We start from the raw sequence: 111,058 nt of genomic DNA on the forward strand, positions 1-111,058 counted from the left end.
GGTTCCCACCATGAAGCATGGAGAAGGAGGTGTGATGGTGTGGGGGTGCTTTGCTGGTGACACTGTCTGTGATTTATTTAGAATTCAAGGCACACTTAACCAGCATGGCTACCACAGCATTCTGCAGTGATATACCATCCCATCTGGTTTGTGCTTAGTGAAACTATCATTTGTTTTTCCACAGGACAATGACCCAACACCTCCATGCTGTATAAGGGCTATTTGACCAAGAAGGAGAGTGATGGAGTGCTGCATCAAATGACCTGTCCTCCACATCATCCAACCGAAACCCAATTGAGATGGTGCTCAGCATATGTAGGACCTCCTTTATGACATTTGGGAAAGCATTCCAGGTGAAGCTGGTTGAGAGAATGCCAAGAGTGTGTAAGGCAAAGGGTGGCTACTTTGAAGAATCTCAAATATAAAATATATTTGGATTTGTTTACCAATGTTTTGGTTACTACATGATTCCATATGTGTTATTTCATTGTTTTGATGTTGTCGCTATTGTTCTAAAATGTAGAAAAAAGTACAAATAAAGAAAACCCCTTGAATGAGTAGGTATGTCCAAACTTTTGCCTCTTACTGTACATAGGGAGTAAAAAAAGAAAAAGAAAGTATGCAGGGAGTAGAAAATAACATTTCCATTGCTATATTTAGGAAGTAGAACACACATACATACCTTTATTTGACGTTTTTTGTCGCTTAGCAGACGATTTACAGTTAGTGCATTCATTTTAGGGGGGGGGGGGTGCTTTGAGATGATTTAAGATAATCTTTGAAGAGGTAGGGTTTCAGACATTTTTGGAAGATGGGCAGGGATTCTGCTGTCCTAGTTTCAGGGGTAAGCTGGTTCCACCATTGGGGTGCCATGACAGAGAAGACTGGGCTGTGTGAGAGCTTCCCTCCCGTAGGGGTGGGAGGGCCAAGAGACCAGAGGTGGCAGAATGGAGTTCTCGGGTTGGGGTGTAGGGTTTGAGCAGAGCCTGAAGAGGAAGTTCCTCTTGCTACTCCATAGGCAAGGACCAAGGTCTTGTAATGGATGCGACCTTCGACCTGAAGACAGTGGAGTGTGCAGAGCAACGTGGTGACATGAGATTTGGGAAGTTTAAACACCAGGCAGGCTGCAGCGTTCTGGGTAAGTTGCAGGGGTTTGATGGCAAAAGCGGGGAGCCCAGCCAACAGCGAGTTGCAGTAGTCTTGACGGCACTTCCTGTGTCATATGTTGCAAGCCAGCAGCACACCGCACTGCATCTCACTGCTGGCTTGCCTCTGAAGCTAAGCAGTGTCTTAGTCAGTCCCAGAATGGGAGACCAAATTCTGCTGGAAGTAGTGTTGGAGGGCCAGTAGAAGGCAATCTTTCCTCTGGACTAAAACAAAATATACCAATGCCCAAGGCAGTGATTGGGGACATTGTCCTGTGTAGTGTGCTGTCTTTGGATGGGGTGTTAAAATGGGTGTCCTGACTCTCTGTGGTCACTAAAGATCCCATGGCACTTATCATAAAAGTAGGGGTGTTAACCCTGGTGTCCTGGATAAATTGACAATCTGGCCGTCATACCATCATGGCCAGCTAATCATCCCCAGCTTCCAACTGGCTCATTCATCCTTTCCCCTGTAACCATTCCCCAGGTTGTTGTTGTAAATGAGAATGTGTTCTCAGTCAATTGACCTGGTAAAATAAGGATGAGATAAAAGAATGAATCTGCAGGAGTGAGTCACTGCTTTGATGTTTGCAGAAAACGGCAAGGTTCTTTGCATTCTGGGAGGGGGACAATATGGAGAGGTCTTGAAGTTGGTAGAGCTGCTCTTCCTTGTTAAGGCCTGTCTTGTTAAGCTTGAGGTGGTGGGCCGACACCAGGCTAAGATTCGTGTCCTTACCTGGGTGTCAGAAGGGGGGAAGGAGAAAAGTAGTTGAGTGTCATCCACATAGCAATGATAGGAGAGACCATGTAGGATGTGATGAAGCCGAGTGACATAATGTACAGAGAGAAGAGGGGAGCCCTGGTAGGATCCATCTGCCAGGTAGGATGAAATTCAAGAGTGTGCAGAGACTGCGACATCCAGCCCTGAGAGGGTGGAGAGGAGGATTTGATGGTTCACGGTGTAGAAGGCAGCGGATAGATTAATGAGGATGTGAACAGAGGAAAGAGTAGCTTTGGCAGGGTGGAAAGCCTCGACACAGAGAAGAGCAGTTAGGTTGAGTGACCCATCTTGAAGCCTGACTGGCTAAGGTCAAGAAGATCGTTCTGAGAGAGATAACGAGAGAGTTGGTAAGAGACAGCACGCTCAAGGGTTTTGGAAATAATTCTAGGATTTGTTTTATTTCACCTTTATTTAACCAGGTAGGCAAGTTTGGAACAAGTTCTCATTTATAACTGCGACCTGACCAAGATAAAGTACAGCAGTTCGACAACACAGAGTTACACATGGAATGAACAAGCATACAGTCAATAATACAGTAGAAAAAATAAAAATCTATACAGTGAGTGCAAATGAGGTAAGATAAGGGAGGTAAGGCAATAAATAGGCCATGGTTGCGAAGTAATTACAATATAGCAAATAGACACTGGAATGGTAGATGTGCAGAAGATTCATGTGCAATTACAGATACTGGGGTGGAAAGGAGCTAGATAAATAAATACAGTATAGGGATGAGGTAGTTGGATGGGCTGTTTACAGATGGGCTATGTACAGGTGCAGTGATCTACGAGCTGCTCTGACAGCTGGTTCTTAAAGCTAATGAGGGAGATATGGGTTTCCAGCTTCAGTGATTTTTGCAGTTTGTTCCAGTCATTGGCAGCAGAGAACTGGAAGGAAAGGCGGACAAAGGAGGAATTGGCTTTGGAGGTGACCAGTGAGATATACCTGCTGGAGCGCGTGCTATGGGGTGGGTGCTGCTATGATGACCAGTGAGCTGAGATAAGGCATGGCTTTACCTAGCAGAGACTTGTAGATGACCTGGAGCCAGTGGGTTTGGTGACGAGGGCCAGCTAACGAGAGCATAAAGGTCGCAGTGGTGGGTAATATATGGGGCTTTGGTGACAAAACGGATGGCACTGTGAAAGACTGCATCCAATTTGTTGAGTAGAGTGTTGGATGACATCGCTGAAGTCGTCGCTGACATCGCTGAAGTCGAGGATCGGTAGGATGGTCAGTTTAAAGAGGGCATGTTTGGCAGCATGAGTGAAGGATACTTTGTTGTGAAATAGGAAGCCGATTATAGATTTCATTTTGGATTGGAGATGCTTAATGTGAGTCTGGAAGGAGAGTTTACAGTCTAGCCAGACACCTAGGAATTTGTAGTTGTCCACATATTGTAAGTCAGAACCGTCCAGGGTAGTGATGCTGGATGGGCGGGCAGGTGCGGGCAGTGATCGGTTGAAGAGCAGGCATTTAGTTTTACTTGCATTTAAGAGCAGTTGGAGGCCACGGAAGGATAGTTACATGGCATTGAAGCTAGTCTGGAGGTTTTTTATTTATTTTTTTATTTCACCTTTATTTAACCAGGTAGGCTAGTTGAGAACAAGTTCTCATTTGTAACTGCGACCTGGCCAAGATAAAGCATAGCAGTGTGAACAGACAACACAGAGTTACACATGGAGTAAACAATTAACAAGTCAATAACACAGTAGAAAAAAAGGGTGAGTCTATATACAATGTGTGCAAAAGGCATGAGGTAGGCGAATAATTACAATTGTGCAGATTAACACTGGAGTGATAAATGATCAGATGGTCATGTACAGGTAGAGATATTGGTGTGCAAAAGAGCAGAAAAGTAAATAAATAAAACAGTATGGGGATGAGGTAGGTGAAAATGGGTGGGCTATTTACCAATAGACTATGTACAGCTGCAGCGATCGGTTAGCTGCTCAGATAGCTGATGTTTGAAGTTGGTGAGGGAGATAAAAGTCTCCAACTTCAGCGATTTTTGCAGTTCGTTCCAGTCACAGGCAGCAGAGTACTGGAACGAAAGGCGGCCAAATGAGGTGTTGGCTTTAGGGATGATCAATGAGATACACTTGCTGGAACGCGTGCTACTGATGGGTGTTGCCATCGTGACCAGTGAACTGAGATAAGGCGGAGCTTTACCTAGTAGGGTCTTGTAGATGACATGGAGCCAGTGGGTCTGGCGACGAATATGTAGCGAGGGCCAGCCGACTAGAGCATACAAGTCGCAGTGGTGGGTGGTATAAGGTGCTTTAGTGACAAAACGGATGGCACTGTGATAGACTGCATCCAGTTTGCTGAGTAGAGTGTTGGAAGCCATTTTGTAGATGACATCGCCGAAGTCGAGGATCGGTAGGATAGTCAGTTTTACTAGGGTAAGCTTGGCGGCTAGAGTGAAGGAGGCTTTGTTGCGGAATAGAAAGCCGACTCTTGATTTGATTTTCGATTGGAGATGTTTGATATGAGTCTAGCCAGACACCTAAGTACTTATAGATGTCCACATATTCAAGGTCGGAACCATCCAGGGTGGTGATGCTAGTCGGGCATGCGGGTGCAGGCAGCGATCGGTTGAAAAGCATGCATTTGGTTTTACTAGCGTTTAAGAGCAGTTGGAGGCCACGGAAGGAGTGTTGTATGGCGTTGAAGCTCGTTTGGAGGTTAGATAGCACAGTGTCCAATGACGGGCCGAAAGTATATAGAATCCACTGTTAGTTAACACAGTGTCCAAAGAAGGGCCAGAAAAATACAGAATGGTGCCGTCTGCATAGAGGAGGATCAGAGAATCACCAGCAGCGAGAGCGACATCATTGATGTATACAGAGAAGAGAGTAGGCCTGAGAATTGAACCCTGTGGCACCTCCATAGAGACTGAGGTCTGGACAACATGCCAGAGGTCCGTACAACATGCCCTCCGATTTGACACACTGAACACTATCAGAGAAGTAGTTGGTAAACCAGGCGAGGCGATCATTTGAGAAACCAAGGCTGTTGAGTCTGCCAATAAGAATGTGGGGATTGACAGAGTCGAAAGCCTTGGCCAGGTCGATGAATATGGCTGTACAGTAATGTCTCTTATCGATGGCGATTATGATATCGTATGATATTGGATACCGGTCTGCAGTTTTTGACATCAGAGGGGTCGAGTGTTGGTTTCTTAAGAAGGGGAGTGACTCAGGCCATTTTAGGGGATGCAGCCAGTGGTCAGGGATGAGTTGATGAGTGAAGTGAGGTATGGGAGAAGGTCTCCAGAGATGGTCTTGAGAATGTTGTCGTGCAGCCAGACCTCACTAGTCGCAGGATTTCATCTGGAGAGACAGGGGGGAACAGGTCAAGGCGCAGGGTAATTCTGCGTGAGTGGAACCAGTGGATTCAATAGGCTGTAAATGAAGAGTAGAAGTCATCAGCCTCCTTTTCAAAGTGGTTGACAAAGTCATCTGCAGAGAGGGAGGGGGAGGGGTGGAAGATTAAGGAGGAGGAGGAAAAGAGTTTCCTGGGGTTACAGGCAGAAGCTTAGAGTGACAGAGTGGTTTTAGCAGCGGATACAGAGGAAGAGAAGGTAGAGAGGAGAGAGTGAAAGGATGATAAGTACTCTGGAAATGTAGTTTTCCTACATTGTTCCTCAGCCGCCCTTAACCCTGTTCTGTAAGCTTGCAATGAGTCCCAGCGCAGGAAGGGACAGCCGAGCCAGCCGGGAGGAAAGGGGACAGCGCGAGTTATAGGATGCGGAAAGGAGGATAGTAGGGTCGAAGAGGCAGAATCAGGAAACAGGAGGGAGAAGGATTTAGCAGAAGGAAGAGATGAGTGGATAGAAGAGGAGAGATTAGTGAGAGAGAGAGAGAGAGAGAGAGAGAGAGAGAGAGAGAGAGAGAGAGAGAGAGAGAGAGAGAGAGAGAGAGAGAGAGAGAGAGAGAGAGAGAGAGAGAGAGAGAGAGAGAGAGAGAGAGAGAGAGAGAGAGAGAGAGAGAGAGAGAGAGAGAGAGAGAGAGAGAGAGAGAGAGAGAGAGAAGATTGTGACGACGCATGACCATCTGGTTAGGGGCTGAGTGGCTAGGGTTAGAGGAAAGGGAGACAGAAAGGAAAGTAGGGATCAGAGACCTGGAGGAGGGTTGCAGTGAGATTAGTAGGCAAACAGCCTCTAGTAAAGATGAGGTCTAATGTATTGCTAGCCTTTTGAGTGGGAGGGGACTGGGAAAGGCTGAGGTCAAAAAAGGCGTATACATCACGGACAAACTGAAATGGTCCATCCACACAGACAGCGTCGTGAAGAAGGTGCAACAGAGCCTCTTCAACCTCAGGAGGCTGAAGAAATGTGGCTTGTCACCAAAAACACTCACACACTTTTTGGCCTTCCTGTGACATCGGGTGCTGTAGCTGTCCTGGAGGGCAGGTAGTTTGCCCCTGGTGATGCGTTGTGCAGACCGCACGTTTGAGGGTGGTGCAATTGCAGTACCAGGCGGTGATACAGCCCGACAGGATTCTCTCGACTGTGCATCTGTGTGAGTGTTTTAGATGACAAGTCAAATTTCTTCAGCCTCCTGATGTTGAAGAGGCTCTGTTGCACCTTCTTCACGACGCTGTCTGTGTGGATGGACCATTTCAGTTTGTCCGTGATGTGTACAACTAGGTAAGATAATCAAGTGAGAGAGTGGTGTGGAGCCTTCCTCTCTTCCCTTCCTCCAATATATCGGCAGAACAGTCTTTGTTTCGGCCACGGTCTTAGTTGACGACGAGACCACAGTTGACAGCGATTACCAAAACCACAACAGTCACAAATTGTCCTGCCCCTTAATCCTGGTTGATGTGTCAACAATCATCTGCATGTTATGAGCAGTCAGCAGTTCGCACACCAAGTAGGCTACTAGGAAGATGGGCAGGATGTAAAGTAGATGGTCCTAGTTAGCAAAAAGATAGTACTAGACAACAGATTAAGAATTAAAATATAGTGAACAAAAATATAAATGCAATGTAAAGTGTTGGTCCCATATTTCATGAGCTGAAATAAAACATCCTAGAAATTGTCCATACGTACAAAAAGCTTATTTCACTCAAATGTTGTGCACTAATTTGTTTACATCCCTGTTAGTGAGAATTTCTCATTTGCCAAGATAATCCATCCACCTGACCGGTGTGGCATATCAAGAAGCTGATTAAACAGCATGATCAGGACAGGGGTGCACCTTGTGCTGGTGACAATAAAAGACCACTCTAAAATGTGCAGTTTTGTCACACAACCCAATGCCACAGATGTCTCAAGTTTTAAGGAAGCTACAATTGGCATGTTGACTGCAGGAATATCCACCAGAGTTGTTGCCAGAGAATTTAATGTTTATTGCTCTACCAGCCGCCTCCAACATCTTTTTAGAGAATTTGGCAGTACATCCCAACCGGGCTAACAACCGCAGACCATGTGTAACCATGCCAGCTCAGGACCTCCACATCCGGCTTCTTCACCTGCAGGATCGTCTGATTACAGTCACACAGACAGCTGATGAAACTGTGGGTTTGCACAACCAAAGAACTTCTGCACAAACTGTCAGAAACCGTCTCGGGGAATCCTGGTTTTAACTGTACAGGGCAGGTGACAGTCGTGTGGGTGAGCGGTTTTATGATGTCAACGTTGTGAACAGAGTGCCCCTTGGTGGTGGTAGGGCCATAGTATGTGAAGGCATAAGCTATGGACAACAAACACAACTGCATTTTATTGACGGCAATTTGAATGCACAGAGATAATGTGGCGAGATCCTGATGCCTATTGTCATGCCATTCATCCGCCGCCATCACCTCGTGTTTCAGCATGATAATGCACGGTCCCATGTCACAAAGATCTGTACACAATTCTTGGAAACTAAAAATGTCCCATTTCTTCCATGGCCTGCATACTCACCAGACATGGTACCCATTGAGCATGTTTGTGATGCTTTGGATTGACGTGTACGCCAGAGTATTCCAGTTCCCGACAATATCCAGCAACTTCACACAGCAATTGAAGAAGAGTGGGACAACATTCCACAGGCCACAATCAACAGCCTGATCAACTCTATGTGAAGCAGTTGTTGCGCTGCATGAGGGAAATGGAGGTCACACCAGATACTGTCTGGTTTTCTGATCCACTCTTGTAACAATTTAAGGCATCTGTGACAAACAGATGCATATCTGTATTCCCAGTCATGTGAAATCCATAGATAAGGGCCTAATTTATTTCTTTAAATTGACTGATTTCCTTATATGAACTGTAACTCAGTAAAATCTTTGAAATTGTTGCATGTTGCGTTTATATTTTTGTTAAGTGTATATTTATCAATTCTGGAGATAACATGAGTCCTCTAGCTATATAATGAATATTACATACAAAAACAGATTTTAAAGGATTTAGGCTGTTAGGTTCTAAATACAGTGCCTTGCGAAAGTATTCGGCCCCCTTGAACTTTGCGACCTTTTGTCACATTTCAGGCTTCAAACATAAAGATATAAAACTGTATTTTTTTGTGAAGAATCAACAACAAGTGGGACACAATCATGAAGTGGAACGACATTTATTGGATATTTCAAACTTTTTTAACAAATCAAAAACTGAAAAATTGGGCGTGCAAAATTATTCAGCCCCCTTAAGTTAATTTTTCAGTTTTCCACCAGTGGCACACCTGTCATTATCGGTGCATGTGACAAATACAATTTGATTTGATTTAAAATAGTAATGGAAAAGTTAAAACCAAAACACGACCTCTAACCTTGTTGATGATGTGACCTGGGGGGCCTGAGGTCACAGGGTCGTGGCGAGAGCAGTACAGTACTGTGTCATAAAGACCTGTAAAGGTAAACTGCAGCATTACAGCATGCATAACACTACAAATCATTCATCCTACTGCAGAATAGACAGCACAGCAACCATGTTTACAGAAGCAAGAGTAAAAGGTGCCTTGACTACTAAACTAGACAGTGTAAGAGTGCACACAGCAGCAGGAGACAGATACAAAGAGCTGGTGGTAATGTCACATAGTTAGTTCATTCTGTTAATTACACAGTGAACCTGGATGGCGTGAAAGAGAGGAGGCGTGGCCTTATCACAGAGGCCAGCTGCGAGAGAAAATCAAAGGGTGACAAAATCAGAACCCAAACAACAACAACAACAAGCACTGGTGACATGCTCACGTTTAATTAGCCAATCAGGTTGCTCCCTTCCTGCCCTCCTCAAGACAAAATGTAATAATTCCCTGCGTGTGAACAGGTGCTGGGACGGTAATTACATTTTCTCATTTCAACTTGGCTTGCCCAGGGGCAGGAAACATTCGGCTCAGTGGTGCCACACTAAAGCTAGCCATCTCTGTTAGAGCATGATGAGGTTTTAGTCTCCAACATGAGGGATGTTTCAAAGCCATTCAGGACTTATCAGGGGAATATATTCGGTGCTCAAAGGCTGCATTTAGACAGGCAGCCCAATTCGGATCTTTCTTTCAATCTTTTGACCAATCAGATCAGTGCTGAAAAAGTGATGTTGTGATAAGATCTGATGGGATTGCTCAGCAGACCAATTAGTTGAAAAAAAGATCAGAATTGGGTGGTATGTGTGAACTCAGCTTTAGAAAGGTCTAAGGCGGATTGTGATTTTCAATAACGCACTTCTGCCTCTACCCCTCCTAAATATTCAGGAGCACAGTAACTTTTCTCTTTATGTCCTTAGCATTTTGTAGTTAAACTGAGAGAAAGCATATAGAATGTTCCGTACATAAGCGTGTGCTTGAAACTAAAGACGCATTTATCAACGTGCATTTGCATGAAATAATGCATGGTCACACAGTACTGTGTGTATAATAGGATATGCACTAAGCTAGAGGTCTGCATTTGTTGCGGGCGAGTCAGGATAAAATATGTTTTATTGTGTCTGAATTTTTTTGATATGTACACTATATGTGTATTGAAAGGCGAGGCTACTGTGTGTTTTTGTGCATTCATGGACAGGTGTGTTGTGGTCTGTATCGGGTGGTTATGTTATGTTCAAATCAAATGAAATTGTATTTGTAGTGGCATATTTTCTCTATTCCATCCAATAAATATGACCACTGCCCTGGCGAGAGAGGGGCTGTTTCGGACACACACTCGTCACAGGTTTTACTGCACGTCGGTAGAGATGATGGCAGTGTGGCACTTCGGATTGCAGTGGGGCACTTCGGATGGCAGTGGGGCACTTCGGATGGCAGTGGGGCACTTCGGATGGCAGTGGGGCACTTCGGATGGCAGTGGGGCACTTCGGATGGCAGTGGGGCACTTCGGATGGTAGTGGGGCACTTCGGATGGCAGTGTGGCACTTCGGATGGCAGTGTGGCACTTCGGATGGCAGTGGGGCACTTCGGATTGCAGTGTGGCACTTCGGATTGCAGTGTGGCACTTCGTATGGCAGTGGGGCACTTCGGATGGCAGTGTGGCACTTCGGATGGCAGTGGGGCACTTCGGATGGCAGTGTGGCACTTCGGATTGCAGTGTGGCACTTCGGATGGCAATGGGGCACTTCGGATGGCAGTGTGGCACTTCGGATGGCAGTGGGGCACTTCGGATTGCAGTGTGGCACTTCGGATTGCAAGTTACAAAAAAAAGGATGCTTCTTCGTTCAAGCATTTAAACTTATATAAAGCATTTAAGCATTTAAACTTATATAAAATATGGGAAAACGAAAATGTTCCTTATAATTCCTCTAATTCTAATAACTTATAAGTGCAATAAATTAAGGCTATTCACAATATAATGTGAGTAAGTGCGAGCAAGTGCGGTCAAAAAATGAGTCCACAATCATAGAGGTTGTTGTCCTTGCACCACACTGTCAGGTCTCTGACCTACTCCCTATAGGCTGTGTCATCGTTGATGGTGATCAGGCCTACCATTGTTGTGTCATCGGCAAACTTAATGATGGTGTTGGAGTCGTGCTTGGCCGTGCAGTCATGAGTGAACAGGGAGTACAGGAGGGGACTGAGCACACACACTTGAGGGGATCCTTGAGGATCAACGTGGCAGATGTGCTACCTACCCTTACCACCTGGGGGCGGCCCATCTGGAAGTCCAGGATCCAGTTACAGAGGGAGGTGTTTAGTCCCAGGGTCCTTAGCTTAGTGATGAGCGTTGAGGGTACTATGGTGTTGAATGCTGAGCTGTAGTCAATGAACAGCATTCTCACATAGCTGTTCCTTTTGTCCAGGTGGGAAAGGGCAGTGTTGAGTGCAATAGAGAATGCATCATCTGTGGATCTTTTGGGGCGGTGTGCAAATTGGAGTGAGTCTGGGGTTTCTGGAATAATGGTGATGTGAGCCATGACCAGCCTTTCAAAGCACTTCATGGCTACAGACGTGAGTGCTACGGGTCTGTAGTCATTTAGGCAGGTTCTTGGGCATAGGAACTATGGTGGTCTGCTAGAAACATATTGGTATTACAGACTCAGACAGGGACAGGTTGAAAATGTCAGTGAAGACACTTGCAAGTTGGTCAGCGCATGCTCAGAGCACACATCCTGGTAATCCGTCTGGCCCTGCGGCCTTGTGAATGTTGACCTGTTTAAAGGTCTAACTCACATCGGCTGCGAAGATCATGATCACACAGTCATCCGGAACAGCTGATGCTCTCATGCATGTTTCAGTGTTACTTGCCTCGGAATGAGCATAGAAGTTATTTAGCTTGTCTGGTAGACTTGTGTCACTGAGCAGCTCGCGGCTATGCTTCCCTTTGTATTCTGTAATAGTTTGCAAGCCCTGCCACATCCGACGAGCGTCAGAGCCAGTGTAGTATGAATCGATCTTAGTCCTGTATTGACGCTTTGCCTGTTTGATGGTTCGTCGGAGGGCATAGCGGGATTTCTTATAAGCTTCCAGGTTAGAGTCCCGCTCCTTGAAAGCGGTAGCTCTACCCTTTAGCTCAGTGTGAATGTTGCCTGTAATCCATGGCTTCTGATATGTACGTACAGTCACTGTGGGGACTGATGTGGTGTACTCCTCAATGCCATCGGAAGAATCCCGGAACATATTCCAGTCTGTGCTAGCACAACAGTCTGCTTCATCTGACAACTTTTTTTTATAGACTGAGTCACTGGTGCTTCCTGCTTAAATTTTCGGCTTGTAAGCAGGAATCAGGAGGATAGAATTATGGTCAGATTTGCCAAATGGAGGGCGATGGAAAGCTCTGTATGCTTCTCTGTGTGTGGAGTAAAGGTGGTCTAGAGTTTTTCCCCTCTGGTTGCACATGAACATGCTGATAGAAATGAGGTAAAACGGATTTAAGTTTCCCTGTGTTAAAGTTCTCTGCCACTAGGAGCGCCACCTCTGGATGAGAATTTTCCTGTTTGCTTATGGTGGAATACAGATAATGGAGTGCGGTTTTAGTGCCAGCGTCGGTCTGAGGTGGTATGTAGACAACTACGAAAACTACAGAAGAAAACTCTAGGTAGATAGCGTGGTCTACAGCTTATCATGAGATACTTTAAATCGGGCGAGCAAAACCTAGAGACTTCCTTAGATATTGTGTTGTTTCTGTTTGTTTGTGTTAATATATTTTTATAAAATGAAAAAAGAAATTGTCCCACAGATTATTTGGAAACGGTCATCATTTTGCTTTGTATGCGTAAGCCTACCTATTGTTCTAAAAGCACCTCTTTGTTGCATTATTCCCACACTCTCAGCATTCACTGCTTCAAGTTCAGTAACCTACCTCTCCTCGTTGGGCGTGTGAGATCAAGTGCACCTATGTGTGTGGTCTTAATTAAATAGAGTAGGTTGCCTATGCATGGGCAGAGAATCACATGGCAGTTATCTTTCCAAGGAAATGAACTAAATATGATTAGACTATAGTTTACTGCAGTGTCTGTAAATAAAATACTCTATTGTAGTAATGGCTCCTCTATAACTACTGCTGTACACACCTTTTCTATTCATATACTGTCCATACTGTCTATACACACCATATACAGTGCTATTCAAACCCCTTGACTTTTCCCACATTTTGTTACGTTACAGCCTTGTTCTAAAATCTATTCAATTTTTTCCCCCTCATCAATCAAACAGATCTGGAGAAAAAGGTTCCCAAGAACACAGTGGCCTCCATCATTTTTAAATGGAAGAAGATTGGAACCACCAAGACTCTTCGTATGAACTGGCCACCCGGACAAACTGAGTAATCGGGGGAGAAGGGCTTTAGTCAAGGAGATGACCAAGAACCCAATGGTTACTCTGACAGAGATCCAGAGTTCCTCTGTGACGATGGGAGAGCCTTCCAGAAGGACAACAATCTCTGCAGTACTCCACCAATCAGGCCGTTATGGTAGAGTGGCCAGACGGAAGCCACTCCTCAGTAAAAGGCATATGACAGCCTGCTTGGAGTTTGCCAAAAGGCACCTACAGGACTCTCAGACCATGAGAAACAAGTTTATCTGGTCTAATAAAACCAAGATTGAACTCTTTAGCCTGAATGCCACGTCTGGAGGAATCCTGGCATCTTCCCTAAGGTGAAGCATGGTGTGGATGTTTTTCAGCGGCAGGGACTGGGAGATAAGTCAGGATTGTGTGAAAGATGAACGGAGCAAAGTACCTTGACACGAATGAGGTCTGGCAGCCGATGACCTTCCTTTTTTTGCAGCAAAAAACAAGAAACTGTGGTTGCAGTGGGCTAAGGAACGAAGACACTGGACACTGGAGAATTGGAAACAAATTGCCTGGTCTGATGAATCCTGGTTCCTAATTTTTCACGCTGATAAGAGGAAAACCAAATGAGTACTTGCATCCATCATGCCGCTTGTCAACATTGCAGGCTGGTGGTGTGGGGTGTGTTTTCATGGCAAATACTGGGTCCCTTGATAAAGGTGGAGCGGCATTTGAATGCCACAGGATATCTTAACATCATTGCTAGTCAGGTGCATCCCTCTCATGGCAGCAGCAGCAAATTGATTTTTTTTCAGCAGGAGAATGCCCCATGCCACAAGGCTAGGATTGTCCAGAAATGGTTCCATGAGAATGACAGTGAATTCAGCTTCGTGCAGTAACCTGCCCAGTCACCAGATCTCAAACTAATTGAGCATCTGTGGGATGAGATGGAATGAGCTATTCTATTTATTTAACCTTTATTGAACAAGGCAAGTCAGTTAATTAAGAACAAATTCGTATTTACAATGACGACCTACCCCGGCCAAACTCTAACCCGGACAACGCTGGGCCAATTGTGCGACGCCCTATGGGACTTCCAATCATGGATGGTTTTGAGACAGCCTGGAATTGAACCAGGGTCTGTAGTGACGTCTCTAGCACTAAGATGCAATGCCTCAGACTGACTCGGGAGCCCTAAAGTAGAGATCCACTTTTTGACAACTGGGGGAAGCATTGGAGTCATTGGAGAACTATTTCACCACCTTGTATATACACCAAGTGTACAAACCATTAAGAACACCTTCCTAATATTGAGTTGCACCCCCTTTGGGAGAAATTTTCTCTGGTCTGATGAAACAAAAATATAACTGTTTGGTCATAATGACCATTGTTATGCTTGGAGGAAAAAGGGGGAGGCTTGCAAGCACTTCACAAAATAGATGGCATCATGAGGTAGGAAAATTATGTGGATATATTGAAGCAATATCTCAAGATATCAGTCAGGAAGTTAAAGCTTGGTCGCAAATGGGTCTTCCAAATGGACAAAAACCTCAAGCATACTTCCAAAGTTGTGGAAAAATGGCTTATGGACAACAAAGTCAAGGTATTGGAGTGGTCATCACAAAGCCCGGACCTCAAACCTATAGAAAATGTGTGGGCAGAACTGAAAAATTGTGTGCGAGCAAGGAGGCCTACAAACCTGACTCAGTTACACCAGCTCTGTCAGGAGGAATGGGCCAAAATTCACCCAACTTATTGTGGGAAGCTTGTGGAAGGCTACCTGAAACGTTTGACCCAAGTTAAACCATTTCAAGGCAGTGCTACCAAATACTAATTGGATGTATGTAAACTTCTTACCCACTGGGAATGTGATGAAGGAAATAAAAGCTGAAATAAATCATTCTCTCTGCTGTTATTCTGACATTTCACATTCATAAAATAAAGTGGTGATCCTAACTGACCTAAAATAGGGAATTTGTACTCGGATTAAATGTCAGTAATTGTGAAAAACTGAGTGTAAATGTATTTGGCAAAGGTGTATGTAAACTTCCTTCTTCAAATGTATATAGGGCAGGTAATCAAGGTGGTGATGGAGTCCAGGTGAGTGCCTTAATGTGACATAACGAGCAGCCTGGTGACCTAGAGGCCAGAGAGGGAGCACACGTGACAATTAGCCATACCGCTCCTCTCCTAGTTGGCTGTGCGAGATCAGATGTGTGTGTTGTCTCAATTAAATAGAATAGGCTATAGCCTATGTATTGTCAGAGAAGCAAGGGACAGTTACGGACAGATCTAAATGTATTGGGGGAGAGGAGCTGGTCTAACTCAAGGTGTCATAAAAAAATGCACTCCTCCTCCCAAAAGTTAAAAATAATTTCACATGACCCTCCCCTTGTACTGTAAAATAAATGTAACACCCTCCCTCCTCATAGAATTAACTGGAAATAAATATTTACGAGCACAAATAACAATAACTGTAGCAACCCTGTGTTTATAAACGTAGATATCGACTTTGCCACAAACTTCTTAGGGATAGCCCCCTTTTTCCCCTGATAATTCCATAAAGCCCAGCTCATTGGCTATCTAGCTAGCTTTGTTTGACCCCGATTGGTGCTTATTTGATCAAGTTACAGTCAATCAAGTGAAGAACGCCCGCGTAATTGGCGTGCCATGAAGGCGTCGCTCTCTGACCAAATTTGGTATCCTATGGGATATACTACACCCTAATGATATAGTGAGGTCTGGTTACGTTCTAGGATCCCTGAGGAATAAATATGAATGTGAGTTGACAGGATGAAACAACATTTAGGGTTAGATTTTCACAGATTCATTTTTTTGCAAATTGAACAAGTGGAAATACAAAATCGATCATGCATGCTATATGGACCTTTTTGGGATATGAAAAATGGTTTTATCTAACCAAACGACACTTCATGGTATCTCTGGGACCCGTTGGATGATAAATCAGAGCAAGATTTCAGAATGTAAAAGACATTTCACCTTCAGAGATGAATTTATCAAAGCTATTGTGAAATAGTGAAAAAAGTGTTTTGTTGTTAGGAGCTCTCAAACAATAGCATGGCATTTTTTCACAGTAATAGCTACTGTAAATTGGACAGTGCAGTTATATTAACAAGAATTTAAGCTTTCAGCCGATATAAGACATTTATATGTACCGACATTTGTTGTTTCTCTAAAATATGTGATCGTGACACACGGCGCTGCATAACTTACAACTGTCCCATTGATGGTGCACCTATCCCTAAGTTAGGCATGCCTTTGTGGCACAGTCAATGCCACGCAGGGCTACAGGCCAAAAGTTAATGGTTCGCCGATCACCACAGATGAGCTCACTCTCCCTGCTTGTTTCATTACGTTACAATCAGAGCCAGCTGCAGAAATGATCAACTAGGGGGAAATCAGATGTTTCATATTTTGATGCCATATTTTAGAATTATATAAAATATATGCAACAAATTGATCACCAACAGGTTTCTGTGCCAATGCACCACACAACCAATAAACAAAGCATAAATAGACGATGTGAATCTTGACAGACATAAAATACTTCCCTCCCTAACTTGTAGGCTAACCCAGTATCGAAGGCTTGGCTTGACAATCTCTGAATATTATTCAACTTTTGGGGGGTTTGTAACAGATGTTTCTTTCCATTCATCAATTGGTCGCTGCACAGTTTGGATTGATTGATTGTTTTTATTTCTCAGTAAAAAAATATATATACATATGCACAAATATTTTTTTTAAGTGCACAATAAAGTTGGGGACTTTTACTGTTCATTAACATTATTGGACTGGTTTGTGTTACTGTTCATTAACATTATTGGACTGGTATGTGTTACTTAACATTATTGGACTGGTATGTGTTACTGTTCATTAACATTATTGGACTGGTTTGTGTTACTTAACATTATTGGACTGGTATGTGTTACTTAACATTATTGGACTGGTATGTGTTACTGTTCATTAACATTATTGGACTGGTTTGTGTTACTGTTCATTAACATTATTGGACTGGTATGTGTTACTTAACATTATTGGACTGGTATGTGTTACTTAACATTATTGGACTGGTATGTGTTATTTAACATTATTGGACTGGTATGTGTTACTTAACATTATTGGACTGGTATGTGTTACTTAACATTATTGGACTGGTATGTGTTACTTAACATTATTGGACTGGTATGTGTTACTGTTCATTAACATTATTGGACTGGTTTGTGTTACTTAACATTATTGGACTGGTATGTGTTACTTAACATTATTGGACTGGTATGTGTTACTGTTCATTAACATTATTGGACTGGTTTGTGTTACTGTTCATTAACATTATTGGACTGGTATGTGTTACTTAACATTATTGGACTGGTATGTGTTACTGTTCATTAACATTATTGGACTGGTTTGTGTTACTTAACATTATTGGACTGGTATGTGTTACTTAACATTATTGGACTGGTATGTGTTACTGTTCATTAACATTATTGGACTGGTTTGTGTTACTGTTCATTAACATTATTGGACTGGTATGTGTTACTTAACATTATTGGACTGGTATGTGTTACTTAACATTATTGGACTGGTATGTGTTATTTAACATTATTGGACTGGTATGTGTTACTTAACATTATTGGACTGGTATGTGTTACTTAACATTATTGGACTGGTATGTGTTACTTAACATTATTGGACTGGTATGTGTTACTTAACATTATTGGACTGGTATGTGTTACTTAACATTATTGGACTGGTATGTGTTACTTAACATTATTGGACTGGTATGTGTTATTGTTCATTAACATTATTGGACTGGTATGTGTTAATTAACATTATTGGACTGGTATGTGTTACTTAACATTATTGGACTGGTATGTGTTACTTAACATTATTGGACTGGTATGTGTTACTTAACATTATTGGACTGGTATGTGTTACTGTTCATTAACATTATTGGACTGGTATGTGTTACTGTTCATTAACATTATTGGACTGGTTTGTGTTACTGTTCATTAACATTATTGGACTGGTATGTGTTACTGTTCATTAACATTATTGGACTGGTATGTGTTACTGTTCATTAACATTATTGGACTGGTATGTGTTACTGTTCATTAACATTATTGGACTGGTATGTGTTACTGTTCATTAACATTATTGGACTGGTATGTGTTACTTAACATTATTGGACTGGTATGTGTTACTTAACATTATTGGACTGGTATGTGTTACTGTTCATTAACATTATTGGACTGGTATGTGTTACTGTTCATTAACATTATTGGACTGGTATGTGTTACTGTTCATTAACATTATTGGACTGGTATGTGTTACTGTTCATTAACATTATTGGACTGGTATGTGTTACTGTTCATTAACATTATTGGACTGGTATGTGTTACTTAACATTATTGGACTGGTATGTGTTACTGTTCATTAACATTATTGGACTGGTATGTGTTATTGTTCATTAACATTATTGGACTGGTATGTGTTACTGTTCATTAACATTATTGGACTGGTATGTGTTACTGTTCATTAACATTATTGGACTGGTATGTGTTACTGTTCATTAACATTATTGGACTGGTATGTGTTACTGTTCATTAACATTATTGGACTGGTATGTGTTACTGTTCATTAACGTTATTGGACTGGTATGTGTTACTGTTCATTAACATTATTGGACTGGTATGTGTTACTGTTCATTAACGTTATTGGACTGGTATGTGTTACTGTTCATTAACATTATTGGACTGGTATGTGTTACTTAACATTATTGGACTGGTATGTGTTACTGTTCATTAACATTATTGGACTGGTATGTGTTACTGTTCATTAACGTTATTGGACTGGTATGTGTTACTTAACATTATTGGACTGATATGTGTTACTGTTCATTAACGTTATTGGACTGGTATGTGTTACTTAACATTATTGGACTGGTATGTGTTACTTAACATTATTGGACTGGTATGTGTTACTTAACATTATTGGACTGGTATGTGTTACTGTTCATTAACATTATTGGACTGTTCATTAACATTATTGGACTGGTTTGTGTTACTGTTCATTAACATTATTGGACTGGTATGTGTTACTTAACATTATTGGACTGGTATGTGTTACTTAACATTATTGGACTGGTATGTGTTACTTAACATTATTGGACTGGTATGTGTTATTGTTCATTAACATTATTGGACTGGTATGTGTTACTGTTCATTAACATTATTGGACTGGTATGTGTTACTGTTCATTAACATTATTGGACTGGTTTGTGTTACTGTTCATTAACATTATTGGACTGGTATGTGTTACTTAACATTATTGGACTGGTATGTGTTACTTAACATTATTGGACTGGTATGTGTTACTTAACATTATTGGACTGGTATGTGTTACTTAACATTATTGGACTGGTATGTGTTGGGGTTGTACTCATCCTTCTTCTTCCTCCAAACACGGCGAGTGGAGTTTAGACCAAAAAGCTCTATTTTTGTCTCATCAGACCACATGACCTTCTCCCATTCTTCTTCTGGATCATCCAGATGGCAAACTTCAGACGGGCCTGGACATGCGCTGGCTTGAGCAGGGGGACCTTGCGTGCGCTGCAGGATTTTAATCCATGACGGCGTAGTGTGTTACTAATGGTTTTCTTTGAGACTGTGGTCCCAGCTCTCTTCAGGTCGTTGACCAGGTCCTGTCGTGTAGTTCTGGGCTGATCCCTCACCTTCCTCATGATCATTAATGCCCCACGAGGTGAGATCTTGCATGGAGCCCCAGACCGAGGGTGATTGACCGTCATCTTGAACTTCTTACATTTTCTAATAATTACGCCAACAGTTGTTGTCTTCTCACCAAGCTGCTTGCCTATTGTTCTGTAGCCCATCCCAGCTTTGTGCAGGTCTACAATTTTATCCCGATGTCCTTACACAGCTCTCTGGTCTTGGCCATTGTGGAGAGGTTGGAGTCTGTTTGATTGAGTGTGTGGACAGGTGTCTTTTATACAGGTAATGAGTTCAAACAGGTGCAGTTAATATAGGTCATGAGTGGAGAACAGGAGGGTTTCTTAAAGAAAAACGAACAGGTCTGTGAGAGCCGGAATTCTTACTGGTTGGTAGGTGATCAAATACCCATGTCATGCAATAAAATGCAAATTAATTACTTAAAAATTATACAGTCTGATTTTCTGGATTTTTGTTTTAGATTCCGTCTCTCACAGTTGAAGTGTACCTATGATAAAACATTACAGACCTCTACATGCTTTGTAAGTAGGAAAACCTGCAAAATCGGCAGTATATCAAATACTTGTTCTCCCCACTGTAGCTAGGTTTCCATCCAATTGGCAACAGATTTTCATTTGAATATTCAAAAATATGAATTAAAACAATATGTCACGTTCTGACCTTAGTTCTTTTGTTATGTCTTTGTTTTAGTATGGTCAGGGCGTGAGTTGGGTTGGTTGTCTATGTTCTTTTTTCTATGATTTGGGATTTCTGTGTTTGGCCTGGTATGGTTCTCAATTAGATGCAGCTGTCAATCGTTGTCCCTGATTGAGAACCATACTTAGGTAGCCTGGTTTCCCTTTTGAGTTGTGGGTGGTTATTTCCTGTTTTGTGTTTTTGTCTTTCACCTTACGGGACTGTTAATTTGTTATTTATTGTTTTGTTCAGTGTTCTAGTACATCATTAAAATCTATGAACAATTACCACGCAGCGCATTGGTCCTCCTCTCTTTCTCCCAACAAAGAACATTACACAATATGCCATTTCAGAGTTTACTTTAGGAAAATGTGGCACCGGACAACATGACAGGGACTATTTTAATTAACCAGACATTTCAGAAACTTAATGGACACCAATATGCATTCAGATCCAACCTGGCACAGCCAGCATCATCAATAAACAAGGGATGTTGACCAAATGAGCCACATTCAGTCGGTACAGTTCGTGGACATATTATGACAACATTTTGTGACGTTTTTGTTTGTTTTGGAATTCGGTTAGCGTTTTGGCGGCTGTTTGGGCAGACACATTTTTTTCTAAAGGATCAGTCAAAGTTCGTAAGCAGAAGTCTACGCCCCTTTGTACGTGATTGGTCAACTGTAGGGGTGACTCGAGTGTCTGCTTCATGTCAATTCAGCCCAAAACTTGGCAATCTTCGAACATCGATTGACTGAGTAGGTACAAAAGTACTTTCAACAATACGATTCTAGCCATGCATCATATAAAGACCAGCACATAAATGCCAATTCATGGAGGGAGATTGCTGAGACGCTGGGGTCCATACCCAACATCTTTTTGGGGGCTGGGGTTCGCGACAACTTCGTCAAGGAAAATAAAATAAACAAGGCCTGTCTTGTTTTGCACGCTTTGTACAAATTAATCAAATGCAGTACTGCAGGATATTTCTTAACATAGCTCTTTATTATCTAGCTACACCTGGCATGTTCACATATCTTGTACCTTGTCAGCTCAGGGGTTTGAACTTGCAACCTTCCGGTTACTAGTCCAACGCTCCAAACACTAGGCTACCCTGCCGCCCCATGATCAACTGACTATGACCTAACCATCTGGGTGGTCTTAACCAATCATAGCACAGTATGATACGGCGGTAAAATGCATCCGATTTCAATTAAGTATGTTTACACATATGAATATTACAAGTCAAGACCGCAGTGGAGATGCCAGTGGAAAGGCTACTCCAGAAATGTTGCTGCTGGCTTGTTCGGCACAAGAAGCATGGGAAGACTGAAAGCAACATGCTGTCTTCACCAAAGGATGGGGTATGTTGTGTTTACTATTGTAGTCGACGAAAAGAGGAGCCATGTTTTTCTTACAATAGCTAGCGCTATTTACTTGGCTAGTTAGTGGCTAGTCTAGCAGCATACTCGTGTAGGGTAAGCAAGCCAACTAACTAAACTAAAGATCTCTACAACTTCTGATCAAACAAAATGTTGTCATAGAAAAAAAGTCAGAATCTTCCCACGTTGATAACACCAAAGTCAAAAGTTTGGTAGGTCTGGCTAGTCAAAATGTTGCAAATGTTTGAGCAGAGTTGAGTGGCGAGGTACACAACAACTCTGCTCAAAGTTTGGAACATTATATAGTCTACTGTTTTCTTGATAAATGACATTTTATGTTCATTACTGTTTGGGATATGTGTACTAAATAGCACTCTACTTTTTATTTTCAAGGCATAAACACCAGTGAATGGAGACAGCACCTGCTCCTCAGCGAGGCCACAGAGCAGCAGCAGTAGTAGCAGGGGTGTGAGAAGAAGAGAGAAAAGAGCTGCAGACTCAGTCCTTGACACATCTCTCACAAAGGCCTTGCAAATGATCTCAAGATCTGGAAAATGTCATGCACAGAGTCACCAGCTTGTCCCAGAGGTAAATAAATACAAATCATTTCAGACTTTACTCTAATCCCCTTTCCTCTCTTCTGGTGTCCTTTTTCCTCCACACCTCACCATGCACACTGCTCCTCAGACACTCCTAATTTCCTCTCCACAGTGTCCTGGCACTAATAGCTGATTTCATGGACGAACTCTTGCCAAAACTCCGGGAAGAATTTGATCACCAGCTGCATGAGATTGTGCCCTCAGCCCACAGTGAAATGTTCTGTTGTTGTTCAGACATCTCAGTAGTCAGATACTAGACACTTTCATTTTATTCCATAGACACTTATTTTATTATTATTTGTTATTTACATGTCTGTTTATAAGACAGTTTTGCTATTGTTGCGAAACATTTATATTGCTCAAGAATATTTGTCTACACTCAACACTTTATATTTTACCCTTTTGTTGTTTACATGTCTGTTCATAGCAGACACTGTTGTACAGTCGTGGCCAGAAGTTTTGAGAATGACACAAATATTAATTTACACAAAGTTTGCTGCTTCAGTGTCTTTAGATATTTTTGTAAGATCTTACTATGGAATACTGAAGTATAAGTGCCAAAGGCTTTTATTGACAATTGCATGAAGTTGATGCAAAAAGTCAATATGTGCAGTTTTGACCCTTCTTTTTCAAGACCTCTGCAATCCACCTTGGCATGCTGTCAAAAGCACTTCTGGGCCACACCCTGACTGATGGCAGCCCATTCTTGCATAATCAATGTTTGGAGTTTGTCAGAATTTGTGGTGTTTTGTTTGTCCACCTGCCTCTTGAGGATTGACCACAAGTTCTCAATGGGATTAAGGTCTGGGGAGTTTCCTGGCCATGGACCCAAAATATTTATGTTTTGTTCCCCGAGCCACTTAGTTATAACTTTTGCCTTATGTCAAGGTGCTCCATCATGCTGGAAAAGGTATTGTTCGTCACCAAACTGTTCCTGGATGGTTGGGAGAAGTTGCTCTCGGAGAATGTGTTGGTGCCATTCTTTATTCATGACTGTGTTCTTAGGCAAAATTGTGAGTGAACCCAGTCCCTTGGCTGAGAAGCAACCCCACACATGAATGGTCTCAGGATGCTTTACTGTTGGCATGACACAGGACTGATGGTAGCACTCACCTTGTCTTCTCCGGACAAGCTTTTTTCCAGATGCCCCAAACAATCGGAAAGAGGATTCATCAGAGAAAATGACTTTACCCCAGTCCTCAGCAGTCCAATCCTGTACAGCAGTCCAATCCCTGTACCTTTTGCAGAATATCAGTCTGTCCCTGATGTTTTTCCTGGAGAGAAGTGGCTTCTTTGCTGCCGTTCTTGACAACAGGCCATCCTCCAAGTCTTCGCCTCACTGTGCGTGCAGATGCACGCACACCCGCCTGCTGAGCAAGCTCTGTACTGGTGGTGCCCCGATCCTGCTGCTGAATCAACTTTAGGAGACGGTCCTGGCGCTTGCTGGACTTTCTTGGGTGCCCTGAAGCATTCTTCACAACAATTGAACCGCTCTTCTTGAAGTTCTTGATGATCCGATAAATGGTTGATTTAGGTGCAATCTTACTGGCAGCAACATCCTTGCCTGTAAAGCCCTTTTTGTGCAAAGCAATGATGACGGCACATGTTTCCTTGCAGGTAACCATGTTTGACAGAGGAAGAACAATGATTCCAAGCACCATCCTCCTTTTGAAGCGTCCAGTCTGTTATTCGAACTCAATCAGCATTACAGAGTGATCTCCAGCCTTGTCCTCATCAACACTCACACCTGTGTTAACGAGAGAATCACTGACATGATGTCAGCTGGTCCTTTTGTGGCAGGGCTGAAATGCAGTGGAAATGTTTTTGGGGGATTCAGTTCATTTGCATGGCAAAGAGGGACTTTGCAATTAATTGCAATTCATCTGATCACTCTTCATAACATTCTGGAGTATATGCAAATTGCCATCATACAAACTAGGCAGCAGACTTTGAAAATTAATATTTGTGTCATTCTCAAAAGTTTTAGCCACGACTGTACTATTGTTCAGAAATATTTATATTCAGAAAGATGTGTAACTACTCTGACAGTTACATTTTATTCCATAGACAATTGTTTACATGTTTGTTCTCAGCAGACACTTTTGAAGGTTTATTTGTGTGCTGAAAAAGCTTTGTTGGCATTTCTTCATCTCAACACTAGGTGTTTCAATGCGTTCTATTTGAACATCATGTGTTGACAACGTAAAGAAGAGCAGTGTGCTGCAGTCTTCACAGGCTTTCTTCTACTTGTGGTGTAGTTCAATCTAATCTAAATTACTGCACACTGAGATGTCCCAGAATCAGGTTCCATTTTATGAACAAGATTAAAACTCTACTGGTTCACAGTGCACACAAATAACTGAGTCTGTGTGTCTATCAAGAATCCTCATCCTTGCAGCCATGATGCCAAATGCATTCTCTGACTCTCAGACAATGAGTGTGATATGGTACGCCCAGGTTTATTGAGATGGACACCTGTGAATGAAAGGTAACTAGAGAATGTCAGATATACAGTACCAGTCAAAAGTTTGGACACACCTACTCATTCAAAGTTTTTTCTTTATTTGTACTATTTTCTACATTACAGAATAATAGTAAAGACATCAAAACCAAGAAATAACATATGGAATCATGTAGTAACCAAAAAAAGTGTGTGGAGTGCTCCATCCCTCTACAATGTAGAAAATAGTACAAATAAAGAAAACCCCTTGAACGACTAGGCGTGTCCAAACTGCAGTAGCTAAATCTTAATAATAGCCACACCATACCAAACGTTTCAACTTTATTAGGGTCAATGGCAATTTTAGCATGTAAATGTTTCTGGGGCCAGTTTCTTTTAACGGTTAACCTCCACTTTTTAGGGGATTTTAAATGTGGTTTGGCTGAGGCCTCTCTTCATAAACAGTAAAACCATCCTAAAGAGGTTACGAAATATACCTCCTATCCCCGAACCGTACATGGTCGGGGATCCGTGATAACCGGGTAATCCATTACCCACTTGATCAACATAGTATGAGACATATCGGTTAGGGTCGAGATGGTGGTTGTGTACCATAACCGGTCTCTTTTTTGCTTTCTTGAGTAAGGCCGCTCCAAAATGCACTGTGATAGTCTCAGAGGTCCGTTAAAAGCGCAGAGAGCATCATGAAGAACAACAAACACACCAGGCAGATCCGAGATACTGTTGTGAAGAAGTTTAAAGCCGGATTTGGATACAAAAAGATTTCCCAAGCTTTAAACATCCCAAGGAGCACTGTGCAAGCGATAATATTGAAATGGAAGGAGTATCAGACCACTGCAAATCTACCAAGACCTGGCCGTCCCTCTAAACTTTCAGCTCATACAAGGAGAAGACTGATCAGAGATGCAGCCAAGAGGCCCATGATCACTCTGGATGAATTGCAGAGATCTACAGCTGAGGTGGGAGACTCTGTCCATAGGACAACAATCAGTTGTATATTGCACAAATCTGGCCTTTATGGAAGAGTGGCAAGAAGAAAGCCATTTCTTAAAGATATCCATAAAAAGTGCCGTTTAAAGTTTGCCATAAGCCACCTGGGAGACACACCAAACATGTGGAAGAAGGTGCTCTGGTCAGATGAAACCAAAATTGAACTTTTTGGCAACAATGCAAAATGCTATGTTTGGCATAAAAGCAACATAGCTCATCACCCGGAACACACCATCCCCACTGTCAAACATGGTGGTGGCAGCATCATGGTTTGGGCCTGCTTTTCTTCATCAGGGACAGGGAAGATGGTTAAAATTGATGGGAAGATGGATGGAGCCAAATACAGGACCATTCTGGAAGAAAACCTGATGGAGTCTGCAAAAGACCTGAGACTGGGACAGAGATTTGTCCAAAACATAAAGCAAAATCTACAATGGAATGGTTCAAAAATAAACATATCCAGGTGTTAGAATGGCCAAGTCAAAGTCCAGACCTGAATCCAATCGAGAATCTGTGGAAAGAACTGAAAACTGCTGTTCACAAATGCTCTCCATTCAACCTCACTGAGCTCGAGCTGTTTTGCAAGGAGGAATGGGAAAAAAATTCGGTCTCTCGATGTGCAAAACTGATAGAGACATACCCCAAGCGACTTACAGCTGTAATCGCAGCAAAAGGTGGCGCTACAAAGTATTAACTTAAGGGGGCTGAATAATTTTGCACGCCCAATTTTTCAGTTTTTGATTTGTTAAAAAAGTTTGAAATATCCAATAAATGTCGTTCCACTTCATGATTGTGTCCCACTTGTTGTTGATTCTTCACAAAAAAATACAGTTTTATATCTTTATATTTGAAGCCTGAAATGTGGCAAAAGGTGGCAAAGTTCAAGGGGGCCGAATACTTTCGCAAGGCACTGTATTTCCTCCTCAAGGCAATCAAACAAGCTAAGTGTCAGCATAGAGACAAAGTAGTGTCGCAATTCAACGGCGCAGACACAAGAGGTATGTGGTATATTCTAAAAGAACAAACAACATGGCTCATTTACACCGCATGTCCTCTGAAGCTATAAAGACAGAGCTCAATCTTTTCACGGCCCTCTTAACCATATTTTCAATAGATAGGTCCTGTTATGTGGAGATAGCCCCAGTCTCTGCCATTCCAGACAACGGCCCTATCGAATCTTTCATACTAGGCCACGGTGACAACTATCTGGACCTCAACAATTTATGTCTCTAAATGACCAAAAGAGATGGTACTAATATTGCAAACGATGCCAAAGTGAGTCTCATTAATTACCCCTTGGCCACCATCTTCTGCCAAGTGGATGTGACTTTGGGTGAATGCCTAATCAGTCAAAGCAGTGCCACATACCCTTATAGTGCCATCATGGAATGTTTACTCAACTACCCTGAAGACACTCTCAAGACACAATTCAGTGCTGGGCTGTTTAGCAAGGATACTGCAGGAGTCTCTATGGAATCGAAAGACTCTTCCACGGGTGCAAACAAAGGCCTGGAGGCACGTGCTTGCTACTGTGCCGAATCTCGAGAGTTTCATCTGCTAGGGCCTATACACTCTGACATTTTCTTTCAAGAACATTTACTCTTAAATTCGGTTAATTTAAGACTACAATTAACCAGGGCCAAGGATGAGTTTTGTCCATAGAGTGCCATTTCTTGAAGCAGTAGGTTTCCAGCCCAGTAACACTTCTCGGGTCGGGTGATTTTGCGCAGTGCACTTGTGCCTGAGTTGTGTGTTGCGTCTCTGGGTCTCAAATATGGCGCGATTGGCTTGAGGTTCCCGGGGGAGTTGATGAGACGGTTATAGCATCAGTTCTTGGTGTGTTTGAAAAACAGGGGCCTCACACAAAATGTCCTCAATGCTTTTATCATTGAGTTCTTGACCAGAGGCGCATAGTACCCCCAGAATTGGCCTAGGAGACATCATTTTCTGTTTAATGTGCTGGGTTTATTGTTAAAATCTTATTGTGTTCTGGGGCCGCATGTGTTGTTCTGGGTCTTATTTATAATGTGTCTGCCCCCACACAATACCCCTGGACATTCCTGCTTCATAGACAACAGCCCTAAGGGCAATAAAATAGGGGGTGTGGGGTCATCCTCTTTGAAATGTTCAAACACATACCCCCCAGTTCAACAAGGTCCCTACACATCAATCATCATGACAACTTCAAAGGAAATTAACACACACTCTAACACGTGACAACAGGAACAGGATGCCCTTATATGGCCCTTATATGGGCATAACCACGTGATAACTTCCCGCCAGAATGTTTGCCAAAATAAATATTATATTATTGATTGATTGACTATGACTTTTCAAATCACCCAGTATTGCTATCTGCAGCGTTAGTTCTAGGTAAATGTTGCAATTCTTCAGCCATCCCTGGACCTGTGACCAAAAACGAGCTACATACAGACAGTGCTAAAATTTGTGACTCTGCCTCCTCGCAGCAAAATCTGCAGAGCTGGGAAAATTGTAGGTCTGGTTTCCCCGATATTTTATTGTTTCCAGTACTTGTCTTCTATTATCTCCAATGTATTGTCCATGTAAAAAAAAACTGTCTGATTAGGAGAAATAATATCTGACAATACCTTAGTAAATCTATGTGTAAGCATTTAGCTAGAATTTTTGCATCACAACACTGAAGTGTGAGAAGCCTCCAATTTTTTAAATAATATATATTTTTAGCTAAAGCCCCACCTGCCCTGAATGACGGGTCGCCACTGATTAGGGTAATATCAACATTTATAGGGAAAATATGAGCAAAATACCAAATATAAACCAGGTAAAAACACACTACCCTTGCCTGTGCCCAATATATATATTTTTTAAACACAACACCAAAGCAAAAGAAATACTAACAACCCTCCTTTATTTTGGACCACTCCCCCCAGTCAATTTCAATCTGTCCCTTATCTTTCCAACTTCCAAAATATGATTAGGCTATAGTTTACTACATTGCCTAGAAATAAATATTGGTCAGATATGTGTCTCTGTCTAAAAGTCATCCCTCTCCTAAAAGGTAGGCTATATGCAAAACGTAACTCAAGAAAAAGTTAATGTGTCCTATCTCTCTCCAACTCTGCTCTCTCCAAACTATGTTTAGCCTATTGGCTAATGTAGCCTAATACTACTGATTGCCTAATATAATAGGCCACGTAAGGATATCTGGTAATATAACCTCTTTCTTATGCTATTTTAGCATATTTTGATATTGCCTACAGGGTGCAAAATAGCTGCGACCAAGGCTGGCAAGCAAGCTTGAGACCTTTACACCAGTGATGGAACTAGAGTTTTATACATGGGGTGGCCATGGCTACTTCAGGGGGTCCACAGACTGTGACAGAAAATTACTGTGTAACCCTAACCTGGCATCTAAGGAGCATGAATGAATCCTATGATTGTTGATAAGTGGTAGAAGTGATAATTCCCTGAACCCAGAGTTCTTCAATGTGGCAGATAGTGTGGTTCAAAGGGTTACTTCACTAGAATTCTTGAACATAATATGAATAGACTCACTCACTCACACAGTACTCACATACTGTAGAGACTTGGGCCACTGTTTTCATGAATATAAACTCAGCAAAAAAAGAAACGTCCCTTTTCAGGACCCTGTTATTCAAAGATAATTCGTAAAAATCCAAATAACTTCACAGATCTTCATTGTAAAGGGTTTAAACACTGTTTCCCATGCTTGTTCAATGAACCATAAACAATTAATGAACATGCACCTGTGGAACGGTCGTTAAGACACGAACAGCTTACAGACGGTAATCAATTAAGGTCACAGTTATGAAAACTTAGGACACTAAAGAGGCCTTTCGGAGAGCATCATCGGACTGAATTTGTTGTCATTGCAGGCAATCTCAAGGCTGTGCGTTACAGGGAAGACATCCTCTTCCCTCATATGGTATCCTTCCTGCAGGCTCATCCTGACATGACCCTCCAGCATGACAATGCCACCAGCCATACTGCTTGTTCTGTGCGTGATTTCCTGCAAGACTGGAATGTCAGTGTTCTGCCATGGCCAGCGAAGAGCCCTGATCTCAATCCCATTTAGCACATCTGGGACCTGCTGGACCTGCTGGTGAGTGTTAGGGCCATTTCCCCCAGAGATGTCCGGGAACTTGCAGGTGCCTTGGTGGAAGAGTGGGGTAACATCTCACAGCAAGATCTGGCAAATCTGGTGTAGTCCATGAGGAGGAGATGCATTGCAGTACTTAATGCAGCTGGTGACCAGATACTGACTGTTACTCCGTTTTTCAGGGACACATTATTCAATTTCTGTTAGTCACGTGTCTATGGAACTTGTTCAGTTTATGTATCAGTTGTTGAATATTGTTATGTTCACACAAATATTAACACATGTTACGTTTGCTGAAAATAAAAGCAGTTGACAGTGAGAGGACTTTTTTGCTGAGGTTATTATCTGGGTTTATAAGTGTTGAACATTCTAAATATTTTCAGAACATAAAGCTCAAGTACCAAGGAGATAAGATACACAAATTCAGTTACATAAATTGCATAGTTTATTTACAAAAAAAATGTCCTAAAAGCATGACACAAAAAGCAAGTCTGTTAAATACTATCTTGCTAAAGGCTTGAGGAAGAGAGAGAGTGTGGTGTGTGATAATATAACAGGTTCTCACAGTGTGTCCAAGGTGAGCTGTGTGACGGAGGGCAGGTTGTTCAGTTTTTTGCAGTGTCATGGGTGAGCTGTGGCATGGTGCAGCAGTGGGTGTACATACAGCAAACACCTCCAGGGAGTTCTGTCCTGCCATGTCCCGTCAGCACACCCACCCAACAGCCCTGCACCACTAGGGACAGCTCCAACTTCATCTTGCTGCCTGACAGGCAAGGGAAACAGGGGGATGATGAAAGAAGATGAAAGAGAATGGGCTTGTTCAACATTGCAGCTGACATTGTAGGCGACTGGTGGCTGACTGATCTACAAATCACATGCATCTTAAACAACTAACTAGTACATCAGTCAGAACCGAAATTCATCACGGATTTGATGCTGTCAAACACGGTCAGTGTAAAGAATTTTATGATAGAATATTTGTGGTGCAAGCAAAAATGTTACAGAAGACCATGTAATAGCATATACTAGAAACGGATATATACCAGTTAACAAATAGGTGTTCCGTTCATGTTTATCCGTACGTTATATGGGCAAACAACTAGTTCAATTCATTGGCAGTCTTATAGAATCCGGCAGACTAACAAAGGTTTCTATTTGTCTGATTTAAGCATTCCTCGACAAAGCGCAACAGAAAATAATTTAAAATAACTTTTAGATATTTTTAAAACATAAATTAAGGACGTTCAGCATATTTTTGCTTACCAGGAACCAGTGGTGGAAAAAGTACTCGATTGTCATACTGGAGTAAGAGTAAATATACCCTAATAGAAAATGACTCAAGTGAAAGTCACCCAGTAAAATACTACTTGAGTAAAAGTCTAAAAGTATTTGGTTTGAAATATAATTAAGTATCAAAAGTACATGGAATTGCTCAAATGTACTTAATTATCAAAAGTAAAAGTATAAATCATTTCAACTTCCTTATATTAAACAAACCAGACAGCACAATTTATTTGTTTATTTTTATTGACAGATAGCCAGGGGCACACTCCAACACTCAGACATAATTTACAAATGAAGCATTTGTGTTTAGTGAGTCCGCCAGAGGCAGTAGGGATGACCAGGGATGTTCTCTTGACAAGTGTGTGAATTGGACCATTTTCCTGTCAAAATGTAATGAGTACTTTTGGGTGCCAGGGAAATGTACATTATCTTCTTTAGGAATGAGGTGAAGTAGAAGTAAAAGTTGCCAGAAATATAAATAGTAAAGTAAAGTACAGATACCCCAAAAACTACTAAAGTATGTTTTACTTAAGTACTTTACACCACTGCCAGAAACCAAATCACGTCGCGGATTATTGAGCAGCACGCGCCTCGGTCACTTCTATATAAAGTGTAATTTTGTGCGTTTGCAAAGATCTCATTAGAATATCAATTTTGCTGTTGAATAAACATTACCGAGAGTGTGTGCATACTTTATAAAGATCTGCAAACTTTTTCTGTGGGACTATAATATTGTTATGTGGACTTTGCACATTCAATGTTGACTTTGGCGTCTTTTTACAACACTCAAATGTTTAACATTTGGGGAAGGGTCCAAAGTTACTGACAACTTTACGGGTTTCACTTTTTAATTACCGTTCATTATTTATTTTCCTCGACTTTTCACTCCGGACGATTCCTTTATCTGGACAGGATTCGTGAGGACCTCCAACAGCTTTGGGCGAAGCTAGTAGTAACATTAACATGTTACCAGACGCTTCGGTTGACAAAAAGTTTAAAGGGAACTTGTAGTTTACTAATGCCACTGTCAAGCAGCCAGTGCGTTTGATGAACGTGGCTAATTGACTACATCACCCACGCACCTCGTTCTATTTTCAGCGTTTTGAGCAGTCGCAGTACCAGCAACTGTATAACTAGCAATACATTACTTTTGTATTAGCTTAAAAAAGTGACTTCTACGTTGTTTTCTGTAAGTCTAGTGGTATAAGTTGTGGTTAATATAACTTTGATGAAGGTATATACATGAGGTTTTCTATATTAGCCAGGTAAATAGTACAAGCTATTTATTGGTTTAAAAAATTGCATACTCGCATAATCCTAAAAACCCCACTGCAGATAAGGTGTTAATGATTGTGTGTACTTTTGACAGGTGTGAGGTAAAGTAAAATGTTGATGACTGTCACCTAGAAAGTGGTGCACAAATCATTCATTGATTACAGGGTTAGAGCGTTGGGCTAGTATTAAAAAAAAGGTTGCTGGATCGAGTCCCCTGAACAAGGCAGTGTTCCCCGGTAGGCCTCATTGTAAATACGGATTTGTTCTTAACTGACTTGACTAGTTAAATAAAAGGTTATTAAAAAATATATATTCCCCCACCGGTCTATGACTGCAAATAACTTTTCTATACATTTTCTGTCTCCATCACTCAGACACTTCCTTACTGTGAAAAAAACGATGTAGGATGTACATACAACGATGTAGGATGTACATAATAAAAGTGACCTCAAAGCTATCTTTAGAATATAATAATATATAATAATAATATATGCCATTTAGCAGACGCTTTTATCCAAAGCGACTTACAGTCATGTGTGCATACATTTTACGTATGGGTGGTCCCGGGGATCGAACCCACTACCCTGGCGTTACAAGCGCCATGCTCTACCAACTTTAGAAATAAAGTGGTGCTTCAGAATGTATGGATTTATATGTCTCAGTGACCGGAGAAGGCTGAAGAACCCTTAAAGTTTAAATGGCCTTTCTGAGACCCGCTAGTAGTGATCAGGGTGACACAGGGATACTTGAAGCACTCTTAGCCAGATAAGTGCTTTTTTTCAACTGCTATAGAAAATTCATCTGAAATAATCTGCTGACATTAGGCACTGTCTGAGCTCTACTTAAAAATAATCCTCAGACATTAGGCATTGGCTGGACTCTTGGTTTTGCAGACACCTGTTTACCACGCTCGCAGTCTGTGAACCTGCCTGGGCATAGTAATGACTAAAGCTGAAGTGACAAAGCCCCACACTTTCTTTTTGATAGGCCCTCTTTGCTCCTCCTCTGAACTCTCTGCCTGATAAATATAATCTTAATCATCACACATTTTCTACAATAACAAGTGAGGCACAGTAATGGGGATATTGACCAATGGCTGAAGGTGAGAGCTCTTTCTTTCACTTTGTCTCACTGTACCTCCTGAAACAGGAGATGGACTGTATATATATGTGTGTGGTGTGTGTGTGTGTGCGTGTGTGCAGTGGAAATTATTGTGCTATGTCTGTCTATAAGGCCATATGTATTCATGACGTGTACTTTTGTATCCCCAGACAATGGAAATGCCCTCATACTTTGCATTGACTGAGGTGTTTTCCCTGAAGAAGGCCCATTCTGGGATAAGCAGCCAGACAATGGCACTAAAAAATACAGAGCAGCTGTATTGACGAAGCATACGGGGAAGGTAGGCTATTCCCCCCCACACACACACACACACACACACACACACACAAGTATCGAGGGCCTTTACAAATGGTGTTATGGACATTTTTCCTGTAGCTCAAGCTCTTCTTAGTGATTGGATGAACAGCAAGTTCCGTCTGGAACTGGAGATAGAGGAGGATGTGATTGTCTCCCCTGAGAAGAACAGTCCAGCAGCCATGGCACCTGCCCAGCCTGTCTCCCTGGACTACAGTAACTTTGATGGTACAGAGACACTAACCTACACAACAACACTTAACTCCTACCTGCCATCTGACATTCTCTAGCAAACAGTGGAACTCACACCTGCTATACCTTGTTTTCTAAAGTTCAGTTAATACATCATACTACAGTCAGTGGGTCCATTGGGACCATACGTCATACACCCTCCGTCTCTCTCTCTCAGACCTGTATTCCCACCTGGCAGAGGAGGAGGAGAGCTCAGTGGTCAACAACTTCCTTCAAGACCTCATGGAGTGGGAAGTGGTGGATTCTGTGATAGTGCAGGATCTGGCACTAGACTCAGAAGAGCGAGACAGGATGAAGAGAAGTGGGATGGGGCTCACCTTGGAGGCGTGTCAACGACAGGTACAAAACCAGATTGACATAAAGCAGAATTGGGCAGTCTCAAAATTCCCGACAAAGTTTAAGCTACACTGACTGTAGTATCTGCATTGGGAGCCAAATGGCCCAGTGAATGGAAATTAATGAAACTGTTTGCTACGACAGCTGGCTTCCATTCATACTTCCTGCTCTCTTTTATGACATAATTCCTTATTTTTTCTCATTCCAGGTACGTGAGAACCGTGCAATGAGGGATGCGGAGCGGGAGAGGCTGCACAGGGAAAGGGAGGCGCGGAGGCAGGCCAGGGAGGAGGCGCAGAGGAGGGAGCAGGAGGGGGAGAGGCGGAGGAGGCAGGAGGCGCGCAGACAGGAGGAAATGGTGCAGCAGGAGATGGTGCGACTGCGCCGCGCGATGGAGGAGAGGAGGAACCTGGAGCAGCTAACCAGGTAAATTAGTAACCATGGAAACTAAGAAATAACTTCACACAATGGTACAATCACTTGTATTACGCCCCTGCAATAAACTCTTATTCGGGTCAGTAGATAGGCTAGTGGTTAAGAGCATTGGGCCAGTAACCGAAAAGGTCGCTGGTTTGAATCCCTGAGTCACCTAGGTGAAATAACTGTTGATGTGCCCTTGAAAAAGGCACTTAACCCTAATTGCTCCAGGTTCGTTGTCAGTAATGGCTGATCCCTGGCCGTGAGCCCACTCTCCGAGGGTGTCTCAAGGGGAGTGGGATATGCAAAAAAACACATTTCCATTTTTGAAATGGGACAAATATAAGCACCCACCTCATTCAGAATGTTGTGTCTTTTAAAATAAGCCAGTCTATTCAGTGCTAGGTCAGGGTCCTGTGGGTCTGACTTTCTGGATGTCTCTCCCACAGGGAGAGGGTTGCCAGAAAGACGGCAGCTAATAAGAGCTCTCTGGCGCTCCAGCCAGGCCCCTCACTCTCTACTACACAGAAACAACAGGACAGAGAGAGACCAGAGTCACACAGACTACAGCAGGCAGAGGCCAGGACGCCGATGCTCAACCTGCAGGTTAGTAAACTGTGTGTGGAGGGGAAGGGCGGGGTTCTGTTGGTTGGTGTGTGTGTTGCATTCACAGCATCGTGTGTGTGTGTGTGTTTTGGTTTTTACTATCCTTGTGGGGACCAGAAATCCTCACAAGGATAGTAAAACATAAAAAATACAGACCACTGTGGGTCCCCACAAGGAAAGAGTCTATTTTAGTCTTATGTGTTAGGTTTAGGGTTATGTTTAGAGTTAGGGTTAGGGGTTATGGAAAATAGGATTTTGAATGGGAATCAATTGTTTGGTCCCCACAAGGATAGTAAAACAAACGTGTGTGTATATTTTCAGTGTCTACAGAGGCACTTCTCTGGCTGGTACTGTGTGCTGTTGGAGAGGAGGGTGCGGATGGGCAAGGAAGCGGCGCTCTGTGATTGGAAGAGGGAGCTGAGGGCGTGGCGAGCCTGGCGGGCGCTGGTATGGGCAGGGAGAGAGCAGAGGGAGGTGGAGAGAACAGAGGAGGAGCTACAAATCCAGAACAGGTAAGCACAGAATGGACTCTGTCCCAATAATTACAGTCATCACACTTGATTTAGCTCGCCTGGTGTGCTTGGAGGGCACTTTAGTTCAAAAAAGTTCAAACGCAGTACCTGCCTGGTGCGTATGAGTTTTTACTCACCAAAGTAACAACAACGTGTGATCAAAGACTTCGTTATAAGTAACCATCTAGTTACCTATAACTACAAACATAGTTGTGTTTTTGCATCTTTATTAACTTACAGTGCATTCGGAAACTATTCAGACCCCTACATTTTTTACTCATCAATCTACACACAATACCCCATAATGACAAAGTGAAAACAGGTTTTAGAAATGTTTACATATTTATAAAAATTAAAAACATAAATATCATATTTACATAAGTATTCAGACCCTTTACCATGAGACTTGAAATTGAGCTCATATGCATCTTGTTTCCATTGATCATCCTTGAGATGTTTCTACAACTTGATTGGAGTCTACCTGTGGTAAATTAAATTGATTGTAGATCATTTGGAAAGGCACACACCTGTCTATATAAGGTCCCATAGTTGACCGTGAATGTCAGAGCAAAAACCAAGCCATGAGGCCAAAGGAATTGTCCGTAGAGTTCTGAGACAGGATTGTGTTGAGGTACAGATCTGGGGAAGAGTGCTAAAAAAATGTCTGCAGCATTGATGGTCCCCAAGAAAACAGTGGCCTCCATCATTCTTAAATGGAAGAAGTTTGGAACCACCTGGTCGCCCCGGCCAAACTGAGCAATTGGGGGAGAAGTGTCTTGGTCAGGAAGGTGACCAAGAACGAAATGGTGACTCTGACAGACTCACGACAAAACCTATTCCCCGTCAGGAGACTGAAAAGATTTGGCATGGGTCCTCAGATCCTCAAAAGGTTCTACAGCTGCACCATCGAAAGCATCCTGACGGGTTGCATCACTGCCTGGTATGGCAACTGCTCAGCCTCCGGTCGCAAGGCACTACAGAGGGTGGTGCGAACGGCCCAGTACATCACTGGGGCCATGCTTCCTGCCATCAAGGACCTCTATACCAGGCGGTGTCAGAGGAAGGCCCTAAAAAATTGTCAAAGACTCCAGCCACCCTTGTCATAGACTGTTCTCCCTGTTACCACACGGCAAGCGGTACCGGAGCGCCAAGTCTAGTTCCAAGAGGCTTCTAAACAGCTTCTGAGGTGTGGTGGAAAATAAGTATTTGGTCAATAACAGAAGTTTATCTCAATACTTTGTTATATACCCTTTGTGGGGAAAATAAGCAATGGAAGGCAGGATTCAGAATGAGACTGACTGAAACCAGGTGCTGTGCTGAGTGTGGATGTGAAGCCTGCAACCTCTATTTCCTACTGGAGTGACTGTCAACAGTGATGAAGATAAACTGGCGAAAATTCAATGTGGATTTACCTTACGATATCACTTTTGGATTAGCCTCTCCTTGGCTCTTCTTTGACTTTGGTAGCTAACTCAGCCATCAAATGGTAAGTCTCTGCACTCTCTACTTTATATCTGCTGTCTTTTTGTTGTTGTGTCCTGTTGGTTCCTGCCTGTGGTAGACTTGTTGTTCTAGCTTCTTAGCTACTTAGCTATGTTGACTGTGTTGGTTAGCTAGCTAGGCTAGCTAGCAGCCTAAAATAATTAACTTTAGCTGGCTGGCTTGCTGTCTGTTATAACTGCATATACCGGTAACGTTATTTGACAACTGTTAAGATGGCGTTATGTATTTCCAAAACTTTGGTTTAGTTTAATGTAGCTATAAACTAGGTGTTGATAACATTGTGTGAGTCAGCCAGTTGCTAACGCAACGTTACCAGGCTAGTAGGGCTAACGTTAGCGGGTTAGTTGTAGCAACCTTGCAAGTTGATTTGTAACAATAAATGTTTGCTTGTAAGGAGGTAGCTTGGCGGTTAGGAGCGTTGGGCCAGTAAATCGAAAGGTTGCTGGATGGAATGCCTGAGCCGACAAGGTATAACCTGCTTTTCTCTATGATATCTCCGTATTCCTTCCGCAAGCTCTGAACCTTTACTCCGGATCATCGCAGTTCGCTAGCTGCTATCTGAGTGGCTGCTCCTGGCTAACGTCTCTGTCCCGAGAGTTAGCCTGGAGCTAATCAAGCAATTCCTGGGCTTCAATTACCTCTTTTGCCAGTTGGACCCTTTGCTGGTGACACGGAGCCCCGCTGATCCATCATGACTGGTCTACCGACGTAACTGTCTGAGGGGGTTTCTGTCCCGAAGTAATCACCAATGAGCCTCGAGCTAGGCCCATCTCTCGGCTAGCAAAAGAAATCCATCAGATAATCCCTGGGCTTCAATTATCTCTTTTGCCAATTTGCCTTGACCCTTTGTTGCCAACACGAAGCCCCGCCGTTCCATCATGACTGGTCCAAGGGTGTTTCAACAGGCTCCCCCGTTGCGACGTCCCCCTGAAGCCCATCTGCTAGCCTGCTGCCAGCCCCGACCTGCTAGCTGTCTGAATCTCCATGCCTCCAGCTCGCCTAGCTACTCACTGGACCCTATGATTACTCGGCTACACATGCCTCTTCCTAATGTCAATATGCCCTGTTAATTGCTGTTTTGGTTACAATTTCCTTTGTCTTATTTCACTGTAGAGCCTCCAGCCCTGCTCAATATGCCTTAGCTAGCCCTGTTGTTCCACCCCCCCACACATGCGGTGACCGCACCTGGCTTAAATGGTGACTCTAGAGACAAAACCTCTCTCCTCGTCACTCAATGCCTTGCCTCCACTGTACTCACATCCTACCATACCCTTGTCTGTACATTATGCCTTGAATCTATCCTTCCGTGCCCAGAAACCTGCCCCCTTTACTCTGTTCCGAACGCACTAGACGACCAGTTCCTTTGGCCGTACTCTTATCCTACTCCTCCTCTGGTGATGTGGAGGTTAACCCGAACCCTAGCATCACTCCCATTCCCCAGGCGCTCTCATTTGTTGACTTCTGTAACCATAAAAGCATTGGTTTCATGCATGTTAACATTAGAAGCCTCCTCCCAAAGTTTGTTTTATTCACTGCTTTAGCACACTCCGCCAACCCGGATGTTCTAGCCATGTCTGAATCCTGGCTTAGGAAGCCCACCGAGAATCCTGAAATTTCCATCCCTAACTATAACATTTTCCAAAAAGATATAACTGCCAAAGGGGGCAGAGTTAGCCAAATAAATAGGTGCCTGCAAACACCTGGTGAAGACAATTAGCAAATCTGGCCCCTCAAGCTCATCACAGTCACAGCAGGTGTTTGTCTCTAATTAGTACGCTTATCGTTGTAATCCCTCATAGACGCTGCCAGGTGGCGATGGAGAGTGACCGGAGGCGTATGCTAAGGCGATGCCTGAGTGATTGGCGGTTGTGGTGTCGGGCGGAGAGAGGACGCCGGGAGCTGTTTGCACAGCAGGAAGAAACACGGTACAAGATTGCCTCACTGATCAATGCTGTGGCAACTGGGAAACTTAAGGCTCCTGAGACACCTGCTCCTGAGCAAATTACAGCCCTTCCTGAGACTTCTGACCAATCATAGACCACAGAACCGGTGAGTGACAATTGTGGACCCCTGCCACTGAAGAAAGTGAACACAAACAAAGCACAGGCATAGATGCATAGGAGGACACACAAAACATGACAGATAAATACTTGCACACACAGTGTTGTCTGCCCATTGGATATACATTTTCTGGAGCGTGTCACATTAGAGACTGAAGTCCCGAAGGTGGTAACGATGTGTAATTATGAAATAAACATTAGCTAATTCTCCAAAGGGTCGAATGAATCTGCGAGGCAATAAATGTGCTTTTTGTATTCATTTGGTTAAGTCATATATTAGTCTATCACTATTTCCTGAATAAACAAGTTCCGTTTCAGAGTTCCTCTCCTCGTATGAGTTGGCCAGCACTTTTCTCACTGTGATTTTATCGTCCGGGGAGAGAAACGTTCCCTGCATGATGAGATATTCACAACACTGCAAGGTTCGCTTTCTCCTCAGAAAGAGAGAGAGGAAGGGACTAACAGAAAGAAAGAGAGTTGAATAGAGCTTAAGGGAGAGAGGAAAAGAGAATTAGGATGATCAGCTTCATCCTATTTTCATGTGACCCTCAACTGTCTCTGCAGAAAGGTCAGGTGGGGTCATGACCTGCTGGCTCCGCCCCCTCTCCTTCCTGTCAAGGTAACGGACAGCTGGGGGCTGTGGTCCAGCTCACCCTTCCCTGGCAGGTGACACGGCGTCACGCAGCTCCAAGTGGAGGTGAGCAATCAAAGGAAAAGTTGAAATACTGTATATGACCCTGTATCCGTGATTAGGGGAAATTTCAACAACAAAAAATGGATTAGTTCCAGTGTTCTAGGAAACTCCTACCTAGATGTTGAAATATATCAGTGATTAGGGAAAACCCTTTACTTCTACCAATTATTTTTTAAATGATGTGCAACATTTCACAATGGATGATAAAGTTCTGTTCAATATATGAGCTGAGGCGAGCACGGCAGAGGGGTGAGGTGGGTGAGGAAGGTGGGGACGGCGGTGTAGGTGCTGTCCACTGTTCTCGTAGTGCAGAGTTGCGTGGAGGACGGTTTGAGCGTCGCCACGCCAGCCAGCAACAGACCATCACAGTGCAGAGGAGGCTCCTCCGGGAACAGCAGGAGCAGATCGCACGCCTGCAGGAGATGGGATTGAAGCTGGAGGCACAGATTGCTCAGTTTGCTGTCCCAGCAGCCCAAGGGCCCAGAGGGATGACCTCTGACCACAAAGAACCCAGGTAGGCCCCTCTTCACATTACCATGGGAACTTAGGAGAGGCCCACAGGCTGCCTGTGTGGGGGTGTGGTGTGTCTGTTTGTTCACGCACGGTCCTCTGGAGTATTCTCAAGACCCAAGCCAATCGATACCATGTGGGACTGCATAGAAATGATGGTTCCGCTTGGACGGAATGACGTGATTGTGGATGAAAGTGGCTGTCTTCAGTCACAGAAGTCTGCATAGGACCCAAGGGGATCAGCACACTTTCATTGGTAGTGCAACACTTAGTATGCAGTGAACAGTTGGTACGAAAGCTCATGACTTGTGGACACTCATCCATGACTTGAAGCAGGCAGCTAAGCATTTTCTAATTTTAGAGTCTGTAAGAGGCTTTTAAATAGTGCTCAGGTCTGAAGACAAGTCATTATCCTGGTGAAGGTTTGGTTTTGGGTTCATAAAGCAGGAGTGTTTAAAAAAAACTCAAATAGTCCCCTTAAAATTGAGGTGGGGGAGTCATCAGTGGAGGATATATATAGAGGAGGGGGTTTAATTAAAGCAACACACTACTTCTGCATGAGAATATCAATCAAATGTATTTATTAAGCCCTTTTTACATCAGCTGATGTCACAAAGTGCTATGCAGAAATCCAGCCTAAAACCCCAAACAGCAAGCAATGCAGATGTAGAAGCATGGTGGCATAACTCCCTAGAAAGACAGGAACGTAGGAAGAAACCTAGAGAGGAACCAGGTTCTGAGGGGTGGCCAGTCCTCTCCTGGCTGTGCCAGGTGGAGATTATAACAGAACATGGCCAAAATGTTCAAACGTTCATAGATGACCAGCAGGATCAAGTAATAATAATCACAGTGGTTGTAGAGGGTGCAACAGGTCAGCACCCCAGGAGTAAATGTCAGTTCAGATCATTCAGAGTTAGAAACAGCAGGTGCGGTAGAGAGAGAGTCGAAAACAGCAGGTCCAGGACAAGGTAGCACGTCCGGAACCCTATGAACAGGTCAGGGTTCCATAGCCGCAGGCAAAACAGTTGAAACTGGAGCAGCAGCACGACCAGGTGGATTGGGGACAGCAAGGAGTCATCAGGCCAGGTAGTCCTGAGGCATGGTCCTAGGGCTCAGGTCCTCAGAGAAAAAGGTACAATCAGGAGGCCTGCGTCTTGTGACTGTAGTGTATGTGTAGGTTTGTATGGCACGACCAAATTGGAAAGATAGGTCCGAGCAAGCCATGTGATGCTTTATAGGTTAGCAGTAAAACCTTGATATCAGCCCTACCATTGACAGGAAGCCAGTGTAGTCAAGATTCTAGCAGCCATGTTTAGCACTAACTAAAGTTTATTTTGTGCTTTATCTGGGTAGCCTGAAAGTAGAGCATTGTAGTAGTCTAATCTAGAAGTGACAAAAGCAAGAAAGTTTCTGATTTTTGCAACGTTACATAGATGGAAAAAAAAATGTCCTTGAAACAGTCTTGATATGTTTGTCCAAAGAGAGATCAGGGTCCAGAGTAACTAGCATCTCTGTTTTGTCCGAGTTGAAAAGTAAAACATTTGATGCCATCCACTTCCTTATGTTTGAAACACAGGCTTCCAGGAAGGGTCATTTTAGGGCTTCACCATGTTTCATTGAAATGTACAGCTGTGTATCGTCCAAATAGCAGTGAAAGTTAACATTATGTTTCCGAATGACATCACTAAGATGTTAAATATATAGTGAAAACAATAGTCGTCCTATAATGGAACCCTGAGGAACACCGAAATGTACAGTTGATTTGTCAGAGGACAAACCATCCACAGAGACAATCTGATATCTTTCCAACAGATAAGATCTAAACCAGGCCAGAACTTGTCCGTGTAGACCAATTTGGGTTTCCAGTCTCTCCAAAAGAATGTGGTGATCGGTGTCAAAAGCAACACTAGAAGGTCTAGAAGCACGAGGACAGATGCAGAGCCTTGGTCTGACACCTTTAAAATATAATTTACCACCTTCACGACTGCAGTCTCAGTACTATAATGGGGTGTAAAACCAGACTGAAGCATTTCGTATACATTGTTTGTCTTCGGGAAGGCAGTGTGTTGCTGTGCAACAGCTGTTTCAAAGTGTTTTGAGAGGAATGGGAGATTTGATATAGGCCAATAGTTTTTTATATTTTCTGGGTCAAGGTTTGGATTTTTCAAGAGAGGCTTTATTACTGCCACTTTTAGTGAGTTTGGTACACATCCGGTGTATGGGGAGCCATTTATTATTTTCAACATAGGAGGGCCAAGCACAGGAAGCAGCTCTTTCAGTAGTTTATTTGGAATAGGGTCCAGTATGCAGCTTGAAGGTTTTGCGGCCATGACTATTTTCATCAATGTGTCAAGAGATATAGTATTAAAAAACTTGAGTGTCTCCTTGATTCTAGGTCCTGGCAGTGTTGTGCAGACTCAGGACAACTGAGCTTTGGAGAAATACGCAGATTTAAAGAGAAGTCCGTAATTTGCTTTCTAATGATCCATGATCTTTTTGTCAATGAAGTTCTTGAATGTATCACTGCTGAAGTGAAAGCCATCCTCACTTGGGGAATGCAGCTTTTTAGTTAGCTTTGCGACAGTATCAAATACATTTGGGATTGTTCTTATTCTCCTCAATTAAGTTGTAAAAATAGGATGATCGAGCAGCAGTGAGGGCTCTTCGATACTGCACAGTACTGTCTTTCCAAGCTAGTCGGAAGACTTCCAGTTTGGTGTGGCGCCATTTCCGTTCCAATTTTCTGGAAGCTTGCTTGAGGGCTCAGGTATTTTCTGTATACCAGGGAGCTAGTTTCTAATGACAAATGTGTTTTGTTTTTAGGGTTGTGACTGCATTTTAGTTCCTCAGTTAGGTATTTAACTGATTTTTGTACTCTGACGTCCTTGGGTAGGTGGAGTGAGTCTGGAAGGGCATCTAGGAATCTTTGGGTTGTTCAAGAACCTATAGCATGGCTTTTGATGATACTTGGTTGGGGTCTGAGCAGATTATTTGTTGCTATTGCAAACATAATAATGGTGGTCCGATAGTCCAGGATTATGAGGAAAAACATTAAGATCCACAATATTTATTCCACGGGACAAAACTAGGTCCAGAGTATGATTGTGGCAGTGAGTAGGTCCAGAGACAGGTTGGACAACCCACTGAGTTGATGATGGCTCCGAAAACCTTTTTGGAGTGGGTCTGTGTACTTTTCCATGAGAATATTAAAGTCACCAAAAATTAGAATATTATCTGTTATCAATACAAGGTCTGATTGGAATTCAGGGAACTCCGTGAGGAACGCTGTATATGGCCAAGGAGACATGTAAACAGTAGCTATAAAAAGTGATTGAGTAGGCTGCATAGAGTTCATGACTAGAAGCTCAAAAGACGAAAACACAGTTTTTTGGGGGGGGGTTTTGTAAAGTGAAATTTGCTATCGGAAATGTTAGCAACACCTCCACCTTTGCGGGATGCACGGGGATATGGTCATTAGTGTAACCAGGAGGAGAGGCCTCATTTAACACAGTAAATTCATCAGGCTTAAGTCATGTTTCAGTCAGGCCAATTACATCAAGATTATGATCAATGATTAGTTCATTGACTATAACTGCTATAACTATAAGTGAGGGATCTAACATTTAAGTAGCCCTATTTTGAGATGTGAGATATCACAATCTCTTTCAATAATGACAGGAATGGAGGTCTTTATTCCAGTGAGATTGCTTAGGTGAACACCGCCATGTTTAGTTTTGCCCAACCTAGATCGAGGCACAGACACAGTCTCCATGAGGATAGCTGAGCTGACTACACTGACTGTGCTAGTGGCAGACTCCACTAAGCTGGCAGACTGGCTATCTCATTGTGGAGCTAGAGAAGTTAGACAGGGCTCTAGGGTGGAGTCCGTCACTCCTCAGCAGGCCAGGCTTGGTCCTGTTTGCGGATGAGTCCCAGAAAGAGGGCCAAGAGAAAGAGGGTTTCATTCTAACATCGTTTGTGCCGGTGTGGATAACAATATTCCTATATATTCTACACTCGCCAGTTTTAGCTTTAGCCAGCACCATCTTCAGATTAGCCTTAACGTAGGTAGACCTGCCCCCTGGTAAACAGTGTTTGATCGCTGGATAACCATTTTTAAGTCTAATACTGCGGGTAATGAAGATGTCAATGACTAGGGTTTTCAATTTGTCAGCGCTAAAGGTGGGAGGCTTCTGCATCTCAGACCCCGTAACGGGTGGAGGAGAGACCAGAGAAGGCTCGGCCTCTGACTCTGACTCGATGCTTAATGGGGAGAATTGGTTGAAAGTTTGTCGGCTGAATGAGCGACACCGGTTGAACATTCCTACAGCATTTCCTTCCAGAAGCCATGAGAAAATTGTCCGGCTGCGTGGACTGTGTGAGGGGATTTATACTACTATCTGCACAGACTCTGTTTCATCCTTTCCTACACTGAAATTACCCTTGCCTAACGATTGCGTCTGAAGCTGGGCTTGCAGCACGGCTATCCTCAAAATAAGACGGTTGTTCTCCTGTATATTATGAGTACAGTGACTGCAATTAGAAGGCAATGTTAAGGTTACTACTTAGCTTCGGCTCGTAGAACCATGTCCAGATAAAGGGTCCGGGGTGAAAAAGTTGAATGAAGAAAGTTGAGCAAGGGGAATTAAAAAATATATATATATAAAACAGTAATTAAAAAGTAAAAACCGTAAAGTTGGCAGGTAGCAAAGTAACGTTAGCAACAAACCGCTCAGCAGCACGTAAATAAGTCCACAAGTTGTGACCGGGAAATGACATATCACACCTCCCTCGGAATAAAACCCAGGCTAATTTAAATGTACTATGATAATAAAAGTGTTATTCTCCCTGCATACTGTATTTCCCTGCATATTATTCCAGGTGTGACAATGTGTCTGCTGAAGGATTCACTCATTAAAAAGTTGATCACTATTGAGATATCCTCTTCTTGTACTCTCCCTTTAAACAAAAACAAGTCCTTAGAATGTCCCCTGTGTGCAGGGCTAGTTGGGTCAGTCTGGGAAGTTGGGAATTGAGTAGATCTATATTAGAGAGTGAATATCTAATGATGTGTGTGCATCGCAGTACTAGCCAGTCCCTCCAGGATTTCGTGACATTTTGGTGTGATTTCTGCAGCCAAAAATGCTTGATTTTTACGGCAGATTTTCTGAAATTCTGTGACACTTTTTGCAATGTTTTTTTTCACGTTAATTTCATATAAAGCAATAAGTCATATATGCTCAGGTTTAGGATGATTTTAAGCAGAATACATAATACAAAAACAATTAAACATCTAAAGTGCTCAATTTAGTTTATTTTCCTGAACAAACAGCTCTGTCTCCTCTCCATCAGGCTTGGGGCTTGCTATCAACAAGAGATGCACTTCCCATTCTCTCTCTCTCTCTTAAAAAACCCAAATAGATTCAAAGCTGATCAATCACTTTCAATTTGAGGATTGATATTTATTTCTAATAAGTTGTGTTCAATTCTTGATTGTGATTTTTTTCTGAAAGGTCGTAAGGGAGATAAAGAACAGAAAACATAAAATAGAGTTGTGGTTGATTATTATTCAATTTCTCCAGAAAGATTGCGCTTTCGTGATCCGTATGACGTTTTACAGAGTTTAAAACGGCAATGCTGACAAATTGCACTCAGTGCTTTGAGCAGTGCTCTCTATAGACAAACTGGGGAAAACAGAGTGCCGACCACTCTACTAAAGCCAAGGTTAGACTGGGGAGAGCAGAGTGCCAACCACCCTACTAAAGCCAAGGTTAGACTGGGGAGAGCAGAGTGCCGACCACCCTACTAAAGCCAAGGTTAGACTGGGAGAGCAGAGTGCCGACCACCCTACTAAAGCCAAGGTTAGACTGGGGAGAGCAGAGTGCCGACCACCCTACTAAAGCCAAGGTTAGACTGGGGAGAGCAGAGAGCCGACCACCCTACTAAAGCCAAGGTTAGACTGGGGAGAGCAGAGTGCCGACCACCCTACTAAAGCCAAGGTTAGACTGGGGAGAGCAGAGTGCCGACCACCCTACTAAAGCCAAGGTTAGACTGGGGAGAACAGAGTGCCGACCACCCTACTAAAGCCAAGGTTAGACTGGAGAGAGCAGAGTGCCGACCACCCTACTAAAGCCAAGGTTAGACTGGGGAGAGCAGAGTGCCCACCACCCTACTAAAGCCAAGGTTAGACTGGGGAGAGCAGAGTGCCCACCACCCTACTAAAGCCAAGGTTAGACTGGAGAGAGCAGAGTGCCGACCACCCTACTAAAGCCAAGGTTAGACTGGGGAGAGCAGAGTGCCCACCACCCTACTAAAGCCAAGGTTAGACTGGGGAGAGCAGAGTGCCGACCACCCTACTAAAGCCAAGGTTAGACTGGGGAGAGCAGAGTGCCCACCACCCTACTAAAGCCAAGGTTAGACTGGGGAGAGCAGAGTGCCGACCACCCTACTAAAGCCAAGGTTAGACTGGGGAGAACAGAGTGCCGACCACCCTACTAAAGCCAAGGTTAGACTGGAGAGAGCAGAGTGCCGACCACCCTACTAAAGCCAAGGTTAGACTGGAGAGAGCAGAGTGCCGACTACCCTACTAAAGCCAAGGTTAGACTGGAGAGAGCAGAGTGCCGACCACCCTACTAAAGCCAAGGTTAGACTGGGGAGAGCAGAGTGCCGACCACCCTACTAAAGCCAAGGTTAGACTGGGGAGAACAGAGTGCCGACCACCCTACTAAAGCCAAGGTTAGACTGGAGAGAGCAGAGTGCCGACCACCCTACTAAAGCCAAGGTTAGACTGGAGAGCGCAGAGTGCCGACCACCCTACTAAAGCCAAGGTTAGACTGGGGAGAGCAGAGTGCCGACCACCCTACTAAAGCCAAGGTTAGACTGGGGAGAGCAGAGTGCCGACCACCCTACTAAAGCCAAGGTTAGACTGGAGAGAGCAGAGTGCCGACCACCCTACTAAAGCCAAGGTTAGACTGGGGAGAGCAGAGTGCCGACCACCCTACTAAAGCCAAGGTTAGACTGGGGAGAACAGAGTGCCGACCACCCTACTAAAGCCAAGGTTAGACTGGAGAGCGCAGAGTGCCGACCACCCTACTAAAGCCAAGGTTAGACTGGGGAGAGCAGAGTGCCGACCACCCTACTAAAGCCAAGGTTAGACTGGGGAGAGCAGAGTGCCGACCACCCTACTAAAGCGAAGGTTAGCGGAGTAAAACTCACTCACCTTGATACTTTCAGTGCTTCCCACAGTCTTCCCTGCTACCACTTCAGTCATGGTGATCTGCCGCTGCTTTGCTGATTTGATTGTTGACTTTCTCTTGTTTCCAAAAACATTTGGAAATAGTTTCGCACGGTCATTAGCTGTTTTTTGTTGGCAAATGAGATTGATTTCTGTTCATTGTACTGCCTGTCAGCCATCAACAATCAGCCATCATCTTCGCACGTGAATACGCTGACAGGCCAGGGGGGGAAAATGTTGTTGACGTGTGGTTGGATTGGGCCATTTTCCACGGTAACAGTGCAGGATTTGGTCAAAATTACGATCCTGCTTTTGATTGGACCTTTTTATGCCCTAAAAATGTGGGAATTGGTCAAAATTGCAAGCTCTTGCATAATATGCGCTGATTGCTTGAATTATGCGATCGCACAATCGCGGAGTCCTGGAGGGACTGGCTAGTTTTGCCACTAGAGATTCTGGGTTCGAGTCCAGGCTCTTTCGCAGCCGGCTGTAACCGGGATTGGCCCATTGTCTTTCGGGTTAGGGAGGGATGTGCTTGTCCCATCGCGCATTAGCGACTCATGTGGTGGGCCGGGCACAGTGCACGCTGACACGGTTGCCAGGTGTACAGTGTTTCCTCTGACACATTGGTGCGGCTGTCTTCCGGGTTAAGTAGGCATTGTGTCAAGAAGCAGTGGGGCTTGGTTGGGTTGTGTTTTGGGGGACTCTCGACCTTCGCCTCTCCCGAGTTTGTACGGGAGTTGCAGCGATGAGACAAGACTGTAACTACCAATTGGATACCATGAAAAAGAGGTAAAAATAGATGTGTGTTTCTGGATGATGTTCTTTGTTCCAGGGCTGGGAATGTCAGGGGAACGTTGGCCGCTCCTCAGCCTCCAGGAAACTAGCCGTCCGTCTGTAATGTTGTCATCCCACTGTCATGGGTCAGTCAGCACATTAACCTCCATGTTTAGCTCTGACGGGCTAAACCACACACACAAAGACATCCATTCCAGATGGTTGACCTTACAATGGTCTTGTTATGAAGTATAATAGAAAAGAGTAGAAAATGAATTTTATTGCTGTGAGTCGATTGTAGGGGAGAGTGGGGTAAGTTGAGCCACCCTTGTTTCTAGAAAATCATACCCACAATTAAAACATTTACCAAATATATCATATAGTCTGGAAGAAACCACACGGAAGAAGTGCTAAGCAAGTTAAGTACAAAGAACTGATTTTCACGAAGTCAAATGAATGTATTGTGTTAGAGGTTTCATGATGCTTGTATCTAAACCAAAGTAGGTCATTTTAAGATTGTTCTATACATCAGTTGTGTCTCTATGAGCTTCAGTATTGGGTCCTAAACCTAGCATGAAAATGCATCCTTGTAGCTGTGTGGGATTATTTTGTCAAAATGTTTGCCACGGGGTAAATTGAGCCAATGGCAAGATGAGAAAATTATATGAGGTAACATCAGGGCCTGGCCTATGTTAACAATGGGGTTTTTTAAGCACAAAGTGTTTGTTAGGTGTTAAGCCTGTGTTAAAAAAAAGGTCATTGTCACTGTTGAATTGTGTTTGGGAAATAAAGATAGACATGGTTTTAAAAAGGTAGTGGTAATTTTTCATCCAGTACGGGGTAAGTTGACATGAATTCTGATTATTTCCAGGGATACACAACGTCCTGAAATATGTAGATACTATATTTCCCTTGACAGAGTGATGCTGAATGTAAAAAAGGTCTCGACTTGCCCCACTCTCCCCTATAGAGCCGTAGCTGTATAGAGCCATAGCTACGGTATTTTACATGGAGGAATACAGTTTCACTCAATTAAACCTATGTTTGGCTAATATTTCCTCTACGTGGGAGGAATAGGAAGGGGAGATTTGAGAAAGGTGGAGAGGGACTGCAGATACACACAGATACATACTGACAAACGCACACACACAGTACTTTAGAACATTCTATTTTGACACAGAACATCACCAGAATGTAAGTGCCCAGCCTTTACCCCTTTTTTTCTATTATCTCCCTTCCTCGTTCTCTCTCCCTCTCTCTCCCTTCAACAGCCATGGAGGAATGTGCTCGTCAGCGAGCGGAGCGCAGGAGGGAAGTGGAGAAGCTGAAGACAAAGAAGGAAGAGGAGAGAATAGTGAGGAATGGAGTGTTTAGGCCAGTGGGGGATGTGGAATAGTTTGGTGTCCAAAAAGATGTATAGATCTTCAGACGGGGGGAATTAGAAAGGCTATTCAACTTTATATGATATATTATATGAGTTTTTGGGTACAATTAAAATGTGTTTGGGGAAGTGTAATAGTGTGCAGGCATTAAATCAATCAACTTTTTTATTTTCTCAGGCCCAGCTGAAAGCAGCAGAGGAGGAGAGGCAGAAGGAGGAGGAGAGGCAGAAGGAGGAGGAGGAGCAGAAACGTAGAGCAGCTGAAAGGAGAAGGGAGGAGAAGAGACAAGAGAGAGAGGTGATGCAATGTTTACAGGAAAACTGTCCTGGGGACAACTTTCATTTCATATTTGAAAGAAAATCTGTCAGTTCACTGAGTGTATATTTAGGACTTCAGGGGCCATATGTATTACGCATTTTAGAGTAGGAGTGCTGACTTGGGATCAATTAATATGATTACATGGACAGGGGGAAGCTGCTCTTAGATCACCCCTCCTACTCTGACACTTGATACCCACGGACCCAGATTTCCATCACAGGGACCATACAGAAAAATAGATGTCATCAACACCTATACAAAACAGAATTATATATGTACTATACATACCGTATACACATTGTCCATTCTTTCCAGTCCAGGTTTATTGCAGTTGGAATTTCACAAAAGAGACTCTCACATCTGTACAAGTGATGATTTGATGGCAGCTGTTCAAAGCAATGATGCAATGGTTGTTCAATGCCGTGGGTGATAATGTTCGCCTTACATCACACTGTCAAGGCATGGTGTTCAGATCTAATTTAGATGGGCGAAGCTTTTGAAATGTGGCTCCTAGCTCTGATCTTAGAACAGCTGAAGTTCAAACATAAAACAAAAGCTATAGATTAAAACAATAAATACAAGTTCTGTGTGTGTGTGTGTCTATAACTATGTGTATGTATTCAGAGGGAGCAGGAGAACCAGAGGAGGTTTGAGTGAGAGCAGCAGCTCCAGACCCAGGCCCAGCAACACTACCATAGAACTCTGTTACTACGGCGAGGCACAGCGCCATGGAAGTGCAGAGTCGCCATGAGCCAAGCCAACACTCAGGTAATCACCAGTGCTATCAGCCTTGGCCAATCAGAGTCTGCACAGAGAGACTGTCAACACACTCACACTCTCTCCTGTAGAGTCACACAGCTCAGGACAGCCAATCATACACAGCAGAACTAATGTATTCACAGCTACACTCAAATACACAGACAGAAGAAAAATACTCTTTCCCTCAACACACACATACACTCTGTATCTAAAGCGTAAACCGAGCACACAAACACCTAGACACACACCCTAATCCCAGACATCACGGTCAGAGCTGTAATGATGTTTACAGGATGCTGTTGGTATGAGCACCTGCTTGACCACCTGTCAGAACCCGCAGGACAAATTGTACTGGCAGAGAGATGGAACAATGCTAGAGAGAGAGGCTAGAGGAAGTGAGGGACAAGCGGAAGTGAGAGGCAAGTGGAAGTGAGAGGCAAGCGGAAGTGAGATGCAAGCGGAAGTGAGATGCAAGCGGAAGTGAGAGGCAAGCGGAAGTGAGAGGCTAGAGAGGAAGTGAGAGGCTAGAGAGGAAGTGAGAGGCTAGAGGAAGTGAGAGGCTAGAGAGGAAGTGAGGGACAAGAGGAAGTGAGGGACAAGAGGAAGTGAGGGACAAGAGGAAGTGAGAGGCTAGAGAGGAAGTGAGAGGCTAGAGAGGAAGTGAGAGGCTAGAGAGGAGGTGAGAGGCTAGAGAGGAAGTGAAAGGCTAGAGAGGAAGTGAGAGACTAGAGAGGAAGTGAGAGGCTAGAGAGGAAGTGAGAGGCTAGAGAGGAGGTGAGAGGCTAGAGAGGAGGTGAGAGGCTAGAGAGTAGGTGAGAGGCTAGAGAGGAAGTGAGAGGCTAGAGAGAAGCGAGAGGAAGTAAGAGGGTAGAGGAGGAGAGAGGCTAGAGTGAGAGGCTAGGGGAAGAGAGAGAGGATGTGCGAGGCTAGAGGAGGAGAGAGGCTAGAGTGAGAGTCTAGAGGAGGCGAGAGAGGAAGTGAGAGGTTAAAGTAGAGAGCTACAGGAAGAGAGGGAGTGAGATGAGGTTATAGGAGGAATGATTGGACAGATTGATGGACAGGGAAGTGAAGTAGAAGTGAAAATAGATGGTGTGACATCACAGCAGCATGTGCCAATCTACTGTATGGAACCTTGAGCAGCTGAACAGCTTGTTCAATGTCTCATGTTCTATTCTGCTACTGGTTTACCTTGACTCCCAACAGCATACCTTGACAACTATCTTTATTTACTAGTGGTCAAAGTCCTAACTTCTTTAAAGACCATGAGTTTAAAAAGAATGCAGTATAGCATCTAGGGTCAAATTTATATTATAAACTGGGTGGTTCAAGCCCTGAATGCTGATTGGCTGACAGCCGTGGTATATCAGACCGTATACCACGGGTATGACAAAACATTTAGTTTTACTGCTCTAATTACGTTGGTAACTAGTTTATAATAGCACTAAGGCACCTCGGGGGTTTGTGATATATGGCCAATATACCACGGCTAAGGGCTGTATCGTAGAACACCTTAGCCGTGGTATATTGGCCATATATCACAAACCATCTGTCCTTATTGCTTAAATATATTTTCACCACTTGGCAAGGAGATGCCTTAATCCTTTATACCATGCCATTGTGTGTTACCTGACACGTGAATATGTGTGGATGAGTACACAGTATTATTTTAATTCCCCTCCAGCTGGCCAGGGCTCATCACAGCCAGTCTCTCCTGAAACGGTGCATCCTGTCCTGGCAGCAAGTAACAGGTGAGTCCCTGGCTCAGAAATGGGCCTCTGCCAAACAACTGCATCAACATATCCTGCTACGGAGGAGCCTGGGCAACTGGAAAAGGGTTAGGGCATGAACACGTACAAACACAAACTCTCACATGCACAAGTAGAAACACATATAAATGGCCACTGTCTTTTTTCCAACACACAAAACATTTGAATACTAATTACTGTTTAATAGTGATGCGGTGGATAGTCTTTTGTATATTTGTCTCAATGAGATGGACAGTCTGTCCATGATGTGTACTGTATCCCAAACCTGACTCGTTCTGTCTCAGCTGAAGGACCACCGCATGGTTGTAGAGGGGCGGGCCGACCGGTTCTGGCGCATGCACACTCTGAGGAGGGCTCTGATGGCGTTACTAGATCACGTGACCCAGGAGAGGATGGTGGAGTGGGACCGGGAGCAGCAGGCTCAGGGACACAGTGATAGGTGGGTGTGTATACCTGGGCCTTACTTCCTTTACCAATAACACCTGTCCTAGAAGCATTCTACCTGTCCTAGAAGCCTTTACCCCGTCCTAGAAGCCTTTACCCCTGTCTCAGACCTTACCCCTGCTGTATAAGATGCAGACATGCTCCATATGTACTAGCTCACTTTGTTACTGTATAAGTTCTGGTTGTTGTAAGGGCTTTTTCTGTCTGCTTCCCTCTGTTCCCTCACTGTCGTGTGTGTGTTCCTCTCTTCTCCGCCCCAGGCGGGCGGTGCGGAGTTGTTTCCAGGCCTGGAGACAGTATCCAGGGTCACTGCGTGAGGAGAGAGAGAGAGGGAAACCAGGAGGGAGAAGCTGAGAAGCAGAGTGGCAGAGGTCCTACCTGACTTTCACTCCTCTCCTCTGAACGGTCAATGGGTACAAGCCCTGCTGTGACTCACAGAACACACAGGCAGACAGACGGAATACTTCAATACACGATAATCCAGCAGATGGGAGCCAATAAATGTGTCTTGTTGCTGGTGTAACAAGCACACACACACAGGCTGTTTGTCATCCTTAATGACCAGAGAAAGCTGGATAGTACTTTAATGAAGACCGTTTGGAAAAACTTTTGTAACACCAATGACTCGTTTAAAACTGAAGCGTATGTTCAGGTTATTGAATTTGTTTATTTGGGTATCATTGAAGTCACAGTTTGATGTAATTTGACAGAAGCTTGAACGCATCAATAAGGATTTGCACTGTGGTTTGTGTGTCGGTTGTTTTTGTTGCTTTATTCAGTTAATGCAACAACACTAATGATCCTGACCAGCCTCCGTCTACAGAGATGTATCAACATGATGTTGTTTAATAAAAACCCATGGGCTATTTCTGAAGCTCACAGGAACCGGTACACACAAGAACATCTATTGGCAACAGCTGTTCCTTTCTACAGGAGTGTTAATCAGTGTTGAAAGGAACATCATGGCCGGGGCCTAGGTTTTTTGTGGTCAAGTGGTTTGTTTGCGTTCACTCTCCCAGCAAAGAAAGGCACTTACAACCAGGGTAGCACAACTACATTTAGGAGCACCAGAAAAGCAGATGCTTTAATGGATTGAGATAAAGCCTCTGAATTCTAGCCAGTTTTGAAGCACAATGCTGTGCCCTAGAAACTAATGACCCTTTAAAGACATTATTAGAAAAAGCAAAAATGTTGATACATTACCTGTCATTTGTGGAATATTATGTTTTTACATTGGGCACTATTGAAAAATATGGGTTGTTTATGAATTTGAAGGAGCAATAAAAAGGGCTAAACTTAGAGGTGCTGGGTTTTAGGCCGGTGGCGACGGGGTGTCCTTCAGAACACGAGGAAGCAGTAGTTCCAGTTCAAGGGTTAATTAAGCTCCACACACACACAACACCACTCTCTCTGATCCTAATTATGGTTCTGGAAAGAAAGGAGAACTTAGGCTATCGCACAGTATGAAGTAAATATATATATATTTCCACATCAACAACTAAACGCATGCTAGATGCACAAAGGACAATAAAGCAATGTTTGAAATATCTACACATTATAAGACTGCATGATGACGATGATGATAATGTATGACGATGCTTGCGGGAGTACACGAGCTAGCAGGCAAGTTTAACACAAATGGTACATGCAGTTGAAGTGGGAAGTTTACATACACCTTACCCAAATACATTTAAACTCAGTTTTTCACAATTCCTGACATTTAAAAATTCCCTGTCTTAGGTCAGTTAGGATCACCACTTTATTTTAGTCGCCTCCAAATGTGTTGTACATATTTGCTTCAACTGACAAGCCAACGAAGGGTCAGTTGCTTCTTGAGGAATGGCGGGCAGCTGGATGAGCCGAGCAACAGGCCTGACGTATGTTCTGTCCTTGACTTGGATCTCTGCTGTCCTCACTTTCCTGTCTGCTCCAGGGATAACTGACTTGACAGCTCCAACTTGCCAAAAGGAGACTGATCATCCACAATCATCACAACGGTCCCATCTACAAGGTCTCCCTGATTCCTGTGCCACTTATGGTGGCCTTGAAGTGCAGGTGCTAGTTCTATGTGAAGCACTTCCAGAAATGGTTGGCTAGAACCTGGCTGTGTCTCCATCTTTTGCGACTTTAGGAGTGATTGGACCCGGATCTGCAATGTCCGACGACACATATCCCAAGGGCTTGGAGTTCAAGATCCCTTCGATTTCGATTAGGACAGTCCCCAGCACCTAATCGGAGATGGTCTGTGCACCAAGGGTGGTTTGCAGGGCAGACTTGATGGATCTGATCTCCCTCTCCCAGCATCCTCCAAAGTGTGGTGCACTTCGTGGATTGAAGGCGATGCGAATCTTCTGACTGGCTAACTGGAGCTGTGAGTGGAGAGTCATGAAGGCCTCCTGTAGCTCTCGCTAACTTCTGTTGAAATTTGTTCTCCGGTCGGACAGGATCTTAAAGGGCTTTCTTACTTGAGCGATGAAGCGTCAACGCCATTAGGAACTCATCGGAATCCATGTTCGTCAGTAGATCCACATGTACAGCTCGGGTGGTCATGCACTCAAAGATGATGCACCATCTCTTTTCATTTCTCCTGCCAATCTTGATGATATACGGTCCAAAGCAGTCCACGCCTATAGAATAGAATGTGGGTTTGTGGAGACACAGTCGGGTTGGAGGCAGATCAACCATCCTAGGCACATCTGGCTGGCCGCACCACTTCCTGCATTCAGTGCAGCCAAACTGAAAATGGCGATAGGCTGCCCTCCCCCTCAGAATCAAGAACATTTGACATAACTCAGCAAACACTCTACATCAAGGAGAGACCACTACCTACAAATAGGTTGTACCTGTCTGACTGGAGCCAGGTTAAGAAGGTTGTAGAATCCGTCCAGTGCATGACCTCATGGATTTCCAGGGTGATTTATTTTCTCATGACCACAGCCAGCTGGGCACCGGTGAGTGCAGCGCAGTGCTCGAGTCTTGGCATCGACTGTTGTCGTTTCCGGGCCACTCTTGTTCTTGCCGTCTTCAGTACGGAGGTACGCGACGGCAACGTACTCACGTTCTGAGGCATCACTGAAGACATGAACGCTTCTTGTGCTGGTTGGGAGACCCATGTCGGGGCAGACGTAACACCTTGGCAGTGTGATCTGAGACAGCTGTGGAAATTTGTTCTCGCAAATAAGCCACACTTCGTTTTTCGGAGATCTTCAGGTGAGTAGGATGACCCCGGGTAGGTCTGGGTCATCCCACCCTCTTTTCTTATCCCAGAGCCTCTGGACTTCAACCTTAGACCGTGTGGTGTATGGGATGATGAAGCAGAGCGGATCATACTGGCTGGCAAGGATCCGATATATGTTGCGCATGGTGGGTTCAACTTTCTCCATGTGACCATGCTTATTTCCAAAAGTGTCAGACAGACATTGCCATTGTAATCCAAGGGTGTGCTCTTGGGGTTCCACGCCATCCTGGGTTAACCACAGCTCACTGCTCTCAGACCTGGACTCTTGAAGTAGGTGTTCAATGACTGCTGGAAGGTTGCTGGCCCACTGGTGGACAAGGTCAAGCAGAGATAAAAAGGAAAGGTAGAGATGAGATTGGGGCTGTCAGTCATGGTACCATACGTGGTTGTGTTATTGTAGTTGTAGGAAATGGTTTAGCTAAGGGACAACAGAACCGATCACTGTAGGCAGGGGTCCCATTTACAGGTTTATTCGGGGGACAAAACAATGTCGCCAAAAAACATGTATTCTAAAGATCGACAACACTTTAGGGGTAGGTTTTTATTTTGTCAAACTTTATTGAGACAAATGATGGAAATGGTGTTTTTCGAATAAATTATGATTGCAGAATCATTTAAGGTGCACGTGATGTCATCAATGATAAAGAGCCACTCCACATGTAATTATAAATACCTACTGCTTTGCTCAATCTATTTTTCCAACTATAAAAATAATGATTCTTTGGAGAACAAGGATTTTCCTGACTTTCAAGAATCCTGAATTGATTCACCTTGTTTTTTTTGGTTGGCTAGTTTCACCTTTACATTTTTCCAGATCTACAGGAGTGTACGTTTCACCTTGGCGCGAACTGTGGCGATACCAATGATTTTTACAGTATAAACCCTGGATTTCTGTTGCTATATATTCGCCAATGAGAGACTTTGAAGACACCGGTCAGCCATATTGGCCCTTCCCAGTAGCGGCAGTCCTCCATAGAAATTAATGGAATTCTACAGTATTTCATTTAAATGTTTCAGGAACAAAATTATATATTTAGGAATTTTTTAAAACTTAGTCACAGTAACATTAGTACTTTTAAAAAATAAATAATTTAGCTCAGCCAAAATCTCTAAAATGACAGAGGCAGCTTATGGTAGAGAAATTAACATTCTGTTCTCTTGTAACAGCTCTGGTGGACAATCCTGCAGTCAGCATAACAATTGCACACTCCCCCAAAACATCTGTGGCATTGTGTTGTGTGACAAAACTGCAGATTTTAAAGTGGTCTTTTGTGATCATTCTGTTTAATCAGTGTCTTGATATACCACACCTGTCAGAATCCTGAATTGATTCACCTTGTTTTGTGGATGGATTATATTGTCAAAGGAGAAATGCTCACTACTAGGGATGTAAACAAATTTGTGCACAAAATTTGAGAGAAAATGCTTTTTGTGCGTTTGGAAAATGGCTGGGATTTTTTTTTCAGCTCATGAAACATGGGACCAACACTTTACATGCTGCGTTTATGTTTTTCTTCAGTGTAATTTATTAGCAGGGTTTCCCAAACTTGGTCCTCGGGATCCTAAGGGGGGCACATTTATTTATTTTTTTGCAGTAGCATTACACAGCTGATTCAAATACTCAACTAATCATCAAGCTTTGATCATTTGAATCAGCTGTGTAGTGTTAGGGCAAAAACCAAAACATGCACACGTTGGGTTCCTGATGACCGAGTTTGGGAAACGCTGCATTAAGGCGTCTGTAACAGAATAATGTAGACATTTGGTAAATGCATTTCTATAGTTTCCAAAATATTTTTTACAACGGTGGGGCAGTGCCAAGATGGAGGTGCTTCAATACAGTGCCTCCTGTCAGTTATCTAGTGTATATATACATATTTGGGACAACTGGGGCAGCCGAGCGGAAATGGAGGAAAACTCGCCTCCCTGCGGACCTGGCATCCTTTCACTCCCTCCTCTCTACATTTTCCTCCTCTGTCTCTGCTGCTAAAGCCACTTTCTACCACGCTAAATTCCAAGCATCTGCCTCTAACCCTAGGAAGCTCTTTGCCACCTTCTCCTCACTCCTGAATCCTCCTCCCCCTCCCCCCCCTCCTCCCTCTCTGCAGACGACTTCGTCAACCATTTTGAAAAGAAGGTCGACGACATCCGATCCTCGTTTGCTAAGTCAAACGACACCGCTGGTTCTGCTCACACTGCCCTACCCTGTGCTCTGACCTCTTTCTCCCCTCTCTCTCCAGATGAAATCTCGCGTCTTGTGACGGCCGGCCGCCCAACAACCTGCCCGCTTGACCCTATCCCCTCCCCTCTTCTCCAGACCATTTCCGGAGACCTTCTCCCTTACCTCACCTCGCTCATCAACTCATCACTGACCGCTGGCTACGTCCCTTCCGTCTTCAAGAGAGCGAGAGTTGCACCCCTTCTGAAAAAACCTACACTCGATCCCTCCGATGTCAACAATTACAGACCAGTATCCCTTCTTTCTTTTCTCTCCAAAACTCCTGAACGTGCCGTCCTTGGCCAGCTCTCCCGCTATCTCTCTCTGAATGACCTTCTTGATCCAAATCAGTCAGGTTTCAAGACTAGTCATTCAACTGAGACTGCTCTCCTCTGTATCACGGAGGCGCTCCGCACTGCTAAAGCTAACTCTCTCTCCTCTGCTCTCATCCTTCTAGATCTATCGGCTGCCTTCGATACTGTGAACCATCAGATCCTCCTCTCCACCCTCTCCGAGTTGGGCATCTCCGGCGCGGCCCACGCTTGGATTGCGTCCTACCTGACAGGTCGCTCCTACCAGGTGGCGTGGCGAGAATCTGTCTCCTCACCACGCGATCTCACCACTGGTGTCCCCCAGGGCTCTGTTCTAGGCCCTCTCCTATTCTCGCTATACACCAAGTCACTTGGCTCTGTCATAACCTCACATGGTCTCTCCTATCATTGCTATGCAGACGACACACAACTAATCTTCTCCTTTCCCCCTTCTGATGACCAGGTGGCGAATCGCATCTCTGCATGTCTGGCAGACATATCAGTGTGGATGACGGATCACCACCTCAAGCTGAACCTCGGCAAGACGGAGCTGCTCTTCCTCCCGGGGAAGGACTGCCCGTTCCATGATCTCGCCATCACGGTTGACAACTCCATTGTGTCCTCCTCCCAGAGCGCTAAGAACCTTGGTGTGATCCTGGACAACACCCTGTCGTTCTCAACCAACATCAAGGCGGTGGCCCGTTCCTGTAGGTTCATGCTCTACAACATCCGCAGAGTACGACCCTGCCTCACACAGGAAGCGGCGCAGGTCCTAATCCAGGCACTTGTCATCTCCCGTCTGGATTACTGCAACTCGCTGTTGGCTGGGCTCCCTGCCTGTGCCATTAAACCCCTTCAACTCATCCAGAACGCCGCAGCCCGTCTGGTGTTCAACCTTCCCAAGTTCTCTCACGTCACCCCGCTCCTCCGTTCTCTCCACTGGCTTCCAGTTGAAGCTCGCATCCGCTACAAGACCATGGTGCTTGCCTACGGAGCTGTGAGGGGAACGGCACCTCAGTACCTCCAGGCTCTGATCAGGCCCTACACCCAAACAAGGGCACTGCGTTCATCCACCTCTGGCCTGCTCGCCTCCCTACCACTGAGGAAGTACAGCTCCCGCTCAGCCCAGTCAAAGCTGTTCGCTGCTCTGGCCCCCCAATGGTGGAACAAACTCCCTCACGACGCCAGGACAGCGGAGTCAATCACCACCTTCCGGAGACACCTGAAACCCCACCTCTTCAAGGAATACCTAGGATAGGATAAGTATCCCCCCCCCCCCTTTAAGATTTAGATGCACTATTGTAAAGTGACTGTTCCACTGGATGTCATAAGTGGAATGCACCAATTTGTAAGTCGCTCTGGATAAGAGCGTCTGCTAAATGACTTAAATGTAATGTAAATGTAAGGTGATGGCAGTCAGAAGTCTGAGGAGTGGAGATATGCTGCCATCTGTTGGTGAAAGACAGTACATCAGATGCATCCTTCAACTCTAGCCCATATCACTGAGGGTGAAGTTACCCCTAGACACTGACCCAAGGTCTGTCTTGTGTTCTTCCCCCTAACGGTTCAAGTCAGGATTCTTTGAGGCACAGGAGGTTGGTGGCACCTTAATTGGAGGACGGGCTCGTCGTAATGGATGGAGCAGCATTAGTGGAATGGTATCAAATACATCAAACACATGATTTCCACGTGTTTGATGCCATTCCATTTGCACCGTTACAGCCATTATTATGAGCCGCACTCCCCTCAGCCGCCTCCTGTGGTATGAGGGTAAAATGATCCTAGATCTGTTTCTGTGGGCAACTTCTACCTGGATCGTCCAATTGATCAATCACTTCTAAAGATGTAATGACGATGATGAGCAGCTCAGCTACACCAAGTCAGTGAGACTGGGTGAGGGTGTGTGCAGGCCTTCTCCCATTGTCAGGAACTCTGCCCAGTTGCCACGGAAACCATGTGAGTAGACTCCCGTGTCTACGACGAGGCCCCAGTAGTGGCTGCGGGCGGTCTTGTCTCGGAGGGCGGCGCGCACCTCTCGCTCCGTCACGTTGTAGCTGACGTTGATGAGCTGCAGGACCAGAAGGTGTAGCAGGCCACCCGTCACTATGCTGCTGTACCACGCACAGGTGAAACACAGTGCCGAGCTGGAACACACACATACACATACTTTAGACACCAATATTCCATACAATACACCATATATTCCTGAAAACAGTCCCTAGCCACTAGCCCACACCCCTTATTTTTGGGATTCAGATATGTGTTAACAATGGGCTAAGTGGAGCTTACACCCTATTGATAACACCAATGTTATTTCTACAGATCTGCTAACACCAATGTGAAAGGGAAGGGGCTACGCACACACACACACACACACAAAGCTGAGAGAGAGACCATTTGTTACCGCGCTGAATAGTGGACAATACTATACAGGTACATTACAGGGTCGTTCCACCTCAAAAAGCACAAGAAGGAATTTCAACACCCACCATCTCAAATTTGGTCTGAAATTATTTTAGTTGTTAGAAATGGATAAGATTAACATTCCTGGAATATTATTTTGTTGAAATATTATTTGATTTTGAGAGATTAAGCTAATTGATTGCAACCAGATTGGCCATTTGAATGTATATGATATTAAATAAATATAGTACATATAGAGAACTGATTTTTTTCTGAACAGTTTTTCCCTTGTTGGAGTGGAATTGGCGGGGGGGGGGGGGGGGGGGTCCGTGGGTTGCTTTTGACAATTTCTTTGGATTCCTCATGTCTTACTCATTGTTTTTTTTTAAATTGGTCCAAATCAGATATTAGGTCATATTGTCATTGAATATTAAATGAATCCTATAAATTAAAATGGCCAGTTTCGGTGCAATCAATTAGCTTAATTTCTCAGAAGTCTTAATTATATTTTTCAACAAAATAATGTTTCAGGAAAGCTAATCTTATCTGTTTCCAACTACAGAAATTACTTAAAACAATCTGAGATTGTGGGTGTCATGGCTTGTTGAAATGACATGGAACGAATCTACACACACATCACATAAAAACGCACATCATCAGCAACCACATACATTCACTCTTACACAATAAACCCGGCCGAGCCACATACAGTAACTGCTTTGTAAATCTGGGTCAGTAGTTGATAAAGAAGTAGGCCTGGTTGGGGAGATACGATGAAATGTTTATTAACCTACATTACCCCCATAAATACCTGGCTATTTCAAAACCTCGCAGCTTTAAATGTCCCAGATAAAGAAAAGACTGATTTGATGCAATTAAAAATCACTTGTTCTCTTATAGAATGACCAGGAAGCCATTTGGCTGTGTGCCAGTGGGTATTTTAGGACACTATTGATCTACACCGCCTCATTTCACAGGCTCATTTTAGCCTAATAGTGTGTTTTAGTGAGCTAATCATGTGTGTGTGTGTGCGTCATATACTGCAAATCAAATCAAATTGTATTTGTCACATACGCCAAATACAACAGTGAAATGCTTACTTACAAGCCTTAACAAACAATGCAGTTTTAAGAAAAATACCCCCCAAAAATAAATAAGTCACAAATAATTAAAGACTAGCAGTAAAATAACAATAGCGAGGCTATATACAGGGGGTACTGGTGCAGAGTCAATGTGCGAGGGCACCTGTTAGTCAAGGTAATTGAGGTAATATGTACATGCAGGTAGAGTTATTAAAGTGACTATGCATAGATAATAAACAGAGAGTAGCAGCAACGTAAAAGAGGGAAGGGGGGCAATGCAAATAGTCTGGGTAGCCATTTGATTAGATGTTCAAGAGTCTTATGGCTTGGGGGTAAAAGCTGTTTAGAAGTCTCTTGGACCTAGACTCTATGACTAGGGTGGCTGGAGTCTGACAATTTTTAGGGCCTTCCTCTGACACCGCCTGGTATAGAGGTTCTGGATGGCAGGAAGCTTGGCCCCAGTGATGTACTGGGCCGTACGCAGTACCCTTTGTAGTGCCTTGCGGTCAGAGGCCGAGCAGTTGCCATACCAGGCAGTGATGCAACCCGTCAGGATGCTCTCGATGGTGCAGCTGTAGAACCTTTTGAGGATCTGATGACCTATGCCAAATCTTTTCAGTCTTCTAAGGTGGAATAGGTTTTGTTGTGCCCTCTTCACAACTGTCTTGGTGGGCTAGGACCATGTTAGTTTGTTGGTGATTCGGGACACGATTGTGTGCATGGTGTGTGTTAACGCTCAAAAACCTATCTTTACTGTATGTAGGGTTTTCAGCCATTACATTCGCCCACATTTGACTCCGTGTAAACTACAATTCCGACGCTGTGTTATAACATTTAGAAAACATCAATAATCACTGCTTTCTAAACGGTTTTCGAAAAACATACGCTGATATGCCCCTTATCTTTCATGTCAGCGAGAAATAATCTTTCAAATAAAAAAATATACAATTACTGTAGCAGTTTTAAACAGATCTATACACTGTGTTCCTCCAGCTGAGGAACAACACCTCCTCCCCAGTTATCTTACACACAGGTGTTTGGAGCACACTAGATAGCTGCCACCTGTGCTAATCAGCTATGTCTTCCACTTCAGCTATGTCTTCCAATAACATGGAGATATGGCCGTGTGGGAACACTAACCCGAACCCTACAAAAGGTGTGAAGTAATTTACCTTTTGTTTTTATCACTGATATGAAATATACGTTCCTTATGTTTCCAAAGGTACCGCAAGCGATGAGTCTTAATGTTTAGAGCAACCGCCGGGGCTCTTAACAAAACCGTCGGGGCTCTTAACAAAACCCCCCCGGTCAGAAGATACTATCATCAATAGGCGCTAAGATAGTTTGTGTCTATAAATAGGGTAGGTGTGTCCTGTGCATCCCTGTTACCTGTACTGATTGTAGACGCCTGGGCAGTAGAGCAAGGCGCTGAGCAGGTTCTGTTGGGGACACACGCTGCGCAGCACCAGACTGATTCCATACAGAGAGGTCAACAGAAAGAGGAGGAGTGTCGACAGGAAGCTGCAGTGATTGGCCTGGCCGACACAACTGTTTATCCTGCCACAGTGGCGACATGACGGACACGACACACAGACAGACAGACAATACACAGTACTGAGACCGTACGGTTAAACCACACACACAAACACACAGTACAGCTCTGATTTGTAATTTGGATGAGAGCATCTGCTGCTCAACGACTACAATGTAAGATTTACTTAGAACCCATGATTACTCCAAACACACACACGCACACACACACATCTGAACGAGTGATTGAATTATATATATATATATATATATATTGCACGATTGTGTGCGTTACAGATCAGTGTGACTCAGAAACACAAGCCTATGGCTTATGACACAGAGGCAAGATAATGTCACTGATAATTGCTTAAACATTGCTTCTTAGGCCTGGCATGACACTGCTTAGACATGGCATGTGTACTAAATTACAGAGAAGGGCCTCTTTTCCAGACAGACAGAGGTGTTTTTAAGAGGACCCACCAGACACAGTGGTGGTCCAGCCTCAGGACACAGACACCACAGATCCTGCAGTGTCCCGCTCTGGGGGGCCGCACCACCCTGCACAGAGAGCACCACTTCCTGCTCCGCCCACTCTCCCTCTGCTCCACCCCTTGGCCCTGCTGCTCCGACCCACTCCCGCGATTGGCTAGCACTACTTCCTGCCCAACCCCGTTGAGGCTGGTGTGGGCGGGGTCTCTGTCCGGAGGTGAGCTGTGATAGGTCACCGTGCTGTGGACGTCGGCCGTGTGAGGCCGTACGTAGCCGGGCTCTCTCTTGGTGTGGATGAGTGAGGCCAGAGTGAGGGCCACTCCCAGGGTCACTGTACCCAGCTGGGTCAGCCCTACACCCCCCCTGGGGAAGACCTCGGTGAGGAAGAGGTAGTACATGTAGCCCAGGGAGAACAGGGCCAGGCTGAGGAAGAACAGAGTCCGGCCCTTCTTACGGTGGGTGACGTAGTAGTACCATAGAACCAGTACCGGTAGAGCAGTCAGAACCACCATGCCCAACAGGAAGTGAAGGGCTGCGATATGTAGGAGCACAGGAAGTAGGAGCAGCGGGGGCAGCACCGATAGATCAAAACGCCGGGCTCCGCCCCAGAACCAGGGAACACGGAGGCGGTCGCTCACCATGGTAACCAGACGGGACAGTGAATCTGCCTTCTGGGGCTCTTTCTTCAGCCATCTGAGGGAGAGAAGCAGACATTTACTGGATAAAGAATATTTAGCTAAGAGTGATTTGGGTAACAGGCCGTAGATGGGTAAGCCACTCCATCACCTGTCACAGGCATCGTCCAGGTCCTCACAGTCACAGCAGCAGGCTGCCACATGGCTCCGCCCCCCCCCTGAAGGTCCACAAACTCACAGCAGCACAGAGGCTCATCCGGCTCCAACACCTCATTGGCTCGCTTCTTCATGACAGACAGCCAGTCAGCCTGGAATGTTTTCAGTCTCCTGCGGAGATGAAGGGTGAGCGAGAGTGGGTTGGTGTGTGCATGTGTCCTATTCTCATGGGGATGCAGATAGATGGAGGTAAATGTGTGGCAGGGAGTCGTGGTTAACAGTCCTTTATAACAATAACCCAGCCCACCAATACCTCCTCAGTAACAGGAAGCAAGGTTGATGCCTCCCCAGGGTACAGATAAATTAGACTATTTATTTTTGCTCAGTGCAAACCACCCCTTCTGCAGTGGGAGATGTCTTGCAATTGAGGGAGGCTATGAAGAGGATGAGAAGGGAGATTCATTGTTAGCTCTATATGGTATTGGCTGTAATTGGAAACCCAAACCAACTGATTTGAGCGGGAGAGGCTAGTTTCTTGTGGGTCTCCAATGCGCCCTTGCGCAGAGGACATTGCTACCAATTTGGGCTCGACCGCGTGGCGACAAATTGGGCTGTCTGCCAGCTACTCTGCGAAGGGGACTGCTGAATAGCCTATCAACCACATATGTTGTGGCATTCGCAGGCCAATGGAATTGCCATATAGTAAAGGCCTTTCCCTCCTCAAAGGGTACCAATTTCCTAGAAAATTAAGCCCACAGGTTTAATTCTGGGTTAGCCTATACAAAGAATAGTGAATGCATTTAGCCTTGATGTTTTTGCTACCACCAATCTAATATAGATTGTAGTAGCCTCTGGGCACGTGCCCTGTGTGCCCGGTTGGTATCCAGTCATAAGTACTACAAGTTTCAATAGCTGGCTAGACTAACTACCAATCGAAAAATGATTTGCTGACATGGCTAATTGAGTGACTATCAGTGCCTGACATAACAAGAGAAGAACTGCTGCTGCATTTCGAAATGGCACCGGGTGTATTATACTATTCACCCCCCAAAAAAAAAAAAAAAATACGCATTGGTATGTTGAGACACAAACTGAGTTCCTAAAAAAAATTGGGACCGGTAGCTGCCCCGAGTAACAGACAATTAGACAATCTGCTTAAACCTCTGGATACAATGTCACCGTCTGGAAAGTTGATACCAAGTAGCCAGCCCATCGTTGCGTAAAGGATGGCGGGCTATCATTTGACTCTACTTAACCCCCTCGTGAATAGAACAGACATGTCACGTGTAATAGAAAATAACTGCTATTCATGTAGTTTTATGAAAAGTCATATGGCCTACCTACAGTTACCTACTTCCTTAAAAACTGTAGGCTAGGGTACATTAGGAACTGCCTACTGAACTGGCGAGGACATTAGACTGGCCCCAGGACAACGTTGCTCACAACCGCACATTCCTAAAAATGCAAACTGAATGTAGCTATGCAAATCACGTAGCCTACCTGCCCGACTGTCCTGTTGCAAGTTTAGTATATTAATGTTGTTAATCCAACAAGGTATGTAGGCTGTTTCGTCTCCCTTCTGATGTTTTAGTCCTTCCTATGCCAGACCGCACGCGTCACTGCTATAGAGGCTACTTTGGAAAGCGCTAGAACCCTATCGTCACCCCATTCAACTTTTCAACAGATAGTATTTTCCGCCGGTATGTCTGAATGAAGAGCAGACAGAGGTCCACGTATAGCCTACACCCCCTCTGTCGCTGAGGTTGTCTGGTCAGTAGGCGGCAACACGACTGCCTGAGTGGCGGAGTCCGTTTCTCCTTCATACTTCTGACGTCAATAGAGGGGGTGGGTAACCCTTTATTTCCCTCATTCATTTTTACCAATCTGAATCAAGACAAGGGTACTGTCTATCAACAATAGCATGTTCAATGAAATAAGCAAACATTGAGCTTATTAACCCACAGACATATTTTCGTACGAAAATGGATGCACACACTTCAGTAAGTAGCTCTGGATAAGAGCGTCTGCTAAATGACAAAAGTGTAACATGTTATGTGGAAGGCTATTTTGGGTCCCAAGCCAAGTTGTTTCAGCAAAGGTCAAAGATCAGTTGTTGGCAAAGTATAGCCTATCAACTGGAGAGCTACGGCTCCTTTCTGTGACATTGGTGAGGTGTTGAGCTATGGTGGTGGATTTTTTATGATCTGGAAAGAAGCCAATTGAATCAGATCAAAAGTATTTACTTCCCCAGTATGTTCAATCTCTGTTGTCTCTTCTGACAGAGTATATTTAAACAGCCACAGCAATGATGCCAACACATTTGTGAAGGCAGCGGGTGGTTTTACACAAGGACTTTCCTCAACTACTGGAACTAAATATATGGCATCTTGGTTACAAGTCTAATAGTTTTACTACAACCAGGCATTTGTGCTGATGGAGTGACGTAACCTCAAACTCACACAGTAGGTTAAAAGTAGAAAGATGGCTTATGCTGACTGTAGTGCTTTTAGCCTGGCCATGATCACAACATGCCCCTTATCTTACAATACATTGACAAGAACAACAGGTGGCTGGAAAGTGTTTCTTTATTCAAAGCAACAATACATGACATCTTTGTCTAACAACTGTACAAAATAGCCAACAAATAGAAAACAAATTATACAATGTGTGTAAATTATTCACATCCAATGGTTCACATTGATTTCATGTAACAACGGTAGGAAGATTCCTGTGCTTTTATTTTTTAAAATAAAGATGGGTGTTACATACAGTCTGAAGCTGTTCAGCCACACACACAGAAATGAGTTGTATATGCTGCACAAAATTAACATTCGTCATTGTAAATTGTAATTTACAATAATAACAATTCAAACAAAGTTAACAAGGCACTAGTGTGGATTCAACTCAGAGTCCAGACTAAACTTGTGGTGGTCACATTCTTATAGTGGACATACAGCAGTGCAACGTTTTAGTGCTGTGGCTTCTTGAATGGGTGTGGCATGTGGATGGAATATTAATTACATAACAGCCACTAACCCTATACCTTAGCCTACATGGGACAGCTATCAAGATTAACTAAATGTAATCAGTATTATTCACATCGGAATGTTTTGGTTCTAACCAAATGCTCCTGGAAAGTTCACCTGGGTCACGTTCATTGGGGAGTAACGTTACAGATACACATATATTATGTAGAACAAACTCATGTAGAATAAGGTTTCTTGACAGGTCTATAAAAGGCATTTATATCTACAGCATTCAGAACATTGCACCCTTCTGAACACAACCCTGATATTGAGGTCTGCTGTACATCTACAAACCAGCTGAAAAATCAAACCATCCAAGGCTAACATTTCTTTTTTTCCTCAACTGCATACTTATTCACATTTTCACAATAGCAGAAACCCATGGGCATCCAAATAAATTATTAAAATTACTTTCTAAAAGCCTTTTAATTGAAAAAATAATAATCTAAATGAATCTAAAAACCATAAAAAGTACACAAGGCACTGTGCAAAAAGTAAAAATATTTCATGGATTCCTTACATTGGCATTCATTTCTATCAAAACATTGTTTCTCATCTGCTGCGCTCATCACGCCATTGGCTCACATCTTCTGTGATTGGCTTGTCAATCAAAGGGGTACGCAGTACATAGTGAGGCATGCAGTAGAACTTGAACTTAATCACAATAAACCCAGCACCAACATTAAGGAAGAATAAAGAACTACCAAACTGAAAACAGAACCCCACATAAACCCCAGTCATCTCCCAGTGTTGCTGATGGTTGGGAACCATTTTCTTCCTCCACAGCACAGTGCCGACAGTTGAACTTTAATGAGAATTTGTTCTTGACTGACTTGCCTAGTTAAATAAAAATTAAAACATCCATCTACCTGGTACCACACTATTAAAGGCCCTGGGACTTGAACCATTGTTGCTCTTAGTAACAAGTCTGTGCATGAGTCGTCCCTTTAGCAACACCCCTGGTTACGAGAGAGTCCTCAGAGGCGTGTCCCTGTAGCCTTTACAACCCCAGGCTTCAGAGGGCGTAGTGAGGGCGCCAGGTGTGACGGTGTCACTGCAGAATTGCTGTTCTGTTGGTTACAAATTTCTGCTGAAGCAGCGACAGAGAACTGCGGAGCTATGGGGAAAAGAGGAGAGGGAAAAAAACTGTCTGTACAGACACAAACACCTGCCGGAGGGATTCGGGAGCCTGTAACACAAACATAGCTGGTCGTTTGACTGACCTGCTCCAATAGCTTGATAGAGTCCTGCAGCACTGCTTTCAGCAGCAAAGTCTCCTCTCTGGTCCTGTATGTTGGGGCCGGTTCGGGAAAGTCAGCGGCAAAACTGAGGAGACAGACAGTCAGCATGACGAGAGAGAGGATTCCACAACAACCCGATCCTGTCAGATCAGTGATTACTCCAAGAAATGGTGAAAGAAAGTTTTTCCTGACTTGGATGCATGCTAAGGGGACGTGGCTTACCTGCAAACCGATACGCTGTATTTATTTTCTAATTGATTATAATTGTTAGGGTTAGGTGTTTGGTTAAGTTTAGGTTAGGTTATAGATTGTCTGGTGTTTCCTACTAGCACTGACTTTGCTGATAGCTTCTTTATTGAGGACAAATGTACTGACTATGACATGTGGTTGGCTCACCTAGCTATCTTAAGATGAATACACTAAGTCGCTCTGGATAAGAGTCTGCTAAATGACTAAAATATCAAATGTAATGTGTAAAGTGCAGGCCTTCACCCGGTGTGCAGCAGCCTACCTGCTCTCGGTCCTCTCCCGGAGGTGGTGCTTGGTGCTCAGGTACATGCGGTTGGCCACATCCTCCATGGCCCACAGCTTAAAGAACAGCCCCAGGTTCAGTACTGTTAGGATGAGCAGACTGGGAACACACAGCCAAAGAAAGAGGCTGTGAGGTTTCCGATTACCTGGCTAAGATCAACAGACACCTGGCTAACATACTGCACCGAAGTGTTTGAGGTCACGAAGCAGAATGTACTCATAGCAAGTGGTACCGGAGCTCCAAGTCTAGGTCCAAGAGGCTTCTAAACAGCTTTTACCTCCAAGCCATAAGACTCCTGAACAGCTAATCAAAAGGCTACCCAGACTATTTGCATTGCCCCCCCCTCTCTTTTACACTGCTGCTACTCTTGTTATTATCTATGCATAGCCACTTTACTATGCATAACTCTACCTACATGTACATATTACTAGTGATGCACCAATATTACATTTTTGGCCGATACCGATATCCAATATGTTCCTTGCCAAAAAAAACGATACAGATATTTAAAATTTTAGCAGCCTTTTAAGCATTCTAGTACAATTAAATAGTTAACACACACACACAGATGCAGCGGTCTAAGGCACTACATCTCAGTGCAAGAGGCGTCACTGCAGTCCCTGGTTCGAAGCCAGGCTGTATCACATCCGGCCGTGATTGAGAGTCCCATAGTGCGGCGCATAATTAGCCCAGCATCGTCCGGGCCATTATTGTAAATAAGAATTTGTTCTTTACCGACTTGCCTAGATAAATAACAGGTTACACACACCACACTGACCAAAAAGTTATTTTGTTGGCATTTACGTATGTCCCCATTACCAGTAAAACATCATCAAAACCTATTTCACTTACTTGCTGTGCTGTTTCGTTGTTTAGTCATTTAATTCTCAACCAGGATTTCATGGAACGCCGTTTGAGTCATGTCAAATAACACGACATCTGTTTCAGTAGCTATAGTTAGCTAGCTAACTATATAGCTAGGTGTCATCATCTAAAATAACCCTAATTTATAAGACAGTTCTTATTTGATTCATGGTGGTCGGACCAAACTATATAAAGCTAGCCACAATAGTGGACTTTGCAGTTAGACTTCAAAATAAAAGTATGTATTCATTTTGATTACTGTCAATGACACTTATTTGAAAGGCAAATCGCAAATTCCACTATTGTGCCTAATCCTTACTGTGAATAGCTTCACAACACATAACCCGGTACGGTAGAGCCTCACTAGCCAGATGAAGCTAGCTGGCTGCTTATAGCGAACAACAAGTGGCAACCTAGCTAATACTTACTCACAAGGATTCCTAAATCATTGTTAAGAATAATGAAAATGACTGCAAGTTCTACTGGTCATTGTTTTCAGGCTGGTTGTATTGGTGCTAGCTAGCTACCAAGCTAAAGCTAGCTACCCCAGAAGTTTCGGTCGAACCAATGATGGTTTATTACCAACGCGGTATTGTAAAGATATCGTTCGTGGCTGGTGTTGGCAGACTTTTTTTGTACAGTTTTGACACGCAAAAACCCAAACGGTATTCCATAGTGTGTATGTCATGAAGCTAATAGCAGTGACGTTATTACTGTGTAACTCTGGTAGGGCAACGTCTGAAAAATAGCGCACTTGGTAGTGTGTACTGGCACTCGACCAGTCGGCGAAAGCCAACATCACCCACAACAGAGAACGGTTGATAGTCAAGGGTAATGAATACCATTATCTTGGCTTTAATGGATTTCGCCTTTGAGTTGTCTCGCTGAAATTTTGTTACTCTTTCAAATAACTGCTCGATCTACACAGCAGACATTGTGAGCTAGTTTAGGAATGCTGTGTTGCACGTATAGCGCAAAAATTTTACGTGGCGTCATTGCGTCATGTACCCATGTTATTTGGGTATGCACGTCATGTACCTATGTTATTTGGGTATGCACGTCATGTACCTATGTTATTTGGGTATGCACGTCATGTACCTATGTTATTTGGGTATGCACGTCATGTACCGATGTTATTTGGGTATGCACGTCATGTACCTATGTTATTTGGGTATGCACGTCATGTACCTATGTTATTTGGGTATGCACGTCATGTACCTATGTTATTTGGGTATGCACGTCATGTACCTATGTTATTTGGGTATGCACGTCATGTACCTATGTTATTTGGGTATGCACATCAGTTTAGTCATCGGTTTTGCACATCGGGGCGTTAAACAACATCAGCCAATACCGATGTTTGGCATTTTAGCTCATATCTGCCGATTCCGATATGTTCACCGATATATCATGCATCCCTACATATTACCTCGACTAACCGGTGCCCCCGCACATTGACTCTGTACTGGTACCCCCTGTATATAGCCTCACTATTGTTATTTTACTGCTGCTCTCTAATTATTTGTTACTTTTATTTCTTATTAGGTATTTTCTTTTTAAACTGCATTGTTGGTTAAGGGCTTGTAAGTAAGAATTTCACTAAGGTCTACACCTGTTGTATTGGGCGCAGGTGACAAATAACATTTGATTTGAAGAAAGTACACAAACAATAGAAAAGGTTCATGATGATTTACAGCGATACCGTTTGAGTGTTGACTGGTGGTATAGACTTACATGATGCTCATCCCAGCTATGATGGTAGAGATGTTCCATCGAGGTGGATCCTTCATATCTATGGGATCTGACAACCGGGAGAGAGCAGAACAGCTTGAAGGGAAGACATATGACTGTGTGTCTATTGTAGGACATTGGACTGATTGACTGTTTGTGCAATTCACTCATATAGTACACATGTAATGTTATCCATGTGTCAGAAGATGTTTGTTAAATAGACAGAACAGGTATGTACCCGTCTTGCCCTCTCTGTGAGGGTCTAGGTCAGGCTCGTATTGCTTGCTGGGCTTCAGGTGCTCCTGTAGTGTCCGACTGAACGTCCTCCTCCGCCAATGATGCAACCCGCCAATCATCTTACCGGGGTCTCCGCATCCCTGGTTCAGCTCCGCCTCCTCTTCCATCAGCTCAGATTCTGTGATGACATAGGGTCAAAGGAAAAGTTGGGTCAAATGGCTTGGAAGACAGGGGTCAATAGATGACTAGAAGTGGTAGGGGTGATGTAGAGAGGACTGCCGTGCAGACTGTAGGGAGGTTGGGTGATAATCGACATCTCATGAGGAGAGTTGGACTGTCAGTGTGAGTGCAGGGCTCTGATTCAGATCTAATCTAACGAGACTGGAGGGTGAGTAAGAGAAGAGCAGAGCAGATGAAGGGTAGGGAGATTGGTCGTTATACAATATAGGAGAGAGGGAGCTGGACAGAAACCAGTGAAGCACCAACACACAAAGAGAGCATGGGCCTAACCCAACACTCACAGGCAGAGAGACTAATTGGAGATTGAGAAGTGGAGGCAAGAAGACAGAGGAAGATACACTCAGAGATCAGCCAAACAAGGAGGAGAGAATTGAAGAACTACAGAGAAAGAGGGGACAAGACATTGTAAAAGATGGAGTAGAAAGAGAGATAGAGAAGGGTGAAGAGATCTCCAGGGCTGCAGCAGCCTACTGCCCACCCAGGTGTCTGAAGTAGTCCTCCAGGCCACTCCAGGAGTTCTTGGTAATGAAGGACTTGACCAGCCCCCACGGCTGCTTCTTATACTTGACATCAGTGTACACCCTAAACACACAACACCAGCACATCAACTCTACAGTTGTAATTGAATAGTAATCAAATGATCTATATTCACATTCTGTAATGGGTAATTAGTAACCACAAAATCTGAAGTACCAAACATTTAGTATTTATTACAAGAAGAAGAAGTCTGGACACAGCAAATAAGTGCTATGAAGTCACAGACCTGGGATATGAGAATGAGGAGGCTTTATGCCACTAGAGGAATGACTCCAACAAAGCTGGAAAATGTCGTGGAGGGCTGTACAGACAGCACTGCTGATTCTCACTGTGACCAAAACCTACCAGGGAGAAGGGAACCAACAATACACCGGCCTGCAATAGTTGGAAGTGAATTGACCTTTCCTAGGGGATATTGATTAGACTTTGACACAAAAACCATGTAAGAGGCACATCGCACTGAACAAAGAGACCGTGAGCGCAGCGAGAAGCTCAACCGCAATACCCTGAAAGTCTTTACCCTAAAGTAAACTGAGCAGATAACAATGTCGAAAGGCTGTGATGTCTCTGCTGCTCACCTGAGTCGACATTTGCGTTTGGAATGGCGGATGATACAGTAGCGGTTCTGAGTGTAGAAGTAGTCGTGGTACGGGACGTCGTGTGTGTAGACCTCCGAGTCGACGAGGTAGTACTGACCTTCCCTGAACTCCTTGTACAGGATCTGACAGGACAACATAGGAGTTACACACACTCTGGAGAAAAGACATTCCACACACCTGCACACACACTACTAAAAACCAGCCACGCGCAGTGCAGACCTGGGCTCACCTGGTTCTCCGTGGCGGTGGAGAACTTGCCCACCAAAGGGTTGGTGATGGTGATGGTGTAGTTGAGACTCCTCTTCATGGAGCCAGACGCGTCACTCTGCCACCGTGTAAGGATGGCATCTGACAACAATCACACATGTGTTTTGTGTTAACCCATCTACTACTTTATTTGGTACCACATTAGAACAACGCTCGGATAGTCACATTTAAAAATAGCTTGTGAGGACAAGTCCGTCTTAATCAGAGGAGAGGACTGTGGCTTATAACAGGGTGGATGGGGAGATGACTCACTGGTGATCTTCCTGGCGTTCATGAATCTTCGTATGAAGTGGGATTCGGTAAAGAGCAGTTCAAACATCTTTTTTGCACTGATGTTGAAGACCGTGTTCACATAGAGCCTGCCATGCTGCTGGGAGACACTCCCCATCTCCTCTACAGGAGAGGCAGGGAGAAAGATGGGGGAGGGGTCAGCATGATCTCAGAGGGATGCCTCTACAAACACATTTAACAGGTCACTAGCATAAAACAAACAATCACTTTAAAGTAGCATGCATTTAACAAACACATTTGGGGGTCAATAGTACTACCACCCACATGCCTGTTGGGTAGAACCAATGAACATACAGTGGGGGTTAATTCTCACCCTCCTCTGCACTCTCCGAGCCGCTCTGTTCAGAGAAGCGGTCCAAGTTAGAGTTGAGGTCCAGAGAGAGCTCAGAGCGCTTGGAGACCCTCTCTGGGGCAGAGCGGTCCAGGGACGGGTCAGGAGTGCACCGAGACGAGGTGCTGCAAGCATCATCCTGTAGGATACACAATGGCAATGTCACTCTTCCCTGACTATGGAAGCCTTGCTATAAATGCCATCAATCTGACTGGTCATTCACTTGCAATACTCATTAAACAATGAAGAGAATATGTGGAGACATGACTAAGGCGAATACTTGATATCATCCAAGCCTTGTGTGAGAATTTGTATTTAAACTTTATTTTGACAGGGAGTCAATGCTGAGACAGAGGTCTATTTTCCAGATGAGGCCTGTATAGCACCACAATACTACATGAAAATACAATTAATCACATTAAGCTACACATTTATATTATACACAACAAGCACATTCACAATCACATTCTTCAGTAAAAAGATCCTTTAACAGCCTTCTGAAACACACCAGAGGCACCAATTTCTCCCATTTTAAACTGTATTGTAGATCATTCCACACGTAAGTTGCAAGGAAATTATAGGCTGATTTACCTCATTCTCTAGACACCAAAGGAGTCTCCAAAGTTAACCAACGCTGTGAACGGGCTTGATAACTTGTCATTTTAAATCTTAACAGTGATGTTAGATAAGTCTGAAGTTTGTGGAGCAGGGCTTTGCCAACAAAAAGAGTAATGGTGTGATCTACGGGACTTCAAAGAGGTGTCGTACCGTGTTTCCTGAGTTGATGGAGCTCTGTCCGAGGGGTGAGGGTAGGTCCTCTCCCTGGGGCGCAGTGGGCTCACAGGAGCCCTGATCCCCCGGCTGGAGGCGCAGAGTAGACGGCCTCCCAGAGTCCTCTCCACCAGGCCTCACGGTCATGCTGCCACGGACCAGGTGGGTAAACAGGTTGAAGAAATGTGTCAGTTAGACAGATGTAGGTGAGTGCATGATGTTCTTTGTGCAGTCCGAGAGAGAGATCCAGGTGTGTGTGAGTGGTCATCCTCACCTGGTGTGTTTCTGCGTGGTTGAGTCTGCTGATGTCTGTAGACTTTCTCTCTCTACAATCCTCAGGCCCAGGTCATTGCCATAGTGCTGCTTGACCATCTGCCACAGCGCCAAACTACTCAGTGGCTAGGAGAGAGGGAGAGGAGCTTGGTACACAGCGGCACTTGAAAAGATTTCTGTTATTATGGAAAAGCAACAACTTTCCTGGTCGTGTCACCACCAATCAGCTTTTTGTAGGTTATAACGTGCAAAAGCTCAATCAAAATAAAAATTATAAGGATGAATTCCTCTGTCTGTAACATGATAACTATCTTTCACATGTGCATGAATCTCACACAGCCTCCAGTGTCTTAGTTTCAATGAAACAAAACAGCCCTAACCTGCTCCTTACTCAACCACACTGATGTCCGGAGATTCAAAAACAAAACAATAGATGCAGTGTGGATTACATTTAGCGCCACCTTTGATTGGAATGAAATTATGACCAGACAATTTTTTATAAAGAACTGACAAAAAAATATGTCTGGTACCTTTCTCATAGTGAAATTGCACACTGTAGCTATTGACTAATAGCTACAAAACATAATGTTTATGGACACCATGATGCGCCCCCCCAAAAAAAAACAACAAGCTATTTTTTTAAAACATATATATATACGTGATATACGTTAAAAATCATTTGAGGGATTGAACAATCGTTGATCACTTTCGAGTCAAAAGAAAACAATTGAATAGTATTTCCCATGCAACAGAATCTAGTCAAGAAAGCGGCCATATGGAACCACGGTTTCTTTAGCCTAATTCCAAACTCTGCACAGCTAATCATCATTTCGATCAAAATCTGTCACTTGCTGCCAATCAAGTAATTAAAGGCCATTTTAAAGTTGTTTTACTTACTTTGTAGCTATTTCGCTCTTTCCCAACAGTTGTTACGTATACCTGCCTGGTAGCTGGACTTAACTATAACCTGTGCGCCGTCACAAAGCAATCAGGAAGTTAGGTGCTTTGCCCAACAACAGGAACAAGAGTGCTCCGCCCATTTATAGAAAGATAGATAGCTTCGATAAAAGCTCTATTAGATGCCAACCTCGTGAACGTTCAGTGGCAACGGAAATTAGATCTGCTGCCCTGAAGAATGGCGAGGTAACGAAACGACAGCGCTTTCTCGGGGGCAGGGTGTGTGTCTTATGCAAATTAATCTTCCTAGCCACACCTTTGAGGGGTCATTGAACCTTACCTTCATTCGCTAACTCCCGAGCCACACCAGTGTTATTGTGGGTTGATTTGACAGCTTCATTCCCTTGATCCACAGTCTTCCATATTGCACTAGTTGCCCCTATAAATTGCATTAATTCTAGGTCCTAATATGATTTAGTTTTATCTCAACTTTGCTATCAAAAGAGCTAGTATGTTATAAGAAACAAAACATTATGAATATTCAGCCTGCCACTTCCCCTCATATACAACATAAGAACTGAATGCCATGGGAACCTCGTTTAGGGACATCGGGCCAGTCTGGGGGGCATGGTGTTTACCCAGGACTGATTAGATAAGAACAGCCAGCCAGGGTAAAGTCACAGAAGCCTTGCATACTACATAAAGATCTGGATAGGCTGCATTAAATGACAGACTAGAGCTATGATATAACCATCACCATTGATACTACCTGGTTATCTAGTAGTTGGCGTCCATGCAATTGGATCAATGTGAGAATCTCAATTGCATACTCCTCAGGTCCTCCCTCCACGCCTCCTTCTCAACACCCATTGGAGGAGAAGGTCAGTGGGTATGGGACCTCTGGCTTTTCCATCCAATGGGTTTTGAGAAGGAGGCGAGGAGAGGGGACGCGAGGAGTATACAATAAAGATTCTCCCAGAGCCATTCGATGAGATATTCTTATTTTGGCAAAATACCATCCTTTCGTCGACTCCTCCGTCCTCTCTCCTCCGTGACCCGGAAACCGATAAGTGGTCGAGGAGAGTGTCAATTAGTTAGTAGGTGAACGGAGGCGCTTCCTCCCGCTGAGGAAGCACAGGAATATTCTACCGGAGTCCTTTGCGGAAGAGTTTAGAGATCTGCCACAACCCCTTTGAATCAGCGGTTTACTCGGAGGAGAAAAGCATGCACATATTTAAAAACGATATGCTACTTATCTTTTTATCTATAAAATGTCACAACTAGGCCTCCCGAGTGCCGCAGTGGTCTAAGGCACTGCACCGCAGTGCCTGCTGTGCCACTAGAGATTCTGGGTTCGAGCCCAGGCTCTGTTGCAGCCGGCCACGACCGGGAGACTCATGGGGCGGTGCACAATTGACCCAGCGTCGTCCAGGTTAGGGGAGGGTTTGGCCGGCAGGGATATCCTTGTCTCATTGAGCACTAGCGACTCCTGTGGCGGGCCGGGCACACTGCATGCTGACAAGGTCGCCAGGTGTACTGTGTTTCCGCCGACACATTGGTGAGGCTGGCTTCCGGGTTGGATGGGCATTGTGCGGCTTGGTTGGGTTGTGTTGTGTTTCGGAGGACGCATGGCTCTCGATCTTCTCCTCTCCCGAGTCCGTACGGGAGTTGCAGCGATGAGACAAGACTGTAACTACTACCAATTTGATACCACGAAATTGGGGAGAAAAAGGGGTGAAAAAGAAAAAAGAAATATATAAAAAGTCACAACTAGCTACATGTCTTTGTACTACCCTACACATTTCATTAGGTACTCCACCCCTGCAAACGTCATTTCATACAAGTGCATTTGTTTGACCTTTGACCTTCCTTTGACCTTTTTCAAAAGGAGGGGACAGAGTAGAGTAAACCAATTGAGAATCTCCCCCGTTTAGCTTATTACCGTACTATTGTCCTATTATTTCCTTATTAGCAAGAGTAGGATTGAGTGAGAGGAAGACGATCCTAGATCTGTGCATAGCGTAACATATAAATATCCTTGTCATATACAGTGCCTTGCGAAAGTATTCAGCCCCCTTGAACTTTGCGACCTTTTGCCACAAAAGCTGCTTTTGCTGCTTCAAACATAAAGATATAAAACTGTATTATTTTGTGAAGAATCAACAACAAGTGGGACACAATCATGAAGTGGAACGACATTTATTGGATATTTCAAACCTTTTTAACAAATCAAAAACTGAAAAATTGGGCGTGCAAAATTATTCAGCCCCCTTAAGTTAATACTTTGTAGCGCCACCTTTTGCTGCGATTACAGCTGTAAGTCGCTTGGGGTATGCCTATCAGTTTTGCACATCGAGAGACTGAAATTTTTTCCCATTCCTCCTTGCAAAACAGCTCGAGCTCAGTGAGGTTGGATGGAGAGCATTTGTGAACAGCAGTTTTCAGTTCTTTCCACAGATTCTCGATTGGATTCAGGTCTGGACTTTGACTTGGCCATTCTAACACCTGGATATGTTTATTTTTGAACCATTCCATTATAGATTTTGCTTTATGTTTTGGATCATTGTCTTGTTGGAAGACAAATCTCCGTCCCAGTCTCAGGTCTTTTGCAGACTCCATCAGGTTTTCTTCCAGAATGGTCCTGTATTTGGCTCCATCCATCTTCCCATCAATTTGAACTATCTTTCCTGTCTCTGCTGAAGAAAAGCAGGCCCAAACCATGATGCTGCCACCACCATGTTTGACAGTGGGGATGGTGTGTTCAGGGTGATGTGCTGTGTTGCTTTTACGCCAAACATAACGTTTTGCATTATTGCCAAAAAGTTCAATTTTGGTTTCATCTGACCAGAGCACCTTCTTCCACATGTTTGGTGTGTCTCCCAGGTGGCTTGTGGTAAACTTTAAACAACACTTTTTATGGATATCTTTAAGAAATGTCTTTCTTCTTGCCACTCTTCCATAAAGGCCAGATTTGTGCAATATACGACTGATTGTTGTCCTATGGACAGAGTCTCCCACCTCAGCTGTAGATCTCTGCAGTTCATCCAGAGTGATCATGGGCCTCTTGGCTGCATCTCTGATCAGTCTTCTCCTTGTATGAGCTGAAAGTTTAGAGGGACGGCCAGGTCTTGGTAGATTTGCAGTGGTCTGATACTCCTTCCATTTCAATATTATCGCTTGCACAGTGCTCCTTGGGATGTTAAAAGCTTGGGAAATCGTTTTGTATCCAAATCCGGCTTTAAACTTCTTCACAACAGTATCTCGGACCTGCCTGGTGTGTTCCTTGTTCTTCATGATGCTCTCTGCGCTTTTAACGGACCTCTGAGTCTATCACAGTGCAGGTGTATTTATACGGAGACTTGATTACACACAGGTGGATTGTATTTATCATCATTAGTCATTTAGGTCAACATTGGATCATTCAGAGATCCTCACTGAACTTCTGGAGAGAGTTTGCTGCACTGAAAGTAAAGGGGCTGAATAATTTTGCACACCCAATTTTTCAGTTTTTGATTTGTTAAAAAAGTTTGAAATATCCAATAAATGTTGTTCCACCTCATGATTGTGTACCACTTGTTGTTGATTCTTCACAAAAAACACAGTTTTATATCTTTATGTTTGAAGCCTGAAATGTGGCAAAAGGTCGCAAAGTTCAAGGGGGCCGAATACTTTCGCAAGGCACTGTAAATGCCCTTCTTTAATCCCAGCCCCCATTGCCGCAGGAGGCCTTTTGTCTTTTGGTAGGCCAACATTGTAAATAAGAATTTGTTCTTAACCGAAATAAAGGTTAAATAAAAAATTTAAATATAAAAACATTGTGGACTTTATGGGTAATAGGGTGGCATTTGGGATGCAGGCCCAGTGAGTGAAGTGAGGTTATGAAGTCGCTGAACTGAGCCTCACCTTGTCCATCAGTGTGTTCTGCCACATCCGGAACACTCCCTGGTAACTCTTCTCTCTGGCTGAGAAGGAAGTGAAGAACAACTGTAGGGAAGAGAGCGACAGAAGCGTGTTAATATTATTGCAGTGATAACCATCCATTGGTTTGCATTTAGGGCAGACAGAAGCATGTTAATATTATTGCAGTGATAACCATCCATTGGTTTGCATTTAGGGCAGACAGAAGCGTGTTAATATTATTGCAGTGATAACCATCCATTGGTTTGCATTTAGGGCAGACAGAAGCATGTTAATATTATTGCAGTGATAACCATCCATTGGTTTGCATTTAGGGCAGACAGAAGCATGTTAATATTATTGCAGTGATAACCATCCATTGGTTTGCATTTAGGGCAGACAGAAGCGTGTTAATATTATTGCAGTGATAACCATCCATTGGTTTGCATTTAGGGCAGACAGAAGCGTGTTAATATTATTGCAGTGATAACCATCCATTGGTTTGCATTTAGGGCAGACAGAAGCGTGTTAATATTATTGCAGTGATAACCATCCATTGGTTTGCATTTAGGGCAGACAGAAGCATGTTAATATTATTGCAGTGATAACCATCCATTGGTTTGCATTTAGGGCAGACAGAAGCGTGTTAATATTATTGCAGTGATAACCATCCATTGGTTTGCATTTAGGGCAGACAGAAGGGTGTTAATATTATTTTGCAGTGATAACCATCCATTGGTTTGCATTTAGGGCAGACAGAAGCGTGTTAATATTATTGCAGTGATAACCATCCATTGGTTTGCATTTAGGGCAGACAGAAGCGTGTTAATATTATTGCAGTGATAACCATCCATTGGTTTGCATTTAGGGCAGACAGAAGCGTGTTAATATTATTGCAGTGATAACCATCCATTGGTTTGCATTTAGGGCAGACAGAAGCGTGTTAATATTATTGCAGTGATAACCATCCATTGGTTTGCATTTAGGGCAGACAGAAGCGTGTTAATATTATTGCAGTGATAACCATCCATTGGTTTGCATTTAGGACAGACAGAAGGGATGAGTAACGTGTTATTTTGTCAGTGCTGCAGCTGTAGGCCTACTCCTGAGGGGTTAAACCATGAAAAGCACAGAGTCTCTTAGGTCTGGACCAGGGCGTTAGTGCAACTGTCCAGGGATATTAAACAGAACCCAGGTGGTGTTTGAGTGACTATACTGTACCTTCTCTGAGTCTGTGCAGATCTGTATGGCGTTGGGGATCAGCCGTGCTGTCTTCTCTCTGTACATGGCCTTGATGTCCCTCAGAGTCAAGGCTATCTACGACAATATAGCACAGTGATGTCCCTCAGAGTCAAGACTATCTACGACAATATAGCACAGTGATGACCTCCAGAGTCTAGGCTATCTACGACAATATAGCACAGTGATGACCTCCAGAGTCTAGGCTATCTACGACAATATAGCACAGTGATGACCTCCAGAGTCTAGGCTATCTACGACAATATAGCACAGTGATGACCTCCAGAGTCTAGGCTATCTATGACTAGAGCCATATATTAAGAGAGTTCTGCCAACTTTTTGAACAGCTGCCATGTTGGCACCTTTATTCTCTACATGTTTGTGATGTAACAATACGAGAGCGCCTCTGACAGTTCCCTATGAAATGACCCACTGTAAACAAGCTAAATAGAGCAGGGAATTTAACAGACATTTTTATTGATTCGTTTTGGGGATAATGTGTATCCAAGTCAACAAATTGCACATCTGCTTTCACTGTGAAAACTGTCAGCAGTAAACAGCACAAAGCAGAAACGTTAATTATCACTTAGCAATGGCTATTGAGGAGAAGGTGGCGCTCCATGAATGTTAATATATCACTGTATACTCTAAATACAGTATATCACTGTATAAAACCAGATAACACAGACCACATTTAACACGACCAGAATAATGCAATACATACACACATTTACAGCATATCACGATCTGATTAATTAATCCCCAAGACAGAAAACTCCTATTTTCCCATCTCTCCCCCATGTGTGAGCTCACCTTTGTCCCCCGAAACACATTGCTATAGAAACAGAGCCAGTTCTCTGACAGGTAGAGGCGTCCCTGCAGTAGGATGTCTCTCTGGAGGGCACAGGTATAGTCTGGGGAAAGACACGGGACACACCTTGACACAGGTAAGTATAGTACGGGTGTGCTGGTAGATGCAGGTGAGAGAGGTGCCAATCTTTTGTTTTTAAGAGATGATAATAATAATAATGATTATAAATATTATTAGGGTCCATTTCTGGATGGGGCCTCTCTCTCCCCATTTCTCTCTCACACCCACACAGACACGTAACTCACCCATGATGAGTCTCTCTGACTCAGGCAGTTCTCTGAACAGCTTCTTGAACTCCTCAACTCTCTGTTTGTAGGTGGGGGCGGGCAGGGCTTGGGGGGCGGCCAGACACTGGCCCTGAGGGTCAGACATCTGATTGACGGGCCACAGAGGTAACATTATAATAACAAAGCTAATTTCAATAGTAATTTCTATAGTACAGAGGTCATGCTGGCTAAAACTGCTGCATTCAGTTTTTTCTTCATACAGTACCAGTCAAAGTGTTTGTTAGGTGTTAAGCCTGTGTTAAAAAAAGGTGATTGTCACTGTTGAACTGTGTTTGGGAAATAAAGACAGACATGGTTTTGAAAAGGTAGTGGTAATATTTCATCCAGTACGGGGTAAGTTGTGTTCAAGCTACAGTACCAGTCAAAAGTTAGGACACACCTACTCATTCAAGGGTTTATCTGTATTTTTACAATTTTCTACATCGTAGAATAATAGTGAAGACATCAAAACCATGAAATAACACACATGGAATCATGTAGTAACCAAAAAAAGTGTTAAATCAAAATATTTTTTGATTCTTCAATGTAGCCAACTTTTGCCTTGTTGACAGCTTTGTAGACTCTTTGCATTCTTTCAACCAGCTTCACCTGGAATGCTGTGGTTGAATCTGTCTTTGAAATGCACTTCTCGACTGAGGGACATTACAGGTAATTGTATGTTTGGGCTACAGAGACAAGGTAGTCATTCAGAAATCATGTTAAACACAGTCTATGCAACTTATTATATGACTTGTTAAGCATATTAGTACTCCTGAACTTATTTAGGCTTGCCATAAAAGGGGTGGAATACTTATTGACTCAAGACATTTCAGATTTTTGTTTTTTTATTAATTTGTAAAAAAATAATAATAATAAAAAAATTAAATACCACTTTGACATTATGGGGTATTGTGTGCAGGCCAATGACACACAATCTCAATTTAATCCATTTTAAATTCAGGCTGTAACACAACAATGTGGACAAGTCAAGGGGATTGAATACTTTCTGAAAGCAGATTGAGTGGACAAAACATCAGAAACACCTTCCTAATATTGAGTTGCACCCCCTTTTGCTCTCAGAACAGTCTCAATTCATCAGGGCATGGACTACAATGTGCCAAATGTGTTCCAATGGGATACTGGCCCATGTTGACTCCAATACTTCCCACAGTTGTGTCAAGTTGGCTGGATGTCCTTTGGGTGATAGGCCATTCTTGATACACTTGGGAAACTGTTGAGCGTGGAAAAACCCAGCAGCGTTGCAGTTCTTGACACACTCAAACCGGTGTGCCTGGCACCTATTACCATGCCCCGATCAAAGACACTTAAATATTTTGTCTTGCCCATTCACCATCTAAATGGCACACATACACATACACAATATTGAAAATCCTTATTTAACCTCCCCTTCATCTTTAATCTCCCCTTCATCTACACTGATTGAAAAGGATTTTAAAAATTACATCAATAAGTGATCATAGCCTGACCAGGTGAAATCTATGTCATGGAAAGAGTTCCTAATGTTTTGTACACTCCGTGTGTATATACATATTTATATATTAAAGTGACAGTTGGTCAATACGCTCTCGCTATTCAGTAAATAGAGAGAAGACCAGGAACTGAACATTAATGTAGCTGAAAAACAGTATCGGCTCATGAGCTTTGTATACTGTCACTAGTACATCACAACAAAAGCTAAATGTGATGAAGTGATGTCAACATAATAGATGGCAGAATGTAATGGGACGTCTTCTCCACTAGAGGGCAGGAACCGTTATAGTCCACACTGGAAATGTCTTTGGCTTGACCACATAAAAACAGACATTATACAACATCAGGAGAAAATCCTCAATCTTTAAATAAAACTATTCAACATACAAAAGTGCTACAGTGCAAGTGCAGATTGAAGTTAGTAGTCATTACATCATTGGTCTAAAAACCATAGCATCAATAATTCCTAACTAAAGATACATCGTCATCGTGCAGTGTTTATGTCTGTATGGGTGGGCAAGCAAGCAGACTTTATGACATTTTATACAATGTAGGGGTAAGTGCATGATAGTCACAGACAGGTCAACTGAAGGGCTCTGTATCTTACTTCATGTTCCTCAGAGCTCCACCTGTACTCCCCCATGGGGGCGGTCTCGTCTGGGACGTCACTGCCAACCCCTGACGGGGAAACCTGGTCCATCAGACCCACTGTTCCGCTGCCTGGATAGAAGAGATATGTTATAATGTTACCTGGTAGCTTTAGAAGGTCAACTCCAGCAGTCCCTATAGAATGACTACTGGACTGGACATCTTGCTGCTGTAAAGGGGTCTGTTTATGGCTGGTCTCTCCTGAAGAAGGTTACACTTTGCAGACCATGCTAAGAAGTATGAGGATGGAAATGGCATCTTATGCAGGTCCATCTTCTAACCCATATAATTCAATTTGAACACAATGAATTACTTGTTATGCTTTGCAATGTTAATGACAATGGATTAGTGATCTAATATTGAATTAAAGTATGTTAGCTCAAAGTTCACTGCAGTCAATGAATAGCATTCTCACAGACGTTCCTTTGTCCAGTTGTGAAAGGGCAGTGTGGAGTGCATTAGATTGCATCATCAGTTTACCTGTTGGGGCGGTATGCAAATTGGAGTGGGTCTAGGGTTTCTGGGATAATGGTGATGTGAGTCATGACCAGCCTTTCAAAGCACTTCATGCCTACAGACATGAGTGCTACGGGTCGGTAGTCATTTAGGCAGGTTACCTTAGTGTTCTTGGGCACAGTGCTATTGCAGCTTTTTTCGTTTGCCAAGCAAGGTCCTTGCACACTCGTTCGGTTCGCCTTGCCAGCCGAACTGACGCATGCTGACGCCTTTAGGGTAACATCAGCCTCATTCTACCCGTGATATCAAAACACTAATGTTTGATAAGGCGAAAAGGAAATAAACGAGCTGGTATCATTTTCATAAACCAATTCTGAATAAGTGTGCTTCAAACGTTTTTGCTTTGAATTCTTCACAGCTATCGTCTTCATCTGTGCATGAGAGTACATCCGACTCAGTTTACCCAAAATAAAACAAGTCCCATTCTGAGCAATTATACAATGGGCAAATAGGTAAAGTTTCGTTGAAATCTAAAAGGGTAGTGTCAAAAAGGGATTGAATTCAAATGTATTTACCCTGCGTCTTCATCATCCACCATTTCGGATCTCTTTGGGGATATTAAATTCGTGATAGGCAGTTAAAAGACGGTCCACATTCATAACCTACCTGGAAACGACACAATATATTTATCTTCTGCACCGAGTTGTGAGTCTGGGATGAATGAAGGTTTGTGGAGTCGCGGATACCTGTAAACCTATCACCAACGGCTCCGTTTGACCGCTCTCAGATCTTATTAACGCAAAACTAAATCAGTAATGTGTACATCTAGGTTTACTAAAATAAATGGCACTGGCGTCATATAGCCAATGTGCTACACATCCGTACACCTGGCAACAGGTATCACCTGACCCAGCCCATAAGAGAAAATACCATGAAGGAGATCGTTGTGCTTTGTCATTTACCATTTGCGTACTGATGGCTGTCTATAATAGTTCTAAAAATAGCCATCATTCTCTGTGCTGTTCCACTCTCACAGATCGTGTTCTGGAGGTGCTTTACCGAGTCACAGTTCTCTCTATTCCCATTTCAAATAATGTTCATTGGCAGGTGTGGGGATGCAATATATTTATTGTATCTGAGCCTCCAACCACCTGCATGATGAGCCCTCAAGGAATGGGCCAAAATTCACCCAATTTATTGTGGGAAGCTTGTGGAAGGCTACCCGAAATGTTTGACCTAATTTAATGGCAATGCTACCAAATACAAAATTTGGAAATGTGATGAAATAAAAATAAATAAAAGCTGAAATAAATAATTCTCTACTATTATTCTGTGGTGATCCTAACTGCCATTAGGTACCGAGATGAGATCCTCAGACCCCTTTGAGACCATATGCTGGTGCAGTTGGCCCTGGGTTCCTCCTAATGCAAGACAATGCTAGACCTCATGTGGCTGGAGTGTGTCAGCAGTTCCTGCAAGAGGAAGGCATTGATGCTATGGACTGACCCGCCCGTTCCCCAGACCTGAATCCAATTGAGCACATTTGGGACATCATGTCTCGCTCCATCCACCAACGCCACGTTGCACCACAGACTGTCCAGGAGTTGGCGGATGATTTAGTCCAGGTCTGGGAGGAGATCCCTCAGGAGACCATCTGCCACCTCATCAGGAGCACGCTCAGGCGTTGGAGGGAGGTCATACAGGCACGTGGAGGCCACACACACTACTGAGCCTCATTTGGACTTGTTTTAAGGACATTACATCAAAGTTGGATCAGCCTGTAGTGTGGTTTTCCACTTTAATTTTGAGTGTGACTCCAAATCCAGACCTCCATGGGTTGATAAATCTGATTGGCATTGATAATTTGTGTGATTTTGTTGTCAGCACATTCAACTATGTAAAGAAAAAAGTATTTAATAAGAATATTTCATTCATTCAGATCTAGGATGTGTTATTTTAGTGTTCCCTTTATTTTTTTGAGCAGTGTACATTTAAACCCTGTTTTTCACAATTCCTGGAATTTAGTTCTAGTAAAAATTCCATGTCTTATGGCAGTCAGGCTACCTCTGGCGAGCACATGGAGGGCTGTGTGGCCCCCCAAAGAAATGCCACCCCACACCATGACTGACCCACCGCCAAACCGGTCATGCTAGAGGATGTTGCAGGCAGCAGAACGGTCTCCACGGCGTCTCCAGACTCAGTCACGTGCTCAGTGTGAACCTGCTTTCATCTGTGAAGAGCACAGGACGCCAGTAGCGAATTTGCCAATCTTGGTGTTCTCTGGCAAATGCCAAACGTGCTGCACGGTGTTGGGCTGTAAGCACAACCCCCACCTGTGGACGTCGGGCCCTCATACCACCCTCATGGAGTCTGTTTCTGACCGTTTGAGCAGACACATGCACATTTGTGGCCTGCTGGAGATCATTTTGCAGGGCTCTGGCAATGCTCCTCCTGCTCCTCCTTGCACAAAGGCGGAGGTAGCGGTCCTGCTGCTGGGTTGTTGCCCTCCTACGGCCTCCTCCACGTCTCCTGATGTACTGGCCTGTTTCCTGGTAGCGCCTCCATGCTCTGGATACTACGCTGACAGACACAGCAAACCTTCTTGCCACAGCTCGCATTGATGTGCCATTCTGGATGAACTGCACTACCTGAGCCACTTGTGTGGGTTGTAGACTCAGTCTCATGCCACCACTAGAGTGAAAGCACCGCCAGCATTCAAAAGTGACCAAAACATCAGCCAGGAAGCATAAGAACTGAGAAGTGGTCTGTGGTCACCACCTGCAGAACCACTCCTTTATTGGTGTGTCTTGCTATTTGCCTATAATTTCCACCTGTTGTCTATTCCATTTGCACAACAGCATGTGAAATTCATTGTCAATCAGTGTTGCTTCCTAAGTGGACAGTTTGATTTCACAGAAGTGTGATTGACTTGGAGTTACATTGTGTTGTTTAAGTGTTCCCTTTATTTTTTTGAGCAGTGTATTTGGCTAAGGTGTATGTAAACTTCCGACTTCCGTCACTCTTACACTACATGACTGCATCTGATCTCTGTGTTCACTACTACCATTGTTGGTAGGGCACACACAAACTATCAACGTATCATACACTAGCAGCAATCTCTTGATTACACGTACAGAACATGCAGAGAAGACTGACATCTACTGAATCACACACAGTCACGACATTCACCATTTTGTTTTGTTGCTTTATTTTGTTTTACATTTTATTCTTTGGGACTCAAACACTTATCCTATTTTTTTAATTTAACTAGGCAAGTCAGTTAAGAACAAATTCTTATTTACAATGACGGCCTCCCCCGGACGACGCTGCTGCCAATTGTGCACCGCCCTATGCAACTCTTAATCACGACCGGTTGTGATACAGCCTGGATGAGCAGTGGAAAGGAGAGGACAAGAGAGCCCACCTCTTGCACACGTACAAGACTACACCACGTGAATCACTATCATAAGAAAAACAACAAACAACCAGCCCAGGCGATGTCCACATCACACACCTGCAATAAATAGTCACTCTGCTTAAGTATTTCATGGTAATCTTCTGTACAGATAGAGGGGGTATTGAACTATAATTACATCAACTGACATCGTCAGGTGCACAGCTTGGGCCAGAGACCATGTGCAAAACAAACTGGGAGGGATGGGCAGTGCAGGGGTTAAGAGTGAGATGAAATGTCTCACACACACATGTAAACATACACAGGAAGGTAATGGGGCAGATCTTTGACCATGCTGGGGAAAAGAGAGGCAACATAATACAAGAACACAGTACATTTCCTTCTGTTTTTGCCCACACAGACACACATTGGGTGAACTGATGGCAGGTTGGCTGTAAACACAAGGAAATGGAATGTGAGGCTGCAGTGGAGGTATCTGCAGAGAGAGAGGGGGGGCAGACATGCACTGCCCCTGGGATGAGGGGTCGGGGGCTCAGTCCTCCAGGCTGCAGTGGAGGTATCTGCAGGGAGAGGGGGGGGGACAGACAGACATGCACTGCCCCTGGGATGAGGGGTCGGGGGCTCAGTCCTCCAGGCTGCGGAAGGAGTTCTGCATGTCCTCCAGCAGCTGGGCGTAGTCAGCCTTGATCTTGGTCTCTCCCTCCTTCACTGGGTCCTATAACAGACCAGAAACAGTAACAGAGACTGGGTTCTATAACAGACCAGAAACATATAGGACCCAGCCTCTGTGTTACTCTTAACAGACCAGACATACACTACCGGTCAAAAATGTTAGAACACCTACTCATTCAAGGGTTTTTCTTTATTTTTACTATTTTCTACATTGTAGAATAATAGTGAAGACATCAAAACTATGAAATAACATATGGAATCATGTAGTAAACAACAACAACAAAAAAGTGTTAAACAAATCTAAATATATTTTATATTTGACATTCTTCAAATAGCCACCCTTTGCCTTGATGGCAGCTTTGCACACTCTTGGCATTCTCTCAACCAGCTTCAACTGGATTGCTTTTCTAACAGTCTTGAAGGATTTTCCACATATGCTGAGCACTAGTTGGCTGCTTTTCCTTCACTCTGCGGTCCGACTAATCCCAAGCCATCTCAATTTGGTTGAGGTCGGGTTTGTTGTGGAGGTCAGGTCATTCGATGCAGCACTCCATTACTATCCTTCTTGGGAAATAGCCCTTACACAGGCTGGAGGTGTGTTGGGTCATTGTCCTGCTGGAAAAACAAATTATAGTCCCACTAAGCGCAAACCAGATGGGATGGTGTATCGCTGCAGAATGCTGTGGTAGCCATGCTGGTTAAGAATGCCTTGAAATCTAAATAAATCACAGACAGTGCTTCATGCTTTACGGTGGGAAAACACATGCAGAGATCATCCGTTCACCCACACAGTGTCTCACAAAGACACAGCGGTTGGAACCAAAAATCTCCCATTTGAACTCTAGACAAAAAAGGACAAATTTTCACTGGTCTAATGTCAATTGCTCGTGGTTCTTGACCCAAGCAAGTCTCATCTCTTCTTATTGGTGTCCTTTAGTATTGGTTTATTTGCAGCAATTTGACCATGAAGGCCTGATTCACACAGTCTCCTCTGAACAGTTGATGTTGAGATGTGTCTGTTACTTGAATTGTGAAGCATTTATTTGGGCTGCAATTTCTGAGGCTGGTAACCATAATGAACTTACCCTCAGCAGAGGTAACTCTGGGTCTTCCCATTGGCAAATCTGGTGCAATCCATGAGGAGATGCATTGCAGTACTTAATGCAGCTGGTGGCCACACCAGATACTGACTGTTTCTTTTGATTTTGACCCCCCCCCCCTTATTCAGGGACACATTAGTCCATGTCTGTGGAAATTGTTCCGTTTATGTCTCAGTTGTTGAATCTTGTTATGTTGATACAAATATTTACACATGTTAAGTTTGCTGAAAATAAACATAGTTGACAGTGAGAGGACGTTTCTTTTTTCCTGAGTTTACATGATTCCATATGTGTTATTTCATAGTTTTGATGTCTTCAGTATTGAAAATAGTACAAATAAAGACAACCCTTGAAAATAGTACAAATAAAGACAACCCTTGAAAGAGTAGGTGTTCTAAACATTTTGACTGGTTGTGTATTGAGTAACAGAGGCTGGGTCCTATAACAGGCCAGATATACAGAGTAACACAGAGGCTGGGTCCTATAATAAGCCAGACATACAGAGTAACACAGAGGCTGGGTCCTATAACAGGCCAGACATACAGAGTAACACAGAGGCTGAGAAACAGAGACAACACCACAAAGAGACCAAAATACCGATAAACAGCAAGAGAAACACTCAGATGGAGATTACATAGAAAGACAGACAGATCCAGGGAAAAACAGACATGTACAAGGAGGGAAAATAAAACAAGTAGAAAGAAAGACAAAGAACACACACAAAGATGGAGAAACTGTCAGACAGCTGCTGTACCTTGAACTTCATGGAGCTGAGTCTGTAGAGGATCTCTCCCAGGTGTTCTCTGATCATGGACCAGGTGATCTTGTTGTCGCTCTGAGCCGTGGTCTCCACTGCGTGCCGTGCCATGTCATAGAAGGCTATTATGTTGGACAGGATGCCAACAGTCTTATAGAAGGGACAGAACCTGCAGGGAGTTTAAAGGGCAGAGAGTTACAGTTGTAGTCTTTCGGTATTTGCCGGAAATATTTGAGTATGTCAGACAGTGACACTGTGTGTTACCGGTCATAGGGTGTGTAACCGTTCTGTTGCAGGAAGTCATCCTTGAGGAGCTTGGCCACCTCCAGGGTGATCTTATCAGTTTCGGCCAGCGAGGCCTGTCACCAAGACAGCAAGGACAATATTAAGTTCCATCCTCCCTTCAAATTACACAGATCTCAAAACGCTGGGCAACTGGAAATTCATACGCATTCTCCATGTTTCTTTCATCTACTCAGGGAGAAAAGACTTCACAACGAAAGAGAGCACAATGTTATCCCCATAGAAATAAGAATGAATAGAGCAATGATGGCATAATGGGTGGACTGGAGGCCATTGGTTATCCCTGCCTTCTCTTTCTTCACCATGCCCTTCGTTCCCCCTCACCTTGCCGACCAGCTGTACGATCTCAGCCAGGTCCTCCTCCTCCTGCAGGATCTCCTTGGCCTTGGTGCGCAGTGGGACGAACTCAGGGAAGTGCTTGTCGTAGTACTCGTCCAGCGCCCGCGTGTACTTACTGTAGCTGATCAGCCAGTTGACTGACGGGAAGTGCTTCCTCTGGGCCAGCTTCTTATCCAGACCCCAGAACACCTGTGTGTGTGTGAGTGCGTGAGTGTGTGAGTGAGTGAGTGTGTGAGTGAGAAACGATCGAGGCAGGTAGAGGTAGAGAAAAAGAGGACGAAGATAAGGATTGATAATCCCTAAAGCTGATCTTTATTTTTTTGCTCCATATGTATGAGTGTGGTCTATCAGAGCCAGATAGAAACCGGCTGTATTCATACCTGCACGATACCCAGGGTAGCCGATGTCACAGGATCAGAGAAGTCACCACCAGGGGGAGACACACTGAAGGGGGACAGAATAACAGTAACATGTGGTTATAGCGAGAGAAGAAGCACTCCACTTCTGTCTATTCCAGCGTGGATAGATTGTGTTGGCAGGTTAACTGTACTCACGCCCCCACGATGCTGACGCTGCCCTCTCTCTCTGGGTTGCCCAGACACTTCACCCTGCCAGCACGCTCGTAGAATGACGCTAGACGGGCACCCAGGTAGGCAGGATAACCACTGTCTGTGGACATACACAAAATGTGTCTTCTTTATGACCAGCTATTTAGACCTAGTTCACCCCACTAGCCTTAGAAGTTGTCCTTTACATTACTTTAAATTGTATTTTGGGTGTTACCAGCAGCTACTCACCAGCGGGCATCTCAGCCAGTCGACCAGAGATCTCCCTGAGAGCCTCGGCCCATCGAGAGGTGGAGTCAGCCATCATGCTCACGTTGTAGCCCATGTCCCTGAAGTACTCTGACAGTGTGATCCCTACAGGTACACACAGCAGATAAGTAGGTGATTGGTTAGCGGGTGTGCTCCATGTTTTGGTCTCAGGCCTGCTATTGGTTGGGAGGTGTGCCGTGTTGTGTTCTAGGCCCTGTGATGGGTTCTTACCGGTGTAGATGGAGGCTTCTCTGGCAGCCACAGGCATGTTGGAGGTGTTGGCCACCAGCGCTGTTCTCTTCATGATGCTCTCAGTCTTCCCATCCACCTCCATGGTCAGCTATTGGACAGACACACTGTCAATCATCCTTACATCCAAATGGAAACAGGCTAAGGGTAATAGTGATGATCATGATAATCCAATAACATAACACCACCAACCTCAGGGAAATCTCGCAATACTTCTGACATCTCGTTCCCGCGCTCCCCGCAGCCTACGTAGACTATGACGTCACTGTTGGAGTACTTGGACAGGGACTGGGAGATGACAGTTTTACCACAGCCAAAAGCTCCGGGGATGGCTGTGGTCCCTCCCTGGACACACCTGGACACAGAGACAAACAGGTAGACAAGCAGAACAGACCAGGGGCAGGGAGATGGAAGCAGTGGTTGAGTATATTGGCAGAAACCGTTAAGAAGTAGTAATGGAGTTTCCTTGAAGCAGAATAGCAAAGACAGATAAGAAAGGACATTCTGATAGTGTCCTTGAAGCAGAGATGGAAAACGAGGAAAATGTGGAGATGGAGAGTGGTGAGAGAGTTTCCCAGAAGCAGAGATTGAGAACGAGGAAAAGGTGGAGAGGGAGAGTGGTGAGAGAGTTTCCCAGAAGCAGAGATGGAGAACGAGGAAAAGGTGGAGAGGGAGAGTGGTGAGAGAGTTTCCCAGAAGCAGAGATGGAGAAAGGTGACAGAAAAAGAGGGAAAGGTGGAGTAAGAGAGAGGGGACTCACGGGAAGAGGGCGTCCAGTACTCTCTGTCCGGTCAGCAGTGGGTGATTGGCCGGTAACTTTTCTGTGACCGGGCGAATCTGTCGCACTGGCCAGACCTGGACCATGGTGAACTTCTCCTTCATACCCTCAAACTCCAGCTCCAACACCACATCCTGAAACACACACCAAAACCTCAGTCCAAATACATCAATTTCCATACATGCATTACTATGGATTGAGACTAGGGAGGTGGGACTAACCGAGACGTCATAGTTTCCGGGGGGAGCCACATAAGTGACGGTTCCTCTGTTCCTCGGGGGCAGCATGATCTTGTGCTTGATAAGGGAGTTCTCAAACACCATCCCGTAGATATCACCCCCTGTGATGTGACTGCCCACCTAAGAAAGAGAGAGCGGTGATGAGGGGTTAATGCTGAACAATTTAATGTTTTTGTTGTTCAGCATGTGCTCCTAAGGCAGGGTTTCCCCAAACTCGGGTCAGGGGGTCCCACGTGGGTGCACATTTTGGTTTTCATCCTAGCACGACACAGTGGATTCAAATAATCAATCAAAGCTTGGTGATGAGTTGGTTATTTGAATCAGCTGTGTAGTGCTAGGGCAAAAACCTAAACGTGAACCCAGGTGGGCCCCAGGACTAAGTTTGGGGAAACTCTGCTCTAGGGTCACTTCAAACTTTGTATAATGTAAACCACGCAACACTTTTATTAAAACATTGACAGAGTAGAAGGACACACCCACCCGTAAGCTCTTGACGGGGGAGAACTCCCATTTCAGGTCTCGGTTGAGGGCTCCGATGTTGACTCCGCGGGGGATGTAGATGCTCTGTGTTAGGTCATTGATGTCCTTTAGGGGGCGCTGGATACCGTCAAAGATGGAGCCCATGATGCCTGGGCCCAGCTCCACAGACAGAGGCTTTCCAGTCCGCAGCACTGGGTCCCCAACAGACACGCCCGCTGTGACGACGCTCAGGAACACACCATGTGTTAATGGATCAAGCCTGGGCAAGCATTCTGATCTCGTTCAATGATCAGTGCTTTATTTTTACATTGCTGTCCAGCAGTTCTGAATTTGCCATGCCCCTGACTCAACATGCACCTGACTCAACATGCACCTGACTCAACATGCACCTGACTCAACATGCACCTGACTCAACATGCACCTGACTCAACATGCACCTGACTCAACATTTTTCTGTGCAATAAGCTTCTGATTTGAACATTTGAAAAGTGTTGGTGTGTGTGTACTAGGCTATTTGATTGAATTTGTGTTACAGCACTTTAGTTTCACTAATAAATAACTATGTTGAAAAGGAACCAAATGATCTGTTTGTGTCTTCAGCCCTTTTTAAATAGGATAGATATATAGTCTACAGTATAGGTTGAATGTGATGGTCTGCCTATAACCAGCCTGAGTAGGTTTATAACTCCATTCATATTCATAGATTAAAGAAATGAATTAAATTGGTAATGAGATACTTTCAGGCCATGTCTGTTGAATTTGGAAAAATCCTCCTGCACTCGCCCCCCCCAATCTACTCAGCCAATCATGAGCCGTTACTGCGTTGCAGCCATGGCATACTGCATACTTTTAACTAAACGGTATATGCTAAATAGTATGCAACAATGAGTAAATAGGATGCAGTTTAAGTATGTAGTACACTATTATGGGTATCTGGACATAGCCCGTGTGTACAGTGGCTTGCGAAAGTATTCACCCCTTGGCATTTTTCCTATTTTGTTGCATTACAAGCTGGAATTAAAATGGATTTTGGGGGGGGTTGTATCATTTGATTTACACAACAAAATGCAAAATATTTTTTATTGTGAAACAAGACAAAAAAACTGAACTTCAGCGTGCATAACTATTCACCCCCCTAAAGTCAATGATTTGTAGAGCCAACTTTTGCAGCAATTACAGCTTCAAGTCTCTTGGGGTGTTTCTCCATAAGCTTGGCACATCTAGCCACTGGGATTTTTACCCATTCTTCAAGGCAAAACTGCTCCAGCTCCTTCAAGTTGGATGGGTTCCTCTGGTGTACAGCGATCTCTAAGTCATACCACTGATTGTCAATTGGATTGAGGTCTGGGTTTTGACTAGGCCATTCCAAGACATTTAAATGTTCCCCTTAAACCACTCAAGCGTTGCTTCAGCAGTATGCTTAGGGTCATTGTCCTGCTGGAAGGTGAACCTCTGTCCCAGTCTAAATTCTCTGGAAGACAAAGGTTTTCTTCAAGACTTTCCCTGTATTTAGTGCCATCTATCATTCCTTCAATTCTGAGCAGTTTCCCAGTTACCGCTGATAAAAAAAACATCCCCACAGCATGATGCTGCCACCACCATGCTTCACTGTGGGAATGCTGTTCTAGGGGTGATGAGAGGTGTTGGGTTTGCGCCCGACATAGTTTTCCTTGATGGTCAAAAAGCTTCATTTGTGTCTCATCTGACCAGAGTACCATCTTCCATATACTTGGGGAGTCTCCCACATGCCTTCTGGCGGATACCAAACATGTTTGCTAATTTTCTTCTTTAAGCAATGGCTTTTTTCTGGCCACTGGTGCCATATTCTTTCCATTTTTTAATAATGGATTTAATGGTGCTCCGTGAGATGTTCAAAGTTTCAGATATTTTTTATAACCCAACCCTGATCTGTACTTCTCCCCAACTTTGTCCCTGACCTGTTTGGGGAGCTCCTTGGTCTTCATGGTGCAGCTTGCTTGGTGGTGTGCCTTTCTTAGTGGTGTTGCAGACTCTGGTGTCTTTCAGAACAGGTGTGTGTGATATGATATATATATCATATACACACACAGATCATGTGACACTTAAATAAAGTCCACCTGTGTGCAATCTAACTAATTATGCAACTTCTGAAGGTTGCACCAGATCTTTTTCAGTGGCTTCATAGCCACTGTTTTTTACTATTTAGAAACACGTTTTTTTTTTTCATTTCACTTCAACAATTTGGACTATTTTATGTATGTCCATTACATTAAATGCAAATAAAATCTATTTAAATTACAGGTTGTAATGCAACAAAATAGGAAAAACACTAAGGGAGACTAATACTTTTGCAAGGAATTGTATGTACCAGAGAAATAGTTTCAGTAATGAACACATGGGTGATCATGTACAGATACAGTAGGTGTGTACACACACCCCTACCTATCTAAAGGGAGTATATAGACAGTCAGGTACAGTAAAACATTTTTATCCCAAATGACACCCTGCTCCTTTTACAGAACACTTTTACAGTAGTGCACTACGTACGGAATAGGGTGCCATTTTGGGACACCGCCACAGTCAAGTGCAGTAACAGTGCAATATAACCCATTAGGATACATGTCTCCTCGTAAACCTGAATGGTGGCCATGTCTCCCTCCAGCCTGATGATCTCTCCCACCAGCTCACTGTGGCCCACTCTCACCAGCTCATACATGGCCGCTCCCGCCATGGCAGTGGCCGTCACCACTACAGCACAGCCAGGGCACAACACAGGTCAGAGGTCACACAGCAGGCAAACACATGCAAGAGAGACAGATGTGATGTCTAGTCCAAACTTAACCCCCAGATTAGTGTAAGCAATATTAATGGAAACAGCCTAGCCTACTACAACAGATATAGATGGGGCTCGTCATCAGCTAAAACCTTTGAAGGCTAAGCAGAGGTACTGGTGACAGATCCATTTGAGTGATAGTGACCTGGGCCGGATACTCCATGGACGTATCCAAACTCGCTCTCCTTCTCCTCATCCCGGATCTTAGGCAGTTTAGACAGGTCCATCCCGACAGGCTAGATCTGCGGGAGAGAAAGAATAATTGAGTGAGTGTGTGAATGAGGGAGATAAAGGAAGATTGTCTCACCCTGTTACTTTAATCTGGGAAGAATGGGGCACAGTTGAAGAATGCTTCTGGTTATTTCGAAGACGGAACGCCACAGTGCTACTTTTAGAACGGTTACACTATATATACACAAGTGTATTGATTTGTGTTTTTATGGTTGACTGCATCCCAGACCATAGTGGGTTACAGTCATGGCTGGGACACTTGACCCAGTCATTAGAAGGTCAACAGGTTTCTCATCACACTCCCTATACTTTCATCTAGTCACGAAACATGACAGTGCCTTCAATTGTGTACTCCATGTACATTTACATAGAAAGAACCTAAACGTCCCGTGTCTGTCACAAAATTATATTTGAAATTACTACACAGATTGTCCATGGTGTTGGTCCTTCAGCTGGTCGAAATTTGAGACAAAATATCCACAGGAAAGTATTAAACAAACAGACGTCAAACGCAGGTCTGTGTGTGTAGCTATTAAGGTGTGTCAGTTCATGACCAAAGGCACGTGCACAAGACCGAAGTGCATACTAACAGGCATTTGCATGGTTTGGAGCATGTGCCAGGTGAAACATTTCTACTGCAGTACCTGTAGTAGTCAGTAGTCTTAAGTCAGGTAAACAATACTCTGCCCTGGATTGTCTTCATTTCAGCCTAATGAGTCACCAACCGTACAGACAACCGGCAGAGCAACTGCAAATGTCATTTTATTCAACATTTTGGCTTTTAAGGAAAAATGTCCAAGATGTTGTAGTGCTTTGTTTGACTGTATATCAATAAATATGACGGCTACTAGGATCGTATTCTGTGCAATAACACCAAGTGCATAAATAAGACAAATAGTAGTTAAATAAATATGGAACAGTAAATTAAACTGTTCAATACATCTTTCATTTTGGAGCAAGGTAGCTGACAACAAAGGTTTCAACTAGAGATGAAATACATCTTTCATTTTGGAGCAAGGTAGCTGACAAAGGTTTCAACTAGAGATGAAATACATCTTTCATTTTGGAGCAAGGTAGCTGACAAAGGTTTCAACTAGAGATGAAATACATCTTTCATTTTGGAGCAAGGTAGCTGACAAAGGTTTCAACTAGAGATGAAATACATCTTTCATTTTGGAGCAAGGTAGATGACAGCAAAGGTTTCAACTAGAGATGAAATACATCTTTCATTTTGGAGCAAGGTAGCTGACAGCAAAGGTTTCAACTAGAGATGAAATACATCTTTCATTTTGGAGCAAGGTAGCTGACAAAGGTTTCAACTAGAGATGAAATACATCTTTCATTTTGGAGCAAGGTAGCTGACAAAGGTTTCAACTAGAGATGAAATACATCTTTCATTTTGGAGCAAGGTAGCTGACAACAAAGGTTTCAACTAGAGACGACGTGCAGGGATTTGTAGTCTTGCATGACGTCTACTTTTATGCCAACAACATTTTCAAATCTGAGTAAATAAAACCGAATATACTGATGTCACATTGTCCAAGAGAGATTTACAGTTATCAAAACACAGCCCTTATTTGAAGTGTCTCAAATCCACAATGGATAAAATGGAGGGGAAAAAAACTATTGGAACCATTTCAATGTTTGACTGTGGTTTTATGACATCCACCATGAGGCTAAATTGGCTGGAAAACAATGCTTCAAGAAGCTTTGTTTCCTCCTCACTACCAGCAACTAAAACCCACACCAACTTGGTTAGGGAGTGAAAATAACCATGAACCAAATCAAACAGGGAGACAAAATAAAATGCTTTGTATTCACAACCTTAAAGAGATAAGCAGCAGTCTAGCTCTTCCAACATCTCTCATGACAACTGGAGCATTGGCTCTGCAACTCTTAAATAGGGGTGGGTATAATTTGTGGAACGTTCCAACAGGAATCGGTTCCTAAAAGTTTGTAAATAACAAGATTTCCAACAACGCATACAAAGTTTAGGTGCTGAATAAGAAATCAAATAAAATGTATTTATATAGCCCTTCTTACATCAGCTGATATATCAAAGTGCTGTACAGAAACACAGTCAAAAAAACAAACAGCCATCAATGCAGGTGTAGAAGCACAGTGGCTAGGAAAAACTCCCTAGAAAGGCCAAAACCTAGGAAGAAACCTAGAGAGGAACCAGGCTATGTGGGGTGGCCAGTCCTCTTCTGGCTGTGCCGGGTGGAGATTATAACAGAACATGGCCAAGATGTTCAAACGTTCATAAATGACCAGCATGGTCAAATAATAGTAATCACAGTGAACAGGTCAGGGTTCCATAGCCGCAGGCAGAACAGTTGAAACTGGAGCAGCAGCACCGTCATGATATCGAGTAGGGAGTGGGCAAATGTCATTAAGTTCTCACTCACCACGTTAATTCTGAAAAAATGTATCTGGTAGCTTATGGACAAACATTAAGAATAAGCTACGTGGCGAGTTGATGCCTATTCGGCAGCTAGTAAGCTAGGTGAATTGATCATGCACCTTTGTATGTGTTGCTTGTACTTTAAAGTTTTTGGAAGAGATTCCTGTTGGAACGTTCCACAAATTATACCCACCCTTAAAAAAAAATCACCTCGACTGACGAGGTGACAGGTGCAACACATCCTGAGGATGATTCCAATCAGTGCTCTTCCACAACTAAATAGAACCTGCCTCGAAATCAAAAACCAAAGCCTGTAAGAATACACACTACTAGAGTAGGACCATAACTAAACCATAAGAAAAATTCCATACCACACATAGGCTTAAAATTAAGCTTGCTGCAATTGAGACTTGCATAAATAGCACACAATCAGAAACAGTCTGCACCAGTTTCCCAAACTCGGTCTTCATGACCCCAACTGGTGCACGTTTTGGTTTTTGCCCTAGTACTACACAGCTGATTCAAATCAGCAAGCTTTAATTTTTTTGAATCAGCTGTGTCGTGCTATGGCAAAAAAACAAATCTGCACCCCTTGTGGTACCGACGCAAGACTTTGGGAAACACTGGTCTTGCACATACAAATCGCAGTCGGTCTGTTACCATGGCAATAGCACCCCTTACCCGATCTGCAACCATGATGATATCCCAGAGACTACAGCCCAAGATGAAGAGTCACGACTTACCAGCATCAAAAGTGAGAAATAGGACACACCCCCCCGCTCTCTCTGGACTTCCTTCCTGGTCGATTCTCACCGGGTGTGACGCAGTACGCTAACATTAGAGGGGAGATCCCAGGCAAACATCACTGTATTTCTGTGCTCTTCTCTACCTTATGTGAAGGCTATGCTTCCCTCTTTCCCACTGTCTGTATGCTTCTCCCTCAAATGCTGCTCAATAGCCTATGCTTCCCTTTGTTGTTTTCTTCACACACACAATCTGTCGTGACTTAATGTCATCTATACAGGCAGAAAACTGCAGGTGCTCTAACACAGGGGGCTGATGCTTCCTGATACTCCTGCATCTATACTACGGAGATTGAACAACCCCCATCACTCACTCTGTAGACACACACACCATTCCTGCTCCAGTGCCCTTACCACCCTTTCGTCCTTACCACAGATAGGGTATTTTCCTCCATGCTAGATGGGTCATCTGTGTAGAAATAGCCCCCCCAACAGGTCTAGTCTGTGGCTGCAGGATACAGACAACAAGGATGACCTCCAGTTCTCACCAGTGGACAGGACAGACTTCGTAAGCATTTATATGAGTTCTTCAGATGGAAGACCATCTTCTCTTCATCTTAACTTTAATGTTCAATTCCCTTTGGATTACAACAGATTACAACAGGTTCAAACTTGTCTTGTAAAACAAGCTAAAGAACACAGATACAGAAAAAAATAGACTGATTTAATAATTCACCCATCAATCACTTCCATTGTGATTTTGTCATAGAGACTATGAATATATGCATGAGGCATCACATGACTGTGGCACATGACTGGCTAAGTTATATGGGGCCATTTGAAGAAGTGGAAAATCCTAGTGTGGGGAAAGATTGCTGTGCAAGACATACGGATTCACACACTCAGAGTCCGGTCTATAAAAAGCTAGATGAGTGAACTTGAATCCCTTGACACAAGTGTACTTGTCTGGTCTTATAGCAGCCACCTACAAAGCTCAAATCTCTGGTATGATGCAGGCAGAAGTTTCCCTTTAAAACAGATCTAGGATCAGCTTCATCTCCCTAAAGTCAAAACCTTTAAGGGGGAAAAGATTAATGCCAGGGGAAGTAGTCAGTGTAAACCCAAGACATGCTTCCAGGTTCTATGGACTCATTTTAAAATCGAGGATACACTACCATCACGTGGGTACTGCAATGTTAACATAAACAATCTGTAGTAAGGAAGGTCTTTCTGTGAGTGTAAAGGTAATAAAACACAATGGACCTTTAGCCTAATAAAATTGTTTCCTTAAGCATAATCAGTTTCGTAATGCAACTAGAGCAAGTGGGGGTTCCAAATTGTTGCATAATCCTGCAAACCCAACAGCTCATACTGAACTTCCTGTTTGAGTTTTAAAATGTTACAAAATAGTGCTAATCCACTCAGTGCATCCTTTGTCACAATGGATTCACATATTTACCAACAACTCCCCACAGGCTGAGATCCTATGCCCCAAAGGGCAAGTCTAGGATCAAGTTCTCTGTTCTCAGTCCTAAAAGCTGCAACTACAACTGGTCCTGAATCAACAATTGGGGACAATCATCCTCTTAACAAGCTGTTCTTTTGAACTATTCTGTTATTTCTTTGTTGTTAAGATAGAATACAACAACGGGTGGATCTCATTCTCAATAGTCCTGAAGCTTCCTTTCCCTTCCTTGTTGCATCTCCTTCCTTTGATACTGCACTAATCTATAGCACTAGACAGGTGAAAGAAAAATCCTCAGTGGGATTCCACAATATTGCTTTAACCTATCCTCACTTCTCAGAAAAGTACATTAGATGGAGGGGGGGGGGGTAATGGGAACCCACATTAGAATATTGAGATTCACCCAAAGAGGTCATATCCTATGAGCAGACACTTCTGATGAGAAATTCAACATCCAAGTAACGATATGGTGGGGCCCTGATGCTATTTGCATTGAATTATTCTTCCTCCTCTGCATCATCTCCAGCTCATCCTCCTCTTCCGCAGTCAAACAATCATTATCACATGCCAATCTGTCACGAGGATCAAACCAAGTGAATAAAGACCAGCATGGGAATAATAAGTGATAGTTTGATTTACAATACCACATCTCACATGCAGAGTATCTGGATTTGATAACATTTCAAGTATGCCTAATAGCTTACCTGCACTGCCCCAAAGATGTATGTCAAATATAATCACCTTGTAAACAACATCGCTCACGCGCTGTAGGTATCGCCGTTCTTTTAGTTAAATGACACGTATATCCCTGGCCATGTCACAGAAAATAACGCGTTACATTGTAGCTAGTAAAAAAATTATCCATCGATCAAATGAAAGACAAATACATTACCTGCTGAGGCACGACTTCTACGCATTTTTTTTGCGGAATAACACCCGACATTTGAGAAGCTACTCTGCCAGCGATGCAATTTATTTGATTAATCAATCCAATAGTGCAAAGATGTTTAATTAATATAATTAGCTGCAGTTGATCCGTGTTATGTCATTTTGTTCATTTAAATAGGCCTACACTTGAATGAAACACCACGACCAAAAGTAAATGTATTTTCCAATTATTAAATTCATATGATAAACAATATCAGACTTAGTGAAATAACATGGTTATTTATTCAGTTTCATGGATAGCCATCGTTGGCTACATTGTAGGCGATTTAAAGCGTAGGTCATCTGTCAAAATCGCTTGCTCTGCCATTTTGATGCATTTAAAAAATGACATTGCATTTAATCTGATATGATGACAATACAATGAGATAGCTACCTTCAGAAATGAAACGGTCCACCGTCTTGATCCTCTGCCTAGAGAAGATGTGAGAGTCGATCATGCGATAGCAAATGATCAGCTGACTTCATTCACAGCGCTTTGCAAAGCGCAGAAACTCTATGGCGAGACTCACAACCACTGCAAATGATTCATTCCACTGTGGCTCAATCCCACTGCGCCGTCAAAGACTATAGAGGGAAAGACAATACTTTCTCTCGATATTCGTATATAGTTTGACATTTAAATAAACACCAACAATAGAACAGAACAGCTGATGAGCAGCATCACAGCATTTTATTCAGCAATTAGAAATGAGGCTCGGATCAAGAAAATATGGAAGGCTCCACAATAGACGGAGGGCAGAAAAACAAACAGTAGAATTGTGTGGTCTTTTTTGAGAACATATCTTTGCATTTGAGCCAAAATGGCGGTAGACCCATAATTTTGCTGTTGCGTGTAAAAAAAGATGTATTGCACTGTGGGACACTGGAGATTTGCATGACGAAAGTTTACAACAATACTATGAATTTAAATGAAATATCAAGTTGCGCCACAAATGATCAGAAATGGAATAATGAAAAACATGTGCAAAAATGTCAAAGGTCAGTCCATACTTAAAGAACAAACATCCCGAAATGTTTCAATATTTCAAACACAAAACCTGCTTTATAATAAAAACAGTAATATTTATGTAATTTCATCAAACTGTCTAATAAAAATAACTGGATTAATAATAATATGTATCATATTAACGTACTGCGCATGCGGGGTCAGAGTTGACAGTCTGCCGTGGAGGAGTGCGGTCGCTAAGCTAACAGCTAGCAACACATGTGGAGGGTACAACGGGAGGCAACCCTAACTCTGTCAAAATTCCCCCAACCGAACCGTGAACTACTCAGAACTTTAGTCACATCGAATTTAAGGAATAACAGTGGTTTACAATGAAAGGGTGAGTAAAGCCATTTAGAGACATGTCTGTGTTCTTATCACGAGTAAAGTTTTTTTCTTGTCTCTTTTTTTTTTTTTTTCCCTTTTTTTTTTCTACAGGCGGGGAGGTGGTTGCAATGCTGCTGCTAGCTAAACCCTTTGCGCGGTTAGGGGTAAAATAATATGCCAATGATGGCACTACAGTCATTTTCGTTTCGCTAACCACCGTTTGTCATTGGCTAGCTAGTTAGCAAATAGCATCGTTAACCTGCTAAGTATGGCTAGTGGTGCCTGCATTACCCATCAAATTAACCATGCTTGAACAAAAGTCGGACAAGTTCGTAACCTGCCTGTTGGTTCGTGACGTAGCTAATTAGCTAACCTGAAATTCAATGTCCTACTTTGTCGCTAGCTATAGATAATTACTACTCGGCTACTTTACGCCACTCTCAACTCCAACCTTGTTAAACCAACTAGCTAGCTACTTTACTTAACTAGTGAACCACGCGGCTAGGTAGCTAACGCTAACTAGCTAACTTAAACATGGAACTCATGATAACTGTCACTCCACCAATGCTCCTTCTATTTGTGGTCACACTACCTAACGTTAGCATAATGTTCACGTTTGTCAGCAGTTTATTTGAAGTATGTTTAACTAGTACCACTGGTTTCTGTGAAGCAGGGCAACGTTGATTCGCTAGCTAACTTGGCTAACTAGCTAGCTTATTAGGCAACCTAGCTAAATTATTCAATAACCCAATGGTTCAACTGTACTGTTTGGGGCGTAAGCATCAACCATAAAACTAGGTGCTTTGTTCATATTATGCAATTATCTGTCCAGCCTACAAAATATCAGTTCCCTCATTGCTGCTTTGCAAACACTAGGTACATTCTGCATCCCGTACTCATTCATGTAAGTAACACACAGGTAGCCAGTATAAGTGGAATGGTTAGGAATTTAATAGGATCTTCATGGTGGAATGACACAAAGTAGCAAATGTTTACTACTGTATGTAGCCAACTACTTCGGGCATTTCTAGCTCTATTTTAAAGTGTCAACAGGAAAGGAATCAGTGGATCAACAAAGACTGATGTGTAGATTCGATGTTGAAACATTCAAACCAGTTTTTCAGCTTGATGTTTACTTAACAAGTTTTCCTAACATGACACCATCTTGTCTGCAAAGTCCAATGGGGTCTCATGATGTGGTGTCTCAGGTTTTTTAATTCGCAGAGCAGATGTCTTAGGTTTGAATATCTGCAATGTTGCATGATCTCTGCCGCCGCTCTATTCTGACTGCTGGCGAACACGTGAACAGCAGCTGTTGTCGGCCTAGAAGTTTTAACATAAGGAGCCGCCCTATAAATACATCTGTGCGCTCCCCGGGGGAGATCAATTTGAGGCAAACAGTCAAGACACGAAAACAAACTCTTGGTTGCAGAGATTGACATTTGCATATGCATCTTGACTCATCTTAAATGATCAATGCACACAGGAAAGTGTGTATACATACATAGATTTCTTCTAGTTGCAACTAACATGTCATCCAGGCGCCATTGAATTTATGGTTTTGCGTTAGGGGGAAGATTTTGTCTAGCGTTGTGGTGTATGCGTGTTGGCCTTTTGGGATGAGAGGTGGCAGCTGTCAGTGCATCTGGGCTGGTCCTGATTACTCACAGTGGCAGGAAACTGGCTTCCCTGTCTGCTCCCTAGAAGTGGTCAAAGCACAGGCAAGACCATGTCCTCAAGCAAACGGTTAGACATCTCTAAGTTTATCAACATAGTTAATGAGTTGTCTACATTGGCCAATGTATGGGTACGTACTACGCACCTGTGTAGAATTCACTCTGAATAGGAGTGCCACATTATCTATCTTTGTTGCTTGGAGTCCACCCCCACCTGTGTCCCCAGCTGGTTGACCGTTCTGCTCTTGTTCCAGTAGCCGGATCGAGCTGGGGGACGTTACGCCCCACAACATTAAACAGTTGAAACGCCTCAACCAGGTCATCTTCCCCGTCAGCTACAATGACAAGTTCTACAAGGACGTGCTCGAAGTGGGAGAGCTCGCCAAGCTAGGTAAGACGAGACAGGCTTGCCCAACCACATAGTCTTATGTTGTCTGATATTGACGCATTTGTTTTGGTAGTGAACTAATGGTGTAATATGAGGAAAAACTGCAGCATGGCACTAATGTAATATGCCTGCCCTCTGATCCCTGTGTTTACAGCGTACTTCAATGACATTGCAGTGGGGGCAGTGTGCTGCAGAGTGGACCACTCTCAGAACCAGAAGAGACTGTACATCATGACACTGGGCTGCCTAGCGCCCTACCGCAGATTAGGCATAGGTACGGCTCAATCTTTTCTTGGTTTCATACACCAGCAATAGCCAGCGTCACACCATATTTCCTTATATTCGCTTACTGTTTACACAGTATCAGGTCATGATAACCTGTGTGTATTGCATATTGTCAAACTCCTAGTCTTTTATTGTAACCAGGAACGAAGATGCTGAACCATGTGTTAAACATCTGTGAGAAGGATGGCACTTTTGACAACATTTACCTGTAAGTTTATATTCTCTTTTTTTATGGCTTTCTCTCCTTGTGTCGATGTGCATTGATGTGAAAGATCTGGACAAAGAAAATGCCTGGTATGGGTATACACCATCTTGCTTAGCTCTCACCAGACCTATGTTTTCACATCAGTGCATATCAAGGAGGAAACCTTTTGAGATGGACCCTCAGTGTTCAGTTGAAAATGTCACCCACATATCCCTTCATCCCTGACCTTTAATTCACACGCTCCCTTCCTTCCTCCTGACAGTCATGTGCAGATCAGCAACGAGTCTGCAATTGACTTCTACCAGAAGTTTGGCTTTGAGATCATTGAGACGAAAAAGAACTACTACAAAAGGATAGAACCGGCAGATGCCCACGTGCTTCAAAAGAGCCTGCGCAGCCCTTGTGCGCCCCCTTGGGGAGAGTTGCAGAAGGCAGAGTAGCCTCTGGAAAGAGCATGGTCGTGCCCCGCCTCCCCAAGAAACAGAACTGTGACAGATGCCCATGGGTCGACACATTCACCACTTTCTTCAAAGGACGTTAAAAAGAGAAAACAAATTCAAAGTTTTAAAAAACAAAACATGGCTGCATTTTGATTTAGCAACAAAACAAACACATTTTGCATTTTATTTTTACTATTTTTCTTCATTTAGAAATTTGAAAACAAAATAAAGGATTCAGAATCCAAAAGTGCTCAGAAAAGCTGCCGACTTAAGACGGTTTAGATATGGTGGGGGGTTTCTGTGTTTGCAAATCATACTGTTTGAGTTGTTTTAAATGCGGTTTGTACTAAAAAACCCGATAGAACTGAATAGGGAAAATATTTTACAGTAAGAGACTATCGTTGACAAAGGAAGTCCAACTGGCAACCATGGAGTGATGCTTCTTGTAATGGTGACACGTTTGGAACACTGAACTCATCCCCTTGTCACCTGAGCCCAGGGACTTATGGGACGAGTTTTTACTGGTGGGTGAGACTTACTGTTTCTTCTTCTAGCAATATGCAAAGTGTGAGCCTTGCGCTGTGATGCAATGCCCCCTATTGACGTCAAAGCTCTGATGCCAGTCCAGAGGGGGAAAGGAGCACCCCACAGTGCGGGCATGAGGAAGGATGAACGGTTTCAAGTTGTGGGGAGATTTGAGGAAGTGGATTCCACTCTTTGTTTCTGAATGGTTTTGTTTCTCAACCCATCTATTTAATCCCCCTTTAGATCTTTTTCTTTTCAGCTCTTTTTTAATATATATATGTATGTATATATATATTACACACACATATATATATATATATTTTGATGCTGATTGGCTCAGGGCTTCTCCTGGGCTTGCCACAGATGCTGTGAGAGAGTCCAGGAAACCTTCAGAGAGATCAGGGTGTGAGATGGGCAAAGGTATGAGATCACAGGAAATAACTGGTTTATTACGATGTTGATGTTTTTGTTGAGGTACAAAGATGTGACAATGAACAAGATGTCAAGCAGGGATCGCTTGAGTACTTGGCAGTTCAGGAACAGGAGGCGGGTCTCTGTTTGCAGTTCAATAGACTGGATAAGATGGAGTTCTCTCAGCTTGGGTGAAGTGCATGAGTGAGATTGTTGTGGATGCTTCTGTTTAGATTGGCACTTTATAGTTAGCCGGAGTACTGTCTGGTACTGAGGCTAACCTTTATTGGCCCCTGTAGTAGGAAGTAGGAACCCAGCCAACTAGATCTTTCCACATGTTTCTGTAACCTTTTTGTGCGCTTCACTCATGACCATTGTGGGAAGGTTGCGTGTTGGTTTGGTAGTTTCCTCTGTAGGGCCCCTTACGACAGAACCTGAAGCCCAGGAGAAACCTGCTCCACTGCATGCTGGGAGAATACTGCCCTCTCCACTGTAGTAAAAGCATGTTTTGTTTTCTCCTTTTGAAAATGATCTTTTCTGGAGCTCTATATTGTAAGACTTTTTAACCTCTAAATAAAATAAATGCTATTTGCATTGTGAGTTCATTATTTCTATTTCATGATGTAGATCAGACCGTAAATGGTAACGTGTCTGTATATCCATCACAGTTTACAATCATACAGTACCTTAAAGCATTCAGATCTCTTGACTTTTACAGCCTTATTCTAAAATGGATTAAATAAAACATCCTCAGCAATCTACACATAATACCCCATAATGACAAAGCGAAAACAGGTTCAGAATTTCCTTGTGAATTTAGGAAAAAAAAAAAAAAAAAAAAAAAGTATTCAGGCCCTCGAAATTGAGCTCAGGTGCATCCTGTTTCCATTGATCATCCGATGTTTCTCCACCTGTAGTAAATTCAATTGATTGGATATGATTTGGAAGGGCACACTCCTGTCTATATACGGTCCCACAGGCATATCAGAAAAAAAACAGCCATGAGGTCAAAGTAATTTTCTGTAGAGCTCAGAGACAGGATTGTGTCAAGGTACAACATTTTGCAGCATGAAAGGTCCTCAAGAACACAGTGTCCTACATCATTCATAAATGTAATAAGTTTGGAACCACCAAGACTCTTCCAAGAGCTGGCAGCCAGGCCAACCTGAGCCATCGGGGAGAAGGGCCTTGGTCAGGGAGGTGACCAAGAACCCGATGGTCACTGACAGAGTTCCTCTGTAGAGATCGGAGAACCTTCCAGGAGGATGACCATCTCTGCAGCGCTCCACCAATCAGGCCTTTATGGTAGAGTGGCTAGATGGAATCCACTCTAACGTAAAAGGCACATGACAACCCGCTTGGAGTTTGCCAAAAAGCACCTAAAGGACTCACAGAACATGAAAAACAAGATTCTCTGGTCTGATGAAACCAAGATTGAACTCTTTGGCCTAAATGTCAAACGTCACGTCTGGAGGAAACCCGGCACCATACCTACGATGAAGCATGGTGATGGCAGCGTCATGCTGTGGGGATGTTTTTCAGCGGCAGGGTAGGGAGACTCGTCAGGATCGAGGGAAAGATGAACGAAGCGAGGTACAGAGATCCTTGATGAAAACCTGCCCCAGAGTGCTCAGGTTCACCTTCCAACAGGAAAACGACCCTGAGCAAGAGTGGCTTCGGGACAAGCTGCTGAATGGCCCGGACTTGAACCCGATTG

General features: G+C 43.7%; 4 protein-coding genes, 1 long non-coding RNA gene and 1 pseudogene across 10 annotated transcripts; 3 read left to right on the plus strand and 3 right to left on the minus strand.

Annotated features, from left to right (window-relative positions):
• The first annotated feature begins 10,238 nt into the window (after positions 1 to 10,238).
• On the plus strand, positions 10,239 to 50,520 carry LOC123990409 (annotated as a pseudogene).
• An 11-nt stretch (positions 50,521 to 50,531) lies between these two features.
• LOC123990249 lies at positions 50,532 to 54,483 on the plus strand. 2 transcript variants are annotated; one of them, XR_006830616.1, is made up of 5 exons: positions 50,532 to 50,592; positions 51,238 to 51,381; positions 53,054 to 53,120; positions 53,423 to 53,581; positions 53,843 to 54,483. It is a non-coding gene; the product is annotated as an uncharacterized LOC123990249 (long non-coding RNA). The 2 variants fall into 2 exon arrangements; XR_006830617.1 differs by having other exon boundaries at positions 53,423 to 53,577.
• Positions 54,484 to 60,641: 6,158 nt separating this feature from the next.
• zdhhc23b (zinc finger DHHC-type palmitoyltransferase 23b) lies at positions 60,642 to 65,778 on the minus strand. The gene is given in 5 exon segments (XM_046290831.1): positions 60,642 to 61,493; positions 64,224 to 64,391; positions 64,845 to 65,546; positions 65,640 to 65,704; positions 65,707 to 65,778. Coding segments are annotated over 5 exon segments (1,281 nt in total). The 3' UTR covers positions 60,642 to 61,219.
• A 2,433-nt stretch (positions 65,779 to 68,211) lies between these two features.
• LOC123991298 (protein Aster-C-like) lies at positions 68,212 to 87,324 on the minus strand. Of its 2 annotated transcripts, none has more exons than XM_046292754.1 (18): positions 87,016 to 87,324; positions 85,853 to 85,965; positions 83,734 to 83,860; positions 83,431 to 83,531; positions 82,600 to 82,695; positions 81,385 to 81,465; positions 76,586 to 76,710; positions 76,309 to 76,459; positions 75,523 to 75,679; positions 75,171 to 75,311; positions 74,881 to 74,999; positions 74,631 to 74,773; positions 73,994 to 74,097; positions 73,277 to 73,453; positions 73,042 to 73,108; positions 70,423 to 70,569; positions 69,894 to 69,996; positions 68,212 to 69,787 (listed from the first exon to the last, which is right to left on the minus strand). In XM_046292754.1, the coding sequence occupies exons 2-18, from the start codon at positions 85,943 to 85,945 to the stop codon at positions 69,722 to 69,724; spliced, it is 1,998 nt and encodes a 665-aa protein (XP_046148710.1). In that variant the 5' UTR covers positions 85,946 to 85,965; positions 87,016 to 87,324; the 3' UTR covers positions 68,212 to 69,721. The 2 variants fall into 2 exon arrangements, with proteins under 2 accessions (XP_046148710.1, XP_046148711.1); XM_046292755.1 differs by having other exon boundaries at positions 70,423 to 70,542; positions 87,016 to 87,315.
• A 2,209-nt stretch (positions 87,325 to 89,533) lies between these two features.
• LOC123991299 (V-type proton ATPase catalytic subunit A) lies at positions 89,534 to 104,710 on the minus strand. 3 transcript variants are annotated; one of them, XM_046292756.1, is made up of 15 exons: positions 104,473 to 104,707; positions 98,454 to 98,550; positions 98,095 to 98,223; positions 95,497 to 95,711; positions 94,999 to 95,136; positions 94,760 to 94,911; positions 94,192 to 94,354; positions 93,982 to 94,090; positions 93,733 to 93,855; positions 93,490 to 93,604; positions 93,316 to 93,379; positions 92,921 to 93,124; positions 92,558 to 92,652; positions 92,291 to 92,462; positions 89,534 to 90,479 (listed from the first exon to the last, which is right to left on the minus strand). In XM_046292756.1, the coding sequence occupies exons 2-15, from the start codon at positions 98,533 to 98,535 to the stop codon at positions 90,387 to 90,389; spliced, it is 1,854 nt and encodes a 617-aa protein (XP_046148712.1). In that variant the 5' UTR covers positions 98,536 to 98,550; positions 104,473 to 104,707; the 3' UTR covers positions 89,534 to 90,386. The 3 variants fall into 3 exon arrangements, with proteins under 3 accessions (XP_046148712.1, XP_046148713.1, XP_046148715.1); XM_046292757.1 differs by lacking the exon at positions 104,473 to 104,707 and adding an exon at positions 101,625 to 101,670; XM_046292759.1 differs by having other exon boundaries at positions 90,439 to 90,515; positions 104,473 to 104,710.
• Positions 104,711 to 105,246: 536 nt separating this feature from the next.
• On the plus strand, positions 105,247 to 109,935 carry LOC123991300 (N-alpha-acetyltransferase 50). 2 transcript variants are annotated; one of them, XM_046292760.1, is made up of 5 exons: positions 105,247 to 105,424; positions 107,342 to 107,478; positions 107,630 to 107,749; positions 107,902 to 107,968; positions 108,228 to 109,935. In XM_046292760.1, the coding sequence occupies exons 1-5, from the start codon at positions 105,417 to 105,419 to the stop codon at positions 108,403 to 108,405; spliced, it is 510 nt and encodes a 169-aa protein (XP_046148716.1). In that variant the 5' UTR covers positions 105,247 to 105,416; the 3' UTR covers positions 108,406 to 109,935. The 2 variants fall into 2 exon arrangements, with proteins under 2 accessions (XP_046148716.1, XP_046148717.1); XM_046292761.1 differs by having other exon boundaries at positions 107,345 to 107,478.
• The last annotated feature ends 1,123 nt before the right edge of the window (positions 109,936 to 111,058 follow it).

Source organism: Oncorhynchus gorbuscha, linkage group LG12, assembly GCF_021184085.1.
Source record: "Oncorhynchus gorbuscha isolate QuinsamMale2020 ecotype Even-year linkage group LG12, OgorEven_v1.0, whole genome shotgun sequence".
NCBI lineage: Eukaryota > Metazoa > Chordata > Actinopteri > Salmoniformes > Salmonidae > Oncorhynchus > Oncorhynchus gorbuscha.

What these genes read in the sequence shown, in the direction of transcription:
- LOC123991298 (XM_046292754.1), bottom strand. Translation starts at nt 85,945, where the DNA reads ATGGACCAGGTTTCCCCGTCAGGGGTTGGCAGTGACGTCCCAGACGAG. An exon ending in TCTGCACAGACTCAGAGAAG is followed by an intron (nt 81,466 to 82,599) that starts GTACAGTATAGT and finishes TCTTCCCTACAG; the next exon opens with TTGTTCTTCACTTCCTTCTC. An exon ending in AAACGCAAATGTCGACTCAG is followed by an intron (nt 74,098 to 74,630) that starts GTGAGCAGCAGA and finishes TTGTGTGTTTAG; the next exon opens with GGTGTACACTGATGTCAAGT.
- LOC123991299 (XM_046292756.1), bottom strand. Translation starts at nt 98,535, where the DNA reads ATGGACCTGTCTAAACTGCCTAAGATCCGGGATGAGGAGAAGGAGAGC. An exon ending in CCCCCGTCAAGAGCTTACGG is followed by an intron (nt 95,137 to 95,496) that starts GTGGGTGTGTCC and finishes TCTCTTTCTTAG; the next exon opens with GTGGGCAGTCACATCACAGG. An exon ending in CTACCCTGGGTATCGTGCAG is followed by an intron (nt 93,125 to 93,315) that starts GTATGAATACAG and finishes ACACACACACAG; the next exon opens with GTGTTCTGGGGTCTGGATAA.
- LOC123991300 (XM_046292760.1), top strand. An exon ending in GGGAGAGCTCGCCAAGCTAG is followed by an intron (nt 107,479 to 107,629) that starts GTAAGACGAGAC and finishes CTGTGTTTACAG; the next exon opens with CGTACTTCAATGACATTGCA. An exon ending in CTACCGCAGATTAGGCATAG is followed by an intron (nt 107,750 to 107,901) that starts GTACGGCTCAAT and finishes TATTGTAACCAG; the next exon opens with GAACGAAGATGCTGAACCAT.